Source organism: Seriola dumerili, unplaced genomic scaffold, assembly GCF_002260705.1.
Source record: "Seriola dumerili isolate Sdu_G_001 unplaced genomic scaffold, Sdu_1.0 BDQW01000025.1, whole genome shotgun sequence".
Taxonomy (NCBI): domain Eukaryota; kingdom Metazoa; phylum Chordata; class Actinopteri; order Carangiformes; family Carangidae; genus Seriola; species Seriola dumerili.
In genome coordinates this window covers 12,815,074-12,936,969 of record NW_019174280.1, presented here as the reverse complement: position 1 = coordinate 12,936,969, position 121,896 = coordinate 12,815,074, and the positions used below count along the sequence as shown (strand labels likewise).

At 41.1% G+C, this 121,896-nt stretch overlaps 4 protein-coding genes across 7 annotated transcripts; 2 read left to right on the top strand and 2 right to left on the bottom strand.

Annotated features, from left to right (window-relative positions):
* Positions 1-3,116: 3,116 nt before the first annotated feature.
* Positions 3,117-33,049, top strand: efr3b (EFR3 homolog B). Of its 3 annotated transcripts, XM_022768063.1 has the most exons (24): positions 3,117-3,257; positions 3,711-3,849; positions 13,544-13,620; positions 16,272-16,399; positions 17,196-17,346; positions 19,827-19,948; positions 20,267-20,416; positions 23,157-23,291; positions 25,018-25,096; positions 25,790-25,925; positions 26,084-26,245; positions 26,452-26,563; positions 26,695-26,746; positions 27,574-27,746; positions 27,888-27,963; positions 28,342-28,503; positions 28,978-29,109; positions 29,206-29,273; positions 29,415-29,542; positions 30,025-30,116; positions 30,277-30,325; positions 30,549-30,655; positions 30,759-30,808; positions 30,984-33,049. In XM_022768063.1, the coding sequence occupies exons 2-24, from the start codon at positions 3,843-3,845 to the stop codon at positions 31,087-31,089; spliced, it is 2,454 nt and encodes an 817-aa protein (XP_022623784.1). In that variant the 5' UTR covers positions 3,117-3,257; positions 3,711-3,842; the 3' UTR covers positions 31,090-33,049. The 3 variants fall into 3 exon arrangements, with proteins under 3 accessions (XP_022623784.1, XP_022623774.1, XP_022623791.1); XM_022768053.1 differs by lacking the exons at positions 3,117-3,257; positions 3,711-3,849 and adding an exon at positions 4,895-4,979; XM_022768070.1 differs by lacking the exons at positions 3,117-3,257; positions 3,711-3,849 and adding an exon at positions 7,109-7,190.
* Positions 33,050-34,782: 1,733 nt separating this feature from the next.
* LOC111238516 (pro-opiomelanocortin-like) lies at positions 34,783-40,826 on the bottom strand. Its single transcript, XM_022768083.1, has 3 exons — positions 40,734-40,826; positions 37,343-37,469; positions 34,783-35,757 (listed from the first exon to the last, which is right to left on the bottom strand). The coding sequence occupies exons 2-3, from the start codon at positions 37,460-37,462 to the stop codon at positions 35,128-35,130; spliced, it is 750 nt and encodes a 249-aa protein (XP_022623804.1). The 5' UTR covers positions 37,463-37,469; positions 40,734-40,826; the 3' UTR covers positions 34,783-35,127.
* Positions 40,827-51,813: 10,987 nt separating this feature from the next.
* On the top strand, positions 51,814-91,355 carry ptpn14 (protein tyrosine phosphatase, non-receptor type 14). The gene is made up of 20 exons (XM_022766226.1): positions 51,814-52,179; positions 63,043-63,455; positions 66,017-66,192; positions 76,347-76,444; positions 77,500-77,567; positions 78,460-78,530; positions 78,646-78,733; positions 78,844-78,932; positions 79,148-79,235; positions 79,420-79,502; positions 79,724-79,784; positions 80,409-80,487; positions 81,479-81,948; positions 82,055-83,380; positions 85,192-85,332; positions 86,487-86,705; positions 87,923-88,051; positions 88,266-88,500; positions 88,810-88,973; positions 89,233-91,355. Exons 2-20 carry the CDS (start codon positions 63,282-63,284, stop codon positions 89,359-89,361), a joined length of 3,888 nt encoding a protein of 1,295 aa, XP_022621947.1. The 5' UTR covers positions 51,814-52,179; positions 63,043-63,281; the 3' UTR covers positions 89,362-91,355.
* LOC111237223 (N-lysine methyltransferase SMYD2-like) lies at positions 90,980-101,021 on the bottom strand. Of its 2 annotated transcripts, XR_002665755.1 has the most exons (13): positions 100,839-101,021; positions 98,782-98,845; positions 97,375-97,485; positions 97,218-97,278; positions 95,507-95,631; positions 95,304-95,371; positions 94,373-94,475; positions 93,708-93,818; positions 93,442-93,562; positions 92,838-93,012; positions 92,588-92,696; positions 91,932-92,092; positions 90,980-91,664 (listed from the first exon to the last, which is right to left on the bottom strand). XR_002665755.1 is itself a non-coding variant. In XM_022766240.1 (12 exons), the coding sequence occupies exons 1-12, from the start codon at positions 101,006-101,008 to the stop codon at positions 92,012-92,014; spliced, it is 1,299 nt and encodes a 432-aa protein (XP_022621961.1). In that variant the 5' UTR covers positions 101,009-101,021; the 3' UTR covers positions 90,980-92,011. The 2 variants fall into 2 exon arrangements, 1 of the variants encoding a protein (XP_022621961.1); XM_022766240.1 differs by having other exon boundaries at positions 90,980-92,092.
* Between the last annotated feature and the right edge of the window lie 20,875 nt (positions 101,022-121,896).

Below are 121,896 nucleotides of genomic sequence, written 5' to 3'. Positions count from 1 at the left end.
ACTGATTAATTGACTGAAAGGTTAGCATAGATCTATAGGTTCTTCTTATTCACTTTAAAACAGTGATACAGCGATACAATTCTTTGTATCCATATAGTGTCTTTATTTTGTGTGGTTGTATTAGGAATGTCAGGCTGGTTAATGTTATGCAAAGCAAAGGCTATTCTATAAGCAGTTTACATAAGTGCCCTGATAAGTTAGCAGCTTTGTTAAATATTATTATATTGTAATTTATTAGCATGATGTGCCATACAATTGTCTTGACATTTGCTGGCACACTGAGATGCTGGTTATTCTAACTTAAGTTATTCATCACAATATGAGCTTTTTGTTAAGAATTTGCACATTAATAGATTATACATTTTTATTTGCTGTTTTAAACATGAAATATGCACAACATCAAGATGAATTGTACAGTGCATCAACAGGTTAAAGTAACAGGAGAAGGAATTACACAGACCAACACAAGAACAGCAAGAACAACAGGTGTAGTGAAGCAGACCTCAGAATTGATGATGACTTATTGGGTTGACAGCATGAGCAGCCCTGTGGTCCCTATGGTTGTAAGCTGGTTAAAGTTTTTGAGTCTTGCTTTTCTAATTGTGTCCAGGCAACGCATAAAGCCCCTTAGACTGATCTAATGAGTTCCCATCTGTCCCATCGACTGCATAGCTCAGACCTTTCTTGCTGATGACTGGACGTCTAAAAATAGCCGCCAGGTCTAAGGCAATTAGTTCTACTATAACTACTACCACATCAGCATAGCTCACTGGCACTTGTCAAGTATGCAACAAAGCTCCTTTGAATATGTTTAATCAGCTGTCACTGTTACTAGTGACAATAAAGGAGAATGAGTAAATCAGGAAGAGAATTACATGAGTGTTCATTAATCTGTAATTTTATTTAGTGACTAAATTTGGAGTGTCTGTGAACTTGTGTCCACCTGAAGGAAGAGTTAGGATGGTTTAGTCCACTCAGGGCAAAACCCCAGAAGCTAATTAGTATTAAGGTTAACTGCTTTGGCTGTCTACTAATCAGCTGATTCTCATATGTACTTGAGCCAAATCAGCAACAACACTGACCCTACAGCCTACGTGCTTGCCAAACATTTCACTTATGCCGGACACAGAGATCCATTTGTCTGTCTGTGTGTATCACAAATGCTCTGTGTAAGCATGTGTGTGTGGCGTAAGACTATAGTTGGACTGTGAGTGCACACTGGCTTTTGTTGGCAGTTGCACAAAGCTCTTCGAACTGACGACATGTACAGGGCACTTTGGGCAAAGTAGAAAAAAAGACAAAGAAGTAGAAAAAGTAGAAACAGTTTTGAAACACTTTCATCATGTCACTCTGCTATTTCTCACCAATGAAAACAATATGTTGCATCAAAAAAAGTACAAATTTTCAACTAACCATTGAAAGACTATAAGATATTGGACTTCTGTGTACAGTCCCTCCATATGGCCATATACCAGGTTGATTGCAGCACTTGGCCAAAAGGTCCTTTCTCTCCTGCAGCAATAAATGCTTCTTTTGGAGGTGCAAACTGGCTTTAATATTATGACAATAGGATTTTGACAGTGCTCTTAGCCTGACTGTCAAGAAATATTAATACCAATCACATCACACAGAGACCCTGGCTTGGGGGCACCCAGACTCTGTAGACCTGAGCCCAGTTGGCCTGTTCAGCAAACCATCCATGAAACGACCCTTACTTGGTAGCCTTCATGAGGTTCACATTTCTACGCTTGCACTATATACAGCTACTTGCGGTTCCAATTTTATATTGAGATGACAAGATGAGCTTTATCTTAGGCATCATTAGCTCAGCATAGCTCTCCTACTGTAGGTGGTGCTATCCCATTCAAAAAGGGTCACACACTGTCTTCTGAACAGTTACAGACATGCTGGCAGCATTAGACATTGGAGGACAACAATACTGCAACATAAAAGACTCATGGGTCTCATGGTTTAGTGGGGTTAAGGGACCCTGGGAAGTAAATGCCTTAGTGTGCAAAGTGATCCACTGAGAAGCACAAAGTTTAGTCTTCAAAAAAGGTGGTGGGTAATGTGACACATCATGTCCACCAATTATGATGTACTGTCCTTCAAAATGCTCAGGTTTAGGTTATGTTAAATTTACAATGAAACAGTTTTGAGGGAAGATAATAATCTCTAAAATTTACAGACTTTGTCTTAAGAAAAAATTTAAAAAAAGTTAAATTCCTTCTGACTCACTGCTGTCACCAGCTGGAAAAAAGGATGTCCCTTCCTCATCTATAGAACTATACAGTCTACAGAGTGCATATTTGTTTTTATTGTGGATACCCTCTATTGTAGCCTAATAATCATAATAATCATAGTGAATTGGAATTTAGTTTTAGGTATCAATTTTCATTCATTCTTGAATCACTGAACAAACTGGAGATGCTGGTAGAGGTCTGCATAGTTATCTCTGTTTCCCTTTCTGCAAAAATAGGACATAGGAACTGGGTTTATATGAATTGAGAGGAAATTGCAGTCTTTCAATAAACTAGATTTTGCATCTGCTGATTCATGGGAAAGCATGTCTTCAAGTGGAGTTAGACAGGGAGTGGAAAAGTAACCATTAACCAAGTGGTGATGTTACTCCTGTGAAAGCAATATAACATATAATAATATAACAATTAACAATGCTTTGGAAACATCATTATGAAATGGAAATTGGTGGCTAATGTATATCACATAAATGTACATATTACTATCAATGTTTTTTAGATTTTCACAACCACAATTGCTGTATTTCAGCTCAGCTGTAATGAGGTGAGTACCTACTTAAGAGTTACAGAACCCACATGGTATCATAGCAACATTAAAAAAAATACATTATCATAATTCACTCATAATGCTGTAATATTACAACATTTAATTTGTCAAACATCTTACCTACCAGTTACGTTTATCTGATATTTTGTTTATCTATTCAATATTTATCAAGTAAACAAAATGTAAAGACAGAAAACCGGTACCGTGAGTGTGTGTGTGTGTGTGTGTGTGTGTGTGTCTGATCTGGTCTGGTCTGTATGCGTTCAAACATGACTAAAGCTAACTGTCCAGTAAGCTGTCATACATATACAGCTAGCCAGTAACAGCTGGGAGGTGGAGGAATTGTAACTAAATGTGTGGTGTCCTGGTATAGCTGAAGTTTAGTAAAGGTGGCCGAGGTTCACTGCCCGTATGCCAGACATTTTAAGGATTTTCATTTTGTTCATTTCATGGTAAGTAAAAGGTGCTGACAGTGATTATTGTTGTTCAGATAAGCGTAGCCAGGAGCTAAGCAAGTCAAGCAGTTAGCTACCGTTAGAAAATTAGTAGCATAGACGAATGATAGCTTAACGCCACGATGTCTACATTTCAATAATATCGGTTAGCCTAGTGTAATTTGATCAAGCGTAAGTTTAAGTCTAAACCTCGTCGAAATCAAGAAAAACTCTTATCATGAGAAAACAAAGTTAAATGAAAACCTGTGACGGTTAGCATTGCTAACGTTAACTTAATTTACTGACAGCTGTGATAATGTGATAAGATGATAAATATAAACATTCACTTGTCACTGGCCTGACAAACATTAACGTTGGTATTTTCCCAATTGTGAAAGGTTCAAACATGTTCCATAGTAATAGCAATACTTGTTAGCACAATAGCTAACTTGGGCATACTAACTTCCACAGGCCAAAGACAATCCAGCGGTTTTCCTGATTTTCGAAGCGCCAGTGGAAACTCAGTTCTGGGCCAAAGTGCCGCCCATCTCCCTGCCACTGTGAGCCTGGAAGAGCAACGCCGCCTTGTGACTAGCATCCAACATGACAGGTGAGTAACACCCAACTATCATACACCTTCTGCAGCACTGCTTGTTGACGTAATAATAACCCCCCAAAAGTTGAATGTGGAGCAGTGTAGAAAACTTGCTCAGCTGAGCGCATTATAGCTAGTTATATGAACTGCTTAATCAAATCCACAATTAATCAGTGTTGACGGAAATTATTTTGTGAGAGAAACTTTGCATGAGTGTTCCAGGTGTGTATGTACAGTACATGTATGTCATGTGTCTGTTGTGCAGCCAAGTGTGTGAATTTGCAAAGAAATCACTCACCAGACATTTTGCCAGTGCTGGTATCCACTGATGGCTACATTCCTTGAACCTCAAGCCCACTGACTGAATTGCTGTCCCACGGTTCCCCTCTTTCCCTGCTTCTCTCCACCCTCCTATCTGTGTCTCCCTGTGTCTCTCGCCCAGAGAGAGACTTCTGGTGGATAGTGAGGCCCATTGTGTCAGTGAGATGTTTATTAATGAGAGAGGCGCACACAGAGAGCAGAGCTGCTATTGAAGGACTAATCGCTAATCTCTTTCATTAATACGGTCAACCTGCCGGTGTTCTAACGAAATTACTAAGAAGCCTCAAGACAGGGACATACAAGTTGGTTTTCAGCAGGGACTCCTAGTGAATTTGTGAGTTTGTTCTGGTATCAACTTTACACAGAAGTTTGAGCTGGCTGTTCTGTTGAAGCTTCACTGAGGATGAGTGTATGCAAATGTGTGCATGTGTGTATTGTTTTATTGCAGTGAAGCTGGGCAGTTGCGGGTGCATGTGAGTACAGTTTTGCATTTAGCTCATCTGTCAAGCAGTTATGTTACTGAAGGTGGTTGGTTTTGTGAGTATTGATAGATAAGGGCTTTTTTTTAAAGAATTACAGCTGAATAATTAGAGATTTTTAGTCTTTAGCTTGCAGTGTTGCATGTCCATTTTTGGCTTTGGTTTGGAGTTTTTTGTGCCTGTGAAAGGAGTAGTGTGTCTCTGAGTGTGTGTGTGTGTGTGTGTGTGCTTGTGAGCTGTTGTGTGTTTGTTTGCCTGCCATGCCCTTGCCTGCGCCTGATGTCCCGGCCTCTCAGAGGCTGGCACTGGACTGTCGTACCCTTCTGGACCATCGCGTTGGCAAGGGTAAGTGATAACACCAGCTCCTCTGTTCTCTCTCTGGCTTCTCTGTTTCTAAGTCATAAGAACAGAGGATTTTCAAAAGTTGCTTTCCTACATATGGTTCCATGATATCTGACACAAATTTGTCATGCTGCAAATGGAAACTGATATTTGGGTTCTAACATGCTGTGAACTGCCTCCTGTCTTGTTTTAAGTTGGAGCTGATTGACCTTATTTAATAGTTTGTTGAGGATACTTGCACTGGACCATTGGAGTAGACAACCATTGAAAGGAACACTGGCTGTGTTCGGTATTTAGCACAGGTTGCTGTTGATCAGTCTAATTAAAGGGAAGTCTCGTTTATTTTTAGTCTGGGTCATATTTAATTGCTTTCAGCCTTAATCTTGACTGATTCATAAAATCTTACATTAATAAAATGTTCTCTGTGGCATGTAGTGTGGTTCTACAGGGAATGTTGGTTCAGAACCGCTGGCATGCAAGAACAAGGAAAACAAAGCTTGATTTTGCATGATACCAATTATTTAAGCAAAGATACCCTGTAATTCAACCCAAGTGAAAAAAAACAAAACAAATTAACAGTAAGTGTAAAGATAAATTTCTCCTGACCAAGTTTCTGTTCAGTAGTATCTTAACTATCAACCTGATCCAAGCTGCATTAAAATGCAGTAGACGATAGTGTCATTTTCCATAAATGGGAAAGTGGTCTCAGACTTTTGGACCCCATTGTATGTCTGAAGCTGTTTTTATTAGTCGCCCAAGTGAGAACAATTCATCACCATCTTTAATTCACTGAAGCAGTCCTGATGTAGGTGTAACCCACTCTTTTCTTGTTGAGTCATTGACAACTGAAAACTTCTGGTAATTGCGAAATCAAGCTTTATAAAGGCTCTTAGTTTATGCTGGTACTATCGTGAATGTTTCCAATAAGCCGATTGTTATGCTGATGGTCAAAATTCATGCCATATTATTGATAAACTAAAATTAACTAAAAAGGTTGAGGAGACATAAAATCCATTTAAAGCACTTGGGGGTTTCTGGTGTTATTGCAAATTCATGCATTACAGCCAATTATATGAACATCATACCAGGTTTTATCTTTGTCATAGTTATGGCTGTCGGATAATGTAGATAACTGCATTAATTGATTTGACAGTTCTGTGCGGTTGGTGCATTCATTGTTGTATAGGTGAGAAGTACGGCCATCCGAGACGTGAGCCAGCTGCTTGGCGTGATGTTTATGGGTGATGATTTTAGAAAAAATTAAACCTGTAAGAGAGTGAGTAGACACTGACTTACTTGAAAAGGATAGTATTTCACAGTTTGTAGTCGTACAGCTTTTTAAAAAATGCAACCACCAGTAAACAGGTTTATATAATCACACATTTCTGCAATTTTTTGGTAACTGATTAAAAACTGAATAATGAATAAAAACTGGTGTATTTGTGGTTTCTACCTGCCACTGTGGCTGACAGGTGAAAAGTTTATTTGCAATCCTGACAAAATGAAGAAAGAACAAGAGACAGACATTTTGATGGCAGCCTAGAAAATGGATGGAAATGTATAGCATAGAAGGAAAAACTGAAAGTAAGTAAAACAGGAGGCATAGGAAGATTAATGATAGAGAGGAGGGAAAAAGAGTGATGCTGGCAGGGGGTGGAGAGAGGGAGAAAGGAGATTGCGTGGGTGGGAGGTCTTCTCCCTTTCTATCCCTCTGGTGCACATTTCTCTCTTATTCTCTTTTCCCTCCTCTTTCAGTTTCTTTTTCTGCAACTGAGAGAAATGATTAGAAGTGAGGTGGGCGTGTTTGTATGTGCGCCTGCATGTGAAATCTGCACTACCCCCTTGAGAAGGAGCGCTGTTGCAGAAGACAAACAGGAAAATCCAAGGTCATCACGGCACGCGTCTCTCTGACGTTGCCTTTCAGCCCCCTTTTGTGCGCGTGTGTATACGCCTGTGTGTGTCTGTGTGTGTGTGTGTCTGTGTCTGCTCGGCAGGGAGAGTGTGTGTAATTCATTGCATCGAGCCAGGCTCTGCACCAATCACGGTGCGCATTCATATGCCTTTGAGCTCCAAGCACACGTGCAGGCATTTATCCCAGAGTGAGCAGTGTGTGTGTGCCTCTTGGCACAACAGTGTGTCTGTAAGAGCGACCGAAGCTGCATTAAGGAAATAGGCTTCTGCAGTGAGAAACTCCAACATCACGATTGATGTACGGTAAGAATAGTCATTCTTCCGTTCTGTATTTGGGTGATTGATCTTGGCTGTGCACGCATGTGAGTAATGTGAAGAATCCAGCGTTCAGCCAGTTTTCCTACATTCTACAAACATGCTTCCTCCTAGCTTTCTTATGATAGACTGCAGTGTAACCTCTCCTAAAAGCACACTATGGGAACTTGGTCTCGTATGAGGATACTCTATTAAAATACAGTATTGGCTTATTTATTTATTTTCAGCTTACAAGGAGACACCGCTTTCAAGATGTTTATTTTCAGTAATTCACGATTTTTACTCCCATTATTTCTTTCCTTTATATTTGAAGTGGTAATGTTTGGTTCTCTGCACTTATAGCGTAGTCAGCTAACTGTTGTTGTCTGTGTGATATGTTGTTGAGCTTACAGTATAGATGTTTAATGTTCTTGCTAATTCTCTTTCTTGCTATATAGAAAAGCGGCATGTGTGCTGTTAAAAGTTAACGCTTGGGACACTCTTCTGTCAGATCATCAGATTATGTGCTTGGTGAAATGTTATCGCTTACTGTCGCTCTAGTGTAACTGGGACATGTTGATATATGGTTCATTGATTAGTGCTAATTAAAAATGTAGGCAGCTTTGCTTTGAGTTTGCAGACTATTGATGGACAAAGGCTTTGGTTCGTTGGCTAATGAATTGCCAACACAGACACTGCACACTGGAAGATCAAGCTCAGTTTGGCATTACTGTGCGTTGCACTGGTGCGCTACTGTATGGATATGGGGCTCTGGGCTTGAGACCCTCATAGCCCAGTTTCAGTGCCTGTTTGACTGTGATTCATAGTGTGTCGGATTGGTCTTGTGTCACAAGGATTTGTTGGCAGCTGGCTCTATACATCAGAGTGCTATACACCAGCCATGTTTGCTGCCAGCCAAACTGGATCGAATGGATGCTTTGAATTTTTGACTCAGTATACATGGATTGATGGTTGAAAAAAATGCATATGCTGTACATATGGCTCTGCAAAGTATGTGCACAATGTGTAGGCATGACAATAGCCCCAAAGATACGTTCTAGGAGGGTAAGGCTCGTCGTGACAGAGAGAAGGGGGGTAAAAGTGACAACTATTCACATTTCTCCCTAATACTATCAGCCTCTTCTCCATGATGCTCACCTTCTCTCCTCATCTGCTGTACAGCTCTCCCAAACTCACTGAGCGACAGCTTGTGTGCATATTAGTTGGCTGTTGAATCAGCCTCACTCATTATTTGTTATTTGCTTACACTCTCCTCGCCTCTTGTCTTGTACTCTCTGTGTGTTTATAGATTCTGTTGTGTGCTTGCATTTCACCATGTGAATTCACTGTTTAAAGATGTTTTGTCCCTCCTTGTTTGCTGATGTAAAAATAGCATGACTTGGTCTGTCTCCCCCCTCCTGCTTATGTAATAACGCCCCTGAAGGGCAACATGCTTTGTAACCATTGTGAGACGTGTCATGTATTTTGCACAGGTATACATATGCAGCCTGTAACAGATTACTGCATGATTACAAAAAGTGTATGCTGTTTGCTTGAGTATATTTGTCTGTGTGCTTTTGAATGTGGCCTGTAAAACCAGTGCTCTGCATGACCCCAGGTGGAGGTGAGGTCTGAACGTCTATTGACAGTTGTGTCTCCCCATTTCTCTGTCTCTCTCTGTCTGTCACACACACACACACACACACACACATACAGACAAAATGTGTTTAATACTCTTGCAGGGCATCAGAACTATATTTACTCCGTCTTGTCAGCCACGTGACTTTGGGTACAACAGAGCAACTTTGGGACAGCAGATGCAGATATGACACTACAAGATGTGATGGACTACTTGTCTTACTCCTACCTTCTGTGTGTGTGTGTGTGTGTTTGTGTGTGTAATTCGTTTAACTATTGTAGTCTTGTAGATAAATTCCCTTGTTTCAGATGTCAGTGCACCTTCATCTTGTGGTGAGATTGAACCTCTTGATTTGTGTTCATTGTTGATATGTGTGACAATGCAGTAGTCCTGTTAACATTTGACACTGTCTGTGAACCTGCGTGGAGGATTTTTTTAATATTATCTGGCACAAACATGTCTTTCAGAGCTATATATTTTTTGTTTGCCTCTATTTTTCTCACTTCAGAATGCTGTGTTTTCTCTCCTCTCTCTATCTCTCTCTCACCCTAATGTGGAAATGTTAAGCTGACATCCTGGGGGAAATGGAGAGTGTAATCTGTTAATGTACCAACCCATTGTTACTGGGATAAAAATAGCATGGTGATTGGCTGGCTCCTTGCTGTGGTGATTTGAGGGGTGGAGACCCCTCGCATGTGTATACATATGCATACTTAAACTCATCCTGCATAGATATGTATCTTAACATCCAGTCAGTGAAACAAGTAGATATCACACAACCAGCGTTCCCCAACTGTGGCGCAGCAGGTTGCAGAGATGTCCTCCTCTTTATTATCTTGTTCTGTCTACCAACAACCAACAATTAATTGTTCTGCACTTTCATTCTCCTCAAAGTGTGTGTGACCATGTTTGTGTTTGGGTTCATGTGTGAGTGTGTATGGAAGCGCGGAGGAGCTCGGTGTCCAGCCCCTAAATGTGTTGTCAGTTTGCCATGCAGAGTGGGTGGATGTCGTGAGATCCCCTGCTATGTGTGCTTTTCACCGCTGTCTTCCAAATTCCTGTCCACCCACCTTGTTGCTCTCTCTTAGCTTTTTCTACACTAACCTAACATTATCAACACCATTACGGAAACCAGAACTCTGCTTATTTTTTTAACACAAACTGCCTGAGGCATACTGGAAGCAGAAAATGTGAATTAATACTGTGTTACAGTGACCAGTGGGTGTGACATGCTACCTCAACCCACCTTCAAACACTGACTGTTTCTTGAGAGAGAGTGCTTTTCTGCTATGGGCTGAATTGGCTTTTGTCGCAAAGAAATTCAATCGTTCAGATGTGTCGTGAAGTTGTTTTACCTGCTGGCAATCCATGACAGCAAATTTAATGTCAAAAATGAAAAAATGTAGGACATTACCTATGACAATAACTTGCTTATAACTAATTGCAGTGGATGTGCACATGCATGCAGTGTACCACAGGAGTATGAAATAATATCTAAATTGCTACATCCCAGGAGCTGTTAAAATTATCAAGGATATTTTGGAACAATAGCATTACAAAAACTTTCCCTGTGTTATCCCTCTGCTCCTCTTAAAGATATCTTTCCTGTACTGCTGACAGAGAGGACAGGACAGATTTGTACTGGACAGAGAAGATGCAATAAGTAGCACTAATCTGTGAGTCATAGTCAATCCACCTCCCCCATCACACTTCCATCTCTGTCTCTATCTTTTCCTCTTTCCCTGTTTGTCTCTGTCACTCTTTCTTTGTCCACCATCCTTTCCTCTCTACACTTGGGACCTGCTACATTTTCATTAATTCAGTGGTGACTCCTACACTCAGGCCTTGGGCCAGTACAGCGAGGGTGAATGAAGGGGATAGAGGGAGGTTGGGTGGGTGCAGGAAGAAGGGAGGAGGGGGAGGAGGGAGGGAGCAGGGCAGAGGCCTCATTAGTGTTTGAAGTGATGGAGGAGAGAGGAGCACTGCTATGAATAGACACGCAGCTTTCAGAGATAAGCCTGGGCACCAGCAGTGCTCCTGCTGTGGAGTTCAGCAGAACTTTTAGAGAGCAGACAGAAGCCTTGGAACAGAGGGGCCTTTAAGTAGTTAAGACTGTAAAGATGCCTTTTACTCTATTAAAAGGGTTTTCAAGGACATCCTGGCTGCACTGACTCCCCTCCTCCTAGGTGTAGGTCACTGATAACATAGAACAAGGCTAGGGAATGTAGGATACATAGCCCAGAAGGAGAATTTTTATTGTTTACGGAGCCTCGTGTTTTTTGGTTTAGAGGATGGTCTCCATACTTAGTCCACATACCCCCTGTATTTGAAATAATTACCTATGTATGACATAGGACAAAATGTTCTTTTCACAACACTCCTTATTACATTATTTGTGTTAGTTTTTTGAACTGCAAGTTGCTGGAAATGCGTGTGTGTGGTTGTTCCTCAGGTTTCAAATGGCCTGTGTTTTTGTTTTTTATTTATTATAGTTCTGTATCACTGGGAAATCAACTATATTGCACCGGAAACTTGGTTGTTGCTTGTCTTGCACAGTGGTGTTATAGCAGAGCTCAGCCTGTCTATGCACATTGGTGAGTCAGGCTGCTGATTGCCTCCATCATTTGTGTGAAATGTGCACTATTGGTCAGTATTATACTGAGAATATAATCTGGTGTTATATGTCAAAAAGAAAAAATTACAAGTTGACAGCTGGTTTGAATAATCTAGTCTCTGTAGGAGGCCGAGTGTCTCATAGTGTGAACAGTGTGTCTATCACAAGGCACAAGACTGCTGGTTGTGCTGGTTGGTGAAAGGATTCTTATACATTTCATGTCGTGCATTAAAAAGATTAAATATCTTGTCTTGGTGGCATGAGCCATGGGAGAATATACTGTGCATTGGATACAGTGTATTGTGAGATAGAGTTGGCTGGTAGTCTTGTTAATGTCTGGTCAGTATGCTCTGAGTGAAGTTTTAGTGCCACGTCAGTGAATAAGGCTTCAATCTGTGTAAGAGCAAACTAAAATAATGAATAATGAAACATTTTTCTTTGGGAGAATAGAAGGAAGGAAAGTGACGTTGGGATTGAGAAAGGAAGGAAGGAAGGACGGGAGAAAAGCTTTTTTTTCCCAGATTGCTTTGACTTAGTCTATCGAAAAATAAATAAATTTGTCCTGTCTCTGTTTGAAGTGTCAGGCTCATGTCATTCATTAAACCCAACTGCACTGCTAACGGCATAATGACCCACTTTTTTCATTATCGTTTGTCACACCTAAACTCACATGTTCTTGTTTGATGAATGCAGGAATAAATCTTATTTAGAAACTGTGTGAAGGGTTAAAAGATTCATTTGTTCTTTTTATTTTTAGGCTATCGCTTTTTTCTTCGTTCTCCCAGGGTCCCCTTATGACTCACCACTGCTGAATTCCCTCAGCCAATCAGAATCCAGCTCTTGCTGGCTGCCTAGCTTGCTTTCTCCTTAATGTAAAGTCAGAAAAATCACTCTTCACTGTGTTGCACTTTTTCTCTCCAAGGCTGTCTTGGTTGCTCTGAGAGAAAGAGAGAGATAGTTTATGTCTGTGCCTTTGTGTTTATGTGTCTATTATCATCTGAGTGGCATTGTTGTGACTGTAATTGTCTTGTGACCACATTCTTTCCATATCTGGCCTTCCTCAAATGTCTTTTCACAAGATTACCTTCACTTAGCATGGGCTTTTGTGGGGAGATAAAGGCTGTTATTGTACAACAGTTAAGGAACAAACTGTGGAGGTGCTGACTAAGCTTCTGTTTCCCAGAAGCTCCATAAACATGAACATATCTTCATGTTTTTAATCTTGGACTCAGTAGTTTGAATGATGGCATCATGCCAGTACTAATAACGGTGGTCAACATTTGGCAGCTCTGTTCTTACAGGGTTATTTGACTATGAAGTTTTGTGGAAGCTTGCAATGGTTTTTGTCTTGATAGAGTTAAAGTGATGGGTAGAGTTCTTTCAGTGCAGTCTGTGTTGTCTTTCTGTATTCAGCAGCTCCCTAGCAAATTCTTTGCTTCTCTACACTTTGGCTGATCATTTTTACCTGTCACAGCAGGCTAGACACAGCTGCACCTCATAAAATGAATGATGTGCACATTTATATCAAGTGTACCACTTGAATAAGGCCTTAAAGATAATAGTGACAAGAATACTGTTAATTTCAACTTGTTAGCATACCCATTATTATTTTATATACAGCTGTTTTCCCTGCTGACAAGTCAGTTTAACAATTTATGATCTTTTGGTTATTAATTTTCTACTACTGCCTCTGTGTACATACAGTATGTTGTGATGCAAAGTCATTCTTTTCCACTGTCTTAGAAGTTTAGCAGCAATAAGCAGTTTTAGTCCTACTTACAGTATGTAGTCTTTCTTCACCTTTTGGAGCAAGTGGCTGATACCTTAGAGTCTAAGGTATCAGCCACAATGTATTAAGGTATGTCTAAGGCTTAGATATACATGATTACTTTGACACTGTGTTCTTTGATTTACAGAAACTTACACAGACTAGACAAATAGCGCTACGACAGAGAAGGGATGAGAAAAGACGACATGTTTAGTTGTTTTTCTTTCTTTTTGATTTTATTGCATTTCTGTCAGTCATACTGTATAAGTCTACTTGATAATCTCTCTCTTTGTTTTTCTCTCTCCTCCCTCTCTCTCCTTGGTCTGTCTTGTCTTCCTCAGGGGTTTGTGGTTGTTGCGGGGCACTCAGGCCTCGGTACAAGCGCCTGGTAGACAACATCTTCCCAGAAGACCCAGAGGTGAGAAGCTCAAGTGACACTTTCTGTTTCTTTAGTAATTTCTTGTCTTGCTCTCTTTGAATAACCATGTCTTGTACATGATTATCTATAGAAATCATGTGGAGCCTACTAATGTGCTTGCTGAATTGTTGGTAAAAGCTGTTGTTATAATGACAAGGTACTGTATCTTCATCAAGATTAATTAAGTTTATTTAGTTATGGAGTTATATTGAACAAGACAATGCACAACAGGACACCAGAACAACAGAAATGTGAGAAATTAGCACTGTACCATATTTAGCTGGTATTTCGATCTGTACTCCTTAAACAGGTCAATGTAAACACAGTGTTATTATAACATCTTAGGAAGAGTAAAGAAGAGTGAGCTAGATGTGATAAGAAAAATTTGCATGCCTCCATATGTAAGTGCCTTCTTCAAAGCTGTTGGTGTAAAACCACAGACTTCATCTTTGCTACAACTTCCTCTGATAAACTGAGATCTGATACAGATGACTCATAAAGAGAATTAGTTTGGGTGGAGAAGGAGCAGATTTGTTGCAGAGGAAACTTTTCATAAGTGCCTCTGTTCTGCTGCAGTAACCCACTTTACCTGTCAGATCTGTGGCCAGAACTGCAACGCGAAGGGCATAGTAGTACACACAGACCTTCTTTCCCTGTTTTGTGTGTGTGCATGCGTGCACACCTGCATATTGTGCTCCCAAAAAAAAAAGTTTCTAAGTTTGGCTCTAAGCTGCTGTTACTGAGACTGTAACTAACTGTATTTCAGCAGTTTGGGAATAATGAAGCCGTTTGATAACATTTACTCAAAATTATGTCACATTGTGTATGTATATTTAAAAAAATCCACCTTTTCAACTAGAGCATGTTGTTTTATTGTCAGCTGCAGTATTCTGGCTGGTAATCGATTATGGATTTCAGCCACAGGATGTTTTGGAGAGGCAGACAAAAGCAGAGCCAGCCCTGTGCTCATCTCTAAAATAACCCTCCCTAGAGAAATAAGCCTTTTTCACAGCAGACTCTTTGACGTGTCAAACTCGAAAGCACAGGTGCAACTAATGATATTAATGAGTGACCTTATTTCATTCAGGTGTGTCAGGAAGCCATGCCAACTGGAACATCTTAAATTAAATGCTGCCTTCCTGTCAATAACGTTATTATAACTCCTGTGCTTTTGCTTCTATGACATATCAAAATATCTGCTGTGAACAAGACCTATTTATTTATTTAGTAATTCATTTAGTAATTTAAAAATGTATTTATTGGCAATGAAAATGCTAGTATATAAATATATACATTTTTATCTGCAGTCCCCTGGCAGGTCACAATAAAAACTTCCACAAAGTGATGAAACAGCACTAAGCAAACGAGACAAACAAGACAGAACACATAATACAAATTACACACAATAAGGGGTCAGCCACGATCTTTCCTGCTCGCCTCAGGGTCCTGGAGGTGCACAGGTCCTGGAAGGATTGGCAGATTGCAGCCAATCAAGTCAGTTCAGTTTGACTGTTCAGATTGAAGCTACTGATCTTTATGTCGTCTGGTAGGATTTTTCACTGAGTTGTGGCTTTCACAGAAAAAGCTGACTGCTCAAAGGCAGTATGATGAAAGACTACAGTACAATCTCTTACAGAAGATGCTGAGGACATGGAGCTACAGAGTTAAGAATAGTGTTCAGGTGATGACTATCAAGTCAATTCAAACTTACTTGAACAAGGTGCTTGACCAATAGTGCTGCTTCCATTCTCCTGCATGTATGGTAATTGACATTTTGACATTTTTAACATAGGAAAAGCCCTTTTAATAAAAATTGAATATGGCTGAATTCCATTTCGCGGCTTCAGTTTCAGGGTTGTGGTATTGTGCGTGCTGGCTCACTGTCATGGCTTACTGGGACAGTTGAATAGAACAGACCCATCTTTAATGTTATTAGTAACACTTGTGCTTTTCCTGGGATAGAAAGGCTTGGTCACATTGTGTTTCTGTTCAGCTGAATCCATGAAAAGGGCCTGTGGTGATTGCTCATACATTACCAACTGATTGGCACGTTTTATGCGGTTTGCCTCCAATGTGTCTTATGTGGAAAAAAACATTATGGTTTGCTGGTTTTTTTGAATGATGAATGATACTCTGCCCATCTATCACTGTTGTTATTTCTTTGCCTTGCAATGCTTTATACAGGAGTATATAACTAAAAAATTCTACAAGTCCTCCATCATAGCTTTGTAGTCTTACCAATCTGTTTGAACATTAACCTGACTTTCTATTCATTTTTGAGAGTGCTACTTCATGGACTACATGTTTCAGCTCTCGTCTGAATGTAAAGGGATCTCAATGGACTATAAGTGTTTTTAGCTCTCTCCTCCCCCTGACCAAACTGAAGAGCAATGAAGTAGGTCAATGGGGAAAGTAGGAGGTGAAAGTCAGTGATCTAGTTATACTGTTACAATTTGAGTTTTGAGGAGAATGCACACTACACTATGTACACAACTGCCTTAGCTGAGAGATGTGTATTGAATAATTACATGTGAGTGAGACCCTAAAACTTTCTTAACTTCTGTGTCTTGGTTTTCTCTTCTTTCTTTCTTTCTTTCTTTCTTTCTTTCTTTCTTTCTTTCTTTCTTTCTTTCTTTCTTTCACCCTCCTAGGATGGGCTAGTGAAAGCCAACATGGAGAAGCTGACATTCTACGCCCTGTCAGCTCCAGAGAAGCTCGACCGTATCGGAGCTTACCTGTCTGAGAGATTGTCAAGGGATGTGGCCCGACACAGATACGGGTGAGCAACACTGGTCAATCGCCATTCAATATAGCCCCCAGAAAAACATTTAAGCTGGTAAATCTCTGCCCTGACAAATATAGGTTTATTATTGTTTGTATTATTTATACTTCCAGGCATTAACTGATTTAAATTTGGTAGAATTAAAGCTTAAACACTAAAATTCTGGTAAGAATTTGAGGTTGTCTTGCTGTGAAGTTATGATGCTTGTAGTAGCCTTTCATCATAGAGATTTACACTGACAGTCCATCAAAGAGCTTAAGATTATGCTTTTAAGATCTCCTTAAAAGGTCAATCTAAAAGGACACGTCATATTTATTCTACATTCAATCTGGACACATTTTCCACCACTTATGTACAATATGTGTTCTTGATCATTTTCCTTTTTTATAATCAGTCTTTTTGGGCAATCATGCAAAGTTCAGCTGGGTAGGTGGGGAGGCAGGTTCATTGACTGCGATGTTTCTGTGCAGTTTGCACTTGCTCTATATGCCACAGAAATTGTCTTCCATCACTCATGACTATTATGCCCTGTGATGATTCTTGCCAATGCAAACAGCCTGCACAGATTACATTTACACTTGGCAGAGTCCCCCTGAAATCTGTGCAATATGTGAGTCTCTAGAGTTTGTCTGGCAGAGCTTATCACATTTCGATCTCTGTTGCTGTTTGTTAGTTATTTTGAAAATATCCATTTATTTTATTGTCCATATAAGATATCCGGACACAGATTATATTTGCCCACAGGGTCAGTGGTCTATTTCAGATGTCCCTATGTCTCTCTTCTCCTCTTCAGGTATGTGTGCATAGCCATGGAAGCCCTGGACCAGCTGCTGATGGCCTGCCACTGTCAGAGCATCAACCTGTTTGTGGAGAGCTTTCTTAAGATGGTGCGGAAGCTGCTAGAGTCAGATAAACCCAGCCTACAGATTCTAGGAACAAACTCGGTGAGTGTCCAGGATTAGATTACTAGTTTAAAGAGTTCATCACTTGATATATAGTTTTGCAGATATGAAACAAACAAACAAAGAAAATCATGTACATCATAAAACTGGTAGCTCCATTAATCCTTGATGATAATCATTTTGTTTAGCTACTGTTCAATTATTATATTGCTTTGTGGAAGAATAAATATAATTATTTTCAATTGCAAATAATTTGTCTTTTATTTTTTTCTTTTCTTTTAAATCAGTACAGTGTAGTATCTATAACAAAAATTCACCATTGTGATAACAGACAACTGTAGTAAATAGTAGTAACTAGTAATAGTAACTCATTAAACCAAGTGATATCTTAACTTCATAAGTCTTGAACATTAGTCATTGCATTCAGGGAAAGAGCAAATGCGCTATCCAACTTAATGTCCATGTGACTTGATTTAAAGTAGTTTTTCAAAAGATTTACAGTTACAATTTACTGTAGAAGCAAAATAATAATAATAAGCAAAAAACCTTGTCTGGTCATACATTTTTGGTAACAAGAATCATTTAAAAGCTAAGACAGATTGTTTTGTTGATATAAATTTTGATAAATACCCACATCCATGAACTGTTGGTCACTAATGTGTTTAATGTCCCTTGGTTTCTAAGCCTTTCTGTCGCATCAAATTCTACCCATTTCAGTGGATTTAGAGGTATTATCTAATCAGAAGTTGACAGGGTGCATTTACTTTCCTGATGTGATGGCACAAAATAAAAGATGTTAACCTTGAGAGGAACACTGCGGTAGTATTTGAGAAAGATCAGAGCTCAGCGAGAGAGTGATGGGCAGAGGGAGTGGGAGTGATGAGTGTCCTCTGATATGGGAAGCAGCTATCAGCACTGTTGGCCAGGTCAGCAGAGGACACAAAGGAAATCAGATTAGCTGCAGACCACCCTGGTAAAGCTCTGCAGTCATCTACACAGATTGATGAGACATGCCAGCCTCTCACTCATAATCTTCCTGCTTTTAGTCTCTCTCGCACACACTCATGGGTGTGTTTAGGACAAATTCAAAGCCATACATTGAAGCACTCATACACATGATACACACACACACACACACCTCAGTGCTGCATAATTAACTGAGCATCACAGCACTGTTCACAACAATTAATAGTAGATGAATATATCTATATCTATCTGTATTTGCTATATCTGCTCATTTAAGCTTTGCATTCAGTGTGTCTGTTGTTGAACATTGTGAGGATATTGATTGGGGTTAGTTTCACTAGAATTGTTCAGCTGTAACACACACACAAGGCAGACTTAACCCTGAGCTTCCTCACACATAGAACTATACATATACTGTAATTTTCAGTGCAAACAAATGCTGTTTGTTTATGAGGCAACTAGCACATAGCATATTTCCTTCATCGCTAGCGCTGTGTGGCTTATCAGAAGCAGACCGGTGTCAGAGAGATGGGAAAGGAGAGGATTAGAGTTTATCACCACAGGAATCAAGCCCAACCAGGTTTTCTCAGAGTTTATTTCAGTGACCTAAAACCTTATACTGCAGAGCTTTGTCACACACCCAGCTCCTCAACACATCAGTTCCTGAGGTAGCGTTTCTGTCTCTAATTTGCAGTTATTTTTGTGGATGACTATGATAGGATACACTTGAGGCAACGGTTAGTTTGTCCTGGTGTAGCCTTTGGTTGCAACAAAAATGTTTACAATCTCCACTCTCCATTGCCTATGGTTTTAGATTGTTCTGCAGACTCAGAGTTGATATATGATGCCCAGTATTACTGCCAGGTTACTGGGCAGCTTCTGAGTATCAACTGCAGCAGCAATTTGCTGTAGTAGCTGAGCAGCATCATAGGAGCAGTTATGGGTTCACTTCATTAAATTTGCTCAAGGGCACTTCATTTAATTTCAAAACCACTCCAAATACTTGTTTTATACACAGGAAATAGATTCATCTGGGACTTCTTTAGATGCTCTATTTTCTACATAACTTCGACTTTTTTTATCCTTGCATTTGGATTACTGCATCAATCCAACCTGTATTTTTGATTGTAGAAATCTGGAATTTGTATTGGAAATTTCTGTACTGTAATTACCATCTGCTTCAGAGAATTTTCAATATATAATTTTTGTTAACAGGTATTATAATTCCAGTTCATAATTTATTAATTGCAGTGTGTGTGTGAAGCTAAATGTCAGCGTGTTTAAATGCTGACATTTTCTGGCCCAGTGGGAGAGCCTCCCTCTGCCCTGTGCTTTTCGCTTTTAATGAGATGTAATGACGCTGCAGTTTGACTTTAGTTTGGGAGATATTCAGTATGTGGATTTGGTGTATTTTCACTTAAGTGTGTTTAATTAATTGAAATAAACTCTTTATAGACTTGGGCTATTGAGGAGCAAACTTACTACTATAAATCTCTTGAGTTGTAGAGTTTCTGTTTGACATAAAAATGTATTTACCTTCTTTTTCCCCTCCTCAGTTTGTGAAGTTTGCCAACATAGAAGAAGATACACCATCGTACCACCGCAGTTATGACTTCTTTGTGTCGCGCTTCAGTGAGATGTGCCACTCTAGCTACGAGGACCCTGATATCCGCACCAAGTGAGTGGACAGATGCTTGATTGCGCCAGAGGCAGAATGATTAAGTAACTACTGTTTTTAGACTACTTTAGGAAGTCTTTTTTTAGACTACTGCTGCCCATGCTGTTTTATGTTTTATTATTATTTAAAAGTGATCTTGTTGTCATCTTTGTCATTTACTGAAAATAGAGAGTGACATCTTTGAATAGTTAAATATAGCCTTGAAAAAAATAACACTGACAGATATAGATGAAAATTTCCTAAATATAATCATCCATTTATAGAAGCAATTAAACGATGTCTGCTGTCTGTGTCTGTGTCTGTGATTGTTGCGTCCAGGATCCGCATGGCAGGTATCAAAGGCCTGCAGGGTGTGGTGAGAAAGACTGTGAATGATGAGCTACAAGCTAACATCTGGGACCCTCAGCACATGGACAAGATCGTCCCTTCTCTGCTTTTCAACCTGCAGAGTGGAGAGCGTACAGAGAGGTGAGTGCTCACAAGGAAAATGACAGCTGACATCCATATGTTGCTGTTTATCAGACCTCAGGCAAATATGTAATGGATCTTACAGTGTCGGTTTCACCTTAAATCACCAGATAATTTGGGTGTACTGGTACTTGTAATTTTCCCAGTCATTTCTGAGATCTCGTTATCAGGTCATCATTTCATTCTCTGTTTTGTGCATGTTACTTGTATATTGTATTTTGTTTTGTTGTATTTTATGTGTTTACATGGTTTATGCAGAAAATTGACTAGAAGCAGAGGGTTTTGCCTACTAAAAGACTTTGGAACAATTTTAGTTAAACTTAGAAACAATGAGCTCTGCCATTAAGTCCAATAACCTGTTATTAATAAAAGTGTGTGAAGTGTTTCTGTTATTTAGCCTGTCCTCATAAGTAGGGTCGAGAAACCGCAACCTTGAATCAACACCTCCGTAAAATGGTTTCAACAAAAACCGGACATTAAAACCCTACAAAAGGAGGATTTATATAATGTGTGTCTATAAAAAATGGCATTTTCTTACCAGCTTCAGTTCAAAACAGATGAATATAGCCCACTGCGTTATTATGTCTGTGATTGTCACCAAACAGGCTAGGCTGTCCCGTCATGTGGTGAGAAAGTTGATGACCCAAAATGATACAGTGTTGACCTGCCATGCCTCCGTTACACTCACCACAGCCATTGTGCTGTAGCCTTCTGGTGCAGTTTGTCTTACGTTAGGCCATATTTGTTCTGGCAGTCTAGCCAGCCATCACCCATGTCATTCATCATCATTGCCATCACTGAGTGAGCCCACTGACAGCTCTGTTGCCCTCATGGGCATCTGTTTGCCCACCTGCAGCATCCAAAGACAAAAACACCAGGAGATGGGGAGAAAATCTGAAAAAGGGGGGTGGGGGTGTGTGAAAGGGTGGTACGAAAGGGGCAAAGCATGAACATAAATAGTGCAATGGGTAGAGAAATAAAAACATCACAAGGATTGGGTGCTAGATTATGCAAGTGAGAGAGATGCAGAGTCTTGAGCCTCCCTTTATCGGCAGTACTCCACATAGTGAAATTGACGTCAGTGCTGAGATCTGAGGTTAGAGGAGCGGGGGGGGGGGCTGAAAGACTGGATGGAGGGTGGATAATAGAAAACGGTGATGAAAGATGTTATTGAAAGAAAGCTGATGGACAGAAAGAGACAGACAGACACAATCCAACACAGACAGTTGCCCTCTGAGCATCCCTTTACTCTGTGTGAATTATGAGGCCTGTCCCTGCTGTGTACTCTCCATTCCTCCTCACACTAAGTTTAGCCAGTCATTATCAGCCACAAACCCCACAGCAGTCAGTAGAGAATCTCATTAAACTCACAGATGGTGCATTTTTCTCTGCATTAATCCCCATGCACATGTACAAGTTCATTTAAAGATCAACTTCAGGCAGAGTTTTAGCTTCTGATGGTTTGGACTAATTTTTGTAGAGAATTTATTTCCAGAGATACTAAAATCTTTCTCTGAGCTCTGTTTTGTGTTATATTTCAAGAAGTGCCTGCATGGTTGATTGTTTTAAATGTCATGTGTAGTTGCCTGCAGCATCAACAGAAAATTTTAACTGAATTTGCATTTTTAACATGCATTTTACACACTGTACAGATTCAAAAACAGCATCTGTAAACTGTTTGATGGAAGCAGATATAGTAAGACCAGTAGGCTTTTAGATGCTGGGTATGCTGATTTCTCCTCATGCCAAAGGCTTCCTTCTTAGTTTCCAAACCATTAGACAAAACTCTGCTGTGAGAGCACAGAATGAAGTCTCCTGTGGGTGTTTGAAATGCCCTTTTCAATTGGACAGAGGTCAATGAGAGCGGCTTGGTGAGCATTATTTGTTACTGCTGGACAAATGTAAAACCTTTCAGCAACAGCTTAGAACTCACTAGTGTTTTCTACATTAGAAGGAAATGGCTGCAGTTAAGTTTGTGCCCTTAAAGTTAAACTGGTGTATGAATTCTGTTTTTTTTTTCTTGGTTTTGCTGTTTTCCATTACCCCTCAAATTTCAGGGTCTTTTTTGTGAATTTAAGCCAAGTTAGAGGAGGCAGGAAGTCACATTTCCTCCACAGCAACAGCAGCAGGAGCAGGAAAGATGAAAGAGTTAGGTTGTTAATAAATAATGTCATCATTGGTGAACCACCCGAGGCTAGTCATGACCAAGATAGAGTTATGGCTGAGGTTTTAACTATGTATGAGAACAAAAAAAAAGGTTGAACCGACTGTATCCACATACACTCGCACACACATACAAACACAGAGACAGACATGTCTTCAAATGGTGATAACCGATGTGCAATACACAAATACACACACACACACACACACACACACACACACACACACACACACACACACACACACACACACACACACACACACACACACACACACACACACACACACACACACAACCACCTAATTTTCACTGCAGGATTGAAGGCTGCGGTGACACAGCAGTCCAGAGTGTGTTTCTAAAAGAAATCGAGCCTCTGTGTAAATGTTGGTTTATTATTGAAACAAATTGATTCCAAACTCTCGCCTCTTCTCTCTGTTCTCTCTCTTTCACTTTCTGTGCCTCTCTCTCCCCGTCTAACTGGCCATCCCCTCCCTCCTTCCCTCTCCTCACCTCCTCCCTGTTCTTTCCTCTCCTCTCCTTCTATTCTGCTTTCTCACCTGCATTGCTCCCCACCAGCCGCTCCCCCTCTCCGTTGCAGGCGTCAGAGAAGGAGAAGGAAAGCCCGGTGGAGCTGACGGAGCGCTGCTTCAGGGAGCTGCTGGGGCGAGCCGCCTATGGCAATATCAAGAATGCCATCACACCCGTGCTGATGTGAGACAACCCTGCAAGCTCTTTTATTTACAAGATCTGTCCTCTCTTTGTGATTTGTTCCTTTATGCAGTTGTTTGTTTTTGATGTGCTGACTAAATCTAAATGAAGGATGCTTCTCAGGGCACTACTGCGGCATTTTTAGCTTTACTCTGATTTGCCCAAAGGGGCACAAGGTCAATGCAAGGTTACGCAGTTGTTCTTACTAGATGTGAGTGCATGATTTGCAGGTGCGTTCTGCCTTGCAAGATTGTTATTTAATTAGTTATAGTTCTTTTGTGACAACACATTGCCCACTCCCTTCTTATTTACAGCTTTATCGTGCCTCACGTCGTCATCTATGTTTTTATTTAACTTTAAATGTCTCTGAGCCTGGTCCTCTGTGAGAGTTTTTTTGTTGTAGTCGTCTGTCTCTCCATCTCTCGCTTCCTCCACGTTTCTATTGCTAGAATCAATTCAGCTCTACAGTTCTCCCTGGAGTGAAGTATTTTATTTGTCACAGCATTTTCCTTTCACTGCATGTACCTGCATCTCTCTGAGCCCGAGACATTCATGCTTATCCCTTTTTGTACTGAGTTGATTAAGTTGTCTGTTGTATATTTGTCTATCTTTGTCCCACTTGGCTTCATTCCCTGAATCTCAGCTGGTATTTCTTATCATTTGTGCTTTATACTATATTTCCATGAAGGTGTGGGTTAGCTATAATGTGAATGTATCATTAACAGTTAAAGCTACGTGAGCTCAGACATCTGCTGAAAAATACAGCAGATAAATTATGCCAACCAGCACTTGAACATATAATGTGCCTGCAAGAATATAGCTAAATCTACTGCCTTGCAGAAAATGTACTGCATATTACTGCACTTGTACATTTTACTGACAGTTGATCTGGATAACAACATAAAAAGCAGCAACAATACAAAGTTGGATGTTGAAAGGTTATTTCACAAACATTTCAAAACTGCACATGGGAGGTGGAAACATATAATTTCATGGACCTTTTAAGCCTTTAATGTGTTTAATGATTGATTGATTGATTGATTGATTGATTGATTGATTGATTGATTGATTGATTGATTGATTGATTGATTGATTGATTGGTTTTTGTACTTTAGAATTCAGAATTACTGTTTTCTACTGTAGTTTTTTTTTCTTTTCTTTGAACACTCTTGATCCATCTATTTTCAGTTTTCTCTCAATTTACTCTTCAATTCATCTCACTTGTCATGTGCTGTGAGACCAGCTCCTGTCCATCCATCACTGTCTCTGTTTCTGTCCATTTCATGCTTTAGTAGTTTATGTCCCCGCCTCTCAGTCTCATAATAGTACACACATTGCATAGGACTCTGTAGTTCGACCAACCGCTCACTTGTAATCACATTGATCGTGTTTAATGGACATTGTGATCCTGAACGTTAGTGTTGATTGGGTTTCTTTTGTCATTTTATTGCACTTTTTGCATCTAATAACGACAGCCTGATCACATTCAACTATGAGTTAAATTCTTAGATTTTTCGAATTCTACAATTCTTGTGCCTCCCTACATTTTAATCACATACGCTTGTGCTCTCTGTTAAAACTGGTACATCATACAAATATAAATGTAAAAGATATATATGGACCTAAAAATTTGCTCTCAATTCCTTGCTGCTCTCCATCATTTCTGGTGCTGTATAATTACATCTTCTGTATCCTCCCCATCCCTCTCCTCCTGTCTGTGTTCCCTCAGGCACTTAGATAACCACTCTCTATGGGAAGGGAAGACTTTTGCAGTGCGTTGCTTCAAAATCATCATGTACTCCATCCAGGTGAGTGATACAGTGCCTACATACATCTCATCCTCACCTCCTTTTTATGCCTCCTCGCCGGCAACAACCATGGCTGGAGGCATTATGTTTTCGGGTTGTCTATCCGTACGCCAGTACATTGGTCTGTCCGTACGTCCCATTCATGTGAACACGATAGCTCAGTATTGCCTTAAGGGAACTACTTCAAATTTGGCACAAACATTCACTTGTACTCAAGGCTGAACTGATATGACTTTGGTGGTCAAAGGTCAAAGGTCAATGTGACCTCACAAAACACATTTTCTAGTTCTTTTCCCTCTGCTGACCTCATTTCCAAGTCCAAATGGGATCTGAAACATTTTGATTTATGGCACTGTGATTTACACAGGGCCTACATATTTTTAGAGACCTCTTCCTCACCTCTGGAGGCATTATATTTTCGGGTTGCCTGTCCATATATCTGTACATATAGGGCACTGTGATTTATACAGTGCCATTTTTTTTTTTCTTTTGAATGGTTATAATATGATTTAGGGGCAGTCAGTCAAAACATGCTCCAATATTTGTGGAGTTCTCTCCAATTTACAGTCAAAAATGGCTTGAAAAATAAGATGTTTGCTTATTTCCATTTGGGTATCAAACATCCTCCTACATTTTAGTGTGTTTTTTTCACTGTGGTTTCATTCATTCATTCCTTCTCCACCTCTTTTCCAGTCCCAGCACTCTCACTTGGTAATCCAGCAGCTTCTTGGTCACCTGGATGCTAACAGCAAGAACTCAGCCACAGTGCGCGCAGGGATAGTGGAAGTTTTGCTGGAGGCAGCCGCCATCGCGGCCAGCGGCTCTGTGGGTGAGCTATATATATATATATATATGTATATATATATACACACACATGCACACGTACATACACCAAGGAACCATCTGGCGTATTGTAAATGGGTTCAGACATTCATTTTCATTTTGAGGTGAACTGGTGTTTTGATTATTCACTGTCTGTGTATCCAGGCCCCACAGTGCTGGAAGTCTTTAACACCCTGCTGCGGCAGCTTCGTCTGAGTGTGGACTACGAGTTGACCGGTTCCTATGACGGCAGCACCAACATTGGCACCAAGATCATCAAAGCTCATGAGGAGAGGCAGCTGCAGGAGGCTGTTATCAGGACCATCGGTGAGTCTGAGTGGGTTGTGTTTGTGTGGGAGGCTTTGCAAGACAGACTCCTGAACTGGATCAGATTGTTTGTGGTGCTTATGTTCTGTGTTGATGCTTGTGTGCCTGTGTTTTCTTCTGACTGGTATTAATTTCTTTTTTCCCTTTTCTCCAAATCATCTTATCCATCTAATGCTTATTTGTTTGTCTGATTCCTTCCCTTTCAGGTTCATTTGCCAACACTCTACCAACATACCAGAGGTCAGAGGTTATGCTCTTCATAATGGGCAAGATCCCGGTCCCTGGGGTTCATCTAGCTCTGCCGTCCACAGGCTCTGGGTAAATTATTCTTACATGTCAAACAATTCACTTCATTCTGCCCTTCAGACAACAGTGCTTTTGTAAACAAATGTGTTTTCGGCTGTTTGGGAGAACCTAAATGTTAATTGAATTTGCTCTTTCATCCCCAGGCCTGAGGGTACCAGGATGATTCAGGTTATGTTACTAAAGTCCTTGGTCCAGGTGGGTCCCGATCCTCATATTATCATTGTTAATTTAGAAAGCCTCGTTTTGATGTAGGAGATGAAAACTCAGATGGTGATGATCACCAGCTTTATTTTTACTTAGATGCAAAATCAAGCGAAATAGAAAGAAGCTTCAAGGAGAGAAATAGAATAGATGACAAAAATAGCAGGAACAGAGAGACACATCAGAGGTGACACCATCAATGATCTGTCACTTCATTCTCAAGAGCTTTACTCTGGAGAAAATAATTTTCTACAAACATTGTGTCTTTGGCTGTACTCTTGTGGTTTAAAACATTTTTTTCATCCTCCTGATATTCTTTCACCTTTTCATTCTCTTCATGGCTTCACATTTGTCTTCCAATCCACTGTGGAATGTCAAGGATATTTTTCTAGTGGTGTCATTTACAAAAAATAGAAATATGTACTTATGGAAGCAGCTGTTCAGGTTTCCAGTCTTGGGCTAATAGGAGTTAGACCCAAGAATCAGTTCACCCTGAACAGAGCTGTGGGCCTTGTTTCTTAACATGTAGAATCTTAATTCCTGTAAAACAAAATTAAACATCATCGCTACAACAGATTAACATCACATTCATGGTGCTACTCATCATTAGTTATGTGGGTCTTCACTATAAAAGTAGCCAGTCAGAAGTGAGCAGGCTGGTACAATATTTAGCTGACAGATGTCGAACCCTATGATTATATGATAAGAAATTATTTGTAGCATTCTACGAAGGTCAAAAGCACAATCCCACTCTAGCTAATTTGAATTTGCAACATGTGTTTGAAGATTGCAAACCCAAAATGTGCTTCTCATTCCCTCAGGTGACGGCAGGTTTCCAGACCACCAACATGCTGACAGCACTGCCCAGCTCGTTCCTGGAACCGCTGCTTTCCTTCTCTCTAACCGAGGATCCAGAGGTTCGACTGCTGGTGCTTCAAATCCTTCTCAGTCTCATTGACCGGCACGACAACAGACCCAAGTTCTCCAACATTAGGTATGCGAGAGTTTCTGTAGGAACATAGTGTTTTTGCGTCTGTGTATATTGTAGGGCCTCAGCTGTACTGCACTAGAGCTTGGGTTAATTGGACTAATCTGTGCTTCACTTACAGTTTGTGTGTCTTTGTTCTCTGTACAGCATCATCTCGGACATCTCTGTGCTCAAGCTGAAAGTTGACAAGTGTTCCAGACAGGACAACTTATTCATGAAAAAGGTACTGTCCTCCATCTACAGGTGGTTTGGTATATATGAATACCTATTTAGAAACAGTACTTTCTTAATATTTAAGTCTTTAAATTTCATGTCCCGGCAGTCTACTCTGTCATTATTTTTCTGCCTTTCCAAATTTAAATTATGTTCTCCTACTGCTGCACATAATTAAATGGATAATTTCTCACAAAACAACATTTGACTTGCTGATGCAAACTACTACTTAGCATAGCAAATTATGCAAATTCATATACACACCAAATGCTTTTGAACAAACAAATATTTACATTTGCTGAAAAACTCGAGTACTTGAAGTCTAGACTCTCTCAGCCTCTATTTGTGTTGACTCATCTCTCTCTCTGTGTGCGTCCTCCGCTCACAGCACGGCCAGCAGCTGTACCGACACATCTACTTGGGCTGTAAGGAGCAGAGCAGCGGTCGGCAACACTACGAGACCCTTTTCGCTCTGTTGGGCCTTCTCAGTGTGGAACTGGCAAACGAAGAGGTGGTGGTGGATCTCATTCGCCTGGCACTTGCTTTGCAGGTACTGAAGCACATGCATGCAATCAAGATTTATTTTATTATAATCCTTTTCGTCCATTTGTTTTTGCATGTGCTGTTGTTTACTCTCAGCCACAGTTACCTGCTAGCAATACTGTACTTTAGTGATCAGTGTTGTAATGAACTCATAATTTAATTTATGTAGCACTTATCTGAATGCAGAGTTCACAAAGTGAAAGTGCATTCTGCATTTTACAAGAATGCTTCAAAACAACAATCATGAAATGTCTCAAAAAAAATTGATTAAAAATGGAAAGACATGTTTTAAACATGGGTGATAAAAGTAGCTATAAATAAACATAAAACCCAATTGAAAAACACAGGAATGGAGAATTGGATACACTCCTAGACACATAAAACGGAATCAAAGTGTGTCATCTGAATGTGTTTGAATGTTTTTTAAAAGGTGTTTTAGAGTGAATTTGAATGCAAGAGCATCTCTTTGTATCCTGTGCAGGACCTGGCTCTGTCCACCGACGAGGCTCTGCCTGTTTATAACCGCTGTGCTGTTCATGCCCTCGCCGCCGCCTACCTCAACCTCATCTGCCAGCTCACCACCGTCCCAGCCTTCTGCCAGCACATACACGAGGTCTGGACTTGGGCTTCTTTGTGTTTATATGTGTATCTGTGTGTCTGAATGCCAAGAATCTGTGTTTACAAAACGCCTTTCTCATCTGCCCTCAAGGTAATTGAGGTCAGACAGAAAGAAAGCCCCTTCCTTTTGCCTGAGGATGTCTTCATCGATCACCCCAAGTATGTACCATCCATGTTCAGTTCTCCTTTCTCCCAAACCGTACCAGTATTGAATTTTATATTTAAATATTCAATACTAGCAGTGAGTTACCACTCTCTAGTAAATTAAAAAAACATTCACCACTCCCTCTTTCTTCCTAGGCTGCCTTCTTCACTGGAGAAGGTAGAAGGGGACGTGTTGTTCCTCCAGTCAAAGATCACTGAGGTCCTTGGAGGTAGTGGTTACAACACAGAGAGACTGGCTACGCCTTATGTCCCACAGTATACAGGTAAAGATACATCCCTTGTTTTATAACATCAGCTGTAGCAAAGTGGAGGAATTCTTAAAAATTATTAATGTGCTTCTCTTGTCAAATAAATGATAATAAAAAAAGATAATGTCTATTGACCTGCCAGCTGGTACCACTTTGTCTAGGTGCTTAATAATTTGTGAATGGAAATGCCAGGCTGAACTACTCCCCTGGAACTAGTGAGAATTTAGTGTTTTGTTGAAGCACACTTCTTCAGGGCACACCCTTTTCTAGCTCTGAGGAGTGAACCAGGATCATTGAGTTTTACGACAGTTTCTTTTGTGTGCCTGTTCATTTTCATATTGATCTGTTATCTCATCAAAGTTTTTAGTCTCTCTTTTTTTCTGTTTGGGTTCTCCTAGTTTTTACCTATTCAATAATATCAAAATTTGTAATTTATTGCATCACTTATAAGTTTTCTGTTTTAAAAAAGGAAAATACAATCTGCTCTATTTTTTCAGATGAGGACCGTCTATCCAAGAGAAAGAGCATCGGTGAGACCATCTCAGTCCAGGTGGAGGTGGAGTCCCGAAACAGTCCAGAGAAAGAGGAGGTAAAGGCACAGAAGCATTTACAACAATTTTATGGTCTAAAACTTAAATATGTCCCTGTAGAGAAGTTTAGCACTCATTTTTACCATAACATTTTTCACCTTTCAGTATGTATTACCTCATCACTGCATCATAGTATGTTTTTCTTTTTCTGTCATGCAGAGGACACCTGCAGAGGAGATCACATTTGAAACCCTGAAAAATGCCATTGGTATGTCCACTCAGTCCGGCTTTAAAGTATTTATGAAATACAACCAACACAGCTTCACCACACTTCTGTGCTTTTTACAGAAAATGGTTAGGGTCTATTGAGCTGTAATTAACAATGGAGTGGAAACAGTTGGAATAAGCTGCCAAAGCATGATTGCAGAAGAGGAGTAGTGACTTTCCTAATGCTTTATTGAAATTCATATATTTTTTCTGCCTCCCTCTAGTGGACAGTGTGGGTATGGAGGAGCAGGAGAGGGAGCGAAGGAGACAAGTGGTGGAGAAGTTTCAGAAGGCCCCCTTTGAAGAGATAGCTGCCCACTGCGGAGCCAGGGTACATCAAAAACATTCTTCTTCTATTCTTATTGTATTTCAAACTGGTTTTCTTGTTTCAGCTTCTTGGTATTGTCTAATATGATATATTCTCTCCTGTCTAGGCCACTCTACTGCAGAGCAAACTAAATCAGATCTTTGAGATTACAATCAGGTAAGAGACAGTGTTTTGAAATATTTAAATAAAATTGTATTTGTTTAATATTTTTTTTAACGGGCAATAATGACATCAAATAGCAGTGATACTGACTAAGTGGATGATGAAGATGATGATGCTGTTGAGTCATGATAATGATGATGACTGCAGTCTGTTCCCTCTTCACATTCAGACCCCCACCCAGTCCATCTGGAACCATTTCATCAGGTTACGGCCAAACCCAGAGTCGATCTGTACCCATCTACGAGATGAAGTTTCCCGACCTTTGTGTGTATTAAACCAGAATGTCAATAGCGACGTTGCAGAACTATTGAACACAAAAGGCGATGAGAGATGCAAACCGATCGTCACTGTAAAGGCATCTTGACAACGGAATCAAACAGCCGCAGGGGATGTGGGAGAGCAACCACAGTTGTTTGAAACCAATTACAGAACAAGCCACTTTTTGTTTTACTTAGCTGTCTGAAATGATCATTTCTTTTGCCCTGTGATTGCAGCCAAAACAAGCTAGCTAATGTCAGTAAATGCAGCACTAAAACAAATTTTTATGTAACTTATTCCTTATTCAGTTCTCCTTAAATGTCTGTAAGACTCCACTGGTTGGATTTTTAAGTTCATTATTGCCAAGAGGAAAAATATTGTGACAGACTGAAAGTTATTTTATTGGCTTTAGAATTAATTGACCTGTTTCATGCCATGTAACTGGAATATTTTGAGCACCGCTAATTCTTGACATTCTTCTGTCCCTTACAGGGTGCCATACTACCCCTGATAACAAAATTAGATTGACATTTCTCATGACATTTTATATTTTATTTGTTTTCTTGTTTTTGGCCAGGAAGAGTGTATGTGACTTAGATGCATTTTAATTACTTGGCAGTATATTGTTTGACTGAACTGTGGATAGATATTTAAAAAATACGAAGCTGTTTTTTTCCCATCTCCCATGTTATTCAGCTCGCGAACATCTGTCTTCAGTGTTTAACGCTTTACCGCTTTTTGTTTTGCCTTTTTAGTGTTAGCCAAAAGTGCTTTTTCTTTCATGACGGGCATTTATTTCCACGCCTTTTTATTCTAATTATCATTATTGTTATTGTTTTTAGCTGTGGTTTAAATGCAAGATAACTGCTGATCTGTGTGCTATCCTCCAAAGTGAGTGTGCCTTACAGGTGACTCAAGTTAAATCATACACAACAACACACTATGCGCCACAGTCATGACCACATTAAACTTTTGAAGATCTGAAGTGTTTACCAGATCAAACACCAGAAAAATAATTAAGGATCCTTTATTTTTCTCCTTCCCATATAAATGTGTATATAGAGAGAAATATATAAATCTTTAAGCCGATGTACAGAGTAGGGATGTTCTTGTGTGTGTGTGTATATATATATGTATATTAATTCTAATTTTAGACTGCCACTGCAATGATTGTGCCCATAGATGAGGGAAAAGCCTACTTAGTTAGTTAGTATACTTTTTATCAAGATCTCAAATAATTAACCAGCAACACATTATTATTATTAATTAGAACAGCCCACAGTAGAAATCAGCATCATCTTGAAGCCAGTGGATCACACTAGTGAAGTTTTAATGAGCCCATCTGATAAAAAAAAAAAGGTTTAGAAGTTACTGTCAACTTCATTACTAGCCACAGTTTTCGAGACAGTTTTGAGCGCCATCATCCTGATATGTATTGTCATTGCATCCTGAGTTTTCTCTCTGTTTTTATGCTATACTGCTGCCGTGGCAGCCTCCAAGCAGTACATCTTTTTCATACAGCAAGATTTAAGTAAGTTAAAAAGCCATTTTGTGTGTTCCCAAACACACACTCAGAGGTATCAAAACAAAGTATAATGGCAATAATGTGGCACTAGCCAGGCTAACACGGCCCAACTGTTGGTAGCAGAGCCTTTAGTGTAATTTTGAATTGTACCTTCTGTTGTTGTGGTGGTGCTGTGATGGTTCAGTTTCGTGATGTTTTGAAGGGACCGCCCTTCCTGCTCCTGCGCTTCTGTGAATTAACTGCATTGGGCTTGGCACGTGTTGCAGCCATCTTGTTTAATGTGGACGACGGTGTCTGGTTTGTTCCTGATGGTCATTTGTTACAGTCCAGTTGGCTCCGTTTCTTTTATTATTATTATCCTTTTTTTTTTTTTTTTTTTTTTTTTTTTAAACAATGTAGTGTTGCCTGTATGTATATTTATGTCCAGACATGCCAGTGTATCAGATTGTCTGTTCATGTTAGCCCTGACATGACACAAAGTGTGATTGTGTGTGAGTGAGTGTAAACGTTCATGTCTCTCTTTGAACATTCATGCAGATGTGTGTCTTTACTGTCATTGCCCAAGACCAAACTCTTCAGACACAGTTTACAGTTTTTGTCCCTTTCCACCACGTTAATGAAGAACAAGCTAAGAGCATTGTGCAGCTGTCTAAACCTTCCAGTGACACCTTGTAAAACTGTCTGTTCAGCATCTTGCAACTTCGCAGTGAAGACCTGTAAATCTATCAGTCTGCTTGCTGTCATGCATAGTGTAATATTAACGGACGGTAATCCAATCTTACTTTTTTCATTACATGTCTGGTTAATAGATCTGTTTACAATGTAGTGCTGTAGGTCAAATCTATACATTCTGTGAACTTTGCACTTTAAAAACTGGATTACCTAGTGACAAAGGCAGCTTTTACATGGAGAAAATGCCTTATGAGTGTCAAACCCGACTTTGCATGCTAGTTGTGTTGCTGTGTTGTACAATAAATTTGTCTGTAACCATAAGGTCTGGTCTGGTTCAGATTTTTTTTTTATTTATGAAAGTTGAATCCTTATAAAAGCGAATGTTGTTTTGTGATGTGATCTGCCTGAGATACTGGAGGCTGTGGAACATTATGCAGGGACGGAAAAAAAGTTGTCAGCAAACGGATGACGGTTGTTAACCTTGAGTCCTCAGAGTTCCTCACCAGTTATTATTCTCTACATCCCTGCATGGGAAGTTGTTTTTTTCTGATGCACAACTTATATCAATGCTTGTGTTATAGTTTTTTCCCTGCTAATGTGTCGTCATGTGACTGGATGGTTTATCAGAATTGAATTCAGCATATATACTGTATCTTAGCAGTGTTTTTTCTCTCATGGTCTTCAACAGCATGTGGAATCCAAAAGTTATTGACAGGATAACTAGTTAGCCTAAAAAGCAAACTTTGAATATCAAATAATACACTATATAAGAAAGAGTAAAACTGATTTGGATCGCGCTGTCAGCTGATTAATTCTATGATATTTGTTGACATGGAGAAAGACAAACCAGAAGTGATGAATCACTTGGTTTGGAGGAACTGACAGAAAAGTCCCCAAAAGCCTGGGGAGGGGATAGATTAACCATAACATTACATACAATGTAGAAGAATGTTATTAAAATGGGTCATGTGTGGAGCAGAGACTATATAAGTCTGTGTGGCTGTGTCATTCTTTGCGTTGTGCTCAATAAAGATGGCAGCTCAAAGTTGAGTCTTTATTTCCTTCTTCAGTTCTTTGTGAAGTGGGATAGCGTGAAGGACCCGGTGAACCAGGATGGGCTGGCAGAGGAAGACTCAACCAGAGGAGACAAGTGAAGAATACATGGACGTCACCACACACGATCTCGCAAAGCTGAAGCAGAGGAGAAGAGGATGAGATTTCTCCATCCCCTTGGACAAGATAGTCGTTAAATGGGAAGAAGAGAGGACAGATGAGAGCTATTTACCAGCTGTCATCATCATCATGTGTCGTAAACAACAACAACAACAACAACAACAACAACAACAACTAACCCTTAAAGAAGGGTCTTCGTTCTTGCTTAGCAGGGCACTCATGGTACCCCCTCCTGTAAATCCCTCTATGCCACTCTCCAGTCCATACCTGACTGGCAGTGGGACCCCATACACGAAAACTGGAACTCAGTCAGACAATTACCATTATTGTTTGCCACAAACAGAATGATCTTTAATATTACATTACTTTACAAAAAAACATACCACTTTGTAAATAAACTGCGATGGTTTTTAAAATAGCGTCCTTCTTACCCACCTCTTGCCCTGGAATCACTTTCTCTATTTGGGTCTTTTTTCAAAACATATCAATCAGTAATGACATTTCCCACAAAAAAAAACCCAACAACAACAAAAAAACAAAAACAAAACAAAACCAATAAAAGAAAACTCTTTCAAGTCAAGTAACATGCATTGGCTATTAGATTTGTTCAACAACCCCCTCCCCTTCTTCTCCAGTTCATCCCATTATCCTCTCCACATCCTTGACCATAATGTTCCTGCAGAGCCTAGCCAGTTTCCCCTAAGGTTTTCTTCTCCCACAGCTTCATTAAGCCGCCATTACGTTTGGAGGCAGGTGGGTTCCCCCATCTGAAGTGACTCATCCGATAGGTCCCATCTTTTCTGTCCTGTGGGCTCAACAGGACGTGTGACTTGGAGCTGACCCTCGCCCTCAGCAATTCTTGATATTGATGACTTTCTTGATTCAGGTCTCCTTTTCCTTCATCCTCATTACTGTTCAGCTGCCTGCGAGCCTGAGGGGGAAAGCTGCCCTCAGAAGAGCCCCCTCCCTCCAGAGGAGAGGCAAAGACTTTGATGGGCCTGCGTTTACGGCCAGAGGGTTTCCCCCAGCGGAAATGTTCCATTGAATAGGAGCGTCTCTCGTCACCGTGGTCCCTCAGCTTTGGCTCCAGTATCTTGTCTCCAGGGGGTTTGCCCCAGCGGAAATGCTCCATTAAATATGAGCGTCGCCGGTCGCTGTGGACTTGAAGATCTGACTCTGATAGCTTGTTTTCAGAGGAAGCCAGTGTGCCCAGAATGATGTTGAGTAAGTGGTCATCATCATTTATCTTCAGGGCCAATGTACTGACCTCTGGCAATTCAGTCTTGATCAGAGACATGCAGAGTTGAATACACTCCTGTGTGGAAGAAATCACAGAGGCACCAGTAACATCTTAAAATGCTGTTAAGCTGAGCTGATGATGATACAATAATGAGCACTGTCTCTTTGATGCTTTGATGCTGATTTATTCCCGTAGATGCCAAACAAGAAAGATTCTGATCAAATTTACATATCTGAATCACCAAATGAGTACGGTGTCATAGACTCCCTGACTACATCTACTGAGAAAATCACTGTGCAAAAAATTCAAACAGCGACTTAAAGATAAAACTGAAATAGACAAAGAGCATGAAAGATTGAACTCAAAGCCCAAATCACAAATCTTCATCTTGTCATGGAATCAGATGCATCATGTTTTACTTGAAAAGTGATTAAAAATGAATTAATTATCAAAATAATTACTAATTAATTTTATGCTGATTGATTAATTGACTAATCTTTCCAGTTTTAACTATAGCCTGACCGATTTATTGGTCGGCTGACATTGGCCTATCGCAAATATATCGGTATCGGCTCCTATATTCTCTGATATGCGCTGATATGAATACTTTTATTAAGAAGCATTTATGCAGTGGAAATGCTCGGGTCAAGTCAAGTTACATAGCAAGCCATTTTATGTATATTTGATCCTTTGTTTTTCATTCAAGTTAAATATATATATACAGTATATACTGTATATATATATAATATATATATATATTATAACATATTTGTTCTTATGTTTTTTAATTTGTAGTTATTCATTTTTATGTTATTTTATTTAATTCCCAGTGAAGTTTACCGTTTCAGTTCACTGATGTCACTTTGGACAATAAAGTTTATTGTTACTGTAAAATATCCTGCTTTCATTACATATCTTTTTCACAAGTGTTTATATATATATATATATATATGTATATATATACATATGTCGGCTGATATATGATAATTTTTTTACTCCCTAATGTCGGTATCGGCCCCAAAAATCCAATCTCAGTCGGGCTCTAGTTTTATCAGCTGTTCATTTGTAAATCACTAAAATGGTTTACAACCAGCAACAGTGTCAATCCTGCAGGCCACCGAGACAAAACTGCCACTTGTTAAAAAAAAAAGTATTAAACCAAACACAGGAAAACTGCTTGTTCTGTCTTTTTTTTCATTAACCTTGAGGCTATTTTTAGTTCTCCACAAAACATCTCTTTGTCAACAAAACTATTTTACCTTGGTCAGTGTAGTAGCTGTGTAGCAGTGTACAGTTTGTCCTAATGGGAAAGTAGATGTTTAAAATTTCCATCTTTCTTCAAGGACTTCTCATCCATGTTGACAAAAGTGTTGAGCTCAAAAGATACAGAAAGGATTCTGGAGAAGCTTGTGTGATTTGATCAAAAACTCCAGAGCAGCTTTTAATGCCCGTTGAAAAGAGATTATTGTGTAAACTGCTGCTTCTAGGGTCAACAATGAACTTTACTTTTAGTTATGTTTTGTGCTATTTTTGTCTTTTCTTTCTTTAGTCTGTTGTTGTTGTATCCATCTCTTATTTAAAACACTTTAAACTACTATGAATGAAGTGTAACAGAGAGGAAACAGAAAGAAAGCAACAAGGAGGAGACAGTTTGACCTACCAGTATCCTGCCCTTGTTGCTCAGGTCACTGCAGATAGAGCTGTTCCAGCACACCGATCCAAACCCAGGAATGCACACGTACGCCATCACCACCACTAACAACCAACATAGACACACCATCTTCAGCCTGTAGTGGAAGACAGAAACACAAGCGAGGCTTTGAGCTGAAAGGAAAGTAATGTGACGGCAGGGAAATTCAGAACACAGAAAAGGCTTTGATAAAGTGACGGTCTCAAAAGGCTCAAATATTCACTTAGTCATTCCTACCCTGGAATAAATTGCTACTTAGTAAGAAATATAGTAGGTGTCTCTAGATCATTGCACTTACGTAACACTTCTTTCCTTTCCTTATATAACATGTTTCAACATTGTCTTTGAGATAAATGGTAGATTTATAGTTGTGTTTGTCATGGTGAAATCATAACTGTGATCTCATATAGCAATTATCAGCATTCCTCTTCCAGCCAACATCATGTGTTATAATATATGGTCTTATTTTCCAGTGGCATGTTTGTCTTATTTAAAAGTGGTTGATAAAGATCTGACACTGTTTATGGAGACCATCCTGTATAAGATAGATAGATAGAAGATTTTTAAGGAACTATATAACAATTATAAGTTGGGATTCAGATTTATATTTTAATATAATAAAATAATATAAATATTTGCTGCAGGATTTAGTGTTTTTACATTCGGTAATTACCTTAGTACAAGTTTTCATTGTTAGTGGAGAAGTCTGCCATTTCTGTGCTGGCTTTGAGTTGACCTTCACTTGCACGAAAGATAAAATAAGATAATGGGTCTTGAATCCTGTTTAATTTTATCTCACTGATATTAACCTCACTGTCTGAGTGTTAAAAAGCTGCATTAAGTTGCCAATGCAAAACCAACATTTCCTAATGTATCTGCTTCATATTAAAGTCCCCCCCCCCCCAGACATGTTTTAAAGTTTGCAAAATACTCTGCTGTGATTAATTTTGTTTAATACAATTTACAATTCTTTTACAACTCTGAAAAGGGGCTGTAAGCACATCTATGCTAAATTGCTGAAATTCTGTATCAGGACTCATGCCCCGGGCCGTCCACCACCGCTGCTTAAGCTCGGTTGACTGGTGAAAAAGCAGTTCCTATCAATATGTCTAGTGAGGAAATATCAAAGAGAATCAGCCACTCAAGTTTGAACTTCAGTCAGACCCAGACCCGAATGAGGAGTCTGTTGTGCGCCAAAATCAGCCACTAGCAGACGAATCAAAACGGTAAGCATGGTTAGCATAGTTAGCATAGTGAGCATCTTTTAATCCTTTATTTGTTGTTGTTTGTTGGCTTGTAACTGGCTGCGTTAGTGGTTAAACTAACCAATTCTTCTGTTCCCTGCTGTTTGGTGGAAAACTGTTTGTGCCATGTGCGGCATGATCATGCTCATGACATGATAAAGAATGTCAGTTCATTGGTTGACTTCTTTATTGAAACAATGGTAGTTTGTTTGGCTGCACTGTAAATAGCAACACCAGCTGACAAAGTGGCTGCTCAAAGGTTTTTGCTGTGGCATTTAACCACACTGTTACCATGGTGATGACGGGAGTCACCAAAACAACCAGGGCTGAAATCATAAGGATTATAACTTTCACCTATAATTGTGTAATAGTTGAATCTAATTTAAATTATTACAGTGCTAATCCATCAGGGCCTATCAGGACTTATTTAATGTCACTGAATGTAGGTGGTAATAACTGTTCATTTCTTTGCTCTTGGTTCAAAAATTCAGAGCAGCTGGAGTGTTCAGGAAATCATTTGATTTGTTTTCCATAATTCTGGCAATTGCAGATTCCAGCCCTAATGTGATTTGGGCTTTGTAAAAAATATTGTTCTAATAACATATTAAATCTGAAATCTGGACTGAGTTTTGACATTAGGGTGGAGGCGGTGGTGGCAATTTTCTTTCTAAGTCATGGGGAGAGTCTAAAAAAAATATTGTATTACTTTGATTTGCAGTGTCATTATCAATCAAACACAAGCTTGACCCCATTTCTACCTACACACCAATAATTTCCATACCAATCCTTAAACTGTGTCGATATACTATATATATATTTTTCAAGTGGTCAATAATTTAATGTTGTAACCCTGCCAGAAAAAAAAAAAGAAAAAAAAACCTGAATCCAGCAGTCTGTTTAGAGTTGTCCAAGGGCACGGAACAAAGATGATGGTGGTCATTAAGTGAATAATTACATCAGTGAATAGGCTTTGAATTTCCTCAACTGTCACACTAACAGAGAAACCTACAACCAAGCACTGAAGGGTCAGTGAGGTGATGTGAGATTTTGTTCCACCCCCAGGAAATCAATCAATGCATATCCATGGATACTTGCAAGCAAACAAAAAGGAGGCGCAGTTCATATAGGTCCCACACATTTCAAAAACTATATATTCATTATGATAAGGAGGATGTACAAACTGCAATTCAATAGGTGACAGCATTCAGTGATTTCCTTTATGACGCATCTCTAACAGGCAAATGCCTCCCCTCATCTCTTTGTTGCTATGTTTATTATCACTTCTCTGTCCTCTTCTCTCTGTCTCCCCATCTTAAACCGTTTATTTAGGAGGGTTGTTTTAAGAAGCAACATAACAGAGAGAAATGAAACAAAACTTTTTAGATGTTGGGTTAAATCTGACATCCATCCTAGTCATCTAATTTCACTAATTTGACAGATATTTACATTTTAAAGCTCCTTTAGAAAATCCCACACCTCTTTCTTTTTTTCAACTTTTCATCCTGGTGCATTGAATATCTTAGAGGATGTGAGTCCATTTTCTTTCCTTTGCTGGGAAATTGCATCTTGTTGTTTCTAACTCCCTTCTCCATTATTCTAAGGAGTGACTCCTTGGTGGGCCATCGCCTTTGTAACTCTGGCAGAGACTTGACAACACTCTTCCTACAGTATGACTCACTCAGCCCTCCACAGACATACTCTGTTAAAAAAGAGACTGAGAGCTGCAATTAAAATAGGTTGAAAGCTTATGTGTTAATGATATACAGAGTAATGTAAGGTTTTCTAAGTTCGATCAGTGTTTGTATTGGTATATACATTAATAGACAGCGATTAAATTGTCACCTAAGACAACTATGCATACTCTTCAAAAGGCTGAGGTGTAGTCTTCATGAAATATAGATCCACTTTAAGGAAATTTGACGGAGTAAATGCAGCTGCACATGTCAGAAAATGTCAGAAAAGTCTAAATCAATCAGTCAGCAAGTGTGTTTAATCAGTGCATCAATGCCTATTCATTCAGAAAAACAAGAAGCAACGAACAATCAGACACAATTTTGATCCATGCCAAAAAAACAAGAACACACAAACAGTTTGTTTGTTGTTGTTTTTTTTTTTACCTTTTCCAAATCCTTTCTTCTCCTTTCCTCTTGTTTTTCTCCCTCTGTTTGTCCACAGATCTTCCAGAGTGGTGACTCTTTCACAGTGATCCCTCTCCTCCTCTCTCTGTGCTCTGTGATGAAATGATCAGTAGGAGAGGGTCTGCTGTTGCTTCCTTAGAGGAGGAAAGCTCTTTTTATAGACACATGAAGTACGGAGCTCCGAGTCTCGAGGCCTTGGGGTGTGATTGAGGTAAAAGGGTCTGTTGCTCCTTTCTGGATGGGGAGGAGGGTGTATTTGTGTGTTTGTGTGTATGGCAGGTATACAGACCACCCACACATTTTTAATCACTGGTGCTGCTCATGTCACCAGACAATAGGTGAAGCATTAGTGAAGTAGTTGATAACTTGCTACTCCCCTCCTCCTGCTTCTTCCTCTGGTTTGGGTGCAACCTTAAATTAAGTATAATGACAGATTACTGGGATGTTTCTGTGCTCTGTGCTTGTTTACATTATCGTACATGCATCAAAACATCTGCTCTTTATTGGTGGGTTCTTGTCAGTTCCTGTTCTAAATCCCTCAAAGGTCAATCGATGACATCTTAATGCTCAAAACAGCATCCTATTCAAAAGGATGAAGAGCTGTGGTGAAGTGTGCAAATTGATTTGACTGATTGGATTATTTTCTGGGGTTCTTGTTTACAAGGTGTGTGTGTGTGTGTGTGTGTGTGTGTGTGTGTGTGTGTGTGTGTGTGTGTGTGTGTGTGTGTGTGTGTGTATCCCATTGCGGAGACTTCATTTGGAAGACCTGACTCACTGGTTGGACGTCATGACTACACCTCGAATGGAGAAGACATACGCACACACATGCATGCGCACACACACACACACACACACACACACACACACACACATACACACACGCACGCACACACACAAACACAGTGTTTCATAAAAGGAAAGGTGCTGTTGAAAAGAAAATCACCTATTCAGTGACAATAATATACACATTCATCTTTCTTGTTCTATAGCCGTATTGATTTTATCAAGGAGTGATATACAAGGACGAACACAGAATAGGTGGTTGGAGGTTAACTCAAGGACAAAAGGAGGAGGAGAACACATGTGCCTGCTGTAAGAGACATTGATTAATATGTTTCATTTCATAATACACAGTCTTTTTTTTTCTTTTTTTTTACTTTTAAAACTTCAGTTCGAACACAGAAAAAATAACACAAAAAGTTTACAATAAAAGCATGTGGAGTACTGGAAATGGCATCAGCTACCTGACGGCTACCTGCACATCTGCAAACAAGTGCAAACTAGCACAGGCACCATGCAGAGTGATCAAGCAATTTGTTGATTAAGATGTATGAGTTAATGTTGCAAATATAAATCATGATTCATGCTGTGATTATTTTCAGTTTACTGCCTCCGTCCTTTGAACAACGTCATTTAAACATGGTCAAAGTCAAATGTTTTCCTTTTTTTTATGGTCAAACCCTAAAACAATAATAATGTTAATAAAAAAGAAATCATACTTGCACACTCGTGTCAGGATGCTTTGAAGTATCTCAAAGTCATGAATTAAAGCAGATCATCCACATTTCCTTTGATCATAAATCTTTGATATTAAAGGTCTGCAACAAGAAACAGCTGACAACAGACTCATGTAACAAATCATAAAGATTTATTATGCTGGGTGAAGTTATGAAGAGGCGCCTTGTTCACAACATCACATCTGTCACGTATAGTAACTGTCATGTATCATAACTCTTCACATCTTCACGGAAAACATTAACTGTTTCTGTGGACTGCCGCTGTGTATCCAGTTTTTTGTATGAAAGCAAAGGTGCTCATAAAGGACTGATGTTTATAGTCAACCCTTTATCTTTAGGTGACATCATGTTGCACACGCAGACATAAATAAAAGCTCCAATGCTCCTCCACCCTTCCCTAGATACAACTGCCTTTCCTCACTACACTGTTATTCCTCTGATTTACACTTGAGAACAGCCCTTCACTGCTCATTTCAGGTGGTTCACAGACTTATTTAACTTCTGTGATATTTTATTGTCATGCATTTTATTATATATTTAATGGTATTTCTGTGATTTTTTGTAATTTTTGTTTTGCATGAATAACCTGAAATGTCTAGAAAGATTTCAACTTTATATTTACACGAAGAACACCACATTTCTACACAATGTACAATGGCACTGTAGTACATAAAAGACGTTAATAATAAATAAGGTTTAAAACCTGAATATGGACACTGAAGTGGGAGTCATTTTCTCTTGTCTCTCCCAGAGGCAAGAGCCACAACCCCCATAAGATTTAACCCACTTAACCTCCATGTGGCCTTCCTCTCCAGGTGGTGTTTTTGCTCTGCACAGCTCCTGCTTGTGAATTTGAGTCATTCTTGGATATGAATATTAAAAACAAGAAGAACATGCACGCTAAGCCACCTCTTCAATGGATTAAAAAAGGTTTAAAAACAAATGGAGATGATGCATTTCAACAGCACTCAGGAGTGGAACTCATTTTCCTGTTGATGGTGTTGAACTTCCTCCGCTTAATAATAATGCAACCCCCAGGCAAGGCTGTGCAGGGTGTGAATCATTGCCTAATAAAGACTCTGCCATTTAACCAGCTGCCATTTATACAAGTGTTATCATCACATCAATCTGCAGACATTTTACATATATATGAAAAGAGGAGACAGATATTTTCTCAACCAGTTATTTTTTCCAGATCTTTCCTTTGCAGATGCAGATGGCAATCTGATTTGTTTCCAATACGTCTTAATGCACAAACAAGGCAAATATTGTGCCAGAACTTGACTAAGATGCAGTGTTCAGATACATGAAGTGTTTTCACACACATCATTTAAATTGTTGAAATGTGATGATATTGGTATTGATAACCTGAGATCAATATTTTGATGAGTAAATTCCCACTATCTGTGATACGATACAACACAATACAGTGTTTGGTGCTATTTTGCCTTTAGTTAGTTACTTTAGTTAGCTTCTTTGCATTCACATACTGTGAATATAGATAAAAGAAAGCTGTAATTACATTATATCTAGCACTACTGGCTGGTATTTTTTAAATTAACTTTCTTTAACAAGGCAAAAAACATATTTAACATTGGTTTATCACTATGATACTCATGGCTTTTTTAAATTTTTATATACCATATTTTAATATGGTTAAATAGAATGGACATTCATGTGTTGTATATGCTTTTATTTAAGTTGTATAACAATTTCTGTCTGAGGTCTACTTGACTCCACACATATGTAACGTCACATGTAGGACGATATATTTCTTTGTCTATGAATGACTTTCTGGTCAGTAAAATGAATAGGAATGTTATAACCTTGATAAAGGTAAGATTTATTGTAGGGCTGTTGTATCAGGCTGCATTAGTTTTAATTAGACTTACCCATTAGATTAGCAACTGAGTGTCTATTTGTTTATGCACAGCCCCTATAACATATAAAAAATTAAATATGTCGTTATTTGGTGCAATAACGCTTGATTCTCATTTCTGGTCATTGGTTGACTGTTGGGTCGTAACCCAAGTAACTGGTAAAAATAGTTGAGTAAAATGTAACAACAACAGCAGTGATTGCCAGGGGAACAAAAGAGCCTGCAAGCTTCCTGTACAATAGAAGTGATTTCAGAATGAAAACGATACAGGTCAACCAAGATAATGTCAATATTTTAACCATTTTATGTATTTCATGTTTGGCAGTGTTTCTCAATCTCAAGTTCCTAATGTGTCATCAGGAAGGTGCATTAAAGCACTATGCAAGTGTAAACATGTAATAAAATGCCACATTGTAAGGAATTATTTATCAAATGTAGGACCATCCAGCTGCAATGCATTTGAAAAAAAACATCTTGAACCGGAGCTTTCGACTTTTGCACAACCTGATAACCAACAGTAATTATTCGGCTGATTTATTGCACCCTGTTGGCATCCAATGGGATGCTTTCCAATTAGGTAATGCGTTCTCCTCCAGGATATAAATTAAGGTCTGTGCCATGAGGTCCTCTCTGATTATGTATCCCATAGGATCCTCTGTGAATCCTCCCACCTCGTCTGTTCTGCTGCCCACGACCCAAAGACTGATCAGCATCTGCCACCAGTACAAATCTTCCAAGTTTTTAATTAATCTTGAAGGAGATAAAGACACTTCCGGGTCTGGTCCAGGTGTACTATTCCCAGGAAGATCTTGTGGGCGCTGTCTGGATGAAATTGCCACGTGATGGAGGGCTCGCTCACAGATATTTTGCCTCCTTTTTTGAACACTTTCTGCTAGTTGGCAGTATTGTAGACTGTGCTTGACTCCGTGATGCAGTTTCCTTGGTCAGTGAAGTAGTGAAGTGCATTAAGTAGCCTACTTGTGACCCAATGTCTTTGAATTTCTTCTGCCCCGGTAATATCTAATCTTACAAAGTGTTGTCCTCATTAAGCTTTTTGAGACCTTGCGTGCTCTTACACTTTTGGACAACAATGGCACTGGGGAATAAGCTGTATCATGCTTTGGGTACACAGGTTTTAGTCTTTTCATGGGATTGTTGATTTAACCGTTGAACAATGATAGTTAATGCTCAGGGTTTAGGATAGTGGACACTCGGAAAGGGCTCCAGAGTAGCTTAGATCAACCTGCCCCGTCTTTGGTTCCTGTGAATGGGGTTGTTCTACTGTACAGGCCCACAGAAGAAGAGTCCAAATACGACTGTAGCTCCTTAAAGATCATAGGGTGTGACTCATGACATTTTTAGAAGTTACCAAAAAGACAAAACTAATTAATTAATTAACTAATTAATTAAAGAACATTTTTTTATTAATTGTTAATTGCTTAGCAACATTGTTGGCAAAAAGCTGACCACCATCGCTGCTACGCTACTGTTTTGTCAAACTGTATGTGGGAACAGAAAAGAAAAGATGGTGTCACTTTTTTCTAGTTTTGTTGCATTACGGTCAGAAATATTTGGTGTGTGTGACTTATATAATAAATGAATCACACAAATGCCATTCCACCTTTTCACTGTTTAGTCACTATCCAGCCAGGCATCTTCTCTTTGCAATGTCCTCTGTTTCCTTCCTGCTGCATCTAAGCCCAGTCATAGTGAGAGTGAGGCTGTAAGTCCTACAATAGACTGGAATAGATTAGAAAATTGGACTTAACTGTACCTGTAACCTTTTAAAAAACCAATTAAAGACATTATGTGACATACCTGGAGCTTTTCTCATTATCCAGAGCAATCCATGACAAGCTCAGTGTCAGGTTATGCAAGTGTGCATCATGAACAGGTTGACGTCGCTTCAAAATGCTGCCAGAGTGAGGAGGAATGTCCCATTTGGCAAATACTGTTTGAGTTGCATTCCTCCCTTATGTTGTAGGAGGAAGAGAGAACAGATTCATGTAAAGAAAGGGAGGAGGTATGTTTACATGCTGCGAAAGGTTGGTAAATGTCAGATTTTTTCAAAAGTGCCATTTTCTCCAGTGGTTCTGTAGTGTGAGGTGGGTGTTTTTACAGTTATCACCTTGGAAAAGCATTTTTGAATAGGTGAGTTTTTGTGTGTGGGAGACGCTGACTTGAAGTGGATAAAAGATCAAAACAAAAAGAGAGCGTATGTCTTCAAAAGTATCTACTTACTGTGGCTGTGGCCTCAGATAGCAGACAGAATCCATTTCTGATCATATCTTAGGGCATTCAAAGCCTACCATTGGTTCAACATATTTTAGCAGAACGCCCACACGTTTTTGTGTCCCAGGATAAACTTTTTTCAAACCGTCAAATCTCAAAACATGAGCTTCAGAGAAAAGGTGCTCTGGCTTTAAGCCAGACATGAGAACGCCTCAGGCAAACCCATGGACCCTGCTTCAACACTCACCAAGCAAACACTTTGCAGGTATTACTGTTACTATTTATCTATTCTATAGGGTCTGAGTCCCAAACCGAATAGCATTTTTTAGTGGGACTGTAAGACACCCCAAAAACCTTTACATATTTTACCTTACTCAAAAATGTACTGTTTTACATTACTCACATTCACGAATTCTTTATCATTTCTCTCTCTTGACTGTAAAGCTCTTTAAAACTAAGTTAAACTAATGAGTGCTTAAGATGGTGATTGACATGTTGCTATTGTGACAGCATTTTATGCTTTATGTGATGGGGTTAGACGAGGACGGACCCAAGAAACACGGAATTCATTGCATGCAAGAACCTACATGTACCATGGGTGTGCAGTGGTTGTTGCTTTTGATATATAATATAATTTGGTCACGTGTTTCAAAACTAGATTTTTAACACAGGACCACAACATCTGGTACAGGAATAATGGAAGGCTTAGCTTTACTGTACGATTATGCGATTAATCAAATTATGCACAAACAATCGACACACAGTGGGTTCTCTGGAGGTTTGAGGCCTCAGGGCACTTAACCTGCTTTGTGATGGTTGGTGATGCAGATTTCTGAGTGAAGGACAGATGTTCAAAACAAAACACTTAAACAGCTGATGACAAAGAAGATGCCCATCAGTGAAATCACCTGTTGACGTGTTAGTGTCCCATGCTGGAGACTGCTCCTTCAGTTTATTGATGCATTAAGCAGAGCGTGGCTCTGAAAGGCCAATATGGTCACGTGAGTTTAGGTCAGTTAATCATTATTCACACTCACGTCTGATATGAATTGAACTGAATTGACAAGCCAACTTACATCTGACAAAAAATAAAGTAAGTGGCGCACAGCAGAGTGAATATCGACAGCAACTGCAAAAATACACCTGCCCCCCAAATTGACTTTTTTTTCGTTGAGCAATTTCAAGATGTTGTACAAAAGAACAGAGAACCTCGTCTGGCATACAGCTCTTACTCTACAGTCTTGATATTGTTTGATTTTCTTTGATTCTGCATTAGCAACTTAAAGGTTCCATAATTTGAACCCTGTGAGTACTTTCATACTTTTGTTCCAACAATGAACAGGAGTGTTATTAGCAGTACATGCTCCCATTTTGACATCTGTATTTTTGCGAGACGTTACCTCTCACTCACAACACATTTCACCTGATATATATGTTTAATGTCTTTCCTGATCAAACTGTCCGCAAGGTTTTGTGTGAAGCCGTTACAATTTTTTTTAAATAACTTTTTAAAATTAAAAAAAACTAGGACAGGATGCAAAAATAACTTCTGTCCAAGTCAGAAGCCGAAGGTTTAGTGTTGCAGATGTTTCTTTGTTAATAAATACTCAAGCATACAGATGGAAACTCCCTTTTCCTTCGGACCTCGACACAAACAGTAGCTTCTCTTACTCCTTTCTCAGTGTTATCACATAATGTTCCACATGTGACTTAAATTTATGAAAAAGATTACACTAAATGTAATGGACCACATCCACTGTTGGAACAATTCTTGGAACAAAGCCACTGGCTAAAAAGAACATCATTTGTGGTTTAACTTTTTTATTCGTTACGACATATTTCAAGAGCTTTTTCCCAGCATAGCTGCCTTCATTATCATACTTAAATTACATGGTTTTAGATCCTTTTAGAGACTACTGTAGTTCCTAAAAATGAAATAATATTTACAGGCTGCTTTCTGAAAAGTTTATCTGGAAAATTGTGTGAGGTTTGGGCCCCTCTCTGTTAGTCTCAGTCATGACAGGTTTATATAAACGTGTGTGGTGTTTAAAACACAAAACAGTGAAATTTGATTTATCAAGCTTTACATTCTACAGTCTACCAGCTGTAGACTAACAGTACAGGCATTAACTGTGAAGAAAAGACAAAGCAAAACACAAAACTTGAGGAAACCGGATAGACAAAATCCCTGACTGCCCACAAGTGTGCATCAACTGAAACATCCTGCAAAACAATACAATGAATAATTTTATTACCTTTGGCAATAAGAAAGCAAATAAAACCATGAGAAACAGGTACTGACTGTGTTTATGGGTCTTCACACAATCACAGTCTGACATCCCCTGCAAAGGACTGAGGCCACAATATCACCGAACCGGACACTCTCCAGACTCTCGCTTCAGTTTATGAATTTCTCAAGCATGAGGGAGAACCACTTGAGTCCTAATGGGAACGTGAAACCAACCTTAATGTCAGTGAAGCAAAGAATAATTCACTCTGGAAAGTCTCATACCAGCAATGCCAGTGTATTACACTCCTACAGCATCTCCCACAGGACATCTCAGGAAGCACAGTCCTAGGCCTTTCTCCAAAATCCTAAAATAGAAAATAAAAAGCTTATTGTTTCCCTTGGATGTGACTCCCAACCACTGGTCAGAGTTGATAGCTGAGACTGCTGCTGTTTTAAATGCATGTTAGAAAAATCTTTGCTTGTGTACAATTATTCTTGTTTAATTAATTCCAGGGGTTATATATTGTTGGAGTGTGTTGTAATTTCCTTTTTTGTTGGATCCACTTTACTTTAACTTGGCCGACCCAGTTCATCCTCATTTAGGGATTTCCCAGAATTGTCTTGTCAACAAACACCCAGAGTTTATGAGATTTTCAACTGGAGATTTTAAGATGTGAACAGAGACACAGTAGCAGCTGGTAGCATGAAAACATTGTGTTTGTGTGTGTGTGTGTGTGTGTGTGTGTGTGTGTGTCTATGTGTGTGTGTGTGTGTGTATGCGTGTTTTAACCTCTAAGTACTCTGTAAACACATGTTTTTTAAGCGCTACCTTGTAATAATTATTGCTGCTGTTGTAAGTTGCATGTTAGCCACAAGAGGCTGCAGTTTGGTCACAAATAAATCAGCCTCTGCTGAGAGTCGAATTGTTCTTCTTTTTCACTTCATGCTTCGTCTTTTACATTCAAGTTATAATGTGAATCAACCATAAATTAATGAATGAATGAATAATTATGTAATTTTCACATTTTCCAACAGGATCAGAATAATCTACTGCATTTGTTGTGATATATTGCTCTTTGTTTTTACTCTCATTGAGCCCACACTCATCTCCAGGAGATTGCTATAACATACCTTTTTAATGAACATGTAAAGGCTCTTGAGATAATTCCCCCCTTCTTGTGCTTTTTACTCTCCTGTGGTACCATTAAAGCTTTTTGTGATGTCCTTGTAGGATGCAGTGATTAATAACTTGCTGTGATATTTAAAAATGTATAATGAGATCACTATGGACTTTATTCACAAGGCACATGACAGCATGACAGCAAGTGTGGCAGTTTATTGCAGCAGCAACTTCTTAAATGAGATAAAATATGTGTACAGTTTGTATATGTTTTTAGGTGGTGGGATGGAACATAAAAAACAACATGGATACAAAATGTTAATAATAGATAATAATATAGTGCTATACTACTGCTACTACATGGACAAAACCACCACTGAGGACACAGTCGCATGTCTTTTCATGGCGTTTTCTCTGGGAATGCTTTGAAACACAGAGGAGAAGCTGACATTCTCATACAAACATTACAAATGAACTGGCAATAAAAATGATTTGGACTCTGAACATTTTGATAAACTATAGTGATTCAATATTCACCACACAGCTAATTAACTAAATAAATGAAATCAATGTTAAAAAAAAATAAAAAATATCATTATTTGGTGGTTCCTCAGGTAGAAGTGGGGGAATATAGACATTTGTTATGTTTAAATTCCTGGCTAAGGCACTGACTTCTACTACTAGTAGAGAGTCACTGGTCAATTAGCACTTTTCTTAATCAGACAAACTATCACACATCCTTCTAATGTAGGTTAACATTTAATATAACACTTTTTTTTCTATTTTAAGCACATTTTTAAAATAATAAATACTTTCATTCATAATATGCTTTGGGACAAGCTCATATATTAGCTCTCATATTAAAATACAGTAGGCTTATACTATATATTGTGTGAAATAATGGCGAAATGTATAGCCCAAAGCCTACATGTTGTAAAAATGTAGGTTATGCAAATAAATTGCCCCACAGACGCTGTAATTCATCCACGGCCAAAAGGCAACAAGGGGGGACATAAATATGTGAGGGGAGCTTCTTTGTTCGACGTTTAGTCACCTCTGTGGCCCCTGGAAAACCATTAAACGAGGAGGACTTCTCCCAGGAGCCCGGCATTCCTCAGATTCCTCCGGTCTGATGTCAGAGCAGAGGGGACGGCCCTCCAGAGGCATCTGGACCTACTGCTGCCTTCACGGCCCCCGCCGAGGCTGCGACCTCTGAGCTCTATTTTGATTTCAGTAAATTTCGCGAAAATATGTACCAAGTCACTTTTTTTCTTTTTTTTTTTAAACTTGCTTTCTTTTGACAATCATGAGATAGGAAGTTATTTTCATATGACATAAAAGGAAAAAACAATTCACCCAAAAGATGCACATCATATCTGCCATTTGTCCCCAGCCTTGAGATAACTAGTTGTCTACTTGCAACCCCTTGTGACAGGTTGTGTATGTCTACCAGCAGTGACCAGCAGTGGTGGAAGATAAAGTTACTTAAGCTAAAGCAGTAATTCTACAATGTAAAATTTCTCATTTACAGGAGTGTCATCTAATGGGCTATCATTATTGATGTGGGAACATTTAATTTTAATGTTGTAGCTGCACTGTGGAAGTGAAGCTTAAATTCAAACTACTTTGTATACTAATGTGTAAACACGTCACACTTCTATTGTCATATGTTATGTATATAAATTGCATTTTTCCTTTGAAATGTAGTAGAACAGAAGTATTAAGTGGGATATAATGATTACACTCAAGTAAAATAGGTAGCCTACAAGTAGTGTACCTCCCCATTCTAATCAGTACGCTATATGACCATTTTAATAAATAATCTACTTTTTCACGTGTTTTATGTGAATCATTTTTTGGTCATTCACAAAAAAGCAGGTTAGAATAGAAAAGAATTAAACATAACTTGTAATATTTTTTATGTTTTACAATCCTTTTCTACTTCCTTGTTTGGACGTTGACGCGTAACTCGTGATTCCAATGTTTTCTGCAGCTTGTGAATGCATCATATGCTCCTCTCTCCCCCTGTCGTGAACGCCTCCATTGGACTAGAGGGACCACTACTATAAACATACCAAGAGTCCCAGCGAGAGAAGAAGACCACGTCGTTGTTGTCCACGGCCAAGTTGGAGACGTTTCGTGGCTGTTTTTTTTTTCTGCTTTTTCTGCTCCTGAAAAACTCTGAAAAAACAGACAAAAACTTGACGCCGAAGCAGCTTCAGGACCAACTCAGGACTGACTTTGCGACTGCATTTGCGACTTTTTTTTTTAATTCTAAAAGTTGCGCTCAAATGATTCAAGAAACTCTCGAGATTTTTGTTTCCCACACAGGATTTTAAAGGTATTTCAAACACCATATGAGGAATATCTGTTTGCTTTGAGGTTCAACGCCGTCGAGCAAAGACGTTTCTCTGGAGCAGAAAACGGCATGTAGCGCAGGATCAAGGGTGAGTTGTCTTGCTAAAAAAAAAAAAAAAAAAAAATCTTTCCCAGGAGAGTTTTCTTCTGCGCTTGATTGTTTCCAAACCACAGGCATTCTTGTAATAAGCAGAGGACAACACTTTTAAAGTCTGAATGAACAGAGCTTAAAATGTAAAATGTAGGCCAAATGGCTTTGGCCACGTAGGGCAGGAGATCCCAAATATTTTTATGCCAAACCCACCCTCCTCCTCCTCCTCCTCCTCCACCTCCTCCAGCACATAAACATAAATTAAAATACAGGCAGAGCCCCAAATCCTCCTCTACATTTGATAAGATGTGGGCAAGTTATGGGTGTGATTTGGAGATCTCATTAACCTGTACGTTGCTGGATTGTAGTAGAAAGAGTGAAACCTCTAATCAGAGCAGCGTGGAAAGTCTCTAGAGTTAATGAGGGAATAGTAATATTATATTTCATATATGCACTTGTTTGAGGTCCATCGTGGACTCCCTCTGTAGGGCCCCTTAAGGATGCAGTTTGGGCCTCTTTCTAGGAGTCCAATGGGTACATGCCATGTGAAGTCAACAGCTGTAATATCTAAGTCCTACTCTGTTATTGCACCTAGAGATGACATTTTTACACTGAACACAACTCGTAAAGTGTGTTCTTGCACTGAGCCATCTTGTGGAAAATGCTTGGAGTCATCCAGGTCAAAAGGGAGGCTGGGAATTAGAGCTGCACATGCATTCATCTCCAAAGTAATTACAGTTCTACATGATGCCGTTAAACACATTTGGATGACATGGTTTGTTTGTGTATGAGCCTGCCTCTCCTTTAACCTGGTGATGATGACATGATCACTGTGTTGCTGAGCTGTTTGTCCTCCCCTCACCGTGCGTGCACACGAACTGTGCACACATGTTTGTGTGAGAGTATGTAAAAGATGTGTTTGGACATGCACCCTGGACTAACAGAGCTACAGTAAAAAAAAAAAAAAAGGGGGAGAATTCTGTAAAGGCAAATATAGCATAGCTGCAGGAGGCGTAGGCCATACACACACACACACACACACACACACACACACACACACACACACACACACACACACACACATCTGGCTGTCTTTATAAGCTCAAAGGCATGCTGTGTAAATTATATGGTGCCAGAGCAAGTGGCTTGGGAGTACACAGCAGTTTTAAAAACCCTGGTGGAGAATTGAAAAGACCAAAAGTCAGAGCAGTATCCTTCATCCATGCTCCTCATCACCTTATGGTCCGGCATGTTTCAGAGTGGAGACCCAGGCAAGAGTGGTTAAATATCCAATATCTGTTTGTGATTATTTCCATAGATCCGGTGCCATTTCTTGTCACTCTGTATCCTGCAATCATATTTGAAAACAAAAGGAAAGTTGCTGAAATGCCAATGCAAAGTCCCAAAGGCATGTTTTGTCTAAGGTCAGCATGGTAAGAATATAATAGGTGTTTACTGCATAATGGAAGCCTGCATGTAAAAGGAAAAGTGGCTATTGTTTGTGTAGCCAGTGGTCATTTGAGTCTAAAGGCCATTTGATTGCTATGTGGGGCAAACATACCTGTAATTTTGGTCAAGTGTTCATGCTGTAGCTCAGGAGGAGAGTGAGGGAGAAAACATTGGCAGCAGCGGTTATTGTTGGTATTGTTGCAGCAGGTTAAGTGAAGAAATGCACAGAATTCATTCAAACTCAACTTGTGGTTCTCTTGTTATTCTGCAAATGGAAAAGAGCCATAAGGCCGTGATCTCTTTCTCTTTTTCTTAAATTTAAATGCATTTATGAGGAAGTGACAATATCAACTTGTGATGCAAAATGAGGCTGTCTAATTGATGAGAGAGAGCACAAATTACAAATCAAATCTTATTATTATAGATTTGTCATACTTTATATAATCCCAAACCCTAATTCTATCCTTTTAATATGTGGTTTTGCATGTTAGGAGATATGCTTCAGACCATAGTCGATTAATCAGTTAATCTACAGAAAAATAATCGACAATAGTTTTGATAATCAAAAAGCAAAAATGCCAAACATTTGGTGGTTCCAGCTTCCCAAATGTGAAGATGTTAAATGTTTTAAAACAGTCCCTATTAATATAAATAGAATATAAATCTGAGTTTTAGGAAGCCAGTTATTGAAATGGTATGTGACTGTAAGCAGTATGTTGTGTGTGGTGAGTGTATTCAGACTGGCAGAGAAGCCTTTGTCGGAGGATCTGTGGAGTTGTGTAAGAGCTATGCTCTCTGGCAGCCTGGTACACAACAACAGAGCAGAGAGCGTGCTGCGACCTGCCCAACTCTCCCACACTCCACCTTAGGCACCTTCCAGGTGCTGCGGATGAGTTGTCAATCACTGCTAGCAACAGGACAGACCCCTCTCCCTCTGCTCACCTCAAAACTGTTTCTATGATGTGGTCCACATATGGGCCTAAGTGTATACACACGTTTTTAAGGCTACTTCGTGCGAAAGTGTGTATGTGATCCTAAGGAAGCATCAAGCAGAGAAAATTTCCATTTGATGTCAAGTTTAAAATGTGTGAATTTTCCTTTCCTCGCAGCCATTATGTCTGTTGGGTACAGCCGGATGTAAACAGTAGCAAAACCCAAAGTGTTGCTGCTTTCATTGGCTTGTAAACTCCGTGCTGTTGAAGTCCCTGTTAGTGTCGGTGCCTGAGGGTTCAGCTGTGAGAAAACACTCAGTGGCTTTTTGATGATTGAGCATGTGTGTGTGGAATTGTATTTGTGTGTATGGTTATGTGAGTGTGGTTCCCAGGAGCAGAAGGGGGCGGGGGGTGGGGTGGGGGGTGGAGGGTGGGGGGGTGGAAAATGTGAGCAGCACCGTGGTTTGGCTGGGACAGGCGCAGTGGTTGATGGTTGATGGTCCCATCGTGTTTCTGTTGTTGATGTGGAGAGCCACTACTATCAGCCCCCCCCACCCCCCCACCTTCTCCTGACCAACTGTACCAACATGATAAGAGCCATCTCCTCTTTCCTTTCTGCTCTGTTCTCATTGTTCTCGCTTATCTAAAGCCTTTATTTTCTCATTCGGATGCTGGGAATCACCCACGCTTTGTATGCAATTAGAGGACCTACATTCACACGCATATACACACACATATACAAACACCTCCCACTATTCCTCTCGGTCATATCTCCAACTTTCCCTGCCTCGATGACATCAATCTCCAGATTTCACCGCCGCAGGATGACTCGGCAGAGCAGCGTCATTGTTGGTTTGGAAAACCAGTCTCTGGTCAGTGTTAAGCTGTATCCCTCTTTGATCCTCCCCCTCTTCATGTTCTAGTGACACTGTTTAGATGGCTATGCCAGCCTGAAACACTGGGCATTCGCTATCTATTACTGTCAACTGTGGCACAGCGCTCCAGACTGTGAGCACATATTTCTATGGTTTTTCTGTGGTTTCTTTGGTTTTAGGGTTGACAAAGTCCACACCTGTGCAGTGTGACATTCATTATGAATAATGTGGTGCTGGAAAATTATGTCCTTTTTATTTTTTAGATTTTTTTTCCCCCCATTTTATGCCAAGCAAATGGAGTTTGTTTGGTTGCTAATACTCCAAAATTCATAGCCTGCACTCTCTCTAATCGCAGCAGATTTGTAGATTTTTAGGGATTTTGTCTGGCATGGCAGTCGTCTGCGCATGCTCTCATGTCTCCTACTCTTTGTATGTTTGAACCCCACTGTGCTCAACGCTCAGGCAGACAATAAAATGTGGCCAGATGCATCTTATTGCATTGGATGGTGCAAGGAAAATCATCATCTGCCAGTGGTTAGATATAGTGGATCTTTTCAGAGCAATCCTAAATAAATGCAATATTTGAATATGGCCTGATGTCAAACTGGCTGATAGTAGCAGTCATTACATTACATTACTAAACCCAGCAACTATGTTAACATCCTGTTTTTCCTAACCACATACAACAAATGTAAGATGTGGAAGCCTACTCTCACTACATTTATCAATTTCTGAATTTTGTTAACGTTTGCATGGAGTTTCCACCTTAATCTGAATCCCTGGATCTCTGAAAAAATGCATGTGTGTGCGTGTGTGTGTTTTTGATAGGGATCGAGGGGCAGATGGAAAGAGTGTGTGTGTGTGTGTTTGTGATTGTGTAGTTACAGGCTCCTTCGCTGTCTGGATGTCACCTCTGTGTGAACAGTCTGTGTTTGTCACCGTCACTGTGTTCTCATATAATAGAGAGAATGTGAGCATGCATGTGTGTGTGCACGTGTAGTGTGTGAAAGTGTGTGTGTATGCATCTTTGTGTCAGAGATGGGGCTGGAGAGGGAAAAAAAAAGAGCTGGAAAGTGAAAAAGCAGATGCGCTTGTTTGAAACACACTGTCTCGCCGCCTGGCTCCACCATCTGTTGCAGCTGCTAACGTTTGTGTGTGACAGACACTTTGTTTGTGTGTGTGGGTGTGTGTGCGTGCGTGCGTGCGCGCGTGCGCGCAGGAGAAGTGTATGTCTGTATGCAACACAAAGTATATGTACAGTATGTGTTGTGGAGTGAACACTTTAAGATGAGGGGACATAAAGGCTTTTTTTTAAGCAGGAAGGTACGCACACACACACACACACACACACACACACACACACACACACACACACACACACACACACACACACACACACACACACACATGCATGCATGAACAATCCCCTGGATCAGACAGAAACACACATGGAGTGTTCGATAACAAAGACGGCCCTGGTGGTGTGTCCTGCTGTTCTTTAGGCATGCTAGGAGAACCGTTTCTGTGTGGTGTGCATGTACAATGTGTGTGCATGTGCCTTTATTGTATGTACTTGTTTCAAATTGCAAACACTAAAGTTTGTATTTTACTGCCCAGTGACTAGGGCAGTCTGATCCAGGGTCAGCTCCCAGGAGCTGCTGTTACTCAGACAGACTTTGGCTGTGTGTGTCCAGGAATGTGTGTGGACTTCAGAGCTGTGTTTCCCCAAAACATCTCACCACTGAGCTCCATGGTAAGCCAGAGGGGCACAAGAGGATCAAAGTCCTAAGAAGATTTAGGAAATATCAGACCAGATCTGGCTGTTTTGGTGCAGACATTGGTGTAAAAGTATTTGCAAAATTTTTAGTTGCAGTTGCCAGATCAGACAGTACAACAAGTGACAAAGTTCTTGGACATGTACAGTAGAAAAATAATTTAAGTCAAGTTATGTGTCTTCTGTGTTACTGTTGACTCTCTGGATTGACACTAGCTAATTAGCTGGTAAATCAACAGGCGAAACAGTGTAGTAGCTTTGAAGCAGTCGTGAAGTCTGATTGTCTGTTCTTTCCTAAAGTATTTATATTCCTGTTGTGCGTAGGGGTCCACCGATCAAAAGGTTTTTTTCATAAAATTCTTCCAAGTTGTGAATGTTGTCATGTGAAGCCCATTGCAGATAGTCCTATCATTTTGCCATCTGTGCTGTGACTGCTGTTTGACTGACTGAAGTCGCTGATCTGCTATCTTAAACCCCTGGACAGAAAAGGTAAACCCCGTTATGATAGCTCAGAGGCTTCCTTGAGCCTTTGGGAAGGCTTAGGGGAATTGATTTTTGTTCCCACGCACTACAAAATGAGACTGGTTAATTCTCCTGCCACTTTCCAAACAAACACATGCGGCTATGGGGCCTTTAGGCCTTCTGTCCCGGTTATGAAGTCCTAATCAGTGATAACTCTTTCATGATTTTAGGACAGTAACCCTTTAATTTCTGAAGCAAACTCGATAGAAAAATTAGGCTAGAATTAGAAGAGAATATTTATAACATTAGAATTAGAAGAGAGTAATTATTAAATGAAAGAGATTAAATCTAATATTTAAAATGCTGATATGTTTGGCTTTCTCTGAAGGCCTAGAAGTCCCTGACAGTTCCCCACTGGTGCACTCCTAGTATTTGATCCAGGCCTGGTTTAGGTTCGTAGACCAAATTGTAAAAAGAGTACACTGGAGGAAGAGTAGTTACAAGCTGTGAAGCACTTAACCCATTTGTTTTGCTACAGCGTTCATGTGAAACAGGGGAGGAGGGGGTTGGTTGGTGTTGGTATTTCAGACAGACAAGCAACAGAGATTAGATTGATTGAGTTACACACGCTACACTTGCGTCCTCAGCCCTCGGCGGCCTAATGGTCTTAGCAGTAGGCGACAAAGTGCTGTTTTGTTCCTGCTATTGTGTGGATGTGAATGGAACAAAGCGACAGACGGGCTGTCCTGAGACGGAGCGCACACAGCACCCAGATCAGCAACTGTGCTCCTGAGCAGACGCTTCGGAGTAGTTATATTTACAACTTGTCTTTTTGGCAATTCTGTAAAAAAAAAAAAAGAAAAAAGAAAATATGAAGTGCTAAATGTTAAATGTTGTGATTTTCTGTGATGTTTGGTCTGCAGATGAGCAGCTAAATGCAATGGTTGGTTGTGTTTTTGTTGCGTAATGCTACCTGGCTGGCTGTGGTGGCCCCTGTGTGCTGAATACACACCTGAGTCGGTAGAAGTCACTGCAGCAAAAACACCCAACATCCTGAGGGAGAAAACCTGTGTCAGCATTTTTTTTTTTATCTGATTTTATATGCTTTTGTCAGCTGTTAGGGCATATCAGCTGACTAAACCCTGCCCCACCAAGTTGCTGTTGTTACACCTGTTACCTGTCGTACCACTTGAAATTCAGTGTAATTTGTGACATTGTGACTTTGGCGTTATTGGGTTGGTCCTTAATTTCAGACTGAACTAGGCAAAAGCAGGATTCTCATTTCAGGCCAGCCTATCACCCGGGGCTAACTAGCTAATTCAGCTAACGTTTGTCCCATGAGTTGGTTGAAAACACAGTCGTGGGCTGACTTTTTCATGTTTTCAACATGAATCCTTTAACTGCATCTGGCTACATACATGATTTAAAACTAAAAGACTGAGGCTAAAGCTAAAGAGGGTCAGCTTCTTCACCAGCTGATTATCCATGAAGAAGACATGGAAACAAAGAAGTATCATAGGTCTTGCATTGCTGTGTAGATTTAGACATAGTAATACCAGTCGGATAAGAAGTAATGAACAAACAGAGTCATTTTGTTCTAACACATTCCTGTTTGGCTGCTGAGCTGTAATGTTATCTTGTGTAACGCTGGAGTGTAAAAGTCCAATAAAAAGCGCAATAGAGTCACTAACATTAGCAGCATCAAAGAGCAGCTTCCACACAGTGGAGGAATATTACACAGTGGACGTGTTAGTCATGAAAAGGTGTTTTTTTTAACCTGTAACCCAACAAAGTAATTTTGTTAAGCCAGGTAGTTAAAAGTATCCTCGAGTTGGTAACACTGGGTGGTTACTGTAGGTATGAGGCTAATTAGATGGACATGGCTGGACATGTCCATCAAGTGCTAACGGTTGCAACTCACATCAGACCAGTGCAAAACACTTTTGCTCTTGTATTTTTGGTTTTTGAAAGGCTAAACGAAAAGACCACCCCTCAGACTCTTTAAGAGCTACATAGGTCTCACTACAAAATCATGCGCACTGCGTTAGGCATGTGGGGAGGGGTTTAGCTAATGGTCAATCAGCATGTAAAACTGCTGCCCAGCTTCTCTGATGATTCGCTTTTCTTTGTGTCTATCGAGTGCATTTCAGATCACCATCTACACAAATTACAAGATGCTGGAGTTAATCAGTCAGCCATCTTTGTTTAAATTTGTCAAGTTGACTTTTTCTGACGCACAAGGACAAAAATGCTTGATAACGATTAATCTGACATCGGGCTGACAGGACACACAGCGCTGTTTGCCTGTCTAACGGCATGTGGGAGCGCACACACAAACACACACACACACACACACACACACACACACACACATTTTATTAATGTGTTCAGTTAAAGGTATGCAGCTCCGTGAGGTCAGGCTAATCTCATCTAATTTGCTTTTCATCATATTATGAATCGACTCAGCGGCTGAACACTGAAGATCTTTTATCTTGATTGATTTATAAAAATGTTTCATGTCATAACACAATTCATCGGCAAACAGCTGAAAAAAATGTATATACTTGGCTTAATGTGTGTTAACATCCCACAGAAAAAAAGATTCTTCTCTTCTTTTTCTTGTCACCTTTTTGCCCCTCGCCACACCAGTTTGGGGAATACAGAAAAAAACACAACAAAAGATGGGAATGGTTTCATATATATTTAGCCAAAGCTCACTACTCTGAAAAAGAAAAACAACCCTCATCCCTCAGTTTTCCCTCTCGTTTTCTCTGCGCCACAAAATTACAACGTGCAAATTCATAAACGTATATGCTGTTTTTGCATGCTGGAAATAAACACGATGGTTGAGAGAGAATGTTGCGTTTTTTTGTTGTTTTTTTTTTTTTGCATCGAGGAGTGGGTTTGGTCCCAAACTATTGTCTGTCTGTCTGTCTGGTTTTACTCAACCACACACTCCCAAACCATGCCACTGATTACTAGTTTAGAGTTGCACTAACTGCTGTCTGGTCCTTTGGCTAACCTCTAAAGAACCTGGTGGGTGTGTGTGTGATCTTGTGTATGTGTCGGTGTGTTTGTGGTCTGCTGTCTTCATGCATGTCTATGTTTGTACACTACACAGTGAAAGTATGCGCCTTTATTTGTGTCTTTGTGTGTTTATCTGTGTCTGTGTACTTGTTTACAGTGATCTTGCTGGCCTGTGAGCTTGGGAACATTTCTTGAGGAATTTTAGGGACGTTTTACCGTCAACTTGTGATGTCACTTCCCCTAAGCCTGTGCCGGCGGGGTGGGGTGGGGGGTGGAGGGTCTGTGGTTCAGGTCAGGTGATGGCTGGGGTCATGGTGGCCACATATTCCAAAGCAAAGCTGATTTACTCACCCATTGTAGCCTAATTATTCACTTTTCTGTGGCTTTCGTGCTGTGTGTTTGTGTGTGTGTGTGTTGGCATAAATGCCCAATAAAAAAACGCATGAATAAGATGATTACACATTACAGTGAGCTGTCTTAGATGGATTCATGATGAAGGAATGTGTTGCGGCTCCCAAAGGGGCATGGCTGTTAGAAAAGATGAGCGTGAAGCAAGTGTGATTCAGGTCGTAGCAAACAACACGGCTGTAAGTCAGCGGTTTGTAGCTTCTTGCCCTCTTTCATTCAAGACTCGCTTCCTTGTCTCTTATTCTCCCGCTCAGCCTTGTCACACACACACACACACACACACACACACACACACACACACACACGCACACACACGCACACTTTCCTTCCTTGTGGTGCATACTTGTGTCAGGTGTGCTCTGTTTTTCCAGTCAGGGTAAAGAGGAATCTGGGCCAGGGTCCAAGCTGACTATCAACAGCACATTGCCAGAGCCCAGGACAAGAAGCAACACATCCACTCCATCTTTACTCCTCCTCCTTCTCCCTTTCTACTCCTCCTCCCCCCCTTTTTTCTCCTCTCCTGATCACTGGAGCATTGTCATGCCGTATTTTGGTCTTTTCACCCTCCTGTTTGTGTGTTTTCTCTCACTTTCATACATCCTTTTTCTTTGTTTTTGATGTTTGGTCTCTCGGTTTTCACACACACTTTCCCTTGGTATCTCTTTTAACTCCCACATATTTGTTCTTTCTTTCCTCTGCTTAGGGGGTGTGGAGCCTTCATTTTGGTTTTGTGATCTAGTTCCTGTCTAACAAGGCTACAAAGTGGCCACCACCCTTAAAATGACACTGCTTTTAGCTGTTTCAATTACTTGCCATTGGCAACATCAGCATTATTAAAAATCCCTTGGTGACTGGTGGCTAAATCACTCAGTTTAACGCTCTTATTTTGTCAGGCTTGGCTCTTAGTGGTGTGTATATATAGTATACTACAGGTGTGAATACATACCTGTGTGTACGTGTGTGTGTGTATCTGTGTGTGTGTATCTGTGTGTGTGTTGCGCCCTACTTCAAAGCTTTGTCCTCATCACAGACATGAAAGCTAAGAACTGATGACTAACCCAGAGATGTGTTCAAAGTGTTCTCCAAAGACCTGTCTCAACCTAAAACCACAGTGTGTGTGTGTGTTTGTGTGTTTGTGGGTGGGTGTGTGCGTTAGCCTTTCTTCCTTATGATGTTGCACTGATGTTGCAGTAATTAACAGTTTTATGAGTTTCTCCCTGACAACATGAATTCTGATTTTCTGTTTTGTGGCACTAGCTGACAAAAAGTGTGTCTGCGGAGGCATATGTGCCACCGCCACATGTGTGTGATCTTACGCACCATGACACTGTACGCTACAATATCTGGCAGTGTGCTGTTGTCGGGCAGAGAGAGAGGGAGAGGGGAGATAAAAAGGAAAAGGAAAGGCCTCCCACACAGGCAGATATGAGACTTAGAAGCTCCATTAGTTCCTCAAAGCCAGCTGCCGGGTTCAGATGGATGTCTGCGCTCTGCTGTTTGATGTCCATTCATCCATAGCCTTACATCTCTGCCTCTGTCTCCCAGCCTTGCCTGGCACTGGGCCTCATGGGGCTGGAGAGAGCGCAGCTGCCATAACTATAGGATAAAGCTGTCTGCTACCGTGCCATTCCTGCCTCTGCTAACGTAGCACCACCACTGCTGCTATCGCTGGTGATTCTGCGAGCCTCGTCTGTTTTTTTGTTTTTGTTTGTTTATGGGATGTTGGCAGGTTGATAATACAGGGAAATATGGTGTGGGTGCGTTTGATAGGAAGAATGTTTTCTGATTGGAGCACCATGTAGTTTTTTTGCATTCCTGTGGGCCTCAAACGTGAAAACTTAAAGAAAAAAAAAATCCCCAAAACTATCTGTAGATATTTTTTCAAGAGTTCTATGTCATGGACTAATCCTTCTCTTTTTCATCCCTCCCTACAGCACCCGTTCTTCCTCCTCCACCTCATCGTCCTTCTCCTCCTTTCCGGGCATCTTTGGGAATGGGCCAGCGCCTTGCCAGGGTGCATCTCTCCACCCGGTGGTGTGGCTGGCGTCGCGCGAGAGTGAGGAGGGCAACGGCCAGGTCATAGAGCCTGCCCACCCCTCTCTCCGCTTGCTTTCTCCCAAGTGACTTTTGACCTTTGACTCAGCCGTGACCCCGCCGTGACCTCCGGCCAGCCATGCCCTTCCGGCTGAAGCTGCGGCGCACGCGGCGCTACAACGTCCTGAGCAAGAACTACTTTGTGACGCGGATTCGCCTGCTGGACAGCAATGTGATTGAATGCACTCTGTCAGTGGAGAGTACGGGACAGGAATGTCTGGAGGCGGTGGCCCAAAGGCTGGAGCTACGGGAGGTGAGTTTACTATGTGACACTGGTACACGCTACTTGTGGATAATATGTCAGCTGATATTTGGCCTTTTCGGAAAAATCTGTCAGGACTTCAGTTTACTTTACTTGGTTGTTTCTGTTAATCAGTAAAAAATCAATACAGATAGAGCGAGAGGGACGGGGAGGGTGACATCCAACAAAGGTCCCTGATTGGATTTGAACTAGGGATGTTTTATTGACATTGTGTGTCCTTCACCAACATGACGCCCCATTGTCTGCGCTTAGTGTCTAAATGATGTATCCCAGGTTTTTCCATATGCAAAGGTCATGAATTATCAACTATTCAATACATCACTATTGGTTAGACTAGAGATACACCAAGAGGAACATTTGTTTTTGCACTTCAACACATTTATGGGTGCATTGTCAGACTGTGTGCGTGTGTGTGTGTGTGATCGCCACGCGTCCCTCCCCTCACCCTGTGTGTGTCACCCTGCCCTCTTGTGTCCCTCTCCTGCAGGGTCCTTGTCTGTCTCTAACGAAGCGTGGCTACCTCTGTCCTCTTTTCACTCCAGAAGAAAGAGATATTGCTCATCCCCCTGTCCCACTTCACCCCTCCTGTCCATTCTGTGTGTGTGTGTGTTTTCTCTCGTACCCTTCGTCTGCTCCGCATCTTTCTGTGTGTTTAATGCTATTTAATGCTTCATTGAGGTTTAACCGCCACCTTACACTGTACTCACACAAATAGGCACTAGGGAGCAGAATACATCCTATTCCATATTTATCTATTCTCTCATTACCTTTAACACAAACAAGATGTACATAGTTTTGCATGGGAATGAATGGTTTGTATGCGGAGTTGTTTCGTGTGTTTGTTCACAGATCAGAGGAAGAATGTGTGTGTTTGGTTGAAGACTGATTGACTTTGATGAATACATGTGTTCAAGTGTGAGTCTGCGCTCGCTGGGGCTGCTTACAAAGTGAGAGGGAGGGGCTGTGTAGTTGTGCGTACTCACATACTGTTGTGGTATTTGCCAGGTGTCAGTGATGTTATAAATAAGGTGGTGTGATGCTTTGGCTTCAGCCACTGTCTGCCCCGTGCACGCATGCTATCGCAGGACTCTGTGTGTGTGTGTGTGTGTGTGTGTGTGTGTGTGTGTGTGTGTGTGTGTGTGTGTGTGTGTTGTGTGTGTGTGTCTATCCACCAGATTTTAATGTTTTTATTACTGTTCCTGAGGCCCTGAGTGTGTTTCAGTGTCTGCTGGTTCAATGTGAGGAAGGAGTGACTGTTTATGTATATAAGTGTGTGTGTGTGTGTGTGTGTGTGTCTGTGTGCATGTCCCTGCAGCTGCAGCTTGCAGCTTTATGATGTTCATTATAGTCGAGTCAAACCACGCAGACGAAACAGGTGTGCTTACCTCATCTTGATACCAGTGACACACACATACACTGCTGTTGAAACGTCACTGTATTTTTCTAAATTACATGGTTAGCCATTTGTAGTGTTTTTAACAAACCCAGTGAGATCTTTATTTAGAAGACAATATCTCTGATGGATGTCAGGGACCATTTGTGAGCTCTGCTAACACACAGAACACAAATGGTAGCAGCGTCATGTTGCATAATTGACTGTCACTCACAAATTGCAGATAACTTTGACAATCCTACGGCGCTCTTGCATGGTGTTCCTTTTGATTTGATTGAATTATGTCAAAATTAAAGTGACAGGAAATTATCTCATGTTGCAAATCACAGCGTGTTGACACCTGCCCCGAATCATTAGCTGAACAGAAACATCAAATTTCATAAAACATCTCAAGCAAATAAGTATTGCTAGTCACAGTTTGGGTAATCGCTGACTCCTGTAGTCTAAACCGGTTACAGCACTCCAGCGCTCCTCTGCTGAACCACTCACTCTTGTTGTGACCCGTGTTGTAATCAGTACAGCATGATTTACACAAACCATTTCCCGAGAAGTTCACAAATCTGAATAGCTCGATCACACCACTTCTTTCTCAGTGTTTTCTTTTCGCTGTTCATTTAGCTGAATTGTGTTGCATTTTCTATGAGCATATATCAGTCTCTAGATGAAATAACGTCATTTTGATTTAGTGAGATAGGATCATTGCCTATCGCTTTTCTCCCAGGGTAATCTTACTGGTAATGGCTCTGGTCTAATATTCATGTTTAATGGAGTTATGCTGTTGACGTCAAAGGTTTGATCAGATTTGAAGGAGAAATATGTTCTTGTTGTATTTCAGCTGCCATGAATCTCCTCTCTGTTCGCCTCAATTGTTCCCAATCAGTTTCTCAACTCATTTCCCATTTCCCTCCTGAACCCATTTCTCTCCATCTCTACAAACCTTTCTTTCCCATCCCAATACTTTGTCCCTTCCATTTACTGCCATTTCCTCTGTCTCCTGCCAATTTCTCCTGCCTGTTTATCTGCCACTCCATTGTGCTTACGCAACTCATCTTTTCTTTTCCTTCTCCTCGTCGCCCTCTTCTTTCCTGTCCTTCATTAACATCCCTTTGACCGTTTGCACCACACTGACTGCCTCCCTCGTCCTCTCCTCCGCTTCCAGACCCATTTCTTCGGACTGTGGTTCCAAGGAAAGACCCAAGCCCCGGCCCAGCGTTGGGTAGAGCTTGAGAAGCCCCTCAAGAAGCAGCTGGACAAGTTTGGCAATGAGCCGCTGCTCTTCTTCGGGGTCATGTTCTATGTGCCCAATGTTTCCCGGCTGGAGCAAGAGGCCACAAGGTAAAGAATCTCCAGACACCACTCACAAAACCAAAAACTCGACACAGCAGCTGTGCTTCAGGCTATTACCGTGTACAACAGATGACAGTTGCCATCAGTGCTTCCTCGTTTAATTTGGTCTAATGTGTCAGATGCAGATGTCAGATACTGCAAAACATTGCTTGTACTTACATGTGACTCACACCAGATGTGCTTAATGTCAGGTGTGCTCCTCTATACACTTGTTAACTATTTCTGTCTACAAAGAAGCCAGGTGCAGTGAGGATCTAAAAGTAGCTGCTTTTTGTGTGAGTAAAAAACCTGCCAGTTTGAAAAATGTGGACTGGTCTTAATGCACCCTCCCATATTCCATGTAGCCTCAGCCACATGAGAGGGAAAATGATTTAATTCATTTACATTCATTGCTTTGTGTCACCTGCTTTCACAAACCTAACAGAATAGCACAGGAAATATCCTCACCGCTCACAGAGGTGGAATTTTTCCTTTGGCTCCATGAACGTACCTTGTGCACTTGAGCAATGAGGTTCAGTGCGTTTAAGAAACAAAGTTGAAATTGATGCATTTGTGATGAGGGGTGTGTGAGTAAACAAAAAAAATATCATGTCAGTACCAGATTGTTTACCATGGTACCAGCGTTATTGTGTACTGACACCGACTGATGCCATATTCTAGTAAGAAAATGCCCGACTCTGTGTTATTGTTTGCATTTTCAGGCAATATTTTCTTTAAAGGAATAGTCAACATGGTGGCAAAAATGCTTATTCGCTTTCTAACTGAGAGATAGATGAGGAGAATGATGCTATATTCTCTTATGAACAATATGAACCTACAGGCAGCAGCGGCTCACTAGTTTAGCTTAGCATAAAGACTGGCAGCAAGGGGAAACAGTTAGCCTGGCTCTGTCAAAAGGTTATTAGCACCTTTAAAGCTCACAAATGAACATGTTTGTTTAATCCAAATATAAGCCAGCATGTATAAAGCTTTGTTTGTTTTGCTTTGGGACAGAGATAGGTTAATAGTTTCCCCTTGTTTACAGTCTTCATATTTATGTTGATATTTAACATACAGTTATCCGAGGGGTACAGATAACCGGCGAATAAGCATGTTCCTGAAATGTTGAAGTATTCCTTCAACTTTTTGTTTGATGACTGTATTGACGCGAGCTAACATCATCAGCAGCAGCCATTCAATCCTAATGCCACAGTGAGCGTCTATACACGTATATGTCTGCGAGTGTGTGTGTGTGTGTGTGTGTGTGTGTGTGTGTGTGTGTGTGTGAGAGAGGGTGTGAATGAGCACGTAAGCGAGCTGTGAAGAGGGCATCCAGGGGTCAGTGTGTAGTGGACAGTCTGCCATCTGAGATTCCTTCTCATCCTCATACAAACACACACACACACACACACACACAGACAGACAGAATCACATTCTGCAGGTCTGCCTCGCACTGAGCTGGTGAATTTGTGGCTTCTGCCTCACTGGATGTGGGAAAGGTCCATGGCAGGTCACAGCTTGACGTTTTAATGCTGAAGTTTAAGGTGTGTGTATGTGTGTGGTAAACATTTACGCTGTTTTGAGTTTTGTTGGTATTTTTGCGAGACAAGACCAGATATGTTGTTTTGGTGTTTACACTGACAATAGTGTTATCGTCATTTATCAGTAACGCCTGCTACACTTCCTGTGTGTGTGACAGAGAGATGGACCAGAGAGTGTGTGTCTGCAGGTTCGTTATACAGAAGCGGGGATCTGCTCTGGTAAAGGGATGGTATTCCAGGAATCCCCTGCGGGCTTTTACGGCGTGTGTGTGTGTGTGTGTGTGTGCGTGTGCGCGCGCGTATGGGGGTTATGGGGTTGTGGGGGTTATGATGGGGCCTTAGGGGCAATTTAGGGAACAATGGTCGCCTCTTTTTCTCAAGCCCCCTCTCTTTCTCTTACAATCCCTGTACATAGTGTCACCCCTACTTCTTTTTATCAAGAGCAAATCTCCACATTACTCTGGTCCCACATTTTCACTCTCTTTCTCCCCATCCCCTCATCCTCCTTTCCTTGTTCTCTCCCTCTTTCTCTTCTTATGTTAGTCAGGAATGTTGGCACAGCCGTCCAGCGTAGGAGGCGGACCACACATTCCTCCCAGCAAAAGTGCTGGGGGTAAAGGGGGGTGGGGGATGTCTGGTTTACAAAACACACACACACACACACACACACTTACACTCACTCACCTCACACACCTCGCACACTCCCCCAAGAATCCTCTCAGAAGCCAGCTGCAGCCCTGTCAGAAGAGTTAGTCACAATACACCACATTGTAAGAACATACACGCTCCCTGAGGCAAGCTTCTCTAAAAGCCCCTTCCCTTTTTTGCTTTACATGAAGTTGGAAACCATTTTCACAACTTTTTTTTTTTTTTTTCAATAAAGTTGAAAACATGTTTTATTAGCCATTACCTCTAATGAAGTGTTTTACTGAATCCAAATATCTTTTGTCAGTACTTTCCTTTGAGAACTCCATCTATCACTGAGGGGAAAAACACAAACAACCCTCTTTTTAAAATTTATTGACTCAAGGTTGATTTGTGTCATATCCAGTGAAGCGGATCTTTGTCGTTGTTTTTTCTACACACCTGGTCTGATGAAGGGGGGAAGGGCAAGATTCGGAGAAAGAATGACAGAGGCAAAGAGGAAGACAAGTGGGGACAGAGAAAGTAAAAAGTTTGGCAGCAAGACTTGGCTTTGGGTTTGTACCTTGTTATTTATGTGGTTTGAACTCGCTGCCCGCATGTGTTTTTTAGCTGGAACGTATACATATTTATGTGTCAGTGCAGAAAAGTCTGTTTATGCTTGTCTGTAAAAACAGCGGGGGAGTGAGTGGATTTGGTTTTTTGGACAATTTGCCTTTCTTTCACAAAACCCATATGAGTAAAGTAACTCTTAAAATTAAAATATTACTACCTACCTTGTCACTTAACTCAAAATATATGTAGTTAAAAATATTACCAACATTGTAGGTCATTGTCAGTATACTGAAAATCAATCTTATTTATTCAATTGGATCTATATTGCCTGCATAGTAATGATATTATTTCCATTTTTTAGAATATATTTAATTTCACAAACATTGTATTATCAGAAAAGAAAAAAAGATTTAATTAACTAAAACCCGATTATAAGATTTTAGAAACAAATTAATTCAAACGTTATTGCCAGAAACCACAGAGACAGTTAAGTCTGTCTCTTCTGAGTTAATGAGATTTACTGAGAAAGTAATATGAGTTTTATAATGTGGTCAGGCCTTTGATGTTCACTGTTTGACTGATGTGTAACCTGATACTGGATCTCCCTCTCTTCCCGTCCATCCATTCATCTGTTTCTCCTTCCCTCTCTTCCTCCTTGCATGCAGCTGTGAAAATTACCCAAAGCAGGGGGCTTAAACTTATGTGTGTCTGTCTGCATGTTCACTGGCTGCGAATTCACACCAGTAATCCAAGAAAACTGGATCCCATGTAAACACCGTACTTCAGTTATGTTAATGCAGTTATGCTCACAGTTGTAGTAATCATAGTCACGTGTAGTCAGATTACTAAACAGTAAACACTGTAATCGGAGAAATCCAACTGCCTGATGATGTCTATGTCCATGTCTAAGATAATTCACTTGAAGCTACATACAATCTTCCAATAGTAAAGTGACACCTTTAATTTATGCAGCAATACTGTAAGACAAAGAAAACCAGCAAATCTTAATATTTGAGAAGCTCTAACCAGAATATTTTTGGCCTTTTTGCTTGAAAAACAATTCAAATTATTAATTGATTGTCAAAATTGTTGCCAATAAATTGACTAATCACTTTGGTTCTAATCAAGTAGTCTGTTTTACTCTGTAAAAATGCTTTTGTTTACATTCTCCTCAGTGGTTCCATAAAAGCTAAGCTACTGCAAAAACAATGTCACAGTTTCATAGAAATATTCACACCAAGATGGTAACAAAAAAAAAACAGCAAAAGGTCAAGCCTGAAGTTGAATTGCGCAGGGAAATTCTTTGACATTGCAACATAATCAGACATTTTTAGACAGAATGGTCCTTTAGACTACCCACATAAACATATAAATCAGAGCAATGCCTTACTCAGAGCAGTGGTTACAACAAACTTGTTTTATTTATGTAGAGGCAGAATGGCTGCTCATTGTGTGCATGCGTGTGTATGCGTGTGCATGCGTGTGTATGCGTGTGTCACCCTGTGTCTACTACGCAGTGATTGACCCCCTGAAATGTATCTTGTGTAATCCCAGAATACCTACTGTATATTACTCACTTGTTACTAAATATCCTCTTCTGCTGCTTTATTTTTTCCTTTCTGGAAACGGCCTCTTTGGATTTTACCCATTTTACCACACATACACCTTGCAGAAGGCGAGGTGTAGTTTATGTGTGGGTGAAACCTTCTGTTCCTTCCGTCTCACTGATATGAAGGAGGGGCAAAGTGGCCCGGAGAGAGAAAGTGAGGAACCTAAATAGGGAGCTGTTGACCAGAGCGAGGCCAGCTGGCCTCAGCAGCCCCCAAGGCTAAAAGCACCAACAGCCTTGAAATCCTAGCTTTGTTCAGCTAGTTACCACACACACACACACACACACACACACACACACACACACACACACACACACACACACACACACACACACACACACAGCTGTACTGTGTTGTGCCCCTTGCTGATTCAACACATTTCAAAGTGAAATCCTCCTGCCTCCCACACAAGCTGTCTGGACCCATCCTGGGGCTGAGGGGGTGGTCAGGGTCACACCACTGCAGAGATGGGGTGAGGGTGGAGGTGGGGTTAAGGCATATGTACACACATACGCACATTCATGCATGCATGCACATATGCTTGATGCTTGCAGGATTGTTGTCCAGGCCACTTGGACATCTGGCAGCATGTCTTGAGCGAGGCTTGAACATGCGTGGGCACATAAAGGGCTCTTTGTGCCTGTGTGGCTGCCTGGAGTGCCAGCAGAGCACTCTGCCATGGTGGAAGTCACAAGTAACTCCAAGTAAGGAAAGCTGTACCTCATGTCTGTGTTTGCATGTTCACCTGTTATTACAGCATGGTGATGTCATTCTGACATACATGCCAGGTGTGTGCTGCTATAAGGACGTCTTTGTGGACAACCACGTGTAGGCTATACGAGTAGGTGTTTATGTGGCAGAACACGTAATAAAAACTTGTGAAATAAATCGTTTTTTGGACGTCTTCCACAATTTAATAATGAAGGTCTTTGTATTTGACTAATGTTTGGGTGCTCAAATGAGTTTGTAATGTAAGGTGTGTCTTAAGATCATTGGATATAGAATAAATAAAATAATTACATTTTTCAGACTTCCTTCTAACTTTTGTAGTTTTCATGTGTATTACTGGATCATTTTATGTTTTTTTGAACTGATCAGAACCTGTAGACAAATACAACTACTTCTGTGTTTTGGGGTCACAAGTTGACAGGTTTGTCTTGAGGTTCAAAAACCAAAATTGTTGGGAACCACCGTTCTATGTTTTGTGGCTGTTTTGTGTAATTTGGGCTCTCCCATGAGGCGCACCATGAAACTTCTTTCTTCTGCCTTTCACTATCACGCTTTTTGTTCATAGTCATTTCAACAGTTTACCATCCGCCTCTTCACCGCTGGCCTCACATATGTATAAACACTATCATGTTGTTACCATTGAACCTCAGAACGAAAACCAACCACTGTCAACCTCAACATTTCCCCAGACCCCATACGGAGAGCGCTGGGAAAACATTGAGAGTTTGTAAAAACAAAGTCCACAATCATTTGAAGGGTTTTGTGTCCCGCGAGGCTCCTCCTCTCCAGACCGCATCAGGCCCCGCCCCCCCCACTGCAGCCGCGGTGGTTGGGGTTGGCTAATTAGAGGGTTGCCACGGGAACGGAATGGTAACTTAGCCAACGGGTGTAATGACAGGGTGAGGGAGGAGGGCGGGGTCAGATTATAGGCCCGGGAGTACGCTGAGAGGAGCTCAAAAAAGAAAAGCAGAAGAAGAAGTGGGGGCGAGGGGGAGAAAATGCGAAAGAGAATATGAAACATGAAAAATGTGAGGAGGTAAAGCGAGGTAAGAAACTGGAACTATGAGGGTAAATTAAAAAGTTTTAATAAAAAAAATAAACTGAGGTATTACCTCAAGATTTTGTGTCTTTTTGAAGAAGACGAGTGAATGACGAAGCAAGTATAATTCAGTGGTTTCAACCTAGAAGTTTGTGTACTCTGGCATGTTCGCTTCCACTTGGGATTCTTTATGACCGTGTGCGTGCGTGCGTGCGTGCGTGGATGTCAGAAAAGGTGTCTCACAGCCCCCATTGAAAAGACTCAGCCTGTGGTCACCATGGCAACAAACAGGAAATAGTGCACAAGTTTTTATGCAGCTGAGCCTGGTCACCCTGACAGTTCTCTCTTTCCTCCTGTGTGGCCGCTCCATTCTTCAAAAGACAAACATCTACTTGGACCGCGGCTAAAAGTGGACAAAAGGAGCTCAGAAACTTAAGGAGCGTGGTGTATTTCAGCCTCTTGGTTTCGGGACTTGTACCACATTTTGTGAAGGCTGCAAGCGCGCTCAACAATCTGAGCAGTGTCATCATATCAGCTTACACTTGGCAAAAGCACCCCTGCTCAAAACCACAGGGCACTGAGTCTGTTTGCCTCACATTTGCAGCACAATTATAATGCTCTTCTTTTGTCCAGCTGGTGTTGCTCCTACGTAAGATTAAACTCAGCCCTTATTAGTGTCATGCTTGCTGTTTGCTGAAAATTTACAGACCTATAAAATCATTTTGTTTAGCCTCTACTGGTATACATTTGGCATTCCTCTAAAGTCAAAAGTGAGTCACTGGTATTTCAAATAGAGGTGATTCACTCATTCCTCACTCGGATTCTGCAACAGGCCTCTCTGGCATTGTTTTTACCGGCTAATGCTGTTGCCAATACTGTCTTGACGCATACTTTCTGTTGCACAAACCAGAAGCATAAGAATACGACTCTCTGTGGTGTCTCAGTAGATGTTTGCAATCCTTCAGTTGCTAATGTGAAATGCCTTGAGCACAGCTCTTCTTACTTTCTTTGGAGAAATGTGTTGAACCGAGACCCATCATGTTTTCCAGCTCGATTTTTACATAAGTGCTGTTCAGAGACAGTGTGGCTAGTTGGAAAAATAACACTCACTGCTGTTAGGGAAAATTCTTATCATCGGTGGTGAAGAAAGAGTGCTGGAGATGGCTAGAAAGCTCTTAAGAAATGTATTAACTCCCCCATTCCACCATGATCAGACTTGCAGCTTGTTAGTTTACCTGGTTTCTCCTGATAAATGACTTCCCACTGGTTGCAGTGTGGACCACCTCTTGGATTCACTTCTGTTTCAACCATTTCTTTATCATATGCGGTCCAGTACCCTCTGCCTCTAGAGTAGACTAAAGGGCGGGTAACAGTCACTGACAGCACATCTTTCAGTAGGACATTCAAATACAACAGAATTCAGAGTTCGTCTTATTCGTGGGTGAACAAGAAGGTCTCCATCTCCAGCCTTTCAGGTGTTTCTTCAGCAACATAATCAGTTGGTGTGTCATTTTTGCTTAGACTTACGTTACACTTGGGCTCCTGGGGGTTTGTCAGTCCATTCTTACAATCAGAGTCCAGTTCCTGTCCTTCAGGAGTTCTCTGTAGAAGGCTCCCCTCTTATTGGGCTCAAGGTCTGGAAGGCCTCCCTGCTCTTCATTACCATGGATCATCATGACCGCTCACAGCAAGAGACCACCAAACAGGAGGACGAAGAGTAGTAACCCTTCGGTTACTCGCCATGGATCATCTCCTCGCCATTGGTACTGGGAGCGAACCCTGCACCTTGTGGCGTGAATCCATTCCGGCTTGCCTTCGACTTTCAGGGCCGTTTGCGTGGTTAGCACCACTTGATACGGTCCTTTCCACCTAGGAGACAAAGATACTTTTTCCAGAGATTTGATTAGTACATAATCCCCCTCTTTGAAAGGGTGGATTGGTTCATCCAACGGCTTGGAGACTCTCTCAGCCACCTGCAAATTATATTTTCTCAAAATCGTTAGTTTCTTTACATAGTCAGTCATGAACTCATCTGTCCAAAGCAATGTGGTTTTGTGTGGTCTTAAAGGAGGACTTACCCCTGTGGACAATGGCCTTCACATTAACACCTCATTAGGACTAAGTCTTGTTGTTGTATTTGGTGCACTTCGAATTGAGTACAGTAGAAGAGGCAGTACGTTTTTAGGCCAGTTGTCATTACTGCTTTAGTCAACCTTTCTCTGATGGTTGCATTCATTCTTTCAACTTGTCCTGAGCTCTGTGGGTGATATGGGATGTGTATTTACCATTTGATTCCTAGTATAGCTGAGAGATTCTGCGTGATTTTTTTTTTTTTGGCACAAACGCTGGTCCTCTATCGCTATGTATTCCATTTGGCACTCCGAACCTTGGAATCACCTCTTTCAACAAACACTTTACAACTGTTTGTGCATCTTCTTTTCGGGTTGGAAAGCATTCCACCCATTTTGAGAAGCGGTCAGTTATTACAAGCAAATATTTGTAACCTTGACAGCTCGGCATATGTACAAAATCTATTTGCATATTTCTAAAGGGACCTAATGGAGGCTCTAAATGGTCATGTCTCACTGTGCTGTTCATTTTTCTCTTTTGTTGGCATATCATACAACCATCTACAAGTGTTTGTGATACTTGTGTGACGCCTGGTGCAAACTATTGTGAACAACTGACGTCATTTATCACCCCTCTTCCTACATGTGATGGACCATGTGCAACACGTGCAAGCACATGTAGGAGAGCACGAGGGCAAACCTAGCTTCTGTGATCAGAAAATCCAACGGAGCCCCTATATTTCCCACTGAACACAGTGCAGGTGATCCCCGATCTTGATTTTAAATGAAGTAGATCTATTTCATTCTACCCCAAAAATGTCTCAGGTGGGCCCCTCTGTTTCACATTGCTTTTAAAGGTATAGATTTTAGCCATTAACTATTTTTCCCAATTGCAAATTTACAGTTTTCTTTGATTTTGTCAAACACAGACAAGGTAAGGCATGACTTTGAAAATAAAAGTTTTTCACTTACCAGGCTGTAGTTCTATGTAAATCCTGCCTTCATGACGCCAGATTGTTGGAAAATTCTTATCATTGGTGGTGAAGAAAGATTGCTGGAGTCCAGGATGTCTTATGCTGAGGATGGTTATTGATGCTTGATCAAGGAGAAAGGATGATTCATCAATACAGTCTCCTGTGCATGATTTACTGACTTTATACACTTAGAGAGATGACTATAGATAGCTTACACTCCATAATTGGTCAAATAACTTGAAGAAAAGGGAGAAGAGGGATGTGTGAATACACTATTGGTTCATTAACCATAAACGAGGAAACAAGACTATATACGCCCAAGTGCTGATTCTTAGAACACCCAGCCACTTGTTAATGACCATCCAAGGTCTACTGTTATCAGTCCTGGCACCAGTAGTATCAGGACAAACCACAGCTACGTCTGGAGGTAGCTGGGGCACAGAGACCTAGGGCCTCACACTGACCCTCACTCTAAGTCAGTCATTCATTAGGTGGAAAAGAGAAAATTCTGGTGAGTTCCTGAAAGCCAATAAGAGTGCCTATTCTACCACCCATTTAGTCAGACTTTTTGTGCAGTTAAGCTGGTAGAAAGGCTGTGGTATGCAGCCTGAGATGTAAAAACAAGACTTCCACGCAACAGCACAGCAGCACTTTTAGATAAATGCTGACAACGCTGTGCTAACATGCCCACCATAAAATGTGAACATGCTGATGTTTTTGCAGGCATGTTTACCATGTTCACCATCTTAGCTTAGCGGGTTAGCTTGCAGACATTTGCTACTTTGCACTTACCACAAAGTACAGCTAAGGCTGATGGGCATATCACAAGTTTTGCAGGTAACTGGTCATAAACCAAAGTATTGGTAAAAATAGAACCTTGACCAGATGAAGGTGTGAGAGGAAAAGTCAGGGAAAGAGCAAAGTCTTTCTACTTTCTTAATACTTTCTTTCTTTTTTCTCCCTGTCTTTCTTTTGTCCTTCCTTTTTTCTTTCTTTCTGTCTAGGTATCAGTATTACTTGCAGGTGAAGAAGGAGGTGTTGGATGGACGTCTCCACTGCACAGTAGAGCAGGGGATCAGACTAGCGGGCCTAGCAGTACAAGGTAACACACACACACCCCCACACACACACACGAACAAACATCTCATGTGAATAATCTACCAGAGGGAGACAGACAGCACAAGAGAGAAAGAGTGAGCCCAAACTCACACTTTCTCAGGTCATCTTGACTTCACTACCTAATATGGCTGCATACCACTGGGAGAGCCCAGTCCACTTGAGTTCCTATGGTATCTGTCTTAACACACACACATATACACACACAACCTCACTCCATCTTCTTGGACTTGTTCCTGGGTGCTGTCTGTGTGTCAGGGGGAATGTAAACAGACTGTTAGCTTATCACTAGCTCCAAGGTTAGCCTCAGTAGCATCAGGAAGACTCTTATCTGTCGGGAGGCAAGGATCCTCCACTGCACCTCCTTTTGTCAGACAAACAGCAGAGCAGTACTTAGGATGCACTTACAGGCCTTATCAGGAAGACTGAACATCTAGTGGAGGTGGAGTTTTATTTAGTCCACAGCAGAGTAGTTACAAGGAATGAGCAACAAATCTGGGATTAATTAGTTAGCTACTTAAGGTACCTGTTAGCTAATTACGCTAACAAGTTGCTTCTGATTACTCTGAATCAGACTGTAAGCCCAAGTAAAAAATAGACCATAATTTTATCCCAGTATTTCTTCCATAGAAATGTTATAAAATAAGCCCTAGCTACATTAAATTCTTAGCTTCTTTCTAGCAATTTAGCTAACATCATCAATAAATGTCACTCAGGGCAAGGCAAAGATGTATTGTTTATCATTTGTTGGTAGAATACAGGGGATTTTTGTAACTTTATGGAGAAAAAGAAAATATGGATTTTTACTTTGGTGTTAATTAATTAAATTAATACAGTTTGATTCTATCATATTAAGGCCAACAAAAACTTTTCAATAACATTCATCTTGAATAACATACATGAAAATGAGTTCACATTGTTTTTTGTGCAAAAGATTCTAAATATATATATATATGTGTGTGTGTGTGTGTGTGTGTGTGTGTGTGTGTGTGTGTGTGTGTGTGTGTGTGTGTGTGTGTGTGTTTGTGTTTGTGTTTTTAGCTGACTTTGGAGACTTCACCCAGTTCATGTCTCAGGACTTCCTCAGGGAGTATGTGCTCTTCCCAGTGGTGAGTCCTAAAACCGTTACTGTTCAAATATGAGTTGTGTGTGTGTGTGTGTGTGTGTGTGTGTTGTTGTTGTTGTTACAACTAACCCAGACTCTTGTAGCCTTGAACTAGCTACACTTCCAGCTAGCAGCCAAAACATTAGCACTGACAACTAGCATGAAAAATGTCTACATAGACTCTCAATAAACATGATTTAAGTTTGAATAGTTTAACTACTGAGCAGACAGAGGGCAGGGCTGTTACAATAAATGAAGTAAAAAAATCCTGGCAACAGCCCAAAATTCTACTTATGAATGCATTATACAGAGATATCAAAACTACAATTGATATCTCAAATTGTAGTTTTAGGGGAGGTTATGTAGGACTATTTTGTCACAAATACTTCTGTTCAACATTCAAGCAGTTTCCCCCGCTGCTTGCCTGGTAACATCACAGCAACAACAAGACTTGTTCATGTTTTACAGCATGTAATCCCCTGGAAAAACACTCACATTTCTGTTTACATATAGAACAAACAAATGGGAAACAAGTGCAGCTAAAGGCCTGGTGACACAGGAGCTGACACTAAAAAGAAACTTCTATTTTGTTCTATTCTAATTCTAAATTTGCACCATTGACCATAGCAAACCATTTTGACATTTTAAAGTGACGGAGAGCCAAAGAGTCCACAGGAAGCCATAGTAGCTTAGATGTGTTGCACCCTCCACAATCTCCTCCATTGTAGTTAAAAACTGCTCCACATACCAACAATGGTTTAAAGACAATTACAAGACAGATGCTCAAATTCATCTTTTGAATAACCTGCATAAAGTTATTGTCCCATCAGCAACCTAGCAAACCAAACAGGCTTTTGGTGCCTCATGCTTTGTTCACTCTCTCTCTTTTCTCTCAGAACTGGCCTAATGGAGACGAGGTGCTGGAGGAGTGGACGCAGAAAGTCGCAGAGGAGCACAAGAGTCATTGGTACTGTCAGCCTCATTTCATCCTGTTTGTACACGCGTTCAAATGTGACAAAGACAGAGGAAAAAGATTCAGAGACAATGACATTCCTGTACCTGTATCTGTGTGTACTCTCCAGTCGAATGCAGGCCGCTGAAGCAGAGCTGCTTTACATCAAGGAGGTAGAGAAACTGGATGGTTTTGGCCAGGAGAGCTTTGCTGCTAAGGTAGAAAAATTACAAATCACACCCAGCCTCCTACACACACATCTACAGAGTAGCCAGTCTCTTTGATAGTGAGACCTTACTGTGTCTTAATATTCTTTCTTCCTCCACAGGACAACTACACCAACGACATTTTCATTGGTGTGTCCTTCATTGGGGTGTTTGTCAAACACAGAAATGGCAGATCCATCATGCTCCACAAGTAAGTTGCCCCTCCATATTTTTCTATTTTTGTGGCCTATATGAATTTTGACCCCAAACTGTGATACAATTAAATGAATATACAAGAAAACATCATATATTTTTTGTGGGAAAATTCAATCCTTGTGTGCATTTTTGTGTGTGTGTGTGTGTGTGTGTGTGTGTGTGTGTGTGTGTGTGTGTGTGTGTGTGTGTGTGTGTGTGTGTGTGTGACAGGTGGAAGGACATTGGTACCATAGCACACAACAAGTCAGCCATCACAGTGGAGATAACAAGCAGAGACGACACCATCATTTTTCACATGGTGAGTGTTGTGTCTGGAGGTGGTCTCAGCATACGCATACACACACGCTTCCTACAAGGTTTCTACTGGGAAGTGCAACAACAAAAAAAAAAAAAAACACATTTAGTCTTATTTTTTTTTTTTTTACAACCACATTGTTAAATTAAAAATATCAATGTTTTTCTTTCTGTGTTTGTATCTGCAGGAGGATATGGAAATGGCCAAGTACATCGCTCGTCTTTTCACGGCCAGACACAAATTCTACAAACAGAACAAGATCTGTGCAGAGTGAGTCTGGAGGCCACACAGAGAGCCCATCTGAAGGCCAATGGAACATTTACATCCATTATTATCAGTCATTTCATTTTCCAGTCGGATTCACCGACATTTTGAGGTTTATTATATAATGACGCAGAGTTCACAGTGCTTTTTAGTTTTTTGAATCATGGCCTGTGTTGTTTGTTTTGTCATCGTCTGTGTCATCGCTTAATGCGTCTCTTTCTCTTCAGGCCCACTCACTCACCTGCACCAATCAGGAGGAGACCCACCTGGACCCACCGCCTCTCTCTGGTACCGTCACAAGCATTTGCTCTCTTTGATATGGTTTAATACCACTTGTTATTGCTCAGTGGTTTGACACAGTCCTGTTTATTATTGCCTCTGGCCAGCATAAATGAGCCCAGAAGCCAGGAGACAGAGAGAGAATTTGGGAGGGAAGACAGAAACGGCAGTGGTTAGAGATTTGACCCTGCTCTCCCACTCAGGGCAGCTCTTAATTGTGCCGTGGAGCCTTGGTTTTAACATGCGTTGCTGGTGTGGTGGGTGTTGTTGGAAAGTTTGCAAGGGTGTTGCTTGGTCTGATTTCCGGTGCGACAATGAAGGCAGTGATTTGTGCGTCTCCTTCCCCGCTGGCCAGACAATGGCTAGGCTAAATGTGGCACAATGACTGTTCAGTCAGTCCACTCGAGTGCTCAGATGTCTGTCTAGAGAACCGCAGGCATTGGCGGTTGACAGCTCCACGGCCCTAGAGTAGGTCGGAGTCAGCCACATTCACCTGTTGTGTAGATGAAAATGAACCTATTGAGAGTTATGTTTACTACTAGTTTGTGACAGGTTAAAGTTAATTTCGAGGTGATGACATGGAGTTATTACATCCTCTTAAGTGTGTTGCATAAAATGTGTTTCTTCACCCAGACGCGTCCCCAGTCCTGTAACTTCCAGTCAATGCATTCCCAGTATGGAGAGCATTATCAGGACACACAGAGCTCTCAAGGTACGTGTAAAACACACACACACACACACACACACACAAAGACAAACACAAGCATATTTTCAGCTCCCTCCAGCTCGCTGCTTTAACCACAGTGTGATTTACGATTTCTGCCTCCCTCATAATAACTGAAGCGTTTCAATGGAGCTAATTGTGTCTTTCCCATCCAGCGTGTGACTCACAGCCCATTTGTACTTTAAACTATCTCCCAGCCAATTAGAGCCCCAACGCGAGGGGTGCAGAGCAGTGACCTCATGTGTGCTTCATTCTTTCATTCACATGTTCACACACTCAGTCTGCCTTATAATCTGAAGAGGTTCACTCATGTCGGCTTGACGGCAAAACAGTGCATGTGGAAAAACATTCTGGGTGTGCTACTGATGCGTGGGTGTGAGATCATTGTGGAGTGTGACCTCAGGCATCACACGCTGTTTGTGTGGATGGAGATTATGTATGTCTGCCGGCTTGTGGGCTTGAGATACTTTCACACGGGATGAGAGAATGCTCTATTTGTCAAATAAAGAGCAATATGTATACCACTGTCTCCTTCATTATGGTGGGAAAAAATATTCCCAGCTTAGATCTATACTGTTCTAAGCTAGTTAACTACTGGGAGGAAATTTAGTTGGAGTGCACTGCTGTGCAACCAGAAACCAACAATGATCATTTTTGCCACCTTGTGCCACAAAGAGCGTTTGTTGCTTATAGCAGCTAAGAAAGTTGAACTACAGCACTGGAAAACATTAGTATAGCATTGGCTATATGACCTATAAGTTTCCTTTGCTGACACTAATAGAGCTTCAATAAACATATAGCATCCAAAAAAAAAAAAGAAAAAAATCCAAATCAGTAAAAAAATCAACTTCCCTCACAACCTTACATCTTTGTCTCATTAAATGGATTTAGTTTATGGCTGAGAAGCTGTTTGCAGCACAGCTTTTTGTTTATTATCCTTCTTATTCATTTATTCTTCCTCACTATTTTTGCTCTTTAGACAGCATCTTCCATGACGACCCTTATTACAAGTCAGAAACCAGTCTGGACCGCTGCCCGGTGGACTTTCCTTTCCGAAACGGTACCGTGCCCAATGGAAGCATGTACAGCAGCCCCAGCCTGAGCTCCCTCAATCATTCCCAGACTTTCGTCCCGCCCTCGCCCATATCCTCCAACCTCAGCATCCCCGGCAGCGAACTCATGCGCCCTGACTATATCCCCAGCCACCGCCACAGTGCCATCATTGCTCCGTCCTACCGGCCCACGCCTGAGTACGATGCTGTCATGCGGCAGAAGCGCCACATGCTCCCTGCTCACCATGATCTCCACAGCCAATCACTGCGCAGTCTGAACATCAGTAATGCCTGTGCTTACCGCCAGCCTGAGGCTCTGGTGTACAGTCAGCCAGAGATGAGGGAGAGGGGCCCTTATCATGGCCTGGGGCCCAGCCCTGGACCTTACACGCCACAGGTAGAGGTGGATTCTCTGAATGAATTGTACTGCTGTTGGATTTTTTAGCTTCTTGCTCTTTTCCACATTTCACATTGATTTTTTTTTGTTACTGTCTACCTTGCAGATCAGCTACAGTAAGCCAGTGTCCCATGGCCCTCATCAGGGAGGACCAGCCAGCAGCCAGGGCCCCTGTCATTCACCCTGTGTTAATGGTGGCGGAGGCAGCGGCGGGGGTGGAGGTGTAGGAAGCTCCATCTCTCACACTGTCAGCACACCTGAGTTGGCAAATACCAAACAACAGGGGACCAATGCGGGAAGCTATGCAGCTACTGCCAACATGCTGAGAAACCACATGTCGCGCCCCCCTCCACCTTACCCTTCCAGCTCCTTCCGCCCAGCCACCAGTACACCGGACCTGGCCAGCCACCGTCACCGCTGCATCGGGGGCAGCAGTCCGGAGCTGGTTACCCGCATGGTGCAGCTGTCGGTCAAGACCTTCCAGCCGGACAGCTCAGCCGTGGTGCATCAGTCCCTGCAGGAGGTTAGTGAACCATTAACTGCAGCTGCTAAGCACCGCTCCACTCTTGGCAAGAGACACAGCATGGAGGTGATCAGCAGCATGAGAGGCGGAGGGGGAGGGATGGAGGGCATGGTGATGAAGGGCATGAATGCTCCACTTCATCGGAGGAATACTCTCAGAGAACATGTGATGCCGCCTCAGCCTCAATCCATTCCTCAGCCCCAGCCCCAAACCCCTCAGTCACAACCCCAGCCGCAGCCCCAGCCTCCACCTCAGCAGGCGAAGGAGTTGCCCATGCAGATGCCTGCCCAGAAAGCACCCGAGGCTTCTGTAGCGCCACCGGCAGCAGTGGCCTACCAGCATCAAAAGACTCTCTCTAATGCCACCATGCTCATTCATAGTAGTGAGAGTGAAGAAGAGGAGGAGGAGGAAGAGGAGAGGCCTGAGCTAGACGTTCAAATCCCAGGTCTCAACGAGGACATCAGCATCAGCGCTCAGCTCCAGGCTGCTCTGGCCAAGCTGCCCAACAAACCCCCTCCAGAGTACCCTGGTCCTCCTAGACCTCCTAGCAATGCTCAGATCCGCAACCACACCCACAATCACAACCACACTCACCACCACAACCACAATCAAGGACCACAGAGCAACCAGGGACAAATGGACCCAAACCAAGCCCAGGGCCGGTCCCTCAAAACTGGGCAGAACCAGGGTGGTGGCGGGCCTGGAGGAGGTTGTGGTGCAGGTGCTGGTGGGACACTGACCCGAGGGGACCAGGGTGGGGTGAATGGAATAGTTTTAGGTCCATCCATCTCAGAACCAGACCTGACCAGTGTGAAGGAGAGGGTGAGGAAGGAGCCAGTCAAAGAGAGGCCAGTGTCAGAGATGTTCTCCTTGGAAGACAGCATAGTGGAGAGGGAGATCGCTCAAAGGGTAAGACAATCACTCAGTAATTCAACTACATATGTCTTACAACCCTTACTTCATAGTTTAATTTATGCCTGTGCCAACACATTTTTCAATAATAAGGTTTATTTATTAGTACATTCATTAATCAATTTGATTCCAAGCCAGTCAACATGAAATGATTTGACAGCAATGTTTACAATCAGTTAGAAATGCCTCTGATACTGCCTATATCACTGAATGAGTGAGTTTGGACAACTAGTGTAGGAAGTGTTATTTATTTCTAGATTTTTTTTTTATTTTTATGATTGACAGTCAGATAAGATAATAAGAGAAATATTCTCTGGTATTCATGTATCTGTTCACGTTTTACAAAGGGTTTAACCTGAGCCATGAAATACAATTTTTTCTGATTTTTTTTTCTGATTTTCTGCTTTTCACTGTATTAGATAATTTTAGATTGTATATTTTTTGTCCACTTGGGCTCTGAGAAATTATAATGAGCATGATTTCGATATTCAATTTTATAAACTAAAAGATTGAATTAAAATTGATCTGTAAAATTATCAGCAGGTTAATTGATAAAATCTATGAACAGTGAATAAGCATTAATCATATTAATCAACATAAGTATTGTATTTTGGTGTCAATAACAGGCTTGATTGTGTCATTATGTATATTTGTGATGCATAAGAATAATGGTATGTACCCAAGCTTTAAACAAGATGTCAAATTATGATCAAATCAAGGGACTTAAAAGTAACTCAACAGAAATGTCAAAGCAGAACATCATCCTTCACCTGACAAAAGAAGCCATCATACTGGTGCAGGTTTAAATGTTATGGTCTGCTGTTTGCTTGCTAGTTTCATAGCCCCTGATTAGCAGTAATCCGGGGTTCAGCATCTGAGAGGGTAGCACTAGGCTCTGAGTCGCCCCATGCAGCTAAAGCCCCAATAAATCCCTCAGATTATTCTTTGGGTTAGGTGTTCTTGTGTTGGTCGGCTCTTTGTTAAGGCACAAACATCTGACACAGTGCCAGAGTCCAGGTATAGGTTAAATCATATAATCACCTCACTTGGTCGCAATAAACCTCTGTGTTCAAGACTGACCAGGTGTGGCCGATTATTCACAGTGTGATTGGAGCTCAGAAAATTCAAGAATGTTTTGACATTACTTCCATCCAGAACTCCAAAGCTAATATCTCTCATTCATACCAGGTGGTTGAGCTCATACATAGAGGGTACCCTTGGTGACCCCCAAGCTGTTGTTTTGACTGTCCCACAGGGAATGAGGGAGGTGGAGAGGGGAAGGGTGGAGCTGTCCTGGAGGTTTAATAGCATCAGAGATTAAGAGAGGTAATCCTTGGAGGAAGGAGCGACCGTGCAATGTGGGTCAGAGTTAGGTTGGCAGAAAAAGAGTCGGGTGTGTTCTGGACAGAAGAGGAGGCTGAAGATGTAGATGGGGATAAACAAAGGGATGAAGGAATGAAAAATATGTGAGAAAGGACTAAACAAGGATGAAAGGAAAAGTTGAAGGCAATGAGATGGATAAGAAGGTACAAGTCTGCTCTTAATAGGCTTTGTATACAGGGCTTGTGAGTTCACACTTTTGGACGGAATACAAGGGGATTGGTATGAGCAAGTTTGCCCTACAAACAGGACACACACACACACACACACACACGCACACGCAGTCACACGCACGTCAAATATTCCCCACCCACTTCCGTACATGCACATGTGCGCGCACACTGCACTCAGGCCACGGCAGGTCAGTCAGTCTCGCAATGCTGCCGGTACCTGTAACCATGACACCGGGATTTTCCTCTCTCTTGAAGACGCTGGAAAGACAGAAGATGTCCGTGGACTCCATGAAGAGGCCGCTGATGATGGCCGCCCTCAACGGCCTGTATGTGGCCCGGATGCCTGTCCCCAAGGGTCCCTCGGAGGAAGGCGCCAAGGCTGCGACTGACGAACGGGTAAGATGCTCCCTCCTGTTTTAGAAAGCGTGTTGAGATTTACTTTAATTATGCACCATGACTCTCACTCTCTTATCTTGTGTTTCAGGTAGACAGTATGTGCTGTTGATTGATAACTTTAAAACATGATGATTGAAATAATCTCAAGCTTCTGTTTGGTTGCTCCTACATTACAGTGGATCTTAGTAGCTCTGCCTGTATCTTCTGGAATATATGATAACATGAAAACTTTATCACATAAATTCTTGTAATTTTAGGATACTGCAGATACAAAACAAGCTTTTTAGAGCTTCTTGCTTTACTCACATTTGCTCAAAAAGAATGTAAACAAACAAATTCAGGCTGAAATATAATGGAACCATTTATGAAGCTACTTCTAATCATGATTAAGAGTCCTTTCTTTCAATAAGAAGAATTAAAAAAACTTTCCAGCCCACATTTACTTGTTCAAATAGTCTTTAATGATTCGGAGGATCAAGATGATTGGAGTTGCTTTTAAACAGCAGCTTTCTCACCTGTTGACTAAGAAGTTTGGCTGCTAGTTGTCCCGATGAAACTCAAAAAACAGCCTCTGATAATCACATTAATTTAATGAATTCCACTTCCCCAGTACTGTCTGTTTGTTCCCCTTTGAGTGCAGGGATGTGAAGCCCAGTCTTTGTCCCCGCTGTTGCTAAGCTAACGGGGGCAAGCCCTAAGTGGGCTGTGGAACGCGTGGCATGGTGGTGCTTATCGCCTCTGGGCCCGCTGGTATGTTAAGAATGTGACCCGAGAGAGAGCGAGCAAGCCGCAGAGACAGGGGAATCGAAAGAGAGAGAGAGACAGAGATGCTGCTCTGTCAGACATGACTGGCCTAATAAACACGTACCCGCACCAGGATGAATACCACCACTGCATGTCCTGCTCTTTTAAAGCTATGTTGATGCTTTGTAAGTGGTTTGAGTCAGTATTCAGTTGTCAGTTAAGAAACGTGGACATATATTTCAATGAGATTTCTGGATTCTGCTTGGCTGAATAGTCTTTTAGGTATGGTGGAATGTAAATGCATAAAAGCCCTTTGGGGACTCAAAGAGAAACCTCCGAATTATGTGTTGCTTGGTATTCAATGATTAACACCCCCTCCTCTCTTCTTCTCTTTCTCTCTGTCTCTCCAGTGTAAGACCTTGGAGTTGAAGCTGGAAGAGGAGCGGGTCTTCACTGAGTATGAGCAGGTGCCCAAGAAGAGGGCGAACTGTGTCCTCACCACGGCAACTCTGCCCGAAAACACAGAGCGCAACCGTTTCCGTGACGTCGTTCCTTACGAAGAGAATCGTGTAGAGCTTGTGCCCAACAAGGAGAACAACACAGGCTACATTAATGCCTCGCATATCAAGGTGTGATGACTGCTGTGATCCAGACTTTTAATTAATGGAACTGAGTTGAAGCTTTTTCTGTGTTTACTCATGAGGTGCGGGAGGTCGTTTTGCATACCGCACACTGTCCTACGAAAACCGTTGATCTCCAAAATATAATGTACACTACATGAACATTGGCAACCTGAGTTTAAAATTCAATGTGAGTGTATATAGAGGAGAATAATGATATAGACTTGGGAGAAAAGTCACAAATTGCTTCATAAGATTCAAGTTTATGTGTATGGCTCTCAATCACAGTTGCAGTCTCAAATCATACCTAGCATCACACACAACATAAATCAAATCAAAGGATATAAACTTGATACATTCAGCTCTCTGCTAGTCATTGTTGTGGTCATTTCTAAGCAGGGAATGGCTCGGAGGAAAGGATGAAAGGCAGCTATTGAAGGCTGTTTGGGCCTTTAAGCTCACAGAGCTTGTGGAATTCCCAAAGAATGTGGTCCAAACTCCAAACCCTCTTAAGTCAACCTGAGCTGCTCTCACTAGCCCCTCTATTCATGCTTAGTTGCAAATGGTGTGTGTGCATGAGTTTGCGTTTCGCGTGTATGCCTAATTGCGATCCGGTGCGAGAGTGCGATCACCTCACTGAATCGCTGCCTATCACGGTGTAACCCTCTTACTTCCTCCGTCATTTAAGGTAGCTGCCGCAGAACAAAAGGCCTTGTTTATTCCCCAGCCATCTCCTAATACTGTGTTTACAGTCACGAGGCGGCCTGAGGAATCAGCCGAGGCATGCTCATTATGTAATGGCTCTATGAAGTCTCTGTGGTTGGAGTGTATTGAAGACGGGAAGTGTTTCAGTGCCGTGTGTGGCCTTATGGTTATTAATGAGGGAAAGCAAAGGAAAGTTAAGAGTAGAGGAGTTGATAGTTTTTTAAATGAGAGAGAACTGGTGCCACTGTGGTCAAAAATCAGAGGTGTTTATACTGCCCTCCAGTGGTGGATGAGATTATTGCCAGTGCCTTAAATAAGCTATAAATGAGATATATTTTAAAATTCATTCATTTTTTTGGGCTAAAATGTGATTTTTAATTTGTATTTGTCTTAGATTTAGCTTTTTAGTGAGTGACTTTGTTTACTGGCCAATTCTTGTTTGCACTGCAGTCACTATAATCTGCATGTGCACTAATTGATTGTTTATGTATATGTGTGTGTTTGTGTGTGTGTTTTCCCAGGTGATGATCAGAGGGGAGGAGTGGCACTACATCGCCACCCAGGGCCCTCTAGCCAACACCTGTGCCGACTTCTGGCAGATGGTCTGGGAGCAGGGGGTCAACGTCATCGCTATGGTTACTGCAGAGGAGGTACACACACAGATGCACACACATGGCATACGCAGATGTGGATATTTTTCAGCGGCCGACAGCTGGTGTTTGTCCGTGTGAGAAATACGATGACAGTGAGAATGTGTGTGTCTCTGTGTCTTTGTGTTCGTGTGTATGTGCAAACGCCGTCCCCTTCCCCTCCAATCACCGATCAATCCTCATCCTCCACTCTTCACCCTCTCTCTTCATCCAGGAGGGTGGCCGGTCCAAGAGTCACCGCTACTGGCCTAAACTGGGCTCCAAACACAACTCGGCCACTCACGGCAAGTTCAAGGTGACCACCAAGTTCCGCACCGACTCGGGCTGCTATGCCACCACGGGGTTAAAGGTCAAACACCTGCTGTCTGGCCAGGAGAGGACGGTCTGGCACCTGCAGTACACTGACTGGCCTGAGCAGGGCTGTCCTGAATATGTCATGGGATTCCTCTGTGAGTGTGTCATTATTATCTTCAATTTCAAGACATAACAAGAAGCGATGAAACAGCCGCTGTACCTTCATTATTTACTGTTGAATTTAAGGAATCGTTCAGATTTTGTGAAACAGGCTTATTCACTTTATGGCAGAGTTACATGAGAAGCTCAAGGTTACCAGTTAATGTTTTTTTCCTTTTTTTTTAAAATAGAAAACCAATAAGCGGTATAAGTCTTCATATTTCAAGTGTTAACAAACGTTAACCACATCCAGTGAAGTCTCTCTTCAGCCTGGCAGTCACATTTGTCTTCCTTCTTTCCTGCAGCCTACCTAGAGGAGATCCAGTCTGTAAGGAGACACACTAACTCCATGCTGGACACCTCAAAGAGCCTCAATCCTCCTGTGGTGGTGCACTGTAGCGCTGGTGTGGGCCGAACCGGCGTGGTCATCCTCACTGAGCTCATGATCAGCTGCCTGGAGCACAATGAGGTGGGTGGAGACAGCCAGGGTTGCAAATGTGTTTGTTTTTTGACAGGATACATGTATCACAAGTATCATATGAATTTAAACACAGTTGGTCCATTTTTGATTGCTCTTAGTGAATCCTTTTGTTGTAGCCAGCATATATGTAGCCTACATTTTACACGATACACCCTTAAACGATTGTTTCTCACTTCACCTCTCTTTGTCTTTCTCATTTTTCCATCCCTGCTTATGGTTTCTCTCTCTCTTCTTCCCTTCTCTTCAGCCAATGGAGGTTCCCACCATGTTGTCAGAGCTGAGGCAGCAGAGGATGCTGATGGTGCAGACCATCTCCCAGTACAAGTTTGTCTACCAGGTCCTCATCCAGTTCCTCAAGAATTCCCGCCTCATCTGAGCGCAGGCTTTACTTGACGTGGCAGAATGGCAGCAGAAGATGACAATGGTACTTAATGCAAGCATGAGGACTGATACGGCAGATATAAACTGATAGCAGATGCAGTTAGATGCAGCTCCGCTTTGATGTTGAGTTTGCTACGTGGCAGTTTATGGTTATGGAAATGTGTCGAGTTGCGTACAAACTCACCTCGTGGGAGGAAAGGATTCGTGTTGGCCTGTACTGAATCTGATGACCATTTCTCCTAGTCAGTGTGTTCACATTTCATTCTTTTATCCCCTGGGATTTAATCTTGGACCTGACCTTTCCGTGTGGAGCAGGCATGTTTGTGCGTTTTTACCACGCAGGTCAGGTGAATAAGCAGCTTATCTTTCCTGCAGGCGTGAATGTGTATGTCTGTCTCAGTGCCCTGTGTGCTGTCCTGAGATTTCTTAGGAAATATCTTGAGAAATCAAGTCTTACAGTTACAGTTTGGATAGATTGCCTGTCTGCTACTTTTCTCATTCATTATTTAGCCATTATTAGAAATGGCATTATGCTGCATGAACAGTAGGTGGCAGCAGTATTATTACTAAACTCTATACTCTCAAAGAGTTTGCCAAACAAAAATACTCTTTAAATCACTGTTCTAAAATGTTCCTATATTTTTAACAGAATATTGATTAACACAGCAGATATTTACTTCAACTTGTAACAAATGTTTTAATTTATTTCTTTCAAGATTGTGGTCACATTTGCCATAGAACAGAGCATTGACAAGCATGTTGATCTTTTTGAACTTGTCTTAATTTTGATAATATTTTCCAGAAAGCCTTCCTTGTGAATGCCACAAGAGTTCCTTCTGAACGTTCCTCCTTTTAAACATTTCAATTAAGATCCCACTTTCACATGTAAAACACATACAAGCACACACAAAGTACATTTCAACAATCATTAGTTTCCACGAGTCGCAGCTCCTTACGATCAAATGCGTCTTGTTACATTATTATTATTTTTTTTTAACTAAATGCATTTCAAAACGCTGTCCGATGAATTGGAGGTAATGTACACGTATAATTTCACTGTTCGTATATGCAGTCAATAGAGAACTGTGCCCTAAGATACAGCATGTACTGTATCATGATGCCTTATTGAAACATGAAACAAGAAGCTGCCTGGCTGATCCTTGTTCTGGATGGGGTTTGATAAACTAAATTCCTTTTTTTTTTACCTCCAAAGATTAAATCTTTAAATCAGTATTTTACAGTTTATGTTTTGATGTGAGCACAACTTTAACATTTCAAATCATTTACCTAACTCTCAGGTAAAGATTTGGCAGTAGGAGAATGCTGATGTCTTGGTTTATTGTTGAAGGACAACAGTTTAGTGACTGTCTTTGCCAAAAAAGAAAAAGGCAGCTGTTTCTACTAATCTGATCCAAACCCAGTAGATTACTGTGTTGCCAAGAATCTGAATCCTGTGTATAAAATCACCTTCTGAAGAATTTTCTTTTACATGTTACATTAAATATACTTTTTTTTTTTTTCTCTGAATTGTAATGCAAAGCCCGCCGTGTCCAAAATAACTTTGTACATAATGGGCATGTGAGAAAAAAGATTTCTACAAATGTTTTATATAGTTTTTTTTTTTTTTTTGGACTTGGTACCCTAAAAATACCGCAACATAATAAACTATGCATGCATTTTTATATTTCAATGTATATATTCTCAGATAAGTATAAGCTTTATGCTCTCTTGACATGTAAGTGTTTTGTTGCACTTCAGTTCTTTTTGTGACAGTATTTTCTCACACGGCATTCCACTGTTTGTTAATATTTAATTTTTCCCTTTAATTTTCCTTTTTTTTTGGCAAAACTCCCAAATACGTTTCAAAGTATGTGTACATATGTTTTGTATATGCGTTTTCAGTGCATCAAGTCTTTTGTTTTTCTCTCCCCAGACATGTATGAAGCTGTCGTACTTGCTTATTATGCAATAAAGCCTTATTTTCTTTAAGAGTGTGGCCACAAATTCATTTATTTTGGAATTTTTGAATCATTTTCTTTTAGCCACTAATACTGTGTGTGTTGGAGAGGGGTTTCTCACACAGCGCTGGAGACATTAATTATAACAGAGCAGTCACAGAAGGTGTTAATGCAAACACAGTCCTCTATCCCTGCCCTCCATTGTGGCTTGGGCACATTCTGCAGCTTTAATAGGCCCCTTGTGGTGAGGCAGCTGTCCTGACTGGCTGACAGGGATTTTGTTGCACTGACCCTCTGCACATAAACGTAAACATCTCGACTGATGGATGACCGGGTCCAGCTGACGTGTCAGTCAACAAGCCAAAACAAATACGAAATCATTAACAGTTTGGAAAAGAACTTCTCAGATGCCTTACGGTCAACATGAGAGTAAAAAGCACATTTCACAGTCAGCTATTCACCTTGGCATAAGAACTTTTAACAAGGAGGTACAAAAGTATTCTTCACACAACTAAAGTTAAAAATTCAACCTCTCAAAATCCATAAATAAAACTTTCCATAAAAACATAAATTGTCTCTAATACCAAAAAGGGTAGAAAGTGCCTACAGTTCTGTAGAGCTCCTAATCAAAGGAGTGTATGCAGTCCATAGGGATCAGCCACATTTCATCATTTCCTTCCTTTCTCTTCATTTTCGTGTCATCTCTTTGCGCAACTCTGTCAAGTAGTAGTGATCTTTCCCGTGAACCACCTCCATTATGGCCATTGCCTGTGGGCACACAAAAATAATTTCACAACATTTTACGGCATGGAAGTATGTACTTTATTTCTAAGTTTGAAGGGCATTGAACTGCACTACCTTTTTTTTTTGGTACCAGCTGAAATGTGTCTGTAGCGTTGAGTATCTAAAACTATTCCTGATTCCTTGACTAGACAGTTTCCTATTTAAATTTCAGACGGAATTTTATTTAGTTAAAGTACTTGAATGGCTGCTCGTGATTATTTAAATTAAAACATGACTTGAGTTGAAAAAATGTCTTTATATTCCTCTGAGTAAGGTATGGTAAAAGGTTTGGGTTATCGGTACCAAAACTCAGGTGCTGTACTGGTACTAGTATTACAATAGAATTTCAAATGATACCCAGGCCGAATGATTATTGCTCATGATTTTGCCAGTCCAGTATTTGCTATTGTTTATTTCTTTGAGAGTCATTCGCAGCTGAGGTATGAGAGTCTGATATAAAATGTCAGAACGTCACTTTACCTTCTTGAGAGCGCTAATGCCCATGGAGTACCTCTCCATCCCCATGTACAATCTGCCCAACTTCAGGTACATGGAGGACACATTCAAGGAGTAGGGAGGATACAGCTGGCTGCATTGGACAGAGATCATACTTAGTTACATTTACTCAAACACAAAAAAAAATATCTCAAAAGTTTAGATATAAAAAACAGATTTGCAAAGAATCTTATGGCACAGATTTCACAAGACAACCCAAACTTTTTCTTAGTACTTGTAGGGTTTGAGGATCTTCTCGCCGTATCTGATCGCTCCGTCTATATCTTGCATGTAAAGACAAACTCCCATGGCCTGGTACATCATGTGGAGCATGTAGACATTAGAGTCATGAAAGACGGCTCCCATCTCCTCCAGGCTCTGCTCACACATCTCCAGTAACTCACTAGGGGGTGCCACAGAGTCAAGGCTGCATCAAACGCAAGGTTGAGGTTGAACTGAAATGTCAAAGGGCCTCTGATCAAACAATCCGATGTTTTAAAGTCTGGGAAACTACTTTGATGAAGAATAAAATCTACGATGAGTAAGTCAGTGAGTAAATCACAACTTGACTGCAAATAATTAGAAAATGTGCACTAATAACTTGTGACATCATGCAAATTATTCACCACATCAGTCGATTAGTTTGACGCTCTTCAGTGTAAGCAGGAGAGAGAGAAGTTTAACTGTTGAGGTGTCAGGCTCATAAGCTTTAACACTCAACAGTTTGCGCAAAATTCTTTACTTGATATTTCCTGCAGCTGTTCTCGATAAAACATTAAAATGTGCAGACAAATTGTACAACACAAGAGACAGTGTTATTTAATGACATTAAAGGATATTTTTTGTGTGTTTGAAGGCTCTGAACTCTCTGATGGTTTTCCGGGCGTAGCGCACCATATTGCTGATGACCTCCGGCTCAAAGGGGTCGCTCTGCTTACGTACTTTCAACTTTGCCTTGTCCTGCAAGTAAAGACAGAGCCTCAGCTTGGTAGTCAACCCAACCCAACTTGTTGGATACACAGCATGCATGCATTTGTATACCAGAATATTATATATTATATATCATGTTATCTTTATTTCTTTTTAACTCAGCAATTTTTCTTACTTTGGACCTGCTTTTACATTCCTTGCAGTCACAGGTGAAGTAATAGGACTCTCTCAGCCTGTTGTTGCGGTCATCTGTTGGATAAAGGAGGTCTATGTAGCTGATGAGCACCTAGACATGGAAATAACACATGGAAACACAGCACATGAGAATCCTAGACAATTCTCACTCTCCATTCCTGACATACTTCCTCCTGTTTGAATGTCTCAATTCTCTGGCAGACAGCTCCTAAACTGCAGGTTAAAAGGTCAGGTCTAAAAATAACCACCACCCTCTTCAACAAACTTTTTATGGTTTACAATCATTTTTCTTTCAAAGTAAATTTTAATCATTTGATTGATAATTTAAAATTGATAGATTCCTTTATATTATTAGAAGTGAAAAGGGCATAACAAGTACTCTGTGTCATTTATCATAAAAAAAAGACTGCTCTTTAGAAGTAGTTCAGAGGATCTTCTTGCTATGGTCTGAGTCACCAAATCAAGCTAATAGACAGTAACATAATTAGCAAATGTTTCACACGCTCTGCCCTCTTGTAAGAAGCATGGCGGCCTCCTCCACACACACACACACACACACACACACACACACACACACACTTGTGAAAAAAACTAAAACAGAACAGGACTCAACCCCCTGTAAAGGCAGCTGTCCCCTTTCCTCACTTCATCTCCCGGCTTCATGTTCTGCACAGCCCGAACCTCGGCTGACATCCCGTTATACGTGACTATGACGCTGGGAAGACAGCTGTGGTTTATCAGTGCCACACTGTGAGGAGAGACAGACAGATACCAAGAGAAATAATGAGATTAGAATAAAAATAACACTCTCTACTTTCCCTTTTTTTTTTTTTTTTTTTTTTTTTTTAAACAATGGATGAAGTAGGAGCAGTGAGACTTATTATTACTCACAGCAATGACATAACAGTGACATAACCACTTTATTTTTAAGTGGTATTAGCACTATGCTACAACTGTGCCTACAGAGAGGTCTTGAGTGTCCCTGAATTACATGAGCAGCCTTGTCATTACCTGGGTGGCAGGCTGGAAATAGCTCAACGAGGTGCTGAGAGAGCAAATTCACTCTCACTCAGCCAATTTTAAAACATCGCCACAGCAGAGAGCCACCAAAACACCAACTGGAGAGGAAAAGTTGTCTTGTCGGGCCTCTTTGAATATCTGTTACTGGCTTAAATACTGAGTTTTAAATTATACACAAATACTGCAAGTTAACTTCTACAAACAGATTTCGACATAGTGTGCATATGGCAGATACATGGTCAAAAACAGGACAATTAAATCCAAAAAATGTACGTTGCATTATGGCTATTGAGAGCATCTGCAACATTTGAACTAACTAAATCAGCAAAGGTGAATAACAGATCAAATATAAAGCTCACCAATACTGATACAGATACTTATCTACTGAATCTCACAAAACCGTGAAATTAATCTGAGGTCAACTAAAAAAAAAAAAAATAGAAAACCATGACAGAGGAGAACATACTGTGTGATATACTGTACATTTACATGCGGTGTTGAAACAGTACTGAATGAAAATGTGGTTGTATGTATGCATGAGAGTTTTCCTTCTTACTCTGGGTACACTGCAGTACCTATGTGGGATAATTCATCATCCTCTATAGTGAAACCATTACAGGCAACCTGTTGAGTAAAGGACACAGAGCAGAGAATGAAACAATGCTTGCACATATAATCATCTTGTTTTACAGTGAATTGTGTGTGTGTGTGTGTGTGTGTGTGTGTGTGTGTGTGTGTGTGTGTGTGTGTGTGTGGTACCTGGGAGAACAGTGTGAGCAGGTCTTTGTGGTCAGGAAACTCCAAGTGTTTGGAGTAAAAGCGATGCAGTCCGGCAATGTCTCCCTCGTTCATCTCTCTTTTCTCATTATCTACGTCTTCCACGTCTGTCAAAGGAAGAGGGACGTACATTTTCATTTGATTGTATTAGTTTGATATAATTATTGAATATTATTCAACTTTTATTTACCCAGGTTCACATGCGTGCTCTATAGCAGCATTTATTTTGAACTAGGATTTCCTTTAAAATAAAACTATGCGAACACCACTTTTGCCCGGCTACATTTAAGAAGTGAGAAAGCAACAGAGCAGAAGCTTCCAACCAAATGCGGATGTATCCAGTCTGTCCAAATTAAACCCAAATTAAACAGGTGACCAGTCTACTGACTTGTAATGTTGTGCTGCTTGTTGAGGCTTACTTAAGGTAAATCTCATACAGTTTTTTTGTTTTAAATCTGAAAGAATTACCATTTCCAAATTACATTGAATTGTTATTACAGAGTGAACATGTTTTCTATCTGGATTTCAAGCTCCATTAACAATATGAGCCACATCCATTCCAAATGGCAGGCAGACAGTAACTGTAAACAGACAGCGATAAACAGCTCTCCATTCTTGACACCTATGACACCACGTCATCCACATCTACCATACGTGTGTGTGTGTGTGTGTGTGTGTGTGTGTGTGTGTGTGTGTGTGTGTGTCTCTCTCTCAGTGTTTCACTTTTCCTTCAAGACACAGAGACACACAAGATTAAAGTCACACACAAACATGGGCACATTGGCAAAACTGTGTCTCCTCATTACTAGTTGCAAGACACCGTGATTATTGCAATTAGGTTCTATTTGCATTTTTATTTTATTTTTTTATGATTTATTTTTTTTCTAACTTGGGTTTCAATTCATAAGAGGATTTAGATAGGATCAACAAATTATCTGAACAGAAATCTGTGCACTGCATATTTCTGATATTCTATTACTAAAAGAAATGTGAGGACTGGAGCCATGACGGCCAATAGCATAGGTAGCCAAAAAAGAAAAACATATATTCTGTTTTTGCTGCAGCACTGTTAATATGTGTAGGTAGGCTTTTTTTCTGGGTTCTAATATTAAAAGAGTACCCCATGAATTTAACATCAAAACTGATGTAGCTGAACCAGCGATAATGCTCAGACTATTTTTTTCTGCCACATATTCTACATACTGTATAGCAGGTATATATTTATACCTGTAATATTTTTAACATCAGGAATAATTATGTTAATATAGATTTTTATGATTTTGAACTGAGCCTCAATTATGAGTTAAAAAAAAGATTTCCTTGATCCAACACCATTTGACATACAGACACACATGCAGTCAGCACTGTGTGTCAGTCTAAAGTACTCCTGCTTCCCTTTCAAGCTGTTACACTTGTTGTCTAATGGCCATTCGACCCACATCCATAGGATATATATAGATGTGGCCATGGGTGTCTCTGTCACTCTAATCTGAATGGGCTGTGCTTTTTGAAGAGGGACATCTGGGGGCACTTAGGACTGAAGTGCAGAAACTCAATGTCTATGAACCCCAGTCCTCACTTTATACAAATTTTATACAAATACCTTCCAGGTTGTTTTATAAGGAGTAATCAAAGTAGAATCACAAAAGTGAACATGCGTGCTTTTGTCTGTGTTAATTAAGGAAATACTCACGGGATTGTATTTCTTCTATTAGCAAGAGCTTCTCAGACACACATCTTTCTTTCTGCATTTTCTGTGGAAACCCGTAGAAATGATAGCAGTGAACTACAGTACAGTATGTGCCAGACAACTCTCATACTCTCGTTGTGCGTTTTATTAACTCTTCAACCTTCTTGGCGAGGATCCGGGCCACCAGGCGGGTTATCTCTGAGGGGCACCAGTTCTCTCCGAATGCACTTATTGCCGAGCACTCCAGCTTGTGCATGGACCAGTCCCCTTTCTACACACAAACACATATAAATATTATAATGGGATTAAAAAAAAAAAAAAAAGATCAACGCTGTAGTTTAAAACCGTTTGAAATGTGAGTATCTTCAGCAGAGCCAGCTATTAAGTCTCACCACAGCCAAAGGCCTAACAGTTGGCACATATGGCCCCTGAGCTACACCACCAGCTGTAGCATTAAGCAGCATGGTGGAATGTGACTCCACACTGTGTTAATCTATTGCTACCCTCACCCCTTTACCCCCCCAACATGCAAACTGACCCATTCATTTACTGTCTGCCCCCCCCGCCCCCCCCCGATTTAGTTCATTATAATCGAATCAAGGCAAATTCATTTATATACAGTAGCTCCTTATCACACATGTCATATGGACATATACATCATAAACATGTAGCCATGTTGGGCTGGTGGGTGATCCATCAGTAAATGGGTGTAATGTATGAATGTGTGAGTGAATGGGTGAATGTGACAAGTATTGTCCAGCGCTTTGAGCGGTAAATAAGACTAGAAAAGTGCTATATAAGTGCAGTCCATTTACCATTTACCATCTGTCATACACATAAAGAACTACCAAAACATAAACCTGCAAATGGGCAATTTGGAGTCTTCAATTGAGCTGAACTTGTAAGGTAAAAGTGTTTGCCTGCACCACCCACAATCCCACAGACAAAATAATTTCTCAATATCAATTGACCCAAACTTAATTAAAATGACACCACAGTATAAGACTAGACTAAAGGCTTAAAGACCTGTAATGCTCAGAGCATTATGTTGGACAGATGAAGAACTCCATGATGGATGGATTACCGTTGCTATCATTATTATATCTTGAGAACACGTGGGGTCAAAAATGTAAGGTTTGGCCTGAGGTTATTACCAGAGGAAAGGGACATGCTGTTGCCTAAAAACACAAGGGTTCATCCTCTCTGCTGTGGCTTTGGTTTTATACAATTAAGAATTGTCACTGATATGATAGCTGACCCGTTAGATACAAAGTCAGGTGATCACCAAAGCCATTAGAATTCAACCTCTGGAGAACATGAGTGCCTTGACCAAATTTCATGTCAACCTATTAAATTATTGTTGGGAAATTTCTCTCTGGACCAAATAAACCAACCAACCACAGAGCCATATTGCTTGAGGAGCAATAGTGGCTGTTCTAAGGGGAATACAATGTGGCAGTTTTGAACACTGAGCTTCAACATATATACAGTAATGATATATTGTCATTTGAGCATCCACACATGAATCATTACATCACAGGAGCCACTCTCTCAAAGTGTTTCCTACCTGGCATTTCACATTGCAGTAGAAGGCTTTCTTGCACTTCCCACATCTTGCCAATCCCTCTTTCCTATAAATGAAAAACAAGGGTCTATTATCTTATGGATGGCAAGTGGCACATCATAAAGAAGTCACTCAAAGATCCTCACCCATCCTTGAACGATTTACTTTCCCAGACACACAAAGAAACAAGTCAAACATCAGACAACCTGCACACCAAATATCGCTCAGAATATATTAGCCTTCAATATTGTGAATGTAACTGTATACATGCATCTGGGTATAGGTGAGTATCTGGTTGCTTTAGTGTTTCATTGTTTAAGTGCGTGTATGAACATTAAAACATCCTGCTCTGAGACAAGAAGCAGCAGTTGCTGGAGGCCTGTCATAACCGATAGCAATGAAGGGCTTTAAAACATTCTGTGGTATTAATAGAGCTGACCTTATGACGGACCAGCTGTCTCTCTACCTCATTGAAACAGTAAAGCAGTCCAAAAGTCCGCTGATATAATTTTGAGACACTTACGCCAAGTTCAAACGAGCAGAGCGTGGTCGGGGTAAGTGGTGGGAAAACACAACGTGATGTGAAGTCTAGATGTAACTTCAATTTTTCTAAAATTAGTTATCAGTAATTTAAGATCTTGATCTTCTAAAAGTAATCAAAGAGTCTTTGACTGTACTATGCAGAGAAAAGGTCTCCAGGGGTGGTATTTTCAAACTCACACCTAACTGAATGAATCTCCTGAGATCAGTCTCCTTAATTCACATTTTATTGGAAATTTGTACAGGTCTCTGATGTTGACACAGTCAGGGTCTACTGTATTTATGGAAGATTAAGGTTACAGTTATAGACTCTAGTTATAGACAAGGTCACAATTAGAGTCAGGATTGGGGTAAGACTAAGGTCAGAGGTAGGGTTACAGTAGGCTACAATAAGGGGCAGTAAAAAATTTCAGTGACAGAATCCAAACTGTGCACATAATTAGACTTCTGCAACATTTGACATTAGTTTAAAGGAAACATCATTAAAGCAACACTCCTTCCACACAAGCAGCACAGCTCTGTAAGCGCTTCAATATCATTAAAGGAATCAACGATGACAAATGACTGTTGCTTCAGTGTAAATCATCCACAATGAACCTCACAGATCCTTGCCAAATAAAAACACTGATTTCACACCAAGCACAACTAATTCCACGTTGCTAAGAATAGCAAATCATAACAAAGCATCACAAAACTGCTGCTGCAAGAGTAAGTACTGTAACTTTTACATCGTAGCACTCTCAGTATGGAGAAAAGAGAAAGGTGTGTGTACACAGTACAACCAGATGAGGATGCAGCACAAAGAATATTGTTTGACATTAGATTAGATTTAACTTTACTGTCATTTCACAGAGTAGGATCTAGTACAACAAAATGCAGATAGCAAAAGTGCCTTAAAATATGCACATATGAAAACAAACATGTACAGAATAAACAATAAACCAATGGGGTAGTGATAGAAATAAGGAACACAGCTGAATGTTGTCATTAAAACGTAATTTAAGATGATGTCAGGAGAATATATATGCATTTGTATTTATGATTACCTTACTAATTGATCACTCCATTAACTGATAGAATATGATGGAATGTATGTGTCTGTAATTTATAGCCCCTTCATTCATCCCAACAACAGCTAGAGTTGAAAGTGACTGTATTATGTAATCATGGTGCCATTCAGTTCACAAAATCTGATGCTCACCATTCCTATACTCACAGAGAGGGTATGTAGATCTGTGAAAGAAGATATATAGGAGAGACGAGCCACACAACTGAAATAGATTTTATGGAGTGACATTTTAATATCTTCTTTGGTAAATCTTTGGTGATCAGAACTTATTAAGACTCCATCACTTATGAACAGAAAGTAGTGTCTGTAATGAGGTGTTGCAGGATATGCTGCCGCAGGATGTCAGCCGTCATCAGGACGTTACATCTGATACAGGCAAACGTCCTCAAGTGCAGGAGGGTAATGAAATGAGTTATCAAAGCATGCAGGGATAAAAATAACCAGTCATTACCTGGTGAAGCAGAACTCGCAGTAGCAGCCCCTCTCTTTCACTGAAAGCACGTAAGAGTACGCCGGGCTGGAGAACAGGAGCTCTCCAACTTTAAACGGTCTGGTAACGCGGAGACCTCGACCTTTTCCGGGACTGTCAAACCTCTCAAGTCCCTCGATGCTGCCCGTCATTGTGCCTCCTCCGGGTTGCCTTCCTTCTGAATGACTCTTCAGTCAGAGGGAGAGAAAGTGGGATGTGGCACCCCAGCTCCAAGTGTTGGGGCGTTACCGTCCCCAATAATAGTTCATAGTAGCACCCAAAGGCACATAATATACGGAAGAGGATTAGGGCCACATGTGGAAAAAAAATTATTTAGAATTCTCACTTTTTTGTGAGATTTCTGAGATTAAAGTTTTATAAAAAAACACAAAAACTATATACATAGATGATTTAGGAACCCTGTAGAGTAATTTCACATCAGTTATATTACATTTGTGGCTGTCCTGTGGGTTAGGTGGGGCCTCCAAGGGGTGGGGGGGGTGTGGTGTCATACTAGACCCCCCCAATAATCTAACATGCATTGGCGTTTGTTTTCTCAACAGCCAAGGAAAGTCATGAATCCATCATATAAGATATCACTCTAATTTAGATTAAAATATTTAATATTGTTACATCATCTCATTTCTTCGTTTCCCCAAGTTTTCATCGACTTTCTTCAAATGAGTACAACAGCGCCCCTAGCGGTAAGTCTCTATCGTCCGCTGGAAAGTGTTGCAAAGTTAAGTTGATGAAAAACAAACAAATAAACAAACAAAAAACTCGTAAGTGAACTGTGAATTGTGGAGTCATCCGCAGGTCATATTAAAAAGAACAGAAAGTTAATTATTAAAATGGAAAAAAAACGGAAGTGCTTGTTTTTGTTCGTTTTCGCTTGTTCTCTAGTTTTGCTAATGATATATTTTTCGTTTGCTAGCAGCTAGTTAGCATCGTCGGAGAGAGAAGATGAGGAGCTCTGTTGACAAACAACCGCAGCAACAAGTGCAGTGGGACTGTGGGACATGGATATTCACCACTTCATTGAAAGGACGGGCTTCTTCGTCAGATACTGTGAGTAATACCTTTTCTTTCTCTGACGGCGCTGAAGTTAGCTTCGGACTCGCAGCATCCGATTCGGCGCTAAGGGGCAAGTTAATTTAACACTGCTTAGCGACCGATCGCATCCATTTTTTTGCATCTATTACTGTTGTTAAAGTGTGTTAGACATTTTAGGTAAAGTCTTAACGCTGTCTGAAACCCACTTTCCAATTTTTTAAACTTTCTATTTGTGAAAATGCAAAAAAGGGAGATTTCATTGCTTTCTTCACATCTTATATCCAGACTATACCAGAGCAGGTCGTGATCATGAACCACTCTACTAAAAACATACTTAAAAAAAAAGATCTTACGATCTCTTGCCTCTAAGTTCCCATTAGCTAAACTGGAATAATACATTTTTTGTTAGTTTGTGGCAGTTTGAAACAAACGAACAAAATAAAGTATGTGCACATGTGCTACAGAAACATACTATAACCATAGGAGGGGTCAACAACAAATACATTTTCCAATTATTGCTAACAATGTCTTGGATAATATAAACAACATAAGAATAAATGTATGCTGTGCATAGGCCTGTTCATTGGTGTCAGGGTGTGAGGAATGACTTTATCCTGTATAGCTGAATGATATCTGAGCCAGCTGTTCTACAGTTTTTCTAGCTCTGATGCATTTTTTGCTCAGAAGACTCAAATTTGAGAAAAAACACCAACACTGTAAATTCTCTGCTGTCCTTTTACTGCTCCATAGTTGGTAGAGCACCGCTCATAGGTCATAGTCGGTAATCTCTTTACCTGTTTACCATTACTATATCTGCATTTCCTATGCTCTTCACTCCCATCTTTGAAATGTGTCTTTGTCTTCTCTCTCTTCAATCATACTAATAAAAAAAATTGCTGTTTGGTAACTTTGGCAGATGAGCTGTGGGCTGGCTGGCCAGCTGGGGCGTGGAATGAAGGCCATTGTCCAGGTGTAGTGTTGCTCCAAATGAAGGTGGAATCCAATTCAACCTTTATACCCTTTACCATAATAACTTAATGGAAAAGTCATCACCTCTCTGAATTAAAAGTACCACAATATAACAATACTCTAAATAAAACTCTAAAAATAAAAGTACTGCATTAAATTATACTTAGCACAAAATACATGAGTACTTGCAGTAAATACAAATAGTGTGTTTGTGCTGCCACTCTTCTATTGTGAATGCATGCTATTCTCTCTGACAGTTGTTAATGGGGAATCGGCTTTCAGGTTCACGAAATGAGATGATGTTCATGTCCTCACTCTGTCTGTGCCTCAGCCTGAGCTCTGGGGTGTGTGTGCTCCATATCATCACACACACACTTCACTTTAAACAGACAATGAGCTGCAATGGAGGTGTTGTGACACTATCCATCCACTGTGGTCACAGACAGTACCACAGTGTTGTTTAGATGGTACAACCTTTTAATGCAAAATATATAGAATGATTATTAGTAATTGTGCTTGAAGTTTTAAGGTTTGGTTGTACATTAAATGCCTTGTTGTTGTGGATGTTATAAGGCATGACAGTGCATTAAGTAGGCTTCAATAAACTCAGTTTTAGGTATATTTCAAGCATTTTACAACTTTAGAGTGGACAGCAGAAAGTTTGCAAGAAATGAGGAGGAGAGAAGACATGGAGGTTTTTTTTATACTTAGACATCAGATGTTTTTCTCTGATCTACATTATGTAAAAACAAATGCAAACAAACATGAATAGTGTACAGTTTGTCAATATAGTGTTGGGACTTTTTACTGCAGTTCAATGAGGCCATCTGGTGGTGAAGAGTGCTTCTTTGAAGCTCATATCTACTTTCATGTACAGTTCATCTTTGTATGTTGTGGCAAATGCGTTTGTAGATGTAACTAACTGTGGTATACAACTGTAGCAACGCTGGCATTGATTGCAGTATGCACTATACAATAGTTCATCCATCATGGAGATCAGACCTGGGACAGATTATTAGAAAGAGCCTTCAAGTTCCTGACTGGTGTCCACTTTTGTCACATTGTGCCATCATGTGGGTGTTATCTGTAAGTACACCCTCAAATGATTAAGAAGCTCAGCTGCACCACAGTTCACCAGTCACCTGAGATACAGACAGATTATCCGACAACTGAGTGAGTTCTAGTGGGACGACCAGCACTCCTGATGTTTTACACAGAGGTAGAGAGGCAGAGCTCGGGTCAGGGACTTGATCTTGAGTAAATTGAAATATTTCATAAGCAACCATACAAACACATTGCATGTTCATGCACCTACACTCTCTCTCTCTCTCTCTCTCTCTCTCTCTCTCTCTCTCTCTCTCTCTCTCTCTCTCTCTCTCTCTCTCTCTCTCTCTCTCTCTAACACACACACACATAAACACATACAAACACAAACCACTGTGAAGATTTGTCCCTCATCTGTATCTGAAGGCTTTATCCAACCTTGCCCTAGTTTGCCCTGATTTATTATAATTCCATTTTTCCAGTCTTTCAATCTAAAGATTTGTTCCTCCTCGTTTTTTAATAACGTGCAAGCAAGGGTGGCATGTCCCTGGGAGATTATGTCGTCGTCTTTGGCGTCTCGTCTTGATTACATCAGAGGAACCTGATTTGATTTGGAAGAAACCCCCCTGTTCCGGTACGCGATCTCTTTAGACCTCCCCACTGTGCTGATTTCTTGCTTTGTCAGAGGGGATGATCTTGATGAATATGATCTGAAAGAGAGGGAGGGAGAGGGGGATTAGGTGAAAGGATTATAATTTCCAATGACGAGAAATAATAAGAAACAATAAATCCTAAGTAGATTTAGTTCTCAAGGAAACCCTGTTAGGGGAAATCAACAGAATAAGAGACAGGACAGAAAAGAGACAGGACAGTGGCATTAAATAGATACAGTAGGCCTGACCTGTTTGGTCTGAGATAGAAGTTGAGTTCTTTTTTTTTTTTGTGTGCACACAGGAATTTGATAAATCTCAATATGACGTTTGTATCAGTTCACAATAAGTTGTTTTTAACACAAGTTGTTGTAGATTTAATCTAGAACTCTTTCAACACCGAGTTTGGACGTATTTGCTCATATTCTTGCAAAGTTTGACAGCTCTTAGTCGATCTGCAGAAAATTAACTTTATTGATAATAGATTTAATTGTGTCAAGTGAAAAAGCTAAATATTCTGTGGTTCCAGGTTTTCCCAGACCGGTCTGCAACAGCACTTTGGACCCACAGAGGAAGGCCCTTTGTTTAAGCTTATGTTTTCTGCGTGGAGTGTGTGAATTTTCTCTTGGTGCTCAGATTGCCTCCTGAGAGTCTAGAAAATTCCAGTCAAGTGGACTGAAGTCTGTCAGTGCAAATGTCGACTGAAACATATTTATTCCTGTTCCCTTTTTCGCATCAATGTCAATAACATCAGATGATAAATTAACTAGTTGATCGACAGCAACTATTTTCATAATCAATAAATTGTTTATGTAATTATGTTTTTCAAGCTCAAATTCCAAACTCTTGTTGGCTCCAGCTACTCAGTTGCTAAAATTTGCTGCTTTTCTTTGGTCATATTTGCATACTCACATTTGTTGGTTGAACAAAACAAGCAATTTTTGGGAATTATGATGGACGTTTTCAACTATTTTCTGACATTTAATTGACCAAACAATTAATCACACCTTGCGTGTGCTTTTGTCTAGAAAGGTTGCCAGTTTTCTTCACAGTAGAGCTATGAAAAATAATTATAGAAGTCTTACAAGGTCTTGAGATATTAATGTTAGCTTTATGAAACACTGACTCTTCCTCTTCTTCACACCTCATGGCAGTTTGCGAAAAATACCAGAGCATTTGCAAATTAAATTTCACGTGTGAAAAGTTAATGTGGTGTTTTCCTGTCTCCTTTCCAGAGCATGGTGGGATGGGCCACCAGTGAATTAAAATAGATAAATTAATCTTCAGCCCCTTGTATTAAATGCTCTAAAAAGTGAAGAGAATGGTCTTCAATCCAGTAAATGTCACAGAAAACAGAAGTAGACATGGCTAGCAGACATGGGACCATAGTACTTCAACAGGGGGCACCACACTGTACAGATTAAGCCATTAAGTCATAAACAATAGAGGGTGGTGCTTTTAAGCTTTGCACAGATCAATGAAGGTGTACTGGTCAATTGTTAATGTGCGCCAGTCAGTGGAAACATGTAATGGTTTTGCACTTCCAGTTTTATTCTGTGTGTATTTTAATCAATAAAGGAAAGATATGCTATGTTCAGTGGCTCGGGTCGTATGACCAAAGCAAAAGGCTTACCACAAATCTACACTTTTACTGTCCCATAATTTATTGTCAGAACGCTCTTCCCCTTGCGCCTCTTCAAGATCAGAAGTATAAGCGCTGTGTCTGTTTTTACACCTTCAGAAGACACTGTATGTATAACTTGTAGCCATTGTGTTGATGGATTCAGAACGTTGTCACATTGGGGACCTCGTAAAACGGCAGCTGCTAATGCCTCTTTGCCACGAGGTCGTGGACAGGGGTTGTTTGTGAAATCCAGCGCAGTTAAAGACCTTTGCTACTTTCAGTCTTGCAGTAGTGGTAGACTGCGGCCTCCTCACCTCATACTCATGACCTTGTCATCACAGGCCGTTCCCGGGCTGCTTTGCTAACTAGGGGTCATCTGCAGGGCACGGCTTGAGAGATGGACGGTGCTGTGTGTGTTTGCATTTAGTGAAGAGGGTGGAGACAGAGTAATTGATAATTCTGGACTGTGCTTTAGGGGGAGGGGGGTGCATGCCAAGACCATATGTAATTGTCCCTATATTCCCCTGAGCCGAGCCCAGGCAATATACAGTAAATCCACATTCTCTCTGATGAACTCACCGACTTGACTGAGACAATGTCTACCATCCTGCCTTGTCCCTTGTCAGCCAGTTAGGGAGCCAAGCCTTAAGCCTTAACCCCCCTGTCTCCACTCCTGGCTGGGGGGGAATGTGACGCCTGCCTGCCTGCTCGCCTGTTCGGCCGTCTTAGCCCTGTGGGCTTTGCAGGCGCGGAGCCTCATCTCCCACTGTTTATCCATGTGTCTTTGCTTTGGCTCAGGCCCTACGCTGTAGGCCACTGTGGGCTGAGTGGGGTCCACTGCCCTGTGTCACCCACCTAAGCTCTGCTTTCACTGGGTGGCTTAGCGCCTCACCCTCCAGCCGCTTTATGAGCAGACAGCTGGGCTAATCTGTCTCCCTCTTTCTTTCTCCTTAGGTCTTGCCTCATTGCTTCTTTTGGCTCCTTTCGCCCTGTGTTTGTAGTCTAGTTTGCTCTCATTTTTTTTAAAACACTGACACTGCTGTTTCTGTTTCCTCAGTACACAAACACACACCAAGAATTCTCTGTTTGTATCTCTCTGCTACAATAGAGCTCGAGAATAGAGTCACAGGAGACACTTCACATGTGACTTACATTTATTTTTATTGACTTTTAATGATGCTGTTTATACACTGTGTATCACAGGGTGTGGCTGCCAGCAGACACACCTGTGGCTGAGAGGTTTAATTGTTGTTAGAGCAGCGGGCAATGAGATACATCCAATAAGCTGTCATCTTTGAATTCAGCAGCTTCTCAGACCTTGAACTAAACATAATAGATCCAAGGTAACAGATCCAGCTCTATAGGTCTTTGAAAACACATCCAGACAGCTCAGTGTTTCTGGGTGTTAGTACTGTGTTGGCTGCTTGTTAACTTTGTATAGACAGCTCTTGTTTGATTAAACCCTTAAAGTGCCATGGCAACGCAAAGTTCTTTCTTTGACAGATGATATAAGTTGTGAAACAGGTTATGAGGGAGGTTTGCTTGGTCAAAAGCTGCATCACTGCTCCTGTTTATTGGCGAGTTGAAAAATACAGCTTTAAAAGTTTGATTCCATTACTTTTGTACTTGTGTCATGTCTCATTTGCAGTTTATATGTTTTCTCATTAATGGCCTGTGATAAGAATCAGTCCACAGTGAAATGCTGTTGTTAAGCCTGAACATGACGTAGGACTTGACTCAAGTTTCTAACTGAAAGACTGACTTGAATTGCCACTCACAGAGATGAATCATGACTCAGTCTTGGAAACAGTTGTTTACAGCTCATACGATTAGTTGATTAATCAAATAGTCGACAATCAACAGAAAAATAACGGCAATGGTTTTGGTAATTGTTTTATTGTTTATGCCCAATTTTAAGTGAAAATGCCAAACATTTGATGCTTCCAGCTTCTCCAATGTGAAGATTTGCCACTTCTACGTTGTAGTAAACTGAACATCTTTAGTTTTTGGACTAGCACAAAAAGCTATCTGAAGACTGGGAAAATTATTGTCTTGCATTCTAAACAACTAAAAACTGAATTGTGCTTAAGACTTCAGTTGTTTGCATTTTGTGAACATCTGTGGGTTAAAAAACAAAGACGTCACAACACTAAACCAACTTTGCTCCATAAATCTTATCTCATCAATTCCCTTCTGTATTTTATATCTCCCTCTGCATTCTTTCCATCTTTCTCCTGTAGTCATTTTGTCCTCCACCCTTCACCATCCCCTCTTCCTCACGCCATCTCTCCCTGTTCACCCTCCCTCTGTTCTCCATCTTCCTCTCGTCCTTCTCCCCTTCTCCTCCTCCTCCTCCTCCTCCTCCTCCGTCTGCCTTCCCTCCTCCTTCTTCTTTTCACTGTCCTCTTCAGCCATCCGGCTAAACTTAGAAGTGACAACAGTTGCAGGGTGACACCAAAGGCTAAATAAGACCAGAACAATAGCTTCCCCCCTCCTCTCCTCCTCTCCTCCTCTCACCCCCTCATCTCCCCCTTTAATAGACTGCCATTGTTCTCTTCCTCCACTGTTGCTCTTTCAGGGAGTTTGTTAGCTATGCTAATGAAGGTTGGGCTTGTGTGGGTTTAGTGAGTGGGGATTTGATGCTCTTTAACTGGGCACTTTTAGAAAGGAGAGGCGATCATAAGTGCAGCCGGGTGGCTATTTACCACCGGTCAAATGTCACAATGTGGACATGATACAGCAGTGGAAGAACATAAGAGATCTGTTACATTTCCTAGGCATTTGCTTCTATTTGATATCTGTACAGTGAAACTGTCATAACCACAATAGTCAGCAAAATATATAATAAAAGAAGCTATTATGCAATAATATGTGCTACTGGCCCTCTAACGCGCAATGTACTGCATGTGTCAGCATGTCGGAGTCCTTGCAGAAAAAAAGAGTCGAGTAAGACAAGATGCAGAGACTACAGTAAGTATAGTGCAGTCAGTCATCCAATCAGTCAGTAAGTCTGTAAATAGCCTGGCCGATGGCTCCTTTGAGCTTTCCTCTAAGAGGAATTCTCTTTCGCCTTGGTGTATTATTAGTGCCTGTGCATTGTTTCCTACAGTGGCACTGCTGCAATCAAAGGAAGTTGGCCTGCCAAGTATACAAATATTTTCCTTTGTCCCTATGTTTAGCAGGCATGTAAGAGTTAGATATGTGTGTGTGTGTGTGTGTGTGTGTGTGTGTGTGTGTGTGTGTGTGTGTGTGTGTGTGTGTGTAACTGCATGGATGTGGGTGCATGTCTGTGTGGTTGTACGAGCAAGTGTGTACATGCTCATGGATATTATGTCATGTTGTATGTTTATTTATGTGTGTAATCGTATATGTACAGTGATACATCCTTTAATTGTGTGTCAATGTGAGTGTGTATGTTAGCCACTCGTGGACAGTGTGACCTTTTTATTTGAGAGGTCATGTGCTTGGCTGGTTGTTGGTGCGTTGGTATGCTGTTTGGTGGAACACATGTTAATCTATTGTACATAGGCGACTGTTGTGTTCACACTACAGTCTCCAGGTATGTGACGCAGTGTCTGTGTCTTCGTTGTGCACATTATTATTATCTGGCAATCCTTTTTTTGCACAGTTCATCTCTTCCATTTATCGAACAAAGACATTATAATCAAATTTGTCTGATTGCTTTATAAATGCTTTTGATGAAAATTAGTTATTTGAGCCCACCTTTCAATAAAGTAATTAGCTCAATTTGAATTGAAACCATTACATGTCCATGCTCTCTGTGGCACGATATTTTCACTGTAATTGATTGTGCCCAGCCAAAATATGATTGCCTGACATTTTAAATGTCACAAGGACTGATTCAGTAGTCCTAGAAATATATCCAAAGCCTTGACCCTCGGTCTTTGTCGTTAATGCTGTGCTTCAAATTCCCCTGAATTTGGTATTCAGAGACCTTGGCCGATGGGCTGCACTATACCATAATCTCTCTCATGCACAGACACACATGCACACGCATGGCAACAGCATGTTGAAAGGTGGTTGCATTTCCAAGCATACACTTACATGCACTCACATACTCCTATATTAAAATACAGAGGTTAGTCATATCTAACACACACACATGCACTATAAGACACACACCGTTGCACCCTTAGGGAAGCAGGTTGCTTGTTCGGTGGCCAAGTGGTGGCGTTGAGGCATCATCGGTCACTTGGAGTCTGCCAGTGACTCACCAAGGGCACAATGGAATTAGTGAGATTCTCTGCAATGTGACAGCTTGCTCTGGCTAAATGGTGTAATAATCTACCCCTCCTCTCACAAACCTCCAGCAGCACATACACACACACGCACACACACACACTCATTCACTCCCCTCCCTTTCGCCCACCCCATACCAACTGGCACAGATAACATTGTCTTAAGCTATAAAAAAAGATTTTTTCCCCTCCCTCCATTGCGGTAATTATTGAATTAATGCAGATGGAGAGAGACATCTGCATGTTAAAGTGTTGGCCTCTCTCTTATGCACAGCAGATGTTCCCCTGTCATTTACTCAAATTACGCTGCTTAGATACACGGAGGGAGAGAGACAGAGAGAGAGTGAGAGAGAGAAAGTTACTCGCCAAGGCGACATTGTCTTACAGCCCTCTCAGTGTCAGCTACCAAATTCTGCATCTGTCCTTCAAGCAAACCCCTACTTTTGTCCCTGGAGGTGTCCCTCAACTACAGTTATGCAGTTTTATTCACTATTATCTAATTGTTTTATTATAAAGGGAAGGCAAGTGCATTCGTACCATTCAAATATGGAGGCAATCTAAAGTGCTTTAAATAAGGCAAAGAAATGCATTAGAACAGAATTTAAAAGCATAATAAAGACAAAAATGAAACAAATTAAAATAGAAAAAACTAAATAAGATATTAATACAAATGGACAGAAATAATAAATAGATGCAGTTTCAATACAACAATAAGCTGCTGTGTATTCAATTAAGGAAAAAATGTTAGAAGAGAAATTAATCACACACAGTTTTTAATTTAGAATGAAATGTGTCTGAGGTTCGGCCACATTTAAAATAAACAGCAGTTGGTTCCAACTTTGTGCAGCTAAATGCGGCTCCACTGTGTTTGGTTTGAGTTACTACTTAAGATGACTGGATGCTTCCCAAACATCATAAAGGACAGACTGAGTGATTTATTTAATGCTTTGGTCTATTCTTGAATTACAAAGAAAAAGCATTGGATGGGTCAAAGGTCAGCCTTTTTCAAATGTGGGATTTTACCCAACAAATAACCTTTTTAGTATCCAAATACTCATAGTATCTATGATATCAAAAATGTCCTATTAATGTAAATATTAACAAGCTGACCTCCCGCTGATAGCTTAACCCAACACCTGACCTCTTGACCCTTACTGCTGGTGGGGACGTTACAGTAAAGATGAGACTGAAGGTACAACATCCTCTTGAAGATTATCTGTCGATTATTTGAAGCCAGGACGAGACATGAGGGTGTGTATGAGGGTGTGTATGAGTGTGTCTCAGTAAGTGTGTCTCTGTGTGTGTGTGTGTGTGTGTGTGTGTGTGTGTGGCTGATAACCAGGGGACCTTCTCCTTGGGATTATATTCCAGGTTGGTTCGGCCTCATCTCTCCGGATTATGTTGATAAAAACATTCTTGTATTATATTTTCTGTGCTTATTGTATTAATACTCTCAGGCAGTTCCCAGAAAAAGCTCCGTCCCACGCCTGCTTTAAGGTAATCTTCTTCCACTTGAGCTTTTAAAATGTTTTGGGGAGATTGGCTGTCTTGTAATACCTATGCTCTCCAACTCTTGAGGTTATATTTGACCTCTTGTCTTTGACTCAGTTGCATCATCATATCATGTTACATGGTAAATTATGCATCTTTAATAAATATGCGGATCCGGGGCTGTGCCTGACTGGACTTGGTCAGTTGGTTTAGAAAGTTTTGAAGGCTCATTGCTGCCCTACAGGTATGAGTTATTCGTCTGTGAGGAGAAAATGACAGTGCTTTAGATCCGAATGCGTCTTTAGGATGTCTTGTTGTTGTGCTGTAATGATAGGATTTCTGGAACAGGGCTGCAACCAACGAACTTAACTGTGAGACAGCTAATCAACACCAGAGAAACATGCAGGCGGCATGTAGGGAAGGGTAAACTGTAAGTGGTAAACAATAATCTTGTATGCAGCTGAAGAACTGGATAATGAGCATTAGACGTGGTAACCACAATGGATTAAAAAGAATGTAACCAACTGAAACACACTCCACATTCAAGAACTAATTTTTACCAACAATTTAAAATTAAATTTCATATAATTTTTTATTGGTGCCAGTTTTGTCTGGCAACACTGTCGTCACATTACATATCCTGCTGTATGATGGTGTTAAGGTTGAAACATTCAATTAGTCTATTAGTCAATCAACAGAAAATGTGCAGCTAATTTGGGAATTTCTTTGGGGGGGTTTTTTGACAAATGCAGTTTGAAGATGTCATCTTGGGCTCTTCCTTCACTATTATCTGAATAAACAACAACACACAAACAGCAATAACAACAAAAAACAACAACTGACTGATCGATAGTGAGAATAATCTTGGTTGCAGTCCTGCAGGGTGTGTTTTGGAAGGTCAGTCTTGGTCATATTAGTCTTTTTTGATCCGATTGAGCATAAACAGGTGACTGTGCTCGCTCTCTTGCGTCCTGATGCAGCTACGAAGAGTTCTATGAATCAGCTCATCCACACACATTTACACACATACACACACACACACACACAAACACACACACGTGCCCCTCCTACCTCTCTACAAAACCCAACAATCCCGTGGAATCTGTGCAACTTCCTTCTGTTCTCAAACCAAAAGCCTTAAAGCCAACAGATGCTTTCACGTTATCATTGCCAGTTATCACTCTTAGCTGCCTCTGATAAGACTTTACTTTCTGACCCAGATGTTAAGGAGTTCAATTTATCAGATGCACCAGAAGAGCGGACAGGGAGGTGGAGGGATGAGTGAGCATTGAAAATACCCGCAGGCTTGAGAGATGAGACGTAATATGCCTTTTTTTCCTTTTTTTTTTTTTTTTTTTTTTTTGGGCCTGGTGATGTTTCTGAAGCGGCGTTAGTGCAGTAAGGAGCTCAGCGTCTAAAGAGGCTTTGGTATAGGGGGAAAGATGGGCCATATTACAGCGAGGCCAGAAGCCTGCTTGATTAATGGGCCAGGATAATCACCTCATCAAATCACTCTCACTTATTAAATCTTGTTTAATATCGTAATGAGGGCCCTCCTGAGCTGCTTTGGTAAATTCCCCCTCTCTCCCGAGCTCTCCATGGCTCTCGCTTTTCCTCTTCTGCCTTTCCGCTTTAACAGGAAGACAGATGATGCCAAGTTCCTCTCTGTCCTCGTCTGGCTCTCTTCTTCTTGCCGTTCTCTTCTGTCCTCTTCCTCTGTTCTGTCTCTTGCCTTTTGTTCTGTTCCTTAACTTCCAGCAAAAGAAGTGAGAGATGTGTTTACCTCTCTATCTTAAACAATTGTGGAATTAATGTCAGCATTAAGACTACACAGTGGCTCAACAGTATACATAATTTCTGGTGGTGGAATTGCTATATCCACCGCCTCAGTCTATTCATTTAATCTCCCTTATTTATGATGGATGATGTGCTAGATTGTATCATCATAAATCACCGTGTGTGTGGGTCACGACCCGCTTGAAGAGTGATACCACTTCCCAAGGCTTTGGTACACTGGAGTTTATGGAAACACTTCAGGTGATGTAATATCTCTCCTGTCTCCTTCTGCATGATTTGTGATTCCTATCTGTGGTACCACAACGTACCCGCTGTTACTTCTGCGTGTGCATATGTGTGTGTGTGTGTGTGTGTGTGTGTGTAAGGTTTCTGGGATGGGCTTGCATCTCCTTCACTTGACCTTCAAGCTTCTACACAATGTGCCGCAGAAGAAAACAACATGCCATTGTCTTATTTATGGTCTTCCATGTGTCACTCTGGACCATCTTGGTAGCACAGCCGCGATTCTTCCAAGGAAGGAAAAATATTTCTCCTGTCCCTCTTTTACCCTGCGCCTCTCTCTCCATTTCTATTGTGAATTATAGGTGTCTTTCAATAGCCACCCCCTTCCACCACCCTCATCCCAAAGTTGGACCCAATCCTTTGTCGTCTCTGAAGGCAGGCAGGCAGGCAGGGAACAACTGGCTCAAGGTGACCAGTTCAGGCTTGAGAGGGAGGTTAGGGCTGCATCTTCCCCCTGAGTGCCTCCCATTTTTTGCCTTTATTGTTGGGGAGCAGCTGTTGTGTACCTGGACCCCATGAGTGGCGCCTATGCTGGGTATCTTGGCAGCTAGGCTCCCTAGGCTTTGGATACCAGAGTGAATCAATTCTTAAAGATGACTGTCTGCATGCCGTGTCACATGGACAGGCCCAAAGTGAAGGGCTTAGGGGGCTCTGGAGCTGGAATGCTCTTTGATGGAGGGGCTGGAGAATGAGGAGGGAGGGGAGGAAAGGAAAATACGGGGAGAGGAGATGGTCCTATTGTTGTGCCAAGGAATGCCCTTGACGGAGATAGAGGGGTATTGTTTTTATGCCCGTGAACTCTTTTGGACTAGGGGACTTACAGATGATGGAGCTGCACTGGTGATGAACATCTTAGCGTCTTTACCGTTTCCATGAATGCTATGAGAAGCGCAGCTGTGTATTGTCAGTTCTCCCTTTTTGCTGTTAACTGTGTGTTGAAAGTTGTCCTAAGACGGGGCATGTGCATGCAGCTTAGTGTCAAGCAGCCATGTGTACGTGTTAAGGTTGGCCAGTTATTGGCTGATGGCTGATGTAGCCTCTCTCATAAAGCCCACAGAACCAAACTCATTCTCAGCAGAGATTGACAACAGCTGAGCAGGATGTTGATGACTTACCTGGCTCACAGGCCTAACCTGCCTAATGTCCACTGAGAAACCTGAGAAAGTGAAGATCATGAAGGATGACAAAAACAGATTGGCACACAAGCTAACCTCCCTCCCTCCCCACACTCTCTCTCCTTCTCTTTTTCTTTCTTCTTACAACCCTTCAGAAAACAATACCCCTTGGACCCCCCACCCCCCCTCCCTACCTCTTTCTCTACCTAGTAAAAAGCAGGTTTATTAATAGTTCAGAGCAGGGTGCTTGGGGCAAGCTGCACGAGAAGGTTAAGGATGAGGGGAGTTGGCAATCTCGGCTCAGCAACCAGCAGCCACGGCAGCAGCAGTAACAGTAGCAGTAGCTGTGTCTTTTTTGGAGAAAGAGCCTCATGGTCGTCCCGTGTCCGTATCCATTTCATGACAAATGAAATACCACAGGCCCTGGCCAGAAACAATGGCTTGTTTGGCTGGCTGGAAGCAGTGCGGGAGGTGGCGGTGGTGGTGGTGGTGGAAGGGGGTGGGGTAGGGGGGCTAAGACTGGCTTCCAGCCCCTGCAGCTGTCCCGGTTGTCACTCCTTGTCTTAAGGCTCACTCCTGGCTCAACGCTCCAGCCCATGGATCAAGGGGATGTGTGTTGGCGCATGTGTGAGTGTGTGTGTGTGCGTGTGCGTTTATATGCGCGTGCATCCCGAGCCCCGAGAGATACTGCGAGGTGATTCTCGGTACTCGGCAGCGTCTGAAAAACGGCCCCAGACACAAAAGGCAAGTTGAACGGTGTTAAGACCCCTTCGGTATGGAGCAGACCCCAGGCATGAGGTCATCAGCCTTGGTTTAGCAGCCTTTGTCCTACAGCCTGATTGACTTGACAGGAGGGGTGGTTATCAAAGACAATTGTGGGATCGGTTACAGCCATGGATGTCACTCAATGCCTCCAATTAAAAATACTTAATAATTCATGGAATTTAATGTAGAAATACAGATTTTTTTAAAAACCAGAACATGGTGCATGGGATAAAAACAAGCCTGATGCAAATGTGAATTACATACCAATACACAGTGACATCTCAGCTTGGTAATCATTTTGCACCTCCACTCTGTGGGCCTCACCTTAATATGAATAATAAAGTCTGTGAATCTTTTAATCTGTGTTGATAACAGGTGATGAACTTTAATACGCTGCTAATATTCCACGAGTAAGCCTGTGTGTGTGTTGCAAAGGAAAAACACAAATCTCTTCCCGCCTCTCTCTCTCTCTCTGTGTCTCTCTCTCCCTTATGTCTCAGAGATTAGCCCTTGCTCAAACACCTCCTGTTCATCTAAGTAATTAAAACATTAGAATTACGGGATTATAAACTGCTTTCGATTTAATCCAGCACTCGATGCTCCCACCATCTTGCCAAATGGGTCAATAGGAAATATAATGGGCCTCTGTGATTTCTGATTCAGGGATCTGGAAGAGGCAAAGGATGCCAATAATGGCTATTAAAAGAGACGCGTGTGTCTGTGTGTCTGTGTGTGTGTGTGTGAGTGAGAGAGAGACAGTGAGAGAGCCCAGACCAGCTTTGCCCTGTGTGCCATCTGTCTTGGACCCACTAGACCCAGTTTAGACTGGAAGAAGCCAAACCAGTTCAGTCTCTAGCTCTATCCCCAATGCACAGTTATGCGCAAACACACACACACACACACACACACACACACACACACACACACACACACACACACACACACACACACACACACATATTCAAACATCCACACACTCCTCATGACCTCTTCCTCTCTTGAAGAGAACACAAAGAGTATTTTGGGGTCAATAACATGTCAGAGGTACCTGCAGTCTTTGAACTTTCTTTGAGAAATTTGCCAAGGACCGGCTGCTCTACTCTGCTGAGCTCTACTGCGTGTATTTGTGTGTGTGCGCGTGTGTGCGCGTGTGTGCGTGTGTGTGTGCGTGCATCATGAGACCATATAACAGGTGTTTGCCCCTGGAGCCCCCACTGCACCGGAGAGGACATGTATCAATGGGTGTCATCATATAATTTATATATCATTTATCCTACCATTGTCTGCTTCCAACACATGTTCTCACATGTGCACACACTCACAAACAGTCACTCACATTCAATTTTAAGGGAAGTTGCCTCAGTTGCCCCCACCACCACCACCACCCCATGCCCACACACGCACACACACACACACCCCACCACCACCACCACCACCCCACCTCTCTTCCCAATCAAAAGGAAGGTGTGCAGTTGACCTGCTGTCCTCTTACCTATACTGTAACTTGGAGTATCAGTGTGATGATATGATTTGTACTGTATGTGCTTGTGTGTGTGAGTTTACACACTCTGCCCTCATGCAGATTTATTTGCAGGTATGAGTGTGTGAGCAGTGTCCTCTACGGCATGTTTCTGTCTGCGTTTGTGTGTGTGTGTGTGTGTGTGTGTGTGTGTGTGTGTGTGTGTGTGTTCATTATGGTTTGTGTTCCTTGCAACAAGGGGTCCAAGCTGACACAGTGACAGTTCCTCGCAGAGCAACAGAGGGGCCCTGCCATTCAACAACAGAGGCTTTGTCGCTCTGCTCCTCTTGGCTTGTTAGGGACTTCCTTCTCTCTCTCTTTCTCTCGCTTTCGCTCCCTTTTTTAGTGAGCCCATTTTCTTGTCTGAAGTCTTAATTTGGGGCGCTGGCCAGTGGGGAGAGGGAAGAGAGGCGAGGGGACCAAGGGAGGGAAGAACAGGGGGGAGAGAGGAGAGGAGGCGCAGAGTGGTGATGGCTGCAGATGGACGGCCCTTTGTTCCTCCTTTCCCAGGCTCCTCTCTTGAGCCTCCGAGGCTCCAGTTGCGTTGAAGCCTTCCAGAGAGAGAGAGAGAGAGAGAGAGAGAGAGAGAGAGAGAGAGAGAGAGAGGGGGGGGGGGGGGGGAGAGAGGGAGAAGGGGGGACGGAGATCTGTCGAACTGGAAAAAGGGGGCACAATGATCTGTCCAACTGGAATCTTCCAGTTCCACAAAACAAATGCACATACACACACACACACTCACACACACTCACACACACACACACACGCAAGAGAAGTAGAGATGCAAAGAGAGGAGGGGGTAGAAGAAGAAAGAACAAGCAAATGATTACATGAATAAAAAAGAATAGAGAACAAACTGCACACAGACAGAACAAAGAAAAGGATAAGGATGGGATGAGGAAGACATCAAAAAATGGCTCACAGTGAGTGTAAGCTGCACATACTGACCACTAGGTGTCCTCATCACTGATGCCAAATGTGGGCAACCCTGAGTTAATCCCAGCCTGTGCCAGTGGCTCTGGAGCATGCAGTGTGTTGCTCCATCCACAATAGACGAAATCCAGTGTTTAATTACTAACACATGCAGAATGAATCCATCAATCTGTGCAATGTGGAAATCTGTTTTCATGGTTTTGGATTGAAACTAGAATAATTTCTTGTGTGGAAAGTTTAATTGTAGGCAGACCAAATAAAAGAAATCCACTGTTGAGCAAATGAAAAGCTACATACATGCATAAATACAGATTGCCATCCTCTGTAAATAAAACGTCAGTAATATTCTGCTGTTTTAGTTTCAAGCCCACAGTCATTTTGGAGGAGTAGGTGTCAAAACGGTTCAAACGGTGGACAGCTCATTTTGGTCGTTGGTAGGAGGATCGCACAGAGAAGAAATCGAAAAGAGGTCCTGAGTCCTTGTGTTTCTTCGTCACAAAGGTTCCCCAGCATGGGGAGTTACATCAGTGCTTGTGTGTGGTGATATTTACCGAAAGATTTCTTTTTGTTGTCGGGTTGGCGTGCTGTAAATCCCCCAATGCAGTTGTAAAATACACTTTTAAATCTCTCCAGCTTAAAAAAGTGCACACTTAAAACCTAATGGAAAATGTTCTTGAACCTGAGCGTGTGATAACAAGCCACCACGAAGGGAGGAGGGACTTGGAGAGGGACCTTGGGGACCGTGTCAACGTTTTCTGTGCCGGAGCAGGGACAAACATTGGGCAAACATTGGGAAAGGCTGGCAGCCTTTGAGATAGTGGGACGTTGATCTAAGACTGAGGTGCTAAAGTCCACTATCTCCTGTCTGATACAGCAGCCAAGGTCTTGCTGACACACAGAGCCACAGAACAAACATGGATACCTGAAGACAATGACCTTTGAACCCCCCAGCGGGAGAGGTGGAAAAAACAGGAAGTGGTGAAAGTGACTCCAGTGACTTCCTCCCTGCAGGCCAAAAATGAATCAGGTGGAATGATTGTAAGTACACGGGTCATTGTACATAAAACACACACACACACACACACACACACACACGAACACACACACACACACACACGAACACACGAACACATGAGCACATGAACACACACACCACATCTGTGCTTTCCACTCCTGAACAATGTGTGTGCCTGCGTGTGTGTGTGTGTGTGTGTGTGTGTGTGTGTGTGTGTGTGTGTGTGTGTGAGATGGAGGAAGCGAGAGAGTGAGTCTTCAGATGTAGCGACAGATGGTATTTGATTACAGAGCAGACGGTTGGTGTTGTACAAAGATGCTGTCTCAGCCCAACCTAAGGAGCTGTAGCCTCCGGTTAAGGCAAGCGGAGGGAGGCAGGCGGAGGACGAGAGGGAAAAGGAACATGGGAGAGAGAGAGAGAAAAAATAAAAGCAAGCAAAAAAGACACAAAAGAAGCAACTCCAAAACTGAGCATCAAAGCAAAAAGAGTGAAAAGCAGTCAGGCAAGAACAAAAGGAAGAAAAGGAACAGTGTAACGGGCAGGCGTGGTGGAAAATACAACAGAGGTCATGATAAGAAAACAGCAAAATGACGCAGAGAGAACTGAGAAAACACACTGAGCCTTTTTAAAATAGTCTCGTATTTTACTTCAGACACTTCCAAACTTATCAGCAAATAAAATCAACACTCACAAGATATGTAGGAAATCAAAATCTGTTCTAATAATTGTGGGCACTTATTTTGTTGAATGCAATTAGATTTTCATTGGGTTTTCCAAAATATAATTTGTACCTTTTTATATTATAAAATTTCACAAGTTCCAACAACTAAACACAATGTATTGGTTAGAACTATTGCTGCAGCGATTAATCAATTTATTGATTATGATAATTGATTAATGGCTTTAGTCGTTTTTCAAATGAAAATACCAAACATTTCCTAATTTAAGCTTCTCATATGTGAGGATTTGACGACATTTTACATTTTACAGACAAAATGATTAAACTGAGGAAATAATTGGCGGATTAACTGATACTCAAAATAACTTGGTTGCAGCTGTCGTTAGAACAAACCAAATTTTCAAGCAGTTTGTCTTTATGCTGTTTTCTCAAACTTTTATCAAAGCATTTATTAATTTGTCTTTATCCGCAAAATCTTTGTGCTTAATTTCTAAAACCTTTTTAGATGATCTCTTCAATCAGTTTTCGGTGCTGTGGGTTGAGGGAATGATTTCATTGTGTGTGTGTGTGTGTGTGTGTGTGTGTGTGTGTGTGTGTGTGTGTGTGTGTGTGTGTTCCCTGGGTATGGCGATTGTTGCGTTTAGCCTGATGAGGCGGCATCTGCAGTTGTCTGTGGAGCCTGTGGAGAAAACAGGGCTGAGAGGTTGGCACTCTGTAGCCAAACCCCTCATTAGTGCATTGAATGACGAAGGGAGCAAAGCAGTTATGATTTCTGCACAATAAATACATAAACTGTGATGAACTGGAAAAAGCTGATAAGCAGGATCGGAGATATCAAGTTAATACCATACTTTTATATAACTTAAATCACTTTCTTTCTATTAGTATCTCCCCATTCATCTCTCTCACACACACACACACACACACACACACACACATTTTTTGCATGTACCTTACGGAAGGTGATATAAATAAAACACAAACAGCAGACTTTTTCTGCTCTGTTTTTCATTTTTATTTCAATTTTTTATTCATTTTACACAAGCTTGCATATATACTGCACATACATTCAGTTCATAGAGGGTGAAGGCACGAAAGGCAATTTGACTACTGGTTGTTTGTGGGCTGGGCCAAAGAAATACAGGGGAAAAAATCTCAAGAGAAAATACAAAACTGCTTCAAACTAGTTTCAGCTTTCTAGCCCACCATTGGCCCTGTCCAGGAACAAAACCTAACAACCTTTTTATTTATTTTTTTAACTGTCCTGTTCCATTTAGCTGCCAAGATCTCAATTTAATCATTTCTGTCAATTGAATGAGCACGCTAGAATATTCATTTTTTGTATTCACTTTTAGGTAGATAAGGATTAAAATATTTTAAGTTGGTTCTACTTAATGAAATGCAGTACAGCCTTCCCTGTTTGAAAAACAAAAGAAAACAACATCAAATAAATTAGGATAAATTAAACCAATAAATTACACAAAATCTGCAAGACAAATAGACACCAATAAAAGAAAAAAAGCAGCCATGTAATGAGTTTTATTTTACAACCTGTGTGTAATTATTCAGACTGTATTTGAAACATGGCTGTTCCAGTTGGAATTACTGCACTAGAATCGAATAATAATGTCATACAAAAAGCATCAACAAAACACTATTTACATAACATATTGCTAAGTTATACAAAGGCAGTATTTATCACTGTAAGTCCACATCATTGATATTTACAAAAAAAGAGGAGCGATGTAATAATAATAAAAAAGAATTACTACTGAAAGCATAGAGAAACAAAAACCCCTTTCAAACAGGTCAGAAAACAGATCAGAGGAAATTATCACAACACACACA

What these genes read in the sequence shown, in the direction of transcription:
- efr3b (XM_022768053.1), top strand. Translation starts at nt 4,895, where the DNA reads ATGCCCTTGCCTGCGCCTGATGTCCCGGCCTCTCAGAGGCTGGCACTG. An exon ending in AGATTCTAGGAACAAACTCG is followed by an intron (nt 17,347 to 19,826) that starts GTGAGTGTCCAG and finishes TCCCCTCCTCAG; the next exon opens with TTTGTGAAGTTTGCCAACAT. An exon ending in ACAACTTATTCATGAAAAAG is followed by an intron (nt 27,964 to 28,341) that starts GTACTGTCCTCC and finishes CTCCGCTCACAG; the next exon opens with CACGGCCAGCAGCTGTACCG.
- LOC111238516 (XM_022768083.1), bottom strand. Translation starts at nt 37,462, where the DNA reads ATGGTGTGTCTATGTTGGTTGTTAGTGGTGGTGATGGCGTACGTGTGC. An exon ending in GCAACAAGGGCAGGATACTG is followed by an intron (nt 35,758 to 37,342) that starts GTAGGTCAAACT and finishes TCTTCCACACAG; the next exon opens with GAGTGTATTCAACTCTGCAT.
- ptpn14 (XM_022766226.1), top strand. Translation starts at nt 63,282, where the DNA reads ATGCCCTTCCGGCTGAAGCTGCGGCGCACGCGGCGCTACAACGTCCTG. An exon ending in CAGAACAAGATCTGTGCAGA is followed by an intron (nt 79,503 to 79,723) that starts GTGAGTCTGGAG and finishes CTTTCTCTTCAG; the next exon opens with GCCCACTCACTCACCTGCAC. An exon ending in CTGGACCTTACACGCCACAG is followed by an intron (nt 81,949 to 82,054) that starts GTAGAGGTGGAT and finishes TCTACCTTGCAG; the next exon opens with ATCAGCTACAGTAAGCCAGT.
- LOC111237223 (XM_022766240.1), bottom strand. Translation starts at nt 101,008, where the DNA reads ATGACGGGCAGCATCGAGGGACTTGAGAGGTTTGACAGTCCCGGAAAA. An exon ending in ACTGCAATGTGAAATGCCAG is followed by an intron (nt 97,486 to 98,781) that starts GTAGGAAACACT and finishes GTTTGTGTGTAG; the next exon opens with AAAGGGGACTGGTCCATGCA. An exon ending in AATGTAAAAGCAGGTCCAAA is followed by an intron (nt 93,563 to 93,707) that starts GTAAGAAAAATT and finishes CTTTACTTGCAG; the next exon opens with GACAAGGCAAAGTTGAAAGT.